Source organism: Pan paniscus, chromosome 8, assembly GCF_029289425.2.
Source record: "Pan paniscus chromosome 8, NHGRI_mPanPan1-v2.0_pri, whole genome shotgun sequence".
Taxonomy (NCBI): domain Eukaryota; kingdom Metazoa; phylum Chordata; class Mammalia; order Primates; family Hominidae; genus Pan; species Pan paniscus.
In genome coordinates this window covers 58,594,147-58,738,325 of record NC_073257.2, presented here as the reverse complement: position 1 = coordinate 58,738,325, position 144,179 = coordinate 58,594,147, and the positions used below count along the sequence as shown (strand labels likewise).

General features: G+C 43.5%; 2 protein-coding genes and 2 pseudogenes across 15 annotated transcripts; 2 read left to right on the top strand and 2 right to left on the bottom strand.

Annotated features, from left to right (window-relative positions):
* LOC103784189 (arf-GAP with GTPase, ANK repeat and PH domain-containing protein 5-like) overlaps window positions 1-45,132 on the top strand; it is a 63,776-nt pseudogene extending 18,644 nt beyond the window's left edge.
* An 11,435-nt stretch (window positions 45,133-56,567) lies between these two features.
* LOC117974456 (sodium/hydrogen exchanger 3-like) lies at window positions 56,568-75,862 on the bottom strand (annotated as a pseudogene).
* Window positions 75,863-75,941: 79 nt separating this feature from the next.
* Window positions 75,942-141,144, bottom strand: WASHC2C (WASH complex subunit 2C). Of its 14 annotated transcripts, XM_055092708.2 has the most exons (31): window positions 140,997-141,144; window positions 140,778-140,900; window positions 139,281-139,445; window positions 130,315-130,377; window positions 128,115-128,288; window positions 124,871-124,964; window positions 123,478-123,539; window positions 122,158-122,205; window positions 118,617-118,727; window positions 117,984-118,071; window positions 117,269-117,340; window positions 116,116-116,234; window positions 115,586-115,643; window positions 114,300-114,359; window positions 113,729-113,908; window positions 111,732-111,859; window positions 109,467-109,553; window positions 105,385-105,486; window positions 103,054-103,185; window positions 99,201-99,370; window positions 95,457-95,559; window positions 91,405-91,557; window positions 89,694-89,876; window positions 84,212-84,340; window positions 84,004-84,084; window positions 83,275-83,397; window positions 82,232-82,294; window positions 81,659-81,871; window positions 79,413-80,033; window positions 78,371-78,548; window positions 75,942-76,645 (listed from the first exon to the last, which is right to left on the bottom strand). In XM_055092708.2, the coding sequence occupies exons 1-31, from the start codon at window positions 140,997-140,999 to the stop codon at window positions 76,506-76,508; spliced, it is 4,026 nt and encodes a 1,341-aa protein (XP_054948683.1). In that variant the 5' UTR covers window positions 141,000-141,144; the 3' UTR covers window positions 75,942-76,505. The 14 variants fall into 14 exon arrangements, with proteins under 14 accessions (XP_054948683.1, XP_054948684.1, XP_054948688.1 ...); XM_055092709.2 differs by lacking the exon at window positions 82,232-82,294; XM_055092713.2 differs by lacking the exon at window positions 91,405-91,557.
* Window positions 141,145-142,137: 993 nt separating this feature from the next.
* LOC117974572 (RNA guanine-N7 methyltransferase-activating subunit-like protein) lies at window positions 142,138-142,675 on the top strand. The gene has a single exon (XM_063607665.1). It carries the CDS (start codon window positions 142,276-142,278, stop codon window positions 142,594-142,596), a length of 321 nt encoding a protein of 106 aa, XP_063463735.1. The 5' UTR covers window positions 142,138-142,275; the 3' UTR covers window positions 142,597-142,675.
* Window positions 142,676-144,179: the final 1,504 nt, after the last annotated feature.

Here is a 144,179-nt window from a genome sequence, read left to right as displayed (position 1 = left end):
GCCTGCCCCTTTTCCTCTGCTGGATGGTGAATGGTGCTTCCTTATTTCTGCATTTTCTTCTTTTCTAAATGACATGCTTAGTGGACAAGAGTGTGATGAGTCATTGACACATGAAAGGAGGTATAGGAACTTATGGCATTCATTTCTGCTGTATGATTGAGTTTATTTTTCTAGGATGGAAGGTTTGACAAACCCAGAGGATATCCGAACAAAATGTGACCGGCAGGTGTCACTTTATGCTTATTTAAGAGGAGCGCACTTGAAAAATAAAGCCAAATTCACATGCCAGGTATTCTCTTGTCGTAGAACATACTAGAATTACACATTGGATTCTTGGGATGGCTTCATTTCTCAGGAAAACTGAAAAATGACCAAACAAGGGAAGATGGCCTTGCTGGAGGTTTTAAAAGTAAGCCAGCTATGTGTAGGCCTGCAAAGGTGTTATCAAATCCCCTCTTCTCTGACCTCTTGTCTTGTAGCTAGAGGGCCACTGTTCCAGTGTGGCACAATGCCCTTCTTTAGGGTCCTGGTTTAAGCCCTTGGACTGTGCATCGTTTTTAACACCCCTGTCAACAGTAGATACTTACTGACTTCTTGTCAGTTGAAGCTGGCTTTTTGGATCCTGTCTTCCAGGGGTAGAAGATTTTGCAACGAGTGACGTCAGTTTCCTCCCAGACCCTTATGCTCTTCCTAAACAATAAAAGCGCTGTTTAATTAAGGAGCAGCTGGTTTATGCGCCTCTTTCTGGAGTTGAGGGTGTGCTGTATGACAAAGATGCTGTCTATGTTGACCTTGGTGGCAGCCACGGTTTTCAGTGAGGCGGGAGTCATTGTGCTGAACTCTCATTATTCTTTCCGAATCTATTTTTAATTAAAAAAAGTAATGTACTCAGCTTTTATTTATTGAAGATTTTTCTCTTGTACTTATAATAAAGGCCCAAATGCATATTGTCAATATGTAGAATAAAAAGAATACCATTTTTTCCTTGTACCAAGCAGAAGAGTCCTGTCCTCCATGCCTCCTTGATCCGTGGCCCCAGCGCGGGCGCTGTTGCCAGTGTGGCACCTGCACGGCTTATTTCTGTTTCTACAAAATCAGTGTGCTTTCCAGCTCTCGTTTGTCTTTTTCTTTTTCTCATTCACAGTGGTCTCCTCATTATTTTAAAGTGGATTTCCAATATTTATTTCTTAGTTCTGTAGTTGAATTTTATTGGGTTAAAAGCAGAGTTATTTAAAAATGTTAGAAAAGCTAGCACTGTTGTAGCACTGGAACTGAGGTTTTTCTGGCTAGGTGTTTAGGTTATCAGGTTATATACTCACTGAGCTTTGGAAAAGTTTAATGGAGATGGGGATCCATTTCAAGCTTTGTTATAAGGATTTTCTTCTCTGGTGTTTGCGGCATTAAGAAAGGTCCTCAGGAAATGTGTCTAAGATAATTTTGAGAAACTGAGTGAAACCAGTGTCTCTCCAGGATCTTTGTGCTTTCCTCACGTGCCCTTTCTTGGTGGCCTTGACAGGACAAGGTGGGGCTCACCCATGAGCTGGTCCAGGGTCTCATCTCCACCTACTCCACCATTGATGCCAAGATGGCTTCAAGTCGAGTGATGCTGCTTTCCAATTCCAAACCACTTGGGTCAGAGGCTATAGATAATCGAGGGTAAGTCTGCTTTTTTTCTATTTTTAATAAAAAGATATATTACAGAAGATCATATCACCCATAATTCTGCCATCATAACACATTTTGGTTGTATTCATTCTATGTCGTTTTGTTTTTCTTTGTGTGTGCATGTGTCTCTGAGGGCTCTTCACTTACCTGACATTACAAGAGAGTCTTGAAAAAAAAATACAGGATGCATTTTTCAACAGACTTCAAATATTCCTCAAATACCACGCCATCTTCCATAGGTTGCTTTTTTGGTTTTTCAGAGACCTGAGGCCACTTGGCTTTCTTTTGATGGCCGAAACACTAGAGCAGAGTCAGGGAGTTTGTGGCTGTCCAGAAGCCACATGCCTTGTCTCTGAAAGTTTTATTTAGATTATGTTGTATTATCTCCCATGGGTAGGTTTCCACTGATGTGTGGCTTATGTGAATTATTTTTCAGTCTGGGTTGGGAATTTGTATACCTTTATGCTTAGTGGATGTTTGCAAAACATTGATTTTGTTGTATTGATTTATGACTCCCAGTAAAATTTATCTGAAAATTTTGAGATAACGTAGTATGTAATTTGTTACAATGTGCATAAACTACCTACCACAGTGCCTGACGTAATGAGTGTTATTAGCTATTTTCATTTTTGCATATCCTTCTAGTCATCCTTGTCTACAAGAATACTCTCTTCTAATATAGCTACAGGTAAAATACATAATTTTATTTCTATATTCTGAGGATTTTTTTTCTATACAGTCTTTATGTAATCATGATTTTATTGTTACCAGTGTTTTTTTGTTATTGTGGTTTCTTTGTTTTTGTTTTTGTTTTTGTTTTGAGATAAGGTCTCACTTTGTCTCCCAGGCTGGAGTGCAGTGGCGTGATCTTGGCTCACTGCAGCCTTAAACTCCCAGGCTCAAGTGATCCTCCTGCTTCAGCCCCGCAAGTAGCTAGGACTACAGGAGTGCACCATCACTCCCGGCTAATTTTTTTTGTTCTGTTCTAGGGACGAGTTCTCACTATGTTGCCTAGGCTGGTCTCGAACTCCTGGGCTCAAGCAATCCTCCCGACTTGGCCTCCCAAAATCCTGGGATTACATATGTGAGCCACTATGCCTGGCCTGGTATTCCTGTATTCTAACTTATCCATCTCTTATGGTATGATTTTTAGTTTTTTCCAATTTATGTTTTCATACTTTTATCTATTGTGCTACATTAAAAAGCTTCATATAGTTTTCTTTCATCCAGTGATTTTAGCCCCCTGATAATCTTCTCTATCAGTTATGGTACTGGTGACTCAAAATGGATGCTATTCCTCTGTCATTCCTTCTATGTTTGTTACCTGGCATTTTTAACAAAGAGCTTTCTCTTCTCCCCTTTGTTTCAGCATCACGGCTGACTAATGCACTTGCGTTTTATTCCATGGGTTATTTTCCATCACTGTCATTGTTCTTTCTGATGCCTATGCTGTCCCAGATTCAGCTGCGGGAGCCTTCGGCCTGTCTCCTGTGTCCCTTCAACTGTCTCTGTTAGTCTTTGAGCATTTCTTACTTTCTGACAGAACCAGAGGATCCAGGCTCATTTTGTCCTCTTCCTGCCTTGGGCCTGGACTCAGCCATTTCTCTTAAGGATCATGCGTTTTTAGCTTAGAAATTAATCAGCTTTCCAGAAGATCTACAAAACCCTAACTTCCCTTTTGAGCAATTTTTTTCTAAAATTAGATTTTTTTTAAGGGTTATTCCTTTATTCTCTCTATAAGTTCTTTTGAAGTGTGGTGTTAGGGAACCATGCCTGAGTTTCCTTATTAACTCTTCCGGTGTTTATCAGATCATTTTTTCCCTACGCTATGTCATCTTAAACATCTTAAGCAATTCATTGACATTTTCTGTTTCTTTGTATTTTCACTGACTATATTGCCACTTCTAGATTAGCTGATTAATGTACAAATTGAATTATTTTGCATATCCTTGGTGATATAGGCTGTTGATGCCAAAGGAGGAAAAACAAATGGACTTGAAAACTGGTTGAATGCGTCGGAAAGCCATTTTTGGAGATGATTCTGTGCGAACGTCTTCTCTCCTTTCTCGATCTCTTAATTTTTTTTTCTTACCCAAATATATACCGGCTGATTTTGTCTTTGTAGAAGATCCAAGGTCTTTGGTTTAGAGATATATTCTCTTAATGTTAACTGGTATTAGAATACTCTTTTCTGTATTTTATTTCAATGCATTTAAAAAATAGAAATGATTGTATTTTCTTTTAACTTGTGAAGTAGAGCATGGCATACAAATGGTGTATTCTCATTATTTCAAAAAATTTCCTTCTTAGTGTACAAGTTGTATTCAGCACATAAAGTCCATCCAGCTTTGTTGTAGATGCAGTGTGATTATTACATGTTGATAAGGTGTGAATTGGAGATGGGATCCAAAAGTACTGTACTTATTGTAATTTTTATTGTAATTTTTAAGCTAATTGTAGATTTGGTGGTGAATATTTTACTACTGCAAAATGAAGACAGCATTTCATCAGAAGTTGTTTTATGGTCTTTCAGGCATTTTATTTTATGTCTTTGGTGCTTTTTGCCCATGAAGTATCTCTTTTGTGTGTTTGTGTGTATGTGTACTGATTTGCTGTAAATTTCACAGTGCTCATTGTCAGGGATCATCAGAATCAGGCCTAGGCAGAGAGCTGAGCAGTACTCTCAGTATGTCTCTGTGTCCTGGTTGCCACATATCTCTGTTGTTTATTTATAAATTGGAGAACTCTCTGATGTGTAAGAAAGGTGGGATAGATCAGAGACAATTGGAAGATGAATCCTCTACTCTATTGTCACCTCTTCTTTTTCTATTCACACATGTCAGGTGGAGACATGCGTGTTGTAAATTATTTTGTCAGAATGAAAGCCTGGCAGATTAAATGATTTCTTCTCTTTTTGCTGTACTTGATATCGATCTCTTGTTGATTTCTTGATAATATGTTTGGTTATTTTTGTTTTCATTGCTTTTAGTGTCAGAGATGGCTTTAGATTCCCTGTTCTGTGTGCTCCTGTCTGGCTCCTGAACCCAGCTGGAGAGGTGTGTCAATCCCAACTGGTGAAGTACTGAGAGGAAGCTACACAAAAGGCAGCAAGGTGTTAATAAGTGTACCTCTGACATTTTAACCACCTCTGACTTTTGCATGGAATGGACAAGTAGTAGTCTCTGTCAGAGCAATGTTTTAAAGGAAAAAAAGAAACTTGAGGTCGTAAACTGTTTATTAATTTATGCTGTTATTTTGTGTTTACTCAACTCATTTATATTGACGTGTAAATTAGTAATTTATGAACTACTATTCATCAATTCATTGCCTATATGTCAGCAAACAAGTTTTCTTCTTAATAAAGAATCCGGTGGCTGGGCACAATGGTTCACACCTGTAATCTCAGCATGTTGGGAGGGCAAGGTAGGAGGATTCCTTGAGGCCAAGAGTTCAAGACCCGCCTGGGCAACATAGCAAGATTTCATCTCTACAAAAAAATGAAAACATTGGCTGGGCATGGTGGCTCATTCCTATAGTTCAGGCTACTCAGGAGCCTGAGGTAGGAGGATCACTTGAACCCAGGAGTTTGAGGCTGCAGTGAGCTATGATCCTAACACTGCTCTCCAGCCTGGGTGACACACCAAGAGACCATCTCTTCAAAAAAGGAATCTAGGGGCATCAGTGTGTGCACACAGCATGGCTTGTGAATGCGGAAGTGCCTGTGTGCATAGTTGTGCTCAAGAATGTGTTGATGATTATATCTTCTCAGCATGAAAAAAAGTTGTTGTTTTTTTTTTTTGAGATGGAGTCTTGCTCTGTCACCAGACTGGAGTGCAGTAGTGCTATCTTGGCTCACTGCAACCTCTGCCTCCCGGGTTCAAGTGATTCTCCTGCCTCAGCCTCCTGAGTAGCTGGGACTACAGGCACATGCCACCACTCCTGGCTAATTTTTTGTATTTTAGTAGATACGGGGTTTCACCATGTGGGCCAGGATGGTCTTGATCCCCTGACCTCGTGATCGGCCCACCTAGGCCTCCCAAAATGCTGGGATTACAGGTATGAGCCACCGTGCCTGGCCTGAAGTTCACGTTTATAAAGATCTCTCTACGTCTTAGATTTGATTCTTCCTTTAAATATTTTTCTCATTGACATTTGAAAGCACCTGACCTTATATAAAATGAAGAATTTTCATAACTCCATAAAAGAATTATGACATCATCTACTATTTCTTTCTCTTGTCTCATAAATCTAAACCATCAACCTGCTTATTTTTGTATACTGTCACACTGTGTATTCTCTGCATTGAATGCCTTTCTATTGACATTGTCTGTAAAAATTGTGGGAAGTTTTCTGCACCCTAAATTTTCTGTTATGCGGATTAGATATCCAGTATCCATGTTTTTCCAAGTCTTACATCAGAAAGGGTAAATACAGCCCTCACAGCAGCCTGTTGTTTGTCCTGCAATTGTGTTTCCATCACATTACACAAAGCCTCTTTGTCTTCGTGGTTGTACCCTGCTAATAAGTTTTTTTTTAATTATGTAATGTGTGTATATACAAATACCTATATGTATGTGTGTACACATACAGCTGATATCTACTGAGATTATGTATGCATGAACTATAGAATTAACTTGTAATTTTAAGAAAATAAATTATTTTGTAAAGATAAATCTCATGTTTAAGAAGGGGAATTACAATTGAATCATTTAGGGATGCCTCAGCCTAAACATAATATGGAAAAAGCCATAACCAAAAGTCATTTTAGAGTACTGCTAGGTTACTCAACCTATCATCACATTTAATTAAAATGTCAGTTTGAACCATGGCCAGTCGATTTTCGTTAATATGTTATTTAAATCAACTTGTGAAGTCTTCATTTTAGATATAGAATTTGTGTTAATGAACTGGAAAATAACATTCTATTGCTTGGAAGATGTGTTAAAGCCTAAATATTTATGACTTTGTAAAAGAAGAAAACCAGCTGGTGATCAGTTGGCATTAGTATATAAGGATGTACTCATATTTGGTAATAGCCATTTTTTTCTAACTAGAGTAAGGGAGTTGGGAATGGGAGGCAGAGACAGGGACACAGATATATAAAAAATCGTAGACAAAACTGTATTGCGTTCTGAGTATGGTTCTGTGATCCATGGTTCAGTTTGAGAGGTTCCTGTGTCCCTTATGAGAAGGGACAGGAAAGCCAGGAGGACAGGAGTATGTTTGGGCCTGTGCCTGTGCTTCCACCACAGAAGTCAGCAGCTCTACCTTTCTCTTTTCTCCTCTTTATCTAATAATTGTTTCCTCTTCAAATTTGGGAAATGAGCTTAATCAAAGATTTGTTGTGTTTTTTGTTTGTTTGTTTTTGAAATGTGGCCTCAGTGTGTTTGTTTGCCCAGGCTGATCTTAAACTCCTGGGCTCAAGTGATCCTCCCTCTCAGCGTCCTGTGTAGCTGGGACTACAGGCATGTGCCACCACACCCAGCTAAGTTAATGCTAATGTGTAGTTTATCTGATTCAGTTTTGAAGGGCAGGATATATATAGATAGTTATGTTGTGTGTGTGGTAGGGGGCGTAGTGTTTGTGTGTGTGTGTGTGTGTGTGTGTGTGTGTGTATATATATATTTATATATTACTAGTCCATTGCTGCTACAGCAAACTACCAGTATGTCAGGGCATAAAACAAATTTATTACACTCCTGTATGTCAGAGTGTGATGTGGATCTCACTGGGCTAAAATCTAGGTGGTGGAAAGGCTACCTTCATCTCTAGAGGCTCTAGGGGATCTTTTTTCTCGCCTTTTCCACATTCTGGAGTCTGCCTGCATTTTTTGGCTTTGGGCTCTTCTCCACTCTCACCATTAGCAACCTTGCATCCCATGGACCCTTCTTCTATGGCCACCTGTCTCTGTGGCTCTTTCCTTCCCCCTTCTCTTCCACTGTTAAGGACTCATGTGCTTACTTAGTCCTGAATGGAGACACCGTCATCATCCACATGAGCCCACTGTCCTAATCCATACAGGCTGCTACAAGGAAATGCATTAGACCAGGTAGCTTATAAATAGCAGAACTTTGTTTCTCACAGTCCTGGAGGCTGAGAAGTGCAAGATCAAGGTGCCGGCAGTCTTGGTGTCTGGTGAAGGCCTGCTTTCTCATAGAGGCTTCCTTCTTGCTGTGTCTTCGCATGGTGAGAGGAACAAACAAGCTCCCTTGTGCCTTTAATAAGGTGCTAATCCCAGTCATGAGGGCAGAGTCTTCCGTAAGGCTTAACCTCCTAATGCCATCACCTTGAGGGTCAGGATTTTAACACATGAACATTGACGGAACACAGCGTTCATTCCATAGCACCAGGGTAGTCTCCTCATGTCAAGGTCTTTACCTGAATCACATGCATGATGTACGGTTTTCATGTAAGGTTCTAGGAATCTGTGGACATCTTTGGGGGGCCATTATTTTGCCGATCACATATTACATATATTTTAGTATTCTAGACTAGTATGAAAACAATGCTACTTCCATTGCTTTATGTATGTATATATATACACATTGTCTAATGCTATAATTTAAAAAAGGTTGTAGACACAAATATACCCATTTTAAAAAAATAATAATTTTTGCTATTTTACTTCATACTGCCAACTCCTTTTTCCTGAAACTGCTTCAACTCTGGAATTCTTTTTTGCTATTAGTTTTATTTTATTGAAATATTCATGAATGAGCATACACTTGTATATGGATTTAAAATTCACAGTAATGTTCTCATGAATTCATCTGTGAATAACATTTTGTAGACAAAATGTCTGCACTAGGACAAGAGAAAGATCTATAATTCCTTTGTTCTAAGGTACCGCCATTCATTGTTATTATTTTAAAATAGGAGTGTTGACTGATGTTAAAACCCAAAATGGGGCCGGGAGTGGTGGCTCCCGCCTGTAATCCCAACACTTTGGGAGACCGAGGTGGGCGGATCACCTGAGGTCAGGAGTTTGAGAACAGCCTGGCCAACATGGTGAAACCCTGTCTCTACTAAAAATAGAAAAATTAGCTGGGCATGTGTTGCACGCCCATAATCTTAGCTACCCGGGAGACTGAGTCAGGAGAATCTCTGCAACCTGGGAGGCGGAGGCTGCAGTGAGCCGATATCATAACAGTGCTCTCCAGCCTGGGTGACAGAGCAAGACTCTGTTCTTCCCCCAACCCCCCAAAAAACACAAAAAGGGATAATTGGCCGGGCACAGTGGCTCACGCCTGTAATCCCAGCACTTTGGGAGGCCGAGGTGGATGGTTCACCTGAGACCGGGAGTTTGAGACCAGCCTGACCAACATGGAAAAACCCCATCTCTACTAAAAATACAAAAATTAGCCGGGCATGGTGGCACATGCCTGTAATCCCAGCTACTCAGCAGGCTGAGGCAGGAGAATTGCTTGACTCTGGGAGGTGGAGGTTGCTGTGAGCCAAGATCGCACCATTGCACTCTAGCCTGGGCAATAACAGCAAAACTCCGTCTCAAAAAAAAAACAAAAAAACAAAAAAAAAACATTTATAACTGGGCAGTGGAATTGAAAATCATTTTAAAAAATATCCAAAATACCTAAGGAACTTGTATAAATAAATAGGAAAAAAAAAAAAGAGAAAAACATCAAGAAGCCCACAAAAAAGCAGATTTGTAAATGGGCAATGGATTTGAATAGACATTTAGCCATAGAAGGCATCCAGTTGGTGAAAAGGCATATGGAAAGGTGCTCAGCATCACTGATTATCAGGAAAATGAAAATGAAAACCGCCACGAGTGGTTTAGACCATAGCGGCATGCATGAAAGTTTTCAGACCTCCAGTTGTTGGGAGTGGCTGAGGAGATTGGGGAGCTTCTGTCTGAGTTGGAAGAGTGGAGTCTCAACAAGAACCAGTGTATTCTGGACATGTGTGCGCCCTGGAGTGTTCATGGCTGGATGCCTTGTCTACCTGTGCCTTACAGAGTGACACCATTGTGGTGTGGTTGATCAGAGGGGCAGGAGGCTTTCAGAGCGAGTGGGAAGTGGTGGGGCTTGGTTTGTTTGCCCATGGATGACAGCAAAAGTGAGTTGGCTTCCCAAGAACTTTTACCAGTAGCCTGTTTTGCTACAATTCTAGACCCAGACTGGGGTCCCAAGGCATCATAGCCCACAGCTTCTTAGCAAGTGCATGTTCAGTTGGATCCCCCAGCTCAGCCTGGGTCATCCCCACCTTCTGCCTCTTGGGCCATACATAGCTCAGCTCTGTACTGAGCCATCATCCCATGGTGAGCAAGACCCCATTCTTGGTCTTCAGTCTCCTTCCCTGCAGCATGCAGTCAAGGTGGTGGCTGGAAGGGGCCAAGGAGCCACATGTCACAGTGCCCTGCTGCCTGAACAAGGACCAGAGGCCTGTGGAACACATGGCTCTCAGATTTCTCCCATTTGATGACTCATCAGCTGCCCCCACATGGCTTTCTAGCTCACAGCAGATCTAGCCTTCTCTGAGCAGTGAAGATGGGATGTTTTATGGTCATTTTCCCTGGTGTGCAGAGCCCAAGTGGAGTTCTTCAGCACACCCTACACCATCCCCTCACTAACACCCCCACCTGTCCAGTCTTACCTGCCTTCATATCAAAAGCACTCAGTTAACCCAGAGGGCTTCAGCCCTGCCCTGCCTGACTTTCTAGGAAACCCCTCTCTCCACCCACCCTAATCAGACACTGTCTGAAGGTTCCCCCTCATCATTTTAAAAGGAAGAGAAATTTTTCTGACACAGAGGTTCTGGTGAAGTGGCCAGCTCCCACATCACAGGGTGATGGCGGTTTGGACTGGACCAGGATCAGACAGTGCTGTCCTGGGGCTGGCCATCTGATAAGGGGCTCCAGAAAGGGCAGTGATAGACCCCTGGGAGGCTTTCTGATCTCCTGGTCACAGGTTTTTGGTGAGAGGACCTATTGGCCACTAGGGTGTCTGCAGGTGTGTGTGTATGTGTGTGTGTGTGTGTGTGTGTCTGTATGTGTGTGTGTGATGTTTGTTTACTTGGATTGACTTCTTTCAGCATGAAGCCCACTGTTTTGCTGAATGTATCTCACTGTTTCCTGAAACTCAGTACATTCAGCTGGCTTAAGGGTCCTGGGGCCTCGCTGTGTCATATTTGCACAAGCCTAGTGTCTGTGCAGACTGTACACTGGAGTTCAGTTGTAAGACCCTTTTGATCCCTTATTCTGTTCCTGTAATAGAAAAGCCATTTCACTCAATGGAATAGAAACCCAGATCTAATGGAGAGATGTTCTAATCTGCCATACACCGGGGCAGTGGCCAGTGATTTGGACTTTGTGGCACAGATGGAAATTTCCAGGTTCTCTAGGTGGTAGGCAGAGGCCTCACTTTTTAAGAAACTCCCCCACTCCACCCCTGCCAATGAGGACATTGCTTAGAGGTATTTCTATCAGTGTTGAGTAGAAGAGATCATTTCTTGATGTTGAATTTCAGGTAAGGATGCCAACTTCTGCATATCAGGGTGGTGATGTTTGGGCTGCAACAGGTCTAGACAGCAGTCTGAAAGGGGGCTCAAGGAAGTAGCTGTGAAAGGCCCCTGGGATGTTTTCTGCTCCCCTTTCTGCAAATCCCCTGGAGGGAGATCCTGTTAGTCACTACGGGATGTGTGTGTGTGTGTGTGTGTGTGTGTGTGTGTGTGTGTGTGTTCATCACTTGTTGCTTGGGGGTGGGAAGAGACAACAACAACCTACAGAATCCATAGTTCTCAGTTCATCTCCCATCCTAGTCCAATCATGGCCTAACATCCTTAGCTACCGATCGCAGAGGAGACTGCGCATTTGTGTTCATGTGGCCTTGGATGTTGGCAGATTCAGACTGGTGCCCCAGGCATCTGTGCCTGTAACTGCAGTTTCAGCGGGCTCAGGACCAGGCTAAAGGGCCTCCAAGCTTCCTCCAGTTTCCTGGTGCATGTATGTGCAATATGCTCCCCTGGCCTGGGTCTTTCCTGCCGCTTCTTGCCAGTTGGGTCAGAACTAGCTTATTAAGCAGTTTTTTTCCTGAGCTTTAATCGAACTGGCTCCAACCAGTTGGAGACTTGAAAAGGGCTACATGATAGTTATAGATTTTTAAAGATATATTATTATTTTAGAGTAGTTTTGAGTGTACAGCAAAATGGAGTGCAGAGTCCAGAGATCTCATATGCCCTCAATTCCTGTATACTCTCGGGTCACTCCACCAACAACCTCCTACACCAGAGCCACTTTGAAACATTAGAAAATATATTTGAGCATTCCGAAATGTATAAACTAGGCAGCCCCAGACTGCAAGCAGCTCAGAGGTCCAACAGAGAGGCTTAGGGAGGGTGGGGGAAGAATTTTATATGGTGAATGTGGAAGAAAAAGAAAATACTTGATTGGGTAAAGTGGAGCAGTGGCCTCATTTGGAACATTACAGTGGAAGGTCTCTAGTTAGATGTTAGTTGGTGGTTTCTGATTGCTTAAGCTTAAGTTTCCTTTTATTATTTACACTGAGTCAAGTTTTGGGTTATTTAAGGAGGAATTGAGTGCACTGCAGCCACCTCAGCCTCATGGCCACCTGTTTATTTGATTATTTTTAACTGAGAAGATCCTTTTAAAAATATCTGTTACCCTAGCTGGAGTGCAGTGACGTGATCACGGCTCACTGCAGCCACAACCTTCCAGCTCAGGTGATCCTCCCACCTCAGTGCTCCCCACCCTGAGTAGCTGGGACTACAGGCATGTGCCACCACACCACCATGCTAGGCTAATGGTTTGTATTTGTTTGAGAGATGCAGTTTCCCTAAGTTGCTTAGGCTTCTTTTGAACTCTTAGACTCAAATAATCTGCCTGCATTGGTCTCCCCAAGTGCTGGAATTACAGGCCATCTAAATCTTTTATCTCAGATTTGCCTTGTGACAAAAGGAGGGGTACTTTTTCTGACATGATGAGGCAGAGAAAGGTGAGGTGGGCGCATCCTGTGCATGTGATTTTCTCAGGTGATGGGAATATGGTCGGCTCTTGCCTAATGGGATATATTTTCTCTTTGAATGATTTGGCAAGATATCAGATGAGAGAAGTTGAATACATGTTAGAAGAACATAGAAAAAATAGGTTATACACGTTGGGTTTCTGAAGAAATGATGTCATTGGAGAAACAAAACTTTTATTGATTTCTGGAAACATTTAGGGCCAATTTTTTGTGTAAGTAATTTGAATTTATGATGATATCTCTGACCACTTTTTGATATTTTTTCTGGTTCAGGTGAGTGGTGTCATTGAGCAAACACAAAGTCGGGCTCATCCAAGGATGAGATTTTGCCAGAGAAAGGACGAGCAGCAAGTCAGGGAGCTTAAGGTAATTATGAGAAAGTGACTATCTAAAATTGCTTAGGTAGAAGGAGACAGGTTGGATTTTTGTGTGTTTGGTATTTGGGATAAGAGGGATGTGGGTGTGTACTTGACATGGGTTGTTTATTCTCTCTCTCTTTTTTTTTTTTTTTTTGAGAGGGACTCTCACTCTGTCGCCCAGGCTGGACTGCTGTGGCACAGTCTTGGCTCACTGCAACCTCTGCCTCCCGGGTTCAAGGGATTCTCCTGCCTCAGCCTCCCGAGTAGCTGGGATTACAGGCACCTGCCACCATGCCCGGCTAATATTTGTGATTTTTTTTTTTTAGTGGAGACGAGGTTTCACTATGTAGGCGAAGCTGGTCTCGAACTCCTGACCTCAGATGATCCACCCGCCTCAGCCTCCCAAAGTGCTGGGATTACAGGTGTGAGCCACTGCGCCTGACCTGTTTATTCTCTTAAGAGAGAAAATGAGGGGATTAATGCACTGTAGTTCTGGACAAGGTGGAAAACTCTTAAAGTGGAAGTACTGGGGCAAGGGCTCTGACAGGCTAGGATGGTGCAGTCAGTCCCTTCCCCCCAGAAATCAGTAGAATGTTAGCAGTTCAGACTCAAACCTTGTGAAAAACAGGTGGTGGAAAGGAAATCCCTCACAGCAACTGGCACCATAATCAAGACAATGTTTGCAGAATAAAGGGAGTTACCTGCTTTCAGCCCCAGGTCATAGCTATTGTCTGCCCTGCTGATATGTGATAATAATTTGTGATCCTGTTGTCTTAAAATGGGGTCACTCATCTCCAGTAGAATTAAGTCCACAGTGAAGTTGTCCCCCCATCCCCAAAGAGATAAACATATATGAATGAACTCACGTGATAACAACTACTGCTGCCTGGGATCATGAGAGACCTGAACTGAACTGATAGGAAGTGAAAGGTGGCTGAGATAATGAGAATAGACCCATCTGCAGAGGATCATAAAACCAGCAAAGACAAGATCTTGTCTAAGATGCCTTCACAAACTTTGTCCATGAGAACTCTTAAGGATTTCACCAGACCTGTTGGCTGCTGCTGTGATCTCTGCCCAAGAGGAGCCTCTGACCAACATCCAAAGGGCTTCTGGACCCACTGGACTCCTGGAGGTACATTGGTCTCCCGATCCATGGCTGTGGTTTTTTACTCCCTTTATCACTGCCTGTATGTAGAATGATAATTGCATAATTGATAGTGTGAAGACCTCTTGATAAATGGTAAATCTGAGCATATGTATTTGGCTGACATGTCATTATGAAACCTCACAGCTTCAGTCAGTGTCAACGCAGCTAGGGAGCATGTACCTAATGCACATATCACTGGGCATAGTCTACAGGCACCTAATAACTCAGGTACCTTAACAGTCACTAATGAGTGTCTCTCCAAGGACTAAACAATGGAAGACTGTAGAAGATGCTATTCATTAAGATATCTCAAGAATATGGAAAACTATTATTCGCTTCTCATGGGACAGGACTTTATAGGGCACCTGAAAAAACTCCCATGAAAAATCACTTTTACAAAATGTCAAGTTATGATATCCAGGATGAAACCAATGAGTCACAACATTCACATAATACAGTGTACAACCCTGATCTCTTGACTGTCATCAAATGTTTCTTACCTCTAAACCAAAGTTTCATTTTATAATTTAATTTTTCTCATTTTTTCTGTTCTCTTAGCTTAAGAAAAGATCATTACAAGCTTTTTGTAAGTTTTTCATATATGCTTGCAAAGGGTTATAAAACTTTATTGTGATTATTCTTGCTTTAAGCTGAAACTTCCCTAATCTTTAGAGATTGTGGCATAGCATGTTAGTTTCTTTTCCATATCCAATTGTTTTCTTTAGTGAATACAGAAATACGGGCTCTATTTTGTAACTTTAAGTAGATATCATCTCAAGTCTACAAGAATTATCCAAAATGGTATTTAATGACATTTCTAGATCTTCAGACACTATTAATGCAGATTGTAGCCTCTAGGTCCTGAAGATTTTACTAGATACTGGTTACTGAAACTGAGCTTTCTTGAATTATTTTTCCTTCCACTGTGGTTTCCCGCATTTCAACATATCACCTATTTTTGTCCTCAAACGTTACTTAAATTTTTTCCACAGAATTAAATTAAATATGAATCATCCCTCCTCTGATTTTTGAAATGACCCTTTGCTTCCTATGATAATGATTCTTCTGGTCCGTTTTGTAGTTATATGTTAGAGTTTGTAAATAGTCACACATTTTGCAACTGCATATAATTTTCTTATTATTTTTTCCTCTTCCTCTAAAACTGCTGTTATTTCTTTTAACTTTTTGTGGGAAAAATTAAACCCATCTTTCACTTTGTTGATATACTTATTTATAATTGAACTCCTTGATTTTTGCTCGAATTGCTTTTCAAGTTACCCACTTTTAGGGAAGACATTATTTGGGTTTTGTTTAGTGTATCAGGCTTTTTTTAGTTAGTTGTATCAAGAAGTGTAGACTTTTCTATACATAATATCCTTTTTCCCACAGTATTTTTTTTTTTTTAAGTCTGTAGCCGGGTTCAGTGGCTCATGCCTGTAATCCCAGACTTTGGGAGGCCAAGGCGGGCACATGACGAAGTCAAGAGATGGAGACCATCCTGGCTAACACATTGAAACCCTGTCTTTACTAAAAATACAAAAAATTAGCCGGACATGGTAACGGGTACCTGTAGTCCCAGCTAATCAGGAGGCTGAGGCAGGAGAATGGCATGAACCCAGGAGGCAGAGGTTGCAGTGAGCCGAGATCGTGCCACTGCACTCCAGCCTGGGTGACAGAGCAAGACTCCATCTCAAAAAACAAAAAAAAAAAAAAAAAAATTCGGTTAAAATAAAGGTCATCAAAAGATCTTTTTCTAAACCTTTCCTTTACCAGAAATATCTCTAGTGTCACATTGTCCTTTCTCCCTTCTTGCTTTTGTAGGAGTCCAAAGCTAATCTGTCCCTGATCCGGATTGCACGCACCTGTGCCCTTTGGGGCCCTTCTGCATTAGTTCTTCCTTCTCTTCTAACCTCAAAAATGTGTTTTCTCTGTTGGCTCTTTCCCTTTAACATAGAAGTATACTCACGCTTTTGTTGAATCTTGAAATAAAAGGCTTCCTTTACCACATATCTCCCTTTAATACTACATCTCTCTTCTCAGCCAAATACTTGGGAAGAGAAGCCCTGAGTTTGTGTCATTGTTTTCTCACCTCCAGTTCACTACTTTACCCACTGCCTGACATCCAGCTCGCTCACACAGACACACAAGCCCAATCACTAAGTTGCCATAGCTAATTTGTAGCTTTCCTGCCCTCCTGGCAAAATCTGACTCTGCATTGGGATAATACATGTCGAGTACCTATTGAACAGGCACTGTGCTAGGTGCTACTGTTATAGATATGAAAAGAAGGCATCATCTCCTTTCTAACAACTCACAGGAGCAGCCATTCCTGATTCATACATGTCTCTTGACTCCCAGTGCTCACTTTTGCAAGCTTCACTTAATGCCGTGTAAATCACCCTATTCTCCAGGTCTTCTTTCTTCCCAGTTCTCCTTACTATACACAACTTCTCAAGGCAGTCACCTCCATGCCCATGGCTTCAATTGCTTTCTCCATTCTCTGAGAACAATAGAATTTTAAATGGTTTTTTTTCATGTATTAGCTTTATTTTATACAAGGTGCCTCACTTGCTGTAACCATAGATTCAAAGTTGCTCCATGAAAGTAATAAATGAAAAATGGTGATTTTTTAGCGTGTAAATTTTAGGAAATTTCCCCAGTTATGCTTAATGGCTTCATTTAGTATGTATGCTATTTTTGAAAACATATGTTGGGATGTCACAAATGGACTTAGCCTACAGAGATTTATATTCAACTTTTGAGCAGAGAGTTCCATTTTAATGTGACACTGAGAGTAAAAAACTATCTTTTCCTCCTTACCTATTTCTCTTCCTACATTCTCGGCCAGGAGGAAGGCACTGCTACACACCCAGTCTTCCCCAGCAGAGCCTGAGCAGCTCTGTTTTCCATCTACTTCCCCTCTTCTTTCACATCTCATGACCAAGCACTTCCTATTCTGTCTCCCAAATGATCACAGACTTTTTCCTCCATTTTTGTCACTGCCACTTCCCTTAGCATTACTCTGCCTTTAGAGAAAGTCTCTTAATTGGTTGGGTTGCTTCCTTCAGTCTTTATTATACAGACCACTACACGCACATCTGACAGAGACTTTTCACCTCTTCATGGTTCAATGACTGAAATTCCCAGAAAAAAATTAAAACCACCCCAGCATCAAATTTGAGGTCAAATAGAGGTGGGTTTGTATCCCAGGTTCATATACTTTCCAGCAGTTTGGTCTGAGAAAACTGACCTCCTTAAGCCTTTGTTTGTGTATCTGCCTACACTCATTGAGAGTTGGGACTATTTCACACATACAATGCCTGGCATGTAGAAGGGACTTAATCAATGTTGAAAGAAAGGGAGGCATTTTAAAATCCACATCAAAAAAATGTCGCTCTGTTCGGGAGTGGTGGCTCACGCCTGCAATCCCAGCACTTTGGGAGGCCAAGGCAGGTGGATCACCTGAGGTCAGGAGTTCGAGATCAACCTGAACAACATGGTGAAACCCCATCTCTACTAAAAAGACAAACATTAGCTGAGCATGGGGGTGGTCTCCTGTAATCCCAGCTACTTGGGAGGCTTAGGCACTTGAATGAGAATCACCTGGACCCAGGAGGTGGAGGTTGCAGTGAGCAATGATTGTGCCACTGCCTGGGCAACAGAGTGAGACTCTGTCTCAAAAAAAACAAAAAAAAAAATTCTTTTAAAAATATACGAATCTGACTGGGCACGATGGCTCATGCCTGTAGTCCTAGCACTTTGGGAGGCTGAGGCGGGCGTGACCAACGTGCAGAAACCCCGTCTCTACTAAAAATACAAAATTAGCTGGGCATGGTGGCACCTGCCTGCAATCCCAACTACTTGGGAGGCTGAGGCAGGAGAATTGCTTGAGCCCGGGAGGCGGAGGTTGCAGTAAGCCAAGATCATGCCATTGCACTCCAGCCTGGGCAACAAGAGTGAAACTCCGTCTCAAAAAAAAAAAAAAATAGTGTTCAGCAAGGTTGAAGCATAAAACGTTAATAGCCAGAATCATTTATCAATTGTATTTCTATACATCTACAAGACACAATCTGAAAATGAAATTAGAGAAACAATTTCACTCGGCAACAAGAGCAAAACTTCGTCTCAAAATAATAATAATAATAATAATCTACAATGTCATTTCCCATCCAAGCTTGACTTCTACCTTTACTTTCTGATATGGTTTTGCCATGTCCCCACCCAAATCTCATCATGAATTACAATCCCCATAATCCTGATGTGTCGAGGGAGGGGCCTAGGGGGAGGTGATTGGATCATGGGGGCAGTTATCCTCATGCTGTTCTTGTGATATTCAGTAAGTCCTCATGAGATCTTATAGGGTTTTGTTTTGTTTTTTGGGATGGAGTCTTGCTCTGTTGTTGGGATGGAGTCTGCCATGCTCATGGCAGGAGTGCCATGGCATGATCTTGGCTCACTGCAGTCTCTGCCTCTTGAGTTCCAGTGATTCTCCTGCCTCAGCCTCCTGAGTAGCTGGGATTACAGGCATGCACCACCACACCCAGCTAATTTTTGTATTTTTAGTAATGACAGGATTTCACTACATTAGCTAGGCTGGTCTCAAACTCCTGACCTCAGTTGATCCACCTGCCTTGGCCTCCCAAAGTACTAGGGTTACAAGTGTGAGCCACCGTGCCCAGCTGAGATCTGATGGTTTTATACATGTTTGACAGTTGCTCCTTCACATGTTCCCACTCTCTGTGTGGCCACCATGTAAGTCGGACCTGCCCTTCTGCCATGACTGTAAGTTTCCTGAAGTACTTCCCCCTCTGCCATGATTGTAAGTTTCCTGAGGCCTCCCCAGCCTTGTGAAACTGAGTCAATTAAACCTCTTTCCTTTAAAAATTACCCAACCTCAGGTATTTCTTTATATCAGTGTGAAAACAGACTGCTATACTTTCTGATAATCATGCTTAAGCAATTGGGGAATTCAGACTACCCTGGGATCAAACTATGGCCCCACCCTTAGCAGTCATGTGACCTTGGGGAGGTTACTTACCTTCTCCATCTCAACAACTTCTGTAAAATCTGTAACATGAGATTGTTTCTGAGGGTTAAATGAGCATAGCACAGTGGGGACACTGTCAGGCACACACTACTTGCCAGATGTCGAGTATTCATCTTTATTGAAACAGGACTGTGGTAAGCCACTTTATGGCTCTCGATTTTGTATGAGAAAATCATGCTTAGTGCCTTGTTAGTAAAAGAAAGAAAATCTGAAAGTCCCTGCCATGGAAGGAAGAAATAGCGGGGAGAAAAGGGAGTTGGTAAGTTTCAGCATTTCAGAGCTTGGAGGGACGAGTTAGGTTTCTATTTTATGGAGAAGGAGGTGGAGGCAGGATGGGTCCTAAGGTGTCATTCAACACACACAGCCATAACTCTTTATTGAGAGTAGAGCTAGGGCCCCAGGGATTGCTGTGGTCAAGTTGCGGACAAAAATGACCACTCGTTGGAAGACAGGAGAGGAGTGTTTAGTTACAAAAGCAGTCAACAATTCAGGTGTATCTATATTCAGTCAGCAAATAAAAGTTGTTCAACTTGGTTGCTAATGGGACCCACTCTACTGAGGCTTTGTATAGAACTCATAGAGGAAGATGGCTTCAAGTAATGAACTACCCTGTGCTTTTCTTAGGACTAAAATCTCAGGAAGCTGGTGATGAATGAAAACCTTAGTCCCACTGGCACTGCACGAGGGGCCAGGAGAGCAGCATCATCATAAGCCACAGGGTGGGGCAGCCAAGGCAGGGGCATTCTGAGCTGTTGGGGAGGGGTGGCAGGCAGGGTGGGGCACTGTGAGCTGTCGGGGAGGGCATTGTGAAGTGTGGGGTGGGGCATTGTGTGCCACATGCCTGGGCTCCCACCTGGGACCAGTGGGCTTCAGTCTGTAGGTGACTACAGAAGGAGGAGGAGCTCCGTCTGTTCTCTCTTCAGGCAGTTGTTGTGTCTCTCAGCGCTTGTTGGGTTCACAACCTATTAAATAAGCCGGCTGGTCTTCACCCTCCCAGACAAGTCAACTAAGGGGAGGCAGCAGGGTGCGGGCCTTGGCCCGCAGCCCTAGCCGGGGCCGGGGCCGGGGCCGGGGCCAAGGCTGGTGCCCGGGGCCGCGCTGTGAGGTGGGCAGGCGAGGAGCGGGAAGACCATCTCTGCAAGTGCAGCATAGCCTCGGCCTAGGACAGCGGGAGTGTGTGGCCAAAGCTGTGAGCAGAGGCACAGGTGGTGGCAGACAGTAGAGGCGTCCCATGGGGAACATACTGACCTGTCGTGTGCACCCTAGCGTCAGCCTCGAGTTTGACCAGCAGCAGGGGTCGGTGTGTCCCTCTGAATCTGAGATCTATGAGGCAGGAACTGGTGACAGGATGGCAGGAGCGCCCATGGCTGCTGCTGTACAGCCTGCTGAGGTGACTGTTGAAGTTGGTGAGGACCTCCACATGCACCACATTCATGACCGGGAGATGCCTGAAGGTAAGGAGGTGATAGGTGCCATCTACCCTCGGTTTGCCTCTGGCTGCTGCTGTCCCCAAGGTTCCCTTTGAGGCATCCCCCACTTCGAGCTCCTTTCTGCTTGTAGCCAGCTTTCCCGGGGGCTGGCCAGGAACAAAAGCTGGCTCTGCCTTGAATTCCCACCCCTTAGTCTTTCCCCACCGAGTCCAGTCAGTTTCTTTTCGCCTCCCCTCCCAATCGCCCAGTTCTTGCTCTCTCATCTCATTCTCCCAGCCTGGCATGGGACCATTTATTTATGGCTCTTGTCGAATAAGCAGCAGTTGAATAAATGAGTTGATAAATTTTTATAAATGATTATATCTTTTTTCTTTTCTCCCTCTATACATATAGCTTTGGAGTTTAACCTTTCTGCCAATCCAGAGTCAAGCACAATATTCCAGAGGAACTCTCAAACAGATGGTGAGACAACAGTGTCTGTAGCTCTGTTTATTATCCTGTGGGACTTTGTTTAGGCTTCTTTGAGCTATTCTCTTCCTTTTCTCAATAAAAACTCAGATATCCCAACTTTTCAGTACCCATCTTATTTTTTCTTTGTACCTATCCAGATGGTACCTAAGTGAAGGAACCAGGTAAGTGCCTAATTGTTTCGTTTGTTAAAGTAGCCAAATCTCAGGACAGTTCCTATTCAAATATTTGGGGATTTCTTATTTAAAATCAGAATGGAGGTTGCCACGGGAGAGGCTATATGGTATTCTTAATGGGCCGCTTTATTACCTATGAGGCTCTGATTACTTTAAAATTCTTACTTTAACAGAAAATGTGTCTCCAGATTTATTCTGGTGACTTAACAGACTTTATTTACCTCCTTGTTCTAAAAGAGAGGTGGGGATTGGTTCATGGTCAAAACTTTCAAAAGACATGAAACGTCAATGTAGACTTTTAATGTGTAATATAAAGATTGCAGGTTAAAATGTCAGACCTTCCCTGTAAGAGTGTTTGTTGCCGTGGCTCCGCCTTTGTCCCTTCCCCTCCTGACAATAGCATCTTGTTCAAAGATAAGAAAGTTACAGTTTTGGCTGGGCTTGGTGGCTCATGCCTGTAATCCCAGCACTTTGGGAGGCCGTGGCAGGTGGATCACCTGAGGTCAGGAGTTCGAGACCAGCCTGGCCAACATGGTGAAACACTGTCTCTACTAAACAAAAAATATGAAAATTAGCTGGGCGTAGTGGCGCATGACTGTAGTTCCAGCTACTCACAAGGCTGAGGCAGGAGAATTGCTTGGACCTGGGAGGTGGAGGTTGCAGTGAGCAGAGATCACGCCAATGCACTCCAGCCTGGGTGACAGAGCGAGACTCCGTGTCACAAAAAAAAAAGGAAAGAAAGTTGGAGTTTTTTAGTCTCTACACTGCTGGCAGAGACAGGGGATGGGAGCCGGTAGAAAAGAGAAAACAATTAGTTGGTTTGCCTCTAAAATTTTGCAAAGAGATGAATCTAAGTAAAAGTAATTCTGGGTAATAATATGGTTCTTGAATAAAAACTGAAATTTTCAAAATAGAAAACATTGCATCATAAACATATTAAATCCAGTTGGCTTATTGGTTTCATTTAAATGCCAGAGATTTCATTACTGTAGAGGAAATGTCTTATAGCTCTTCTATTTAAACTTTGGTTGGGCTCTTAATTTTTAAAGAGGTAGGATAATTAAGACTCATGAGTGTGACTTTGTAACTTGGAAGTACTATCTTCACATTTCAAGATATTTAAGGATTGCTTTAGAATAAACAAATGTATTATGTGAATTAATTGATTGTACCTTTCTACACAAAGCATGTAAGTACTTGTGTAAACTTATACTCTGCTTGGTGATGTTAGTAAAGCCTGATGGATGTTACACACCAGTTAGTAGATGGGTAGTGTTGGATGAGAGCCCAAAAATGGCTCTTCATTGTCATTCTTTAGGATTACAACACAGTTTATGTATGTCTCACTTGGCCCTTTCCAATACAAATAAGGCCTGTGTATGTTCTCCCTATGTATTGCTAATGAAGAAATGAAAACTTAGAGATATCACATGACTATGGAAGACAGCTACTCAAGAGAACTAAGGTTCTGTGTCCTCAGAATGAAATGGAAGTGACAGATATGATGGATTTACTTTTTAAAAATTTTAAAAACTCTAGAATACATCTTATATTTTGCCTATAAAATAGACCTGTCTTTTAAAACTTACTGCCATCTTGATTTATTTTATGCAAAGTTGATTTTACACAACTCAAAGCCAAAATTTACCTCTTCTTTTTTTTTTTTTAAATAAAGGAGGGTGTCATTGTGTTACTCATGCTGGCCTCAACTTCCTGACCTGGGTTCAAGTGATTTTCCCATCTCAGCCTCCTGAGTAGCTGGGACTACAAGCATGTGCCATCTTGCCTGGCTCTATCTTATGTCTATACATTCATTTCAGTGGATAAGAATCAAAGTAGAGATAGTGAAATAGCCTAAATGCAGCAGTCGAATAAACGAGTTGTTAAATTTTTATCAATGGTTACCTCTTTTTTTCTTTTCTTCCTCTATGCATATAGCTTTGGAGTTTAACCCTTCTGCCAATCCAGAGGCAAGCACAATATTCCAGAGGAACTCTCAAACAGATGGTGAGACGACATTGTTTTTTCCGCCAAGAGAAAGAATAAAAGCTCTTGTTTGATCAGGTTATAGAAAGTATTTAGAAAAACTCATATTGGTTTAAATTTTTCACCTTTTCACATGTTCACTTGTCTTATTTTAATATGTGATATACTTTCCTTTAGTTGTTATGATGTTAGTGAAAACGTGTAACCTTTTTGTTTATACATTTTGCCATCTTTTTATCAACACAATTAATTTGTCATGTGATGGAGGAGTCATGGATTTCTCTTTATAATTCTTGGATTTATCTTTATTTATAATTAATGGATTTATCTTTATTTATAATCCCTTTTCCCTTGCTCCAAAAAGTACATTTTAAAGATGAATGATAGAACTTAGGCTTCAGCTTGGTTTTCATTTAAACAAATAAAAAAACATAGTTGTTTATCATCAGGGATTGAATCTGTGATTTGGGCCTCCTCTTACACAGTCCTCTGACCACATTCATTTACCACATCCAAGTTCATGCTACTCAAAAGTTTTAGGTTATTAACTTTTTCATTTGATGTAATGTAAATTTAAACATGCCCTACTCCTGCTTATTTCCCTTAATGTTATGTTAAATCCTCATTTATTTGCCAACAAGCCATACACAGCCAAGTTTTCCAGTTGACTTAAACAGCAAGAATACAAGTGAGGGTTCTATAATAATATGCGAAGTAATGCAGCACAGTAAAACACGGGAGTTTGTAACCTTTGTTTTTATAGTTTGAGTAGACTTTGCCCATCTTGAGTCAGTTATTTCTGGTTAGAATTTGTCTTCATTTTTTACATTACTATAAAGAGATACCTAAGGCTGGGTAATTTATAACAAAAAGGTTTAATTGGCTCAAAGATTTTCAGGCTGTAGAAACATGGCTTTAACATCTGCTTCTGGTGAGGGCCTCAGCAAACTTACAATCATGATAAAAGGCAAAGGGGAAGCAGGTGTTTCCACACGGTGAAAGAGGGAGGAGAGAGGGGAAGGGGGAAGGTACCACACTCTTTTTTGTTGTTGTTGAAATGGAGTCTCACTCTGTTGCCCAGGCTGGAGTGCAATGGCACGATCTTGGCTCACTACAACCTCCATCTCCCAGGTTCAAGCAATTCTCCTGCCTCAGCCTCCCGAGTAGTTGGGACTATAGGTGGGCACCATAACACCTGGCTAATTTCTGTATTTTTGGTAGAGACAGGGTTTCACCATGTTGGCCAGGCTGGTCTGAAACTCCTGACCTCAAGTGATCTACCCGCTTCAGCCTCCCAAAGTGCTGGGATTACAGGCTTCAGCCACCGCACCTGGCCAGTACCACAGTCTTTTAAATTACCATAATGAGAATTTGCTTATTACCATGGGGATGGGACCAAGCTATTCATAAGGAATCCACTACCATTACCCAAACACCTCCCACTAGGCCCTATCTCCAACATTAAGGGTCACATGTTAACATGAGACTTGGAGGGGCAACATATCCAAAACATATCAGAATTGTATTTCCCAGTTCCTTCCAGAGCCATGGGCTTCTCACACCTAGAGAGCATGGAAGCAGTAAAAGAAAAGCTATTCCATGTCCCTCACTCTTCAGTGGTAGGAACTTTTGCCTACAAGGCCCTTCCAGCATCAAAGGCAGAGGCAGTGTAGGAAACAAAGCATGGCCCAAGTCCCTCTTGGGGCTTTTATTATTCTGGCCTCTTTTTAGGGAAAAAAAAAAATGATTTTTTGTGCTGCAGACACCATGTCCAATTAGGTTTGTATACTCATTTTAACATCAAAATTTAGGCCAGGCTCTGTGGCTTACACCTGTAATCCCAGCTCTTTGGGAGGCTGAGATGGGTGGATCACGAGGTTAGGAGATCAAGACCATCCTGGCTAACACAGTGTAACTCTGTCTCTACTAAAAATACAAAAAAAAAAAAAAAAAATTGCTAGGCATGGTGGCACATGCCTGTGGTCCCAACTAGTCAGGAGGCTAAGGCTGAAGAATTGGTTGAACCTGGGAGGCAGAGGTTGCACTGAGCTGAGATCCCACCACTGCACTCGAGCCTAGGTGACAGAGTGAGACTCCATCTCAAAAAAAAAAAAAAAAAAATTTAAGATAGGTTACTTTCCAGTTGTGTAAAGACTGTTTTTCAATTTTGTTTTGTTTTTAGTGACATATTAGTAGATAACCACTAAGTGTGGTTCAAGATGCTTACAGGGATTCTGTTGCATCTAGAGATAGGTGTCTGGTCAGGAAGTAGTTCTTAGAGCTGTTAGCTCTTAGAGTCTGATAATTAAAGTAAGCTATGTGTAAATGCAGAATGAGAGAATACTAATGGATCATGGCTCATATATGCAACAGTTAAACTTTTTATTAGCTAAATTTTTCATCTGGCCTAATTTTTTTGCCCTTTTCTTTTGTACATGAGGATTCTTTCATTTGTATGTAATAGAAACAAAAAGTAAACTAAATGAAAAACTAAGTTTTTAGATTTGACTTATGAAATTAATCATGCCAGGTAATTTAAATTATAAATTATTGAATATTATTTTTTAAATGGAATTTTGTCTCATTTTACATAGGAGTAATCAGTAAGATGTTAACAACTACTTTTATTTTATGGTATTTGTATCAGAAGTGACCAGTTTTTTTTTTTTATTCTTAGTTGTAGAAATAAGAAGAAGCAACTGTACAAACTATGTAAGTAAACACTCAAATAGTTAAGAAATTGATAGTTTGACATAAAAGGATGTCTCTCTTGATTTCTTTAAATTACAATGTGGACCTGGCGGTGGTGGCATGGACCTCTTTTTGTGGATTTTCTAAATCTCTTCTATTTTCCTGAGTATTAAATTTATCCAGAAAAGTGTTTAGCTTAGCGTGTCCACCTTTTAAAGATTTCTGACATTTAAGTTAAATTTCAATAGTCTGGTTCAAAAGATCTGCCTTAAGGCTGGGCATGGTGGCTAACGTCTGTAATCACAGCACTTTAGGAGGCCGAGGCAGGCTGATCATCTGAGGTCAAGAGTTTGAGACAACCCTGACCAACATGGTGAAATTCTGTATCTACTAAAAATACAAAAGTAGCCGGGCGTGGTGGTGCATGCCTGTATTCTCAGCTACTCAGGAGGCTGAGGCAGGAGAATCACTTGAACCCAGGAGGCGGAGGTTGCAGTGAGCCAAGATCACGCCATTGCACTCCAGCCTGGGCGACAGAGCGAAACTCTGTCTCAAAAAAAAAAAAAAAAAGAAAAGGGCCTTAAATATTTAATCTTATTTTTAATGAAAGAACAAAAATAGAATAGCTAAGTTAATTGCCAGCACTGTCTATTGACTTTCTATCACAGCAGGTAAAAGCGTACCTTCCCCGCTACACCATGATCTTATGTTTCTCCCTGTGTTTCTTCCAATTGTAGCACACTTTTTAATTAAATCAGTAATATTTACATGATTATGACTCTGCAAATATTATTCACTGCTAAGTCATATGGTGTTTTCACTGTGCCTCTGCATTCCATGTCCTTCATCCTGTCTCTGAAACAGTTCTGAAATCTGAGCACTTCTGCAATTCTCCTGGATCTTCTTTTTTCCTAGCCTGTGTTAGTTTATCTATCCAAATATCGTTAAGTAGCCTCTGGGTGCTCTGTTTGCTTTCACATCCATTATTTTTTAGCATGAAGCTAATTTTCTGAGTATATTCATTTGCCTATTTTCTAACAGCTGTTTTTCCCCCAAGTATTGTAGCATTTATCACATGCCTTTCAAAGATATTTTCCATCTGTGAAAACACATCTGTTCCTTTTTATGTGTGTGTGGGGGGCAACTTTCTTTGGCCTTTTGTCATCCTAGTTCAATATAGCGTGGGTTTCCCTAGATATGCTCGATGTCTGCTTTTCTGGGCTAACTCCTTAAAGTCTTTTGGGATCTCACGTAACTGCTGTCTTGTGTGGGATCGCCTGAGTCCTAGATTCTGTGTTTCCTTCTTTCCTGTTATCATCTCTAGTTGTACTTGAACACATTTTCCTAGGTGGAGATGTTAAAATCCCTTCTCTTTGATAGAGAGTACACCTCTAGGTTGAATCTAAATTGTATGGTTCTGAAGACATTTTGCAGTTGTGCTCTTATTACAGTGTTGTTCTTGAATCTATTGCCAGTGTGTGATACGTTATTTACAACCAGGTTTTAGTTATCTGCGGAAGCTTTTTAGAATCTCTCTCTCTAAGGTTCTGAAATTTTATAACAGCTTGTTGGGGATCTTTTCATTTTATTGAGGCTACTAAACCTGCAGACTATCTCTTCTTGAGAATTCTTTTTTATTTTCTCTGTTACTTTTTTACTGATAGTCTTGTTATTCAGACGCTAGGCCGCTTAGACCAGTACACCTGCATTGATTTTTAATTTTTCCCCTTCTATTTTTTTCAGTTTGTCTTTTTATTCTAGTTCTGGGATATTCTGTGACTTTATCCTCTACTATTTCTATTGAATTTTATATTTTTTGAGAGTGTTTTAAGATTTTTTTTTAAAGTTTTGCTCCTGATTTTGACTGGTCCTATCAATTCCTTTTTTCTATTGTTTTGATCTCTTTTCTTGGAGGCTTCCCTCCAATGTGTGGTGGTCCCTGGCCTGCTTTATTTGGAAGCAGGATTTCTGTTAACTGACAGCACTCAGTGTGAGGCCTTAGAAGCCTGACTAGCTTTTCATTTGGGAGACCTCAGTGTATTATCTGGGGATCTTTATTGAAGACATTTCAGTTTCTTCTGAGAAAGATCTCCCAATTTTCTGCCTGGAAAGTAAAAGCAGGCCTGGAAAGGAAAAGCAGAGTTAGCGAAGAAAGTTGGAGTTCCATTTTTGGTGTACAGTTTTCTTTATATCTCAGGTTTAAGCCATGGTATCTCTGAGCCAGAAATTCTCAGGTTTGATATATCCAGAGAACACACATCTAAGTTTCTTGTCAGATGGAAGGACAGGTGGACTTGGGGCTCTAGTTAGAGATTTGCAACTGACCTTGCTGGCTTTTTTTTTTACATTTTACCCTACTTTCCAAAGTGCCATTTGCCTGTAAGTTCACAACCTGCCTTTAGTTCTGCAAGACAAACTGGCTCGCTTCTGTTCCAGTCACTTTCTGTAGTCACCAAAGTTGTGTTTCTGTGTTATTTACCACTCCTTTATCTACTTTTTATGTCTCAGCATTTATTAAAAATTATCTCTGTCAACCTTCTGTGCTGGTCATGGGTGTAACCTTTATTTTATGACTAATGAGGCTTCCGGAGGGAGACGAAATAAATTTGTGGTCAATCTATTATATTTAATCCAAATTTAGGACCTATGTTTAAATCAAAGTCTAATTTGAGTATAATGATATCAAGCCAGAGAATTTTTTAAATTAATGTATCTATAATAAGCATATTACACTTTTCTCCTAAGGCCTTGTTTAATATTTTCATTCAAAGTTTATCCACTGCCATATGCTTCCCATTACTTCACAACATAGATGGAGCTGTTTTCCTGAATGCCCAAAGTGTTAGAAATATTTAAGTTAATTAAGATTTGTTCATTTTTAGCCTGGTCAACATAGCAAGACCTCATGTCTACAAAAAGGTTAAATAACAAATTAGCCAGGCCTGGTGGCACGCGCCTTTCGTATTACCTACTCAGGAGGCTGAGGCATAGGATCGCCTGAGCCCAGGAGTTTGAGGCTGCAGTTAACTATAATTGCACCACTGCACTCCAGCCTGGGCAACAAAGGGAGACCCTGTCTCGGAAAAAGGAAAAAAGTTACTAATTCTTTAAAAACATATATAAAATTTGTCCTGCCCAAAAGGAGAGTGAAAAATATGAACTTTAGTCTTTGTTTTATTTTATGTTTGCTGAGAAAAATGCTGTACTTTATTTATTTATTTATTATTTCCATAGGTTTCTGGGGGAACAGGTGGCATTTGGTGACATGACTAAGTTCTCTAGTGATGATTTGTGAGATTTAGGTGCACCCATCACCTGAGCAGTATCCGCTGAACCCAATTTGTAGTCTTTTATCCCTCACCCTCCTCCCAGCCTTTCCCCCAAGTCCCCAAAGTCCATTGTATCATTCTTATGGCTTTGCATCCTCATAGCTTAGCTCCCACGTATGAAAGAGAACATGATATTTGGTTTTCCATGCTGAGTTATTTCACTTAGAATAATAGTCTTACTTCCATCCAGGTTGCTGGGAATGCCATGAATTTATTCCTTATTATGGCTGAGGTGGTATTCCTCATATATATATACATTTATATGTATGTATATCACAGTTTCTTTATCCGCTCATTGATTGATGGGCATTTGGGCTGGTTCTATATTTTTGTAATTGTAATTTGTTTGAGTTCCTCATAGATTCTGGATAATAGCCCTTTGTCAGATGTATAGACTGTGAAGATTTCCTCCCACTCTGTGGTTGTCTGTATACTCTGCTGATTGTTCCTTTTCCTGTGCAGAAGCTCTTTAGTTAAGTCTCACCTATTTGTTTCTGTTGCATTTGCTTTTGTGTTCTTGGTCATGAAGTCTTTGCGTAAGCCAGTGTCTAGACGGGTTTTTCCAATGTTATCTTCTAGAACTTTTATGGTTTCAGGTCATAGATTTATGTCCTTGATCCATCTTGAGTTGATTTTTGTGTAAGGTGAGAGTTGAGGATCCAGTTTCATTCTCCCGCATATGGCTTGCCAATTATCCCAGCACCATTTGTTGAGTAGGGTTTACTTTCTTCACTTTATGTTTTAGGTGGCTTTGTTGAAAATCAGTTGGCTATAGGTATTTGAGTTTATTTCTGGGTTCTGTATTCTGTTCCATTGGTGTATGTGCCTATTTTTATATCAGTACCGTGCTATTTTGGCGACTATGGCCTTATAGTATAGTTTGAAATCAGGTAATGTCATGCCTCCAGATTTGTTGTTTTTGCCTAGTTTTGTTTAGGCTATGCCGGTTCTTGTTTGGTCCATATAAATTTCAGGATTGTTTTTTCTAGTTCTGTGAAGAAGGATGGTGGTATTTTGATGGGAGTTGCATTGAATTTGTAGATTGCTTTTGGCAGTATGGTCATTTTCACAATATTCATTCTACCCATTCATGAGCATGGGGTGTCTTTCCATTTGTTTGTGTCCATGACTTCATTCAGCAATGTTTTGTAGTTCCCAACGGCATATCAAAAAGATAATCCGGCCAGGCACGGTGGCTCACACCTGTAATCCCAGCACTTTGGGAGGCTGAGGTGGACGGATCATGAGGTCAGGAGTTCAAGACCAGCCTGGCCAACATGGTGAAACCCCATCTCTACTAAAAATACAAAAGTTAGCCGGGCGTGGTGGCGCTCACCTGTAATCCCATCTACTCAGGTGACTGAGGCAGGAGAATTGCTTGAACCTCGGAGGCAGAGGTTGCAGTGAGCCAAGATCACCGCACTGCATACTCCAGCCTGGGCAACAGAGCGAGACTCCATCTCAAAAAAAAAAGAAAAGATAATCCACCATGATCAAATGGGTTTCATACCAGGGATGCAGGGATGGATTAACATACACAAGTCAATAAATGTGATACATCACATAAACAGAATTAAAAACAAAAAAATCACATGATCATCTTAACAGATGCAGAAAAAGCATTTGACAAAATGCAGCATCCTTCTATGATTAAAACCCTCAGCAAAATCAGCATACAAGGGTCATAGCTCAATGTAATAAAAGCCATCTATGACAAACCCACAACCAACATAATACTGAAAGGGGGAAAAGTTGAAAGCATTCCCCGCGAGAACTGGAACAAGACAAGGATGCCCACTCTCACCACTTGTATTCAACATACTACTGGAAGGCCTAGCCAGAGCAATCACACAAGAGAAAACAATAAAAGGCATGCAGATCAGTAAAGAGGAAGTCAAACTGTTGCTGTTTGATGATGATATGATCATATACCTAGGAAACCCTAAAGACTCCTCCAAAAAGCTCCTAGAACCGATAAATGAATTCAGCAAAGTTTCAGGAGACAAAATTAATGTACACAAATCAGTAGCTCTGTTATACCCCAGAAGCGACCAAGCTTAGAATCAAACCAAGAACTCAACCCCTTTTCTGATAGCTGCAAAAATAAACTAAAATAAAATAAAATACTTAGGAATAGACCTAACCAAGGAGGTGAAAGATGTCTACAAGGAAAACAACTTTAGTATTTTTAGTGGGTTAAAATGAGAGGCAGCAGGTACAGCAGAAGAAGTCAGTGCGCGGGCATCCGCATCCAATGGGTACTGCACCTTTGATGGTAAGGCTTTGGTTTTGACTAAATTACTAGGTACAATTATTTTCTAGTTTTTGTCATTAAACCTTAAAACTACTAAGTAACCCCTTCCATTTCTTGTTAAATATGGTAAAATTTCATACTCTCATTTATGCTGACTGACGTTAGATTATTTGTTTCTGTTTTGTGACTATCTTAAATAATACCTATAAACAGTAAACTGTTAGTAGTGTTTTTGCTGTAATTAAATGTAGTAAGACTTACCTTCCAAATGATAACTGAATTGTCAAACACTTGTCGAAGTTTTGGATTTACTCAAAATTCTATGCTCAGCAGCTGGAGGTAGGAAGAGTAAGGGCCCTCCCTTACTCTTATGGAGAGGCATACTTTCTCATGAGGGGAATACTCTGCAGGAATTAGCATCTTGTAAGCAGTGGTGAATTCAACTAATTAGTGTATCAAAATACATTTCTTGGTGTGGCTGCCGACAAAGAGATCCAAGAGGGTAGATGGAGTCGAGCTTGCTGAAGCAAGGAAAGAGAAAAGCAGTATTGTAGGCAGAGAGCAGGGGTAGAGCAGGAAAATGGCTAGGTGCAGGTCAGATGATTTATAGAATGAAATTGATCAAGTTTTGAAGTGAATGCACAGTATTCTCCGAGAGTCTCATTTGAGTCATGTCTTGGCAGTCTTATTTAAACATGAAGTGAAAGTTAGATTTTTTAAGTTGTCATTTGTTTTCAGGGTGTGAGAGAATATTTAAGTGATACTCTTTTTATCCTCCACATAAGAAAATAGGACTAGAGAAACCTATGGCTTCCTCACTTGTTGGTGGCCTAGCAGCCCTGGCACACAGAGCCTCTGAATCTGAAACACTTCTTTTGTAACAATATCACCTGAAATAATACATTTAGGATTAGTAATTTAGTAAATGCATTAGTCTTGTATTCACTGCAATAAAATGCTCTTGTAGCAGGATTATTTAATACACTACATTTTATCGTAGTAAATAAATAATAGAAGGGCTGGGCACGGTGGCTGACGCCTGTAATCCCAGTACTTTGGGAGGCTGAGGCAGGCAGATCGCGAGGTGAGGAGATCGAGACCATCCTGGCTAACACGGTGAAACCCCGTCTCTACTAAAAATACAAAAAGTTAGCCGGGCATGGTGGCAGGCGCCTGTAGTCCCAGCTACTCAGGAGGCTGGGTCAGGAGAATGGCGTGAACCCGGGAGGCGGAGCTTGCAGTGAGGCGAGATCGCGCCACTGCACTCCAGCCTGGGCGACAGAGCGAGACTCCGACTCAAAAATAAATAAATTTATTAATTAATTAAGTAAGTAATAGAAATTCTCGGCTGCTTTTTATTGCTGTAGAAAAAAAATGAAATCTTATTTTAAACTTTTCTTTTTTTTTTTTTTTTGAGACGGAGTCTCACTTTGTCTCCCGGCCTGGAGTGCAGTGGCTCGAACTCGGCTCACTGCAAGCTCCGCCTCCTGGGTTCACCCCATTCTCCTGTTTCAGCCTCCTGAGTAGCTGGGACTACAGGGGCCTGCTACCATACCCGGCTAATTTTTTGTATTTTTAATAGAGACGGGGTTTCACCATGTTAGCCAGGATGGTCTTGATCTCCTGACCTCGTAATCTGCCCGCCTCCACCTCCCAAAGTGCTAGGATTACAGGTGTGAGCCACCGCGCCCGGCGAAGCCGACTTTTCCCATTATTTTTAACGGTAATTCATAAAATCCTTGTTAGGTTTGATGACAGGTACCATATTAAGGGCAGCATTTTATAACCCATATCTTAAACATCATCTCTGGAAGTTGAGAGCCTCCAATGGGTTTTCTATAGAGTGCACATGATACCACACTCAGGCAGTTCATGGAGTGTAAGACATATCTTAGTGCTTTATCATTTGACATTTTAACTGAGAAAAAAATACACTTTGATAAGTTTGACTTACACTTCCCTTCCCCTTCAGGTATCTACTGAGCGTTTCAGTCGACAATACAGCTCGTGTTCGACAATATTCCTTGATGACAGCACAGCCAGCCAGCATTATCTTACAATGACAATAATATCGTGAGTACAACTATGCTGCCGAGGGACAGATTCCTTTATTCTAAAATTATTTCAGCCATTTGGTTGTCCTCTTCAGCAATCAGTTTAAGAAATTGGAGTCAACCATATATGGATATCCAGATTCTAAATATTAAGTATCAGTTTCTCTTTTAATCTTAGACGTCGTGGTGGAAGGAAAAATCAGTTAGCAAAGAAGCAATCCCAGAAACAGTGTTTCTTTTTGATGCCTTTATGCCTTTAGACAATGTTGAACACAGTGAGAAGGATAGGTTCCCTTTATTGAATGTATTTTGTGGAAACTTAGTTTTTCAATGCATCATAGGCCTAAATCAGTGTGCACTACTTTGGACATTATCATCCTTGGAAGAAGGAACAGCTTTTCTTCTTCTGGCACCACAGTGTATCTGCATTTGAATTTCTCCCATTGTGCATGAGCACCTCGTGGGCCACAAAGATGCGCTTTGAGAGCACCCTGAGATGAAGTTTATTTTAAAAGGAACAACAACCAACACCACCACCAGCTCCACAGGGGCCGTCCAGTGTACATTATTCTCATCTCCTTGGGTTATTAGTCTTGATTTTTAGAACACAGTTTGGAAAGTGCTAATTTAGAATATTAATGTCTTTATTTTTAATTTAACTTTTCATTCTGTAAACATAACTAGCTTATAAACAATTTTGTTTCAAATGCACTAGCCTTTTTAGCTAATTCAATTGTCAATAACTTTTACTTCAGTTAAAAGTGGCAAGTTTACACTCATAATAATGTCACTTTCCTCCCTCCCTTTTAACAATAGTTGAGAGGAAATTGTGTTTCGAACAAAAACTGGACTCAAACTCTGTCTCAAGTCCTGAGCTTTGGGACCTATTGAGTAATCACTAAGTGTCTGTAGTCAGCCAAGTCTCTTAAATCTTTGAGCACACATACACAAAAATTACTTTGACTAGAGTCCCTGGCTTCTTCTGAGTTCCAAAGATTTTGATATGTTAGCATATAATTCAAAAGCAGCTTTGAAGATTAATTTTGCTGAAACTAATTTCGTGCTTTTTTCCTCATTATTCTACTTTTTAGAAGTCTACTTTTGAGAGTATAGTAAGTTTTAATTTGCCACCAGCAAGTTTGAGAAATAATCATTTGGTGTATTCACTATTGGTGAAATAAAGTTATTGAACAAATTAATAGGGCAAATTGGCTTCAAGAAGATACTTTGAAAAATGTTTTATCATGAATCAGTAGTGCACTGTTGTCAGTGGGATAGGTGGAACTCGCTGAGGTCACTTATGCAAGGTTTTTTTCAAAATACAAGTCTGCAAACACATGTATCTTCCCATCTCCACTTTCCCTCTATCTCTAGGCACTGAGAAGCCTTTTAGGAGAATCGGGATGGATGTGAGGCATCTTTCTGTGAAGAAAAGCATCCCAGAAGATTCTGATTTTCACCCCAGCTCAATCATTCCAAACTTTGCTGCTGATTGAAATCACCTGGGAAACGTTTACCAAGAACCTTGATGCCCAAAGCCATACCCAATACTAATTCAATTAAAATGCCTCATGTTGAAGATGAGGCAGATATTAAAGCTTCTCAGGCGATTTTAATGTGCAGCAAAGTTTGAGAGCCACTGCTTAATTTGAGTTTAGGACGAGAAACTGCTCCTAGTTGGTGGGACCTTGGGCAAGTCAGTTTTAAGGTCTGTTTCCCTGATCTGTAAAACGAGTGTTGAATTAAATGTCACATGAGGTCATTGGTCCTTTCAAGCATGTAACTTTAAATTCTGTGATTTTAAAATTATTTCAGAGATGAAAACTACTTGAAGCACTATAGACATATCCATCTCACATGCTAATGTTACAGGCTTTTAAAAAAGTGCTATTATTGTGTAGACCTATTAGTGGAATTGAGATTTGCCTTCCCTCAGTTATTTTGAGCCTCACTCTACAAAATTAGCTGGGCGTGGTGGCACATGCCTGTAATCCCAGCCACTTGGGAGGCTGAGGCAGGAGAATCTCTTGAACCCGGGAGGCAGAGGTTGTGGTGAGTGGAGATCACACCATTGCACTCCAGCCTGGGCAACAAGAGCGAAACTCCATCCACCCCCCCCCCCGCCCCCCCCCAAAAAATTATCTGAGCATAGTGGCGCAAACTTGTAGTCCCAGCTTCTTGGGAGGCTGAGGCATGAGAATCGCTTGAACCTGGGAGGTGGAGGTTGTGAGGAGTCAAGATGGCACCACTGCAGTCCAGTCTGAGCAAGAGAGACGGACTCTGGGTCAAAAAATAAATAAATACATAAAATAAATCGCATGGGACGAAAGGTTTCGTGGGTAGAAAAGCATATAACAGGGAAATCTGTTATTATTTATATATTGTAATCACCAACAGAAACGCGTCTTCTAACGGCATATTTCCTTGCATTTTGGTTCTCATATTTTTGTAAAAAACAAAGAAATGAAAACAAAGTGCCCTTATGGTACTGTTCTGAACTAGAAGATTTGAATTTCAGGGCCGCTAGGAGAGCTTCCTCTGCCCCCCTTTTAAATAATGTCTTCAGGCCTAACAAATGATAACATCTATTGTTATACATTTTTTTTCCTTCCACAGTGTGACCTTGGAGATACCTCATCATATCACACAAAGGTGAGCTTTTTAGAAACCTGTCTTGTTATTCTAGCTAATTACTTTGCAAGATATCAAGCTCAGTGTTAGGTCACAGCTCTAGACGTCATAAGGTGTATTGTGCCTACTAAAATATCGAAGCAAATTATTTGTATTTTCTTTGTTCCTTAAGACTCTCATAATTCTTAAATGATTGAGAATCTCAAAGAGTATGTGTTTATATTGATTATATTGATATTTAGTGTGGTAGAATTACACAATTGAAATTTTTTCAAAATCTATTTTTAGTTTAGATTTCACAGCCTCACCACTGTTGATATTATGGGCTAGATAATGCTTTGTTGTGAGGACTGTCTTGTGCATTGCAGAGAGTTTAGTAGTATTCATGGCCTCTACCAACTAGATGTCAGTAGTAACCCATGACCCAGGTTATAACAACAGAAAATATTCCTTGAGAACAGTATTGTTAACAGAAATTTTTCATTGAAAAATAACTTTTCTACAACAAAAAGTTGAGTAAAAAGTGTGTCATGTGTTTATATTATTTAAAGTCTCTCATGTTGAGCTTAATAGGAGACAAATGGATTCTCTAGAGCTTTCTTTGCAATTTGCTTTAAAGAAGCAATAAGAGGCTGGACACGGTGGCTCAAGCCTGTAATCCCAGCACTTTGGGAGGCTGAGGTGGGCGGATCACAAGGTCAGGAGATCGAGACCATCCTGGCTAACACGGCGAAACCCCGTCTCTACTAAAAATACAAAAACTTAGCTGGGCATGGTGGCACGCACCTGTAGTCCCACCTATTCTGGAGGCTGAGGCAGGAGAACCGCTTGAACTTGGGAGGCGGAGGTTGCAGAGAGCTGAGATCGTGCCATTGCACTGCAGCCTGGGTGACAGAGCAAGACTCTGTCTAAACAAACAAACAAACAAAAAAGCAATAAGCTGGTGGGGCGCAGTGGTTCACATCTGTAATCCCAGCATTTTGGGAGGCTGAGGTGGGTGGATCACTTGAGGTCAGGAGTTTGAGACCAGCCCGACCAACATGGTAAAACCCGCCTCTACTGAAAGTACAAAAAATGGCTGGGCGTGGTGGTGCATGCCTGTAGTCCCAGTTACTTGGGAGGCTGAGGCAGGAGAATCGCTTGAGCCTGGGAGGTGGAGGTTGCAGTGAGCCGAGATCTCGCCATTGCACCCCAGCCTGGGTGACAGAGAGAGACTCTGTCTCAAAAAAAGAAAAAAAGAAGCAATAAGATGACCTAACCTCATGCAAATATGTAGTTGGTAGAAGGTGTATTTTTAAAGTTTTCAGACAGTTGTGGGTATTTGTTAACACTAAATCAAAACTTCACAAGTGGTGGTTTCTTAAATTAGTTACGGTGGCATTTTACATATTAATAAATTTATTCCATCAGTGCTCATTGATCTTTCTTGCACAGTAAATGGATCTTTTGCTCCATACTTGCATTTATAATATCATGCATCAGTTACTTGGAATATATTGGTTTATGTTTTATTGTGTCAAAAATCGCTTTTAGTTTAACCACCAATCTTACTTTAACACGCCTTTAAGTATTGAAAAGCTGCCAAGCCTACAGTAGAAGGAACAAGTTTTTCAAAGTCCACAGGAAAGCTTAAATTTTATCATTGGGAACAAATACGTATTTCCCTTGAAGTGACAACCTCTCACTTCATTTATTTTTGAGAATGATAGTTGAACTGGTTTTTTAGACCGAGTTTCACTCTGTCACTTGGCTGGAGTGCATTGGCATGATCTCAGCTCAAGCAATCCTCTCACCTCAGGCTCCTGTGTAGCTGGGACCACAGATGTGTGGCACCACACCAGGCTAATTTTCTTATATGTTTGATAGGGACAGGGTTTCGTTATGTTGCCTAGGCTGGTCCCGAACTCCTGAAGGAGCTCAGGCCATCTGCCTGCTTTGGCCTCTCAAAGTGCTGGGATTTTACAGGCGTGAGCCACTGCGCTGGCCCAGTTGTACTTTTAAATAAAAATGATGTTCTGTGAAAAAAGTGATTTTTCAGTTCACAGTTAAATCATGGATTCTTTAAAAACAAAAAAAAAGCCCTTCTGGTTAACTTTCCACTTATTCAGAATATTAGAGACATGTCAAGATTTAACAACATTAATTTTTACTGCTTCATCAGACATTCTTAAGAAATTCAGGCTGTGTTTTTTACCTGTAGGGGACAGTGAAGAATAGAATGACTACTAATGTAATTGGTACCACTGCCTTGATTTATGCTGAGAAACCAGCCATTGTACCCACTTTTGCTTTTATACAATCATGGCAAGTGTCAACGAAAAAGCAGGCAATGACTTTGTATTACTTTCACAAATTTTTAAAATTTTTCATCAGCTTTCTCAGGTTTAATTAGTATGATTCAGAACAGTGTTGGCCAGGCATAGTGGCTCAGGCCTGTAATCCCAGCACTTTGGGAGGCCGAGGCAAGCAGATCACCTGAGGTTAGGAGTTCAAGACCAGCCTGGCCAACATGGTGAAACCACATCTCTACTAAAAATACAAAACTTAGCCAGGAGTGGTGGCAGGTAATCCCTGCTACTTGGGATGCTGGGGTAGGAGAATCACTTGAACCTGGGAGGCGAATGTTACCATGAGCCGAGATCACACCATTGCACTCCAGCCTGGGCAACAAGAGTAAAACTTGGTCTCAAAAAATAAATAAATAAATAACAGTTATGACCTCTTAGGCCTTCTGGAAGGTGTCTTTGGGATCCCGAGAGGTCCACAGAGCACATTTGGAGAACCACTGGTTTATACACAGGCACAATGCATTAGTTTTACAAAGTTTAAAGTTCATCAAAGACTGGCCTCTTAAAAAGGCAGATGAGTTTGTCACTCAAACAACAGAAAATACATAAATACATCATGAGAGTATACTACAGAGAACTAAAGAGAAAGGAAGCTAGGAAATCTGAATCACATTTACATTTATTAAAGTTTACTACTACTGCTTTGTAGAACGTTCTTGTGTTTCAGTGTGTGGTTAGAAGAGTGAAAATATGTTTGGTTTATTGCCATGGCCTGTTAGGGAGAGTCAATACTCATGGGCATTTCTGACTGGTTATCATATAAAAGGCTTCACGGTACAGGCCATGATGTGCTGAGAAAGAAGAAGTCAGGAAACCCTCTGCAAGTCAGGATCCAGGAGAAGAATTCGTAAAAACTGCTTTGGTAAAGTAAACACCAAAGCACACAGGAGGCAGTATTTTACTAAACAAATATTGTACCAAGATATTAACAGTTTTTGAAGTAATGTGCTTTCTTATTTTATAGAGATGCAGATAGATCTTTGAGGACACTTGATGAACAGTTACACTCATTTGCGGTAAGTGGCACTTTTATTGAGGTTGTATTGTCATCGTACACTTGTATCTGTTTCATGCCGAAGTCAAAGCCATCTTTTTTTAAATCTTCCCCATTTCATGTTGCATTTAGTCATCTTAAGTGTTGTATAAAGAATGTGCTGGAGTAAGAACTGATCTGCAGCTCTGTTTTGTTAGTGAGCTAGTATGAGTAAATATACTATCCAAACAACAGAAAATATATCTTTTTTTTTTTTTTTTTGATGGACTCTCTTTCTGTAGCCCAGGCTGGAGTGCAATCGCGCAATCTTGGCTCACTGCAGGCTCTGCCTCCCAGGTCCCTGTTCAAGCAATTCTCCTGCCTCAGCCTCCCGAGTAACTGGAATTACAGGCATATGCCACCATGCCCAGGTAATTTTTTTTTCTTTTTTCTTTTTTTTTTTTGTAAAGACAGGGTTTCACCATGTTGGCCAGGATGGTCTTGAACTCCTCACCTCGTGATCCACCCACCTTGGCCTCCCAAAGTTGCTGGGATTACAGGTGTGAGCCACCATGCCTGGCCCAGAAAATGTATCTTTTTAAAAGGTAATTGTGAGCTGTCTATAGGACCCTGCAAGCCACTACCCAATTTTTGAAGCCATTCCTCCTTCTGTTCCACACAGGTTTCCACCGTGCACATTACGAAGAAAAGAAATGGAGGTGGGAGTTTAAATAACTATTCCTCCTCCATTCCATCGACTCCCAGCACCAGCCAGGAGGACCTTCAGTTCAGTGTTCCTCCCACTGCCAACACACCCACGCCCGTTTGCAAGCGGTCCATGCGCTGGTCCAACCTGTTTACATCTGAGAAAGGGAGTGACCCAGACAAAGAGAGGAAAGCCCCGGAGAATCATGCTGACGCCATCGGGAGCGGCAGAGCCATCCCCATTAAACAGGGCATGCTCTTAAAGCGAAGTGAGAAATGGCTGAAGACATGGAAAAAGAAATATGTCACCCTGTGTTCCAATGGCGTGCTCACCTATTATTCAAGCTTAGGTGATTATATGAGGAATATTCATAAAAAAGAGATTGACCTTCAGACATCTACCATCAAAGTCCCAGGAAAGTGGCCATCCCTAGCCACATCGGCCTGCGCACCCATCTCCAGCTCTAAAAGCAATGGCCTATCCAAGGACATGGACACCGGGCTGGGTGGCTCCATATGCTTCAGCCCCAGTATCTCCAGCACCACCAGCCCCAAGCTCAACCCGCCCCCCTCTCCTCATGCCAATAAAAAGAAACACCTAAAGAAGAAAAGCACCAACAACTTTATGATTGTGTCTGCCACTGGCCAAACGTGACACTTTGAAGCCATGACGTATGAGGAGCGGGATGCCTGGGTCCAAGCCATCCAGAGCCAGATCCTGGCCAGCCTGCAATCATGCGAGAGCAGTAAAAGCAAGTCCAAGCTGACCAGCCAGAGTGAGGCCATGGCCCTGCAGTCGATCCAAAACATGCGTGGGAACTCCCACTGTGTGGACTGTGAGACCCAGAATCCTAAGTGGGCCAGTTTGAACTTGGGAGTCCTCATGTGTATTGAATGCTCAGGAATCCACCGCAGTCTTGGCACCCGCCTTTCCCGTGTGCGATCTCTGGAGCTGGATGACTGGCCAGTTGAGCTCAGGAAGGTTATGTCATCTATTGGCAATGACCTAGCCAACAGCATCTGGGAAGGGAGCAGCCAGGGGCGGACAAAACCCTCAGTAAAGTCCACGAGGGAGGAGAAGGAACGGTGGATCCGTTCCAAATATGAGGAGAAGCTCTTTCTGACCCCACTACCCTGCACTGGTCTGTCCCTGGGCCAGCACCTGCTGCGGGCCACCGCTGATGAGAACCTGCAGACAGCCATCCTGCTGCTGGCACATGGCTCCCGTGAGGAGGTGAACGAGACCTGTGGGGAGGGAGATGGCTGCACGGCGCTCCATCTGGCCTGCCGCAAGGGGAATGTGGTCCTGGCGCAGCTCCTGATCTGGTATGGGGTGGACGTCATGGCCCGAGATGCCCACGGGAACACAGCGCTGACCTACGCCCGGCAGGCCTCCAGCCAGGAGTGCATCAACGTGCTTCTGCAGTACGGCTGCCCCGACGAGTGCGTGTAGTATCTGTTTTATTTGACTGCAGTCTCCTTGGTGCAAAAACAAAATGGGAAAAATAAAGATAACTCAGAATTTCAAAAGGAAATCACAAATTCAGCTTATAATAGCATTTTCAGTACTTTTCATAAACTAATACACAAAATGTTGATTTTTCTGACCGTAAGACATATTTTATGTCCTTTTGCCGAGGTGGATGTGTTAGTCTCAGGCCCTCCTGGCCACATTGCCCAAGTCACACAGGCTTCTGTATTATGTATTTAGATAAGATGTGTGAAAATATATTTGAAAAAAAGTTCATAAATATGCATTGATTTTTGTACACATGGCACCTCTTTTTCATTTTTATCTTTATTTTTGGACCATGTTTTGCTCTGTGGCCCCAGCTGGAGTGCAGTGGCGTGATATCTGCTCACTGCAAGCTCTGCCTCCCGGATTCACACCATTCTCCTGCCTCAGCCTCTCAGGTAGCTGGGACTACAGGTGCCTGCCACCACACCTGGCTAATTTTTTGTATTTTTAGTAGAGACGTGGTTTCACCATGTTAGCCAGGATGGTCTCGAACTCCTGACCTCGTGATCCACCTGCCTCGGCCTCCCAAAGTGTTGGGATTACAGGCGTGAGCCACCGTGCCGGGCCCATGGCACCTCTCTTAATTTATAAATTGAACTGGATGTGAAGTAATCATGTCAGCTAGTTGAGATAAGAGGGTTGCAGATCGGCTGGGCGCAGTGGCTCACACCTGTAATCCTAGCACTTTGGGAGGCCTAGGTGGACTGATCACCAGGTCAGGAGATCGAGACCATCCTGGCTAACATCATGAAACCCCATCTCTACTAAAAAATACAAAAAATTAGCTGGGCATGGCTGGGCGTGGTGGCTCACACCTGTAATCCCAGCACTTTGGGAGGCCGAGGCAGGCTGATCACAAGGTCAGGAGATCAAGACCATCCTGGCTAACATGGTGAAACCCCATCTCTGCTAAAAATACAAAAAAAAAAAAAAAAAGCCAGGTGTGGTGGTCGGCACCTGTAGTCCCAGCTACTCGGGAGGCTGAGGCAGGAGAATGGCGTGAACCCAGGAGGCGGAGCTTGCAATGAGCTGAGATTGCACCACTGCACTCCAGCCTGGGCGACCAAGCGAGACTCCATCTCAGAAAAAAGATTAGCTGGGCATGGTGGCGGGCACCTGTAGTCCCAGCTACTTGGGAGGCTGAGGCAGGAGAATGGCATGAACTCAGGAGGCAAAGCTTGCAGTGAGCGGAGATTGTGCCACTGCACTCCAGCCTGGGCAACAGAGCGAGACTCGGTCTCAAAAAAAAGAAAAGAAAAGAAAAAGAGGATTACAGATCATTGCACATGGAAAATATTCCCAGCAGTAAACACTTCCATTAATGTGATCTACAGCTTTTAAAAAGGAGCATCTCAGAATAAGATGGTGGTACAATTTGCTTATTGAGAAAGGAAAAAAAAAACACATGAGTATATTACAAAGGGAAAAGAAGGAATGTGATTTCTCATGATTGAAAGCTTGATTTAGATTGCATACAGCTTTTGCTACCCAAGACCAAGTGGCTCTGGCAAGACAGGGTGGTTTTCCGAATGCCAGACCGAGATGCCTTATGAAGGCAGCTGCCGATGGTTCCAGATGTAGAGAGATAGGTGATGCAGGAGGGAAAGCTGGACTGGAAAAGGGAGAGTTTTGTAGGCGGGCTACGCTCATTGTGCCTTTGAAAGAGCAGAGCCGGCAGCCTCTAGTCATCATTTGGATATACAGGACTAGAGCATGAATCTGATGTAGAGCTACAGAATGAAGAGCAACAGCAGCTGTTGAAATACCGAGAAAGTGTGTAGAATGAAATTGGACAAGCCAAGCATGGTGGTTTCATGCCTTTAGTCCTAGCTACTTCGGAGGCTGAGGTGGGGGAATTACTTGAGCTCAGCAGTTTGAGTCCAGCCTGGGCCAGATGGTGAGACCCTGTATCTTAAGAAAAGAAAAAATAAGACCAGGTACAGTATCTCATGCCTGTAATCCCAGCACTTTGGGAGGCCAAGTTGAGAGGACTGCTCGAGTGTAGGAGTTCAAGACCAGACTGGGCAATAAAGTGAGACGCATTTCTACCAAAAAAAAAAAAATCAAGAAATTAGCTGGACATGGTGGCACATGCCTGTGGCCCCAGTTACATGGCATGGCAGGCTGAGGCAGGAAGATCACTTGAGCCCAGGAGGTGGAGGCTGCAGTGACCCATATTCATGCCACTGCACTCCAGCCTGGGCAACAGAGTGAGACCCTCTCTCAAAAACAGATAAAGTGGACAGAAAATAGGTCGGTAAGGACTAATCATTTAAGGGACAAGCCCCCAGAAGAGTGGCTACTAGAGTGGGAGGAGGAAAAGCAGAAGGAGAAAGAGTTGAAGACAGGCGAGGCTGTGGTCCCAGTGCTGAATTCTGCCAAGCAGTGACTTGATTCATGAACACTCACTGGATGCTGACTCTGTTGCTCTTCTGAGTGCTGGGGTAGAGGAGAGGAGAGGTGGAGCACAGTTCTTGCTTTTATGAGCTTATGTTCTAGGAAGTTCAAGTATTTTTTCAGGTAGCATGAAATAGCAGGAAGAGGAAGCAGGCTAAAGGGACACAGAGTGATTGGGGGCTATTTTAAGTAGAATGATAAGGAAGAGCCTGTCTAGAGAGCTATTTGAACAGTGACCTGACTGAAGGGACAACAGAAAGCAGTGCTGACATTACAGGTAGCAGGATGACTGCCAAGACAGAAACGCATTTCATATGTGTTTGAGGAACAAACAGCAAGGTGACCAGCATGGGGAGAGTGAAGAATGAGGGAAACCTTGAATGAGAATAAAGCAATTCCATCTTGGATGCTAATCTGCCATGTTCTGATTAATCCCAGTTCCAAGAATTCATCTACGATTTGTATTTTATCTTTTTAAAAAAATATTTTTTATTTTTTATTTTTTGAGATCGAGTCTCACTCTGTCTCCCAGGTTGGACTGCAGTGGCACAATCTCAGCTCACTGCAACCTTCACCTCCTGGGTTCAAGTGATTCTCCTGCCTCAGCTTCCCGAGTAACTGGGATTACAGGCGCCTGCCACCACGCCTGGCTAATTTTTGTATTTTTAGTAGAGACGAGGTTTTACCATGTTGGCCAGGCTGGTCTGGAACTCCTGACCTCAGGTGATCTGCCCACCTTGGCCTCCCAAAGAGCTGGGATTACAGGCGTGAGCCACCGTGTCTGGCCATACACATCCCTGCTGAAGCCCGCATTACCCTTTCCCTATGCTATATAAGCCCTGGGTCGGGGAGGTGGGGGTAATGGCACAGGGATCCACCATCTTATCTTGGTGCCATCCCTGACTTGGCTTCTGTTCATAAATGCCTATTAAATGTTTCTTTCTGAGAAACTGGATTTGTCAGCCTCTTTCTTTGGTATCTCAGGTTCCTTGGTCTTTGCGGGTACGTTTATATAGACCTGCTCAGCACAGAACAGGCAGTTTCTCAAAAAAATTAAAAATAGAATTACCAAATGATCTGGCAATATCACTTCTGGGTATATAGCCAAAATAATTGAAAGCAAGGTCTCATAGAAATATTTGTACACTGATATTTATAGCAGTGGTATTCACACTCGTCAAAAGATGGATGCAGCCTAATTGTCCATAGGCAGATGAATTGATAAAATGTGGTATATACATACAATAAAATATTCTTCAGCCTTAAAAAGGAAGGAAATTCTAACACATGCTACAACATGGATGAACATTGAGGACATTATGCTAAGTGAAATAAGCCAGTTAGAAAAAGACAAATACTGTGTTCTTTCACTTATGTGAGGCGTCTAGACTGAGTAAGCAAACTAATAGAAACAGTAAGTAGAACAGGGGTTGCCAGGGACATGGGGAAGGGAGAAAATGGGAAGTTGCTTAGTGGATATAGAGTTTTGGTTTTGTCAGATGAGAAAGTTCCGGAGACTGGTTGCATGGCAATTTGAATATACTCTACATTACCCAACCCAAGGGCTCTCCTTGACCCCTGTTCCAACTGCCACTTAAAAGTGGTTAAGGTAGTAAATTTTATGTATATTTTACCACAATTCAAAATAGAATTATTATTATTATTATTTTTATCATAATTTTTTGAGATCCCTCACTCTGTTGCCCAGGCTGGAGTGCAATGGCACCATCTCGGCTCACTGCAACCTCTGCCTTCTGGGTTCAAGCGATTCTCCTGCCTCAGCCTCCCAAGTAGCTGGAACTTACAGGCACATGCCACCATGCCCAACTAATTTTTGTATGTTTAGTAGAGACAGGGTTTCACCATGTTTGCCAGGCTGGTCTCGAACTCCTGACCTCAGGTGATCCACCTGCCTTGGCCTCCCAAAGTGCTGGGATTACAGGTGTAAGCCACCATTCCCAGCTGTCAAAATAGTTTTTTTTTTTTTGAAATGGAGGTTTGCTTTTGTTGGCCAGGCTGGAGTGCAATGGCGGGATCTCGGCTCATGGCAACCTCCACCTCCCGTGTTCAAGCAATTCTACTGCCTCAGCCTCCCGAGTAGCTGGGATTACAGGCACGCACCACCATGCCCAGCTAATTTTGTATTTTATTTTAGTAGAGATGGGGTTTCTCCATGTTGATCAGGCTGGTCTCCAACTCCTGACCTCAGGTGATCCACCCACCTTGGCCTCCCAAAGTGCTGGGATTACAGGTGTGAGCCATTGCGCCTGGCCTTTTTTTTTTTTTTTTTTTTTGTGATGGACCTTCGCTCTTGTCATCCAGGCTGGAGTGCAATGGCACGATCTCAGCTCACTGCAGCCTCTCCTCCTGGGTTCAAGCGATTCTCTTTCCTCAGCCTCCTGAGTAGCTGGGATTACAGGCATGCACCACCACGCCTGGCTAATTTTGTATTTTTAGTAGGTATGGGGTTTCTCCATGTTGATCAGGCTGGTTTTGAACTCCTGACCTCAGGTGATCCACCCGCCTCGGCTTCCCAAAGTGTTAGGATTACAGGCGTGAGCCACTGTGCCTGGCCTGAAAAAAAATTTTAAAGTTTGAGAAAATACAAAATTTTCATAGTCTCCATGTATTTCTCCTAAGATCTTTCCCCCTATGAGGGGGAAAGATAGTAACTTTACAATGGAGAAACCCAGCAGAAACCTGAACCAAATTAACAAGTTCAACATCATCAGTAAGAAACACTATCAATGCCATAACTCTGATGGAATGCACTGGCAAGGATTCCACATCATTTTTGTGCTGTAATGGCCAAAAGTGTGTAACTTCAGTCCAATCATGGAAATACATCAGACACACCCAAATCGAGGAACATTTGACAAATAGTGATCAGTACTGGTTCAAAATGTCACGGTTATGAAAGATAAGGAAAGATTGAGGAACTGTTATTGCAGTCCTACAAAACGGCGAGAGACTAAGAAATAACTAAATGCAGCGTGATCCTGGGTGGAATTTGGGAACAGAAAAAGGACATTAGTGGAAAAAGTGGTGAAACTCCAATAAGGTCTTTTGTTTAGCAAATATGTTCATTTTAAATTAGTTAAATTATTTAAATATATTTAAACATTATTCAAATGTATTAAATTCATAAAATTGGTTATTTTGCGAAATAATTTTAATATAGTTAAATATGAGAATGTGGATTTCCTGGTTCTGATCACCGTACTGTGGCTATCTAAGAGGTGAATGTTCTGGGAGGCTGGGGGAGGAATAAATGGAAATTATACTATTGAGTTGGAAAAGAGAAACCTACCCCATCAGTCATGAAACCCTCACACTCATGGCAGTGTGTCGGAGGTTCCAGTATGAATGGCATTTCCCAGATGTCAGTGCAAGGTCCCTGTGGAGGGAGTGGGGCTCCCTGGGAATCTAGTGGAGAGCATTCGGGGCTCCCTTCCTCAGGAGCCTGCCCTTCCTGCACAGAAACGTCAGCCTCACCTCTGTACCACTGCCCCTTTGCCTCTCAGAACCCACTCGGCTTCAGGAAGTTTCTACTGCCAGCCTCCTTTCCTGGATACAGCCTCCAGAGACTCAGCCCTGCCTTCCCAGGTGTTCCTGCCACTCTTGGGAAGGGGCGCTCTCAGATCCCGCACCCCTGGACTTCCCTGGGCACCACCTGCTCCTTCTTTCTTCACTTCTCCAGCTCTGCGTTCTCACTCTGAGGGTCCTCTCCTGCTGGGAGTGTGTGTTGCTGGCAACAGTGAAGATTCCCCCCTGGGTGGCCCCCCATGCCCTGTTCTTCTGCACTTCCCTGGCTTCCTGTGTTGGTTCTGCTGGTGTCACCTGCTTTTGGGTTTACGTGGCTTCCCAGCTTCCTAACTTCTCTGAAGTTGAGTTTGATGTGTGTGTTGATGATGGGCTTTTTCTTCCTCCTCCTCCTCCCCCTCCTCAGTCTTGTGGTTGCTCCACATAGTTTCCAGAAGGAGAAAAGGGACACTGTAAAATTAAGCTGCTGCAGGCCGGGCACAGTGGCTCACACCTGTGGTAGCCAGCCCTTTGGGAGGCCGAGGCGGGTGGATCACCTGAGGTCAGGAGTTCGAGACCAGCCTGGCCAACATGGTGAAACCCCATCTCTACCAAAAATACAAAAATCAGCAAGGCATGGTGGCATGTCCCTGTAATCCCAGCTACTTGGGAGGCTGAGGCAGGAGGATCTCTTGAACCTGGGAGGCAGAAGTTGCAGTGAGTCGAGATCATGCTACTGCACTTCAGCCTGGGTAACAAGAGCGAAACTCCATCTCAAAATAATAATAATAATAATAATGATAATAATAATAATAATTAATAATAATAATGCCATGTTTCTATCAGACCCAGAAATCCCACAGAGTGAGCTGGAATTCTCTGTTTATCTGTTTCCCCTTCATACCCACTGGCTCCTCTCTGCCCGTTCCTTCTTGGACTGCATCACCAGGGTGCCTCACTGTCTGGCCCTAGTGGAATTCACACAGTGGAGGATGTCATAGGAGGTGGGAGAGAGAGGAGAGGTGGTTATTCGCTCAGATTCTTCCTTGCTGGTTTGGCAGTGGCCACATCTTTCTACTGATGGCTGCAGTTCCTGATGATCCTCCCCTACAGCCACAGCTCTCTTTGGGATCTGTGGACACCTTTCCTGTCCCTCTAGACCCAGGGAGATAACAGCTCCCACTCTTGCTGGTCCAGGGCATTCCTCATCTCTTATTGGTTCCCTTAACTCGGTCCACACTTCTATGAACAGCCCCTTTCCTCAAGCACCCATTCAAATATGTCCTCTGGCTTCCACCAGGAGCCTGACTGATACCCACAGGTGGGTGAATGCTGGCGTGCTGCTGGGCCCCTCTTCCTCTGGTGACTGGCCAGCCAAGTCTCCAGGAGTCTCGTTAGGGTGGGCAGGCGGTGGGCACAGCACAAACTGTGAGCTCAAATCCACAGAACAAAAGTGGGAGAAGACACTGGCAGGATGGACCGCCACAAAACTCTTGGCATTCGTGACGTCTGTCCTTTAAATCACGCAAGACATCATCGTGCTTCAGACATGAGACAGCCTAAGTATTTAAGTATTTCAAATAAAGAAATTGTTTTTCAGAATTGGTAATTGCTAAGTTGGCAAATTGCTATTGGAAACATTGGCTGTCCTTGACTCAATGATTCAGCCAGCGAGTCCCTTGCCAAACTAGTTTGTTGGGCAAATTCCACCTTGAGAATTTATCTGCTCCTGTCAAAGCCAGATTCTCCCTGCCTGAGGGGAGGCTGGACTTGACCTTCTGACTCAGGATATGCTGACTTGGGTCCCTAGGTCCAAGGGCGGCCCTCTTGGGCCCACTGTGGGCTGGACCTCTTCCATGATGGGGTGGTGGAGGGCAGGCCCCACCTGATTCACACTTGACCTCATCCAGGCAGGTGAAGTTCCCTGCAGGAGTCACCTGAGCCCAGCCCCTCAGACCAGGATCCATCATGGTAAGGAGGATTTTGGGCTGTCTCAGGTTCTTTGGCTAGAAAGGGGTCCCGCTCTTAGGTGTCTGCCCCAGAGGTGGGACACAGAGGGCCTGCTGGGGTCCATGGGCTGGGCTGGGTGGACGGGGGTCTGGTCACAGCAGCAGCTAGAAGGCCAGGTGGGAGGGCACCAGGGCCTGGGGCCCATGTCTGGTCCTGGGCCTCCCCAGGCCTCTTGCCTTCTCCCCAGCAGGCGTTTGGGATCTGTGTCTGGACCCAGCCTTACCCAGGAAGTCTAGGGCCATGGTGTGTTGTCAGAATCACAATGCTCACGCCAAGGCATTGCATTAAAGGAGGGCAGGGTCTCATGGGCAGGGGACCAGTAGAGGGGGTGGAGGGAAGGGCAGTTGTCCCCAGAGGCTGTGGTGGGCCTGGCTCTGGGCTGGGCAGTGGGCCAGTGTCCTGCTGTGTGGCTGAGCTCTGACAACAGGCTGTCTGGGGTTGGTGAGCTCCTGAGAGAGGAGACTGGTGCAGAGTACCCTAGGGTGGGAGCTCATGAGGAGGGAGTCCGTGGGGTCTGGAAGCCATTCTAGAGCAGGCAGATGACACTTGTCAGGGGAACAGGCATAGAAAGGACCCCTGTGGGAGTGGGGGACATAGAGCCTCAAAAGAAACAGGGAAGGGGCTTTGACGGATCCAGGGAGCATCCCTGAGGTTTCTTAGCCCAATTCCAACCAGCCATGTCCCAGGTGTCCCTCCCCCAGCACCCAACCCTCTGCAGTGCCAGCTCAATGCCCTGGGCTAAACATCCTGGACTCTGGCTATTACAAGAGGAGGACAGGGTCATCTGGACCCGCCTGAACTCCAGGCCCCCCACTTTCACAGCCCCTTCTGGGTCCACAGGTTCATACGTATATAAATGAAAAATGTGCAAGAATCATATTACTGTGTTCTTTTTCATAAAGAGGCCCCTCTAAATTGTTGAAGCCCCGATTCACCCCTGCCCAAAGGAGACAGCAATGGCATGTGTGGGGCCGTGGCCTTGAGACCCAGAGGTCCTGCTGCCCATGGTACCCACTGCCCACCCTAGGGGGACTGGCCGTAGCCCTGGAGCCCCCAAACACCATGCAGGAATGCAAGAGGGTCTCAGCTCCCGAGTCCCAGGCTGGGAGGGCCCACAGTCCAGTAAACTAATCAGGCCCCGACACATCCAGTAGAGCAGCTCCGGGAGCCTGCATTGGGGAGAGGGCATCAGACCACTGCCCCAGGCCTGCACCCCAGAAGTAGGAGCATGGGAAGACCTCTCCTTGGCTCCTGGCCAGTGGAAGTCACATTCCCCAGCCCTCTGGCTCCAAGGCAGCCTCATGTCCCAGTCACTCCTTGGCACACCCCACCAGGTTGGTCAGAGCTCACTGCCAAAGGGCATCTCAGTGATGAGTGGAGGGAACAGGTGTTTACCAGGAGCTTGCATGCTTTGTCTCAGGGATGATTAGTGACACAGCCAGGAAGGCACGCTATGCCCATTTTACAGATGAGGAAACGGAGGCTCAGGTTGGGCTGGTGACTAAGGGAAGCAGCATGTGGCAGGTGGCTTGAGGCATGTCTGTCCATCATGAGTAACTAGGGAGCAGCCCTGCCACTCCTCATGTGATGCACCAGGAGCCAGGGAAGCTGCTTTCTAGGGGATTCTAGCTAAGGCCAGAAGCATCTCCCTGAGTGGTGGTGGAGGCCTCTGTCTGCTCCTCCAGGACTGCCAGGGGATAGGAGGGCACCGCTGACCTCACAGAGCCTCTTGGGTGAGTGAGCATCAGCTGAGTGGCGCCAGGTGACTACGCTTCTGCTCAGTGCTGTGCCCCCTTCTGCCTCGGGCAAGGCACCACCCTGAACACCCCTCCCTGTCCCATGGAGGCCGCAAACTGCTCTGCAGAGCCAGGGTCTCCAGGAATGGGGAGGGCAGTCACCCTCACTCCACTTGTGTTCATGACCCAAAGGACTGCCCAGGTCTCCAGGCCCGTAGAACCCCCAAACCCCTGACTGGGTCACACTGGGGACCTTGAGCAGCAGGCTTGGAATCCTAGGTCTTGTCTCCGGGTACATATCAGTGCCCAGGCTTGGGAAGCTTGGGTTTCAGGGGGGTTGGCACTCACTCAGGCCCTCTGCCTCAAGGAAGGGGCATGTACAGATCTCTCCTGTCCAGCCTCAGCCCTGCTCCCTGCCCCTATCCTTCACGGGGTCCCTAGGACAGGGTTACAGAAGTCTCGTGCTGTCAGGCGATGTTGCCACCCCAGTGCCACGGTGGCTCCACCCAGCCCCTTCCTGCTACCATCCTCACTGACTCACCTGTCCAGCCTCCTACTGGGCTGGGGTGAGGGCTTGTTGCCCCAGAGCCCAGACGAGCACCAGAGGCATCTATAAAGCCATGTTGGGCCAGTCCTCAGCATCCTAGTTGGCCACCGTCTGCTGCCACATGATGCTGGGAGGCCTGGGGAAGCTGGCTGCCGAGGGCCTGGCCCACCGCACCGAGAAGTCCACTGAGGGAGCCAGTGAGGACCCGGGGCTCCTTTCTACCTGGGCTGGGGGGATCTGGGGCAGACTGGGTCCATTGGAGGTGGATGTTAGTAGGCAGGCGAGGACCTGCGGGGAGGCCTTGGCCCCTCAGGAACCCTGGAACCCTGGCTTCCAGCCCCACCAGGTCAGCATGGAGTTGAGGGTTGGAGAGCTGGGGAGGTCTCCTGGGGGCAGCGCATGAGTCCTGGTGCTGGGTGAACACTGGCAGCTTGGACCCTTCCCTCTGGAAATCTGGGGAGCCTTTCTTGTCAAAACAGCCTATTCTGAATAACCTATGCAGGAAAAGGAAGATGGATTTTTATTTTTACCACAACTTTAAAGCTTCAAAGATTTCTTAAGAAATCACCCAAATCTGATCTGTTCAAAGTCAGAAAGGACATTTTCAATTTCACCCAAGTCCCCTAAAGCATGTTTATTTTTATTTTTATTTTTATTTGAGACGGAGTCTTTCTGTGTCCCCCAAGCTGGAGTGTACTCGTGCAATCTCGGCTCACTCTAACCTCTGCCTCCTGGGTTCAAGTGATTCTCGTGTCTCAGCCTCCCAAGTGGCTGGGATTACAGGCGCCCACCACCATGCCCGGCTAATTTTTGTATTTTAAGCAGAGACGGGGTTTCGCCATGTTGGCCAGGCTGGTCTCAGACTCCTGACCTCAAGTGATCCGTTCCTCTTGGCCTCCCAAAGTGCTGGGATGACAGGCGTGAGCCACTGCACCCGGTCCCAAAACAAAAAAATTGTTTTGTATTCAGAGGTCAGCAGCTGTGTGTGGTGGGGGGCCCAGCAAGGCCCCACCCATGGATCATCGTGTGAAAAACAGTCTTGCCTGAGTTTGTGTCCTCACTCTAAATGGCAGCAGATGTGTATTTTCTTTTTGACTCTGCAGCTGGTGTGGACCACCTGCTTTAACCTTTCACTAGCCTCTGAGTTTTCTATGATTCCTGTTGGAAGAAAAGCTGAGTGTTGGGAGAGCAGTGGGCCTGCTCTGAGCCCTCTCCCTGGACTGGGGGAGCAGTGGGCCTGCTCTGAGCCCCTCAACCTGAGCTGCGGGGTCAGTGGGCCTGCTCTATGCCCTCACCCTGGACTTTGGGGCCAGTGGACCTGCTCTGAGCCCTCACCCTGAACTCGGGGGCAGTGGGCTTGCTCTGAGCCCTCACCCTAGACTGTGAGGCCAGTGGACCTGCTCTGAGCCCTCACCCTGGACTCGGGGGCAGCGGGCCTGCTCTGAGCCCTCATCCTGGACTCGGGGGCAGCGGGCCTGCTCTGAGCCCTCACCCTGGACTCGGGGGCAGCGGGCCTGCTCTAAGCCCTCACCTTGAACATTCAAGATTTAAGAAAGTTTACCACCAACAGATTCTGTTGAAAAGAACTACTTAAGAAGTCCTCCTGCAAGAAATGACATGAATCCAGAGGAAGAAGCAGTGTGAAAAAAGTAACACTTCCCTAAGTAATCAGCCAATGCTATTATTTAAGACTAAAGTATTGATTGCCATGGATGCTTAAAATAACAATTTAGAATTAGAATTCTGGATTATATCAACAGGAGAGTTGGGGAAAAGGAAAACAGCGGGAGGAAGTGAACACTCCTTATCTTGTTTGGGAAGAGTCTATATGTACTGTTTACCTTTAGATTTTGTTAGGCAACATTATATATGGATATAAAAAATTAAGAGTATTAGAAAAATAGCAATGAAATGTATAAATTTCAAACCAGTAAAGGAAATAAGATGGAACAAAGAAATTTCAATCAACCCAACAGAAAGCAAGAACGGGAACAAAAAGAGAAACAGCATAATCAATAGAAAACACAAAGATAGGCCAGGCATGGTGGCTCACGCCTATAATCCCAGCACTTTGGGAGGCCGAGGAGGGTGGATCACTTGAGGTCAGGAGTTCAAGACCAGCCTGGCCAACATGGTGAAACCCTGTCTCTACTAAAAGTACAAAAATTAGCCAGGCTTCTTGGTGGGCACCTGTAATCCCAGCTACTTTGGAGGCTGAGGCAGGAGAATCACTTTAACTTGGGAGTTGGAGGTTGCAGTGAGCCGAGATCATGCCATTGTACTCCAGCCTGGGTGACAGGGCGAGGCTCTATCTCAAAAAAACAAAATAAAACAAAACAACCCCACAAAGATAATAAAGTCCAAACAAATGAGTATTCATAATAAATGGGCAATAAGAAAAAAAATCAAGTGAATAGCAAATAGGCAATTCATATGAAAATACTATTCAAGGAAATTAAAATTGCTAAGAAAGAAAAAATGCTTGATCTCACCATTTATCAAGGAAATACAAATAAAAGGGCATTGAGATGCTATTTTTACTGATTAGATTGGCAAGTATTTTTAACTTTGATAACAAATGTTAGCCGGAGTTGGGCAAATGGGTACCCTCATGTCCCACCAGAGTGAGTGCATATTAGTGCAGCCAATTTGAAGGGCATCTGACATATGTATTAAAACCAAAACATTTGCATGTGTGTGCAAGAAAGTATAGTCAAGATTATCTTAGCAGCATTGCTGGTAGCAGTGAGATATTGGCAATGACCTAAAGGTCCATCATTGGGAGAATAACTACATGAACTATTGTATGTTCCTACCACAGAATACTCTGCAGCAGTTAAAAACAGTAACTTAGAATCATTTCTTTCTTTTTTCATTTTCTTCTTTCTTCCTTTCTCTCTCTCTCTCTCTTTCTTTCTTTGAGACAGAGTCTTGCTCTGTCTCCCAGGCTGGAGTGCAGTGGTACAATCTTGGTTCACTGCAATCTCTGCCTGGCAAGTTCAAGTGATTCTCCCACCTCTGCCTTCCAAGAAGCTGGGATTGCAGGTGCCCACCACCATGCCTGGCTACTTTCTGTATTTTTAGTAGAGATGGGATTTTACCATGTTTGCCAAGCTGGTCTCGAACTTCTGACTTCAGGCGATCCACCTGCCTTGGCCTCCCAAAGTGCTGGGATTACAAGTGCGCCCCACCAGATTCATTTCTTATAGTACGAGTAGACTTACTGTGACTACTTAAAAATTTTCAGAAGGAAAGGAACAGAAACATATTTTATATGTGTAAAGCCACATAAGACAACACTACCGTCTTTTCACAAAGCCCTTTCCCCTTCCCGCTTGCCCGCTTCTTTCCCCATCCTGCTTGCCACCCTCTTTTTGCCCTCCATCTACCCCAAAACTATTTTCCCCATCGTCTTTTTCCCAATCCTCTTTCCTACCTCCCTCTCGCCACCCTCTTGTCTCCTCCCACTTGCCACCTTCTTTTCCCCCCTCCATCCACCCAAAAGCTTTTTACCCACCGTTTTTCTTTCTGCACCGTCTTTCTTTTCTGCCCTCTGTCTTTTCGCAAAACCTTCTCTCCCTCCCGCTCACCACCCTCTTTTTCCTTCTCCCACTTGTCACCCTCCTTTCCCCATCCAGCTACCCAAAAACATTTTCCCCCACGGTCTTTCCGGAAAACCTTGTCTCCCTCACTCACCACTCTCTTTTGACCCCTGCTGCTCACCACCCTCTTTTCCCTCTCCATCTACCCCAAAACATTTTTTCCTCACTGTCTTTCCCCCCTCACCATCTTTTCACAAAGCCTTCTCCCTGCTCCTGCTCACCACCCTCTTTTTCCCCACTCCCACCCCTCTCCCACATGCCACCCTTTTTTCAACCTCCATCTACCCCAAAACTATTTTTCCATCGTCGTTTTCCCAACCCTCCTTCCCACCTCCTGCTTATCACCTTCCCCCCTCCATCTACCCAAAACCTTTTCCCCCACTCTTTTCCCCACCGTCTTTTATGCCTCCTGCTCGCCACCCTCTTTTCCCGCTCCATCTAACCAAAAACTTTTCTCCCCACTGTCTTTTCTCCCCACTGTCTTTTCACAAAACATTCTCTCCCTCTTGCTCACCCCGTTTTTCCCCCCTTTACCAATCTCTCTTTAGTCCTCCCACTTGCCACCCTCCAGGGTCAGACCCTGAGTGCTGGCACTCTGGACGCACCCCACCGTCAGCAGGGAGAGGCGCAGGGCTGGGAGGGGCCTGGAGTCTTGCCTGGGGTATTACTTTTGCAAATTCATTTTGTGCGGTCCTCGGTTGGTTTCCCTGGCAGCGATTCCATTGGAAGCCAGCTTCAAGCCGGCATTTCCGGCCTGGCAGGTGTTCACAGCGGCGTCTCTCCTGCCCCAGGACGTGCGCAGTGCTTGGCACAAGGGCGGCAGCGATGCCAGCTTCAGCAGCGCAGTATGGTCACTCAGGCCCAGGCCCCGGCCCGGGTTCGCGGGTTCGCGGGTTCGCGTTAGTGCGGCTCTGCCAGAGTAGGCGCAGAGCTTTGGGAGTTCTCCCTAGGTGCCGGTCGGGCGGGGGCGCCCAGGAGCTTCTTGGAGGCCGCAGCTGGCGGCCCATCGGGACAAGCGTCCAGTCAGCAGCATGTCAGAGCCGGTGTCACATGTGCGTGCACTAGGGGAAGGCAGCCTGGGGTCGCTCCTTGGGGCCATCTGCCTGCAGGAATGAGTCCACCGACTTGTAGCTGAGCTGCAAGGGCGTCAGGCAGCGGAAAGTGCCAGGAGAGTGGGGGATCTGCACGCAGACCCTCTGTGAGGGCACCACCATCTCCCCAGGAGACAGCCAGGGTGGCACTCTGGCGATGAGGCTGGGGTCTCAGTACTCGCCCTGACACCACCCCCCTCCCTTGTCTCCTCAGCATCATAGTTGGGGGCCTCCTCCGTGTCTGAAATTTGCAAGTCTTTCTCCTGAATGGTGAAATTGTGCACGGGGCTCTACCTGGGCAGCTTCCTATTGGGGATGCTGCTGTTTTACCGCTTCTGGGCGCTCTTTGGCTTGTACAGCTTGGCTGCCTTCTTGTTCTGGTTGATCCCGAGCTTGCTCAACTTGAAGGACTCCAGGTGCTTCCTCATGGACCTGTCGAAGATTTCCTGCTCCTGCTTCTCGTCCTCAGTTGGTGTGGCTGTAGCGATGCATGTACTCCTTCCCCGCCTTGCGCAGGTACTGCTGCAGCGTGTGGTGCGTGACGGGGTCCTCCCCATACCGAACGTCTGCCACGTTCAGGGACTGAACTTCCAGACAGACGGCATTGATGTTCTCCCTCAGAAGGTAAGAGACAGAGGCCACCGTTGCGGACGATCATGGCGTGAAGTCCACGTTGACGACGTTATCAATACTTGGGGAGCTGATGAAGGCCACGGACCTTAGGCACTCTCCCTTGGTGGCTTAGCTGATGGCTTAGCTGATGACATCCTTCAGGTTCAGCTCATGGAAGACATTGAGGATCTCATCTCAAGACTTCTGGGTTAGCCGTCTCATGAGAACCCCACTGAGGAACTTCCTGTCAAAGTGGGACCACATCTCTCTGAGATAGTTGTGCCTAATATGCGGAGCTATGTCCCTGATGGCCAAGAGGATGTGGTTGAAAGCATGGTGGTGCAGCTTCTCATGGAGCTTGGGCTCCTGGTGCTCACTCCTCTTCACCTTCAGCCACTGCACCAGGGGCTTGATGGTCAGGACCCGGAAAATGACTGTGAAGAAGATGATGACGGTGGTGCTGACAAACAGGTTCTTCTCCTTGACCTTGTTTCTGTCCGGAAGCACGACCAGGATGAAGGCCATGGCCCCATGCAGGCGTCTATAGGACATGACCACCTGGTCTATGATCTCCAGCTGCATCATCCAATAGCAGTACAGGAGTCAGGACTGGATGACACCATGGCTCGGTACATGAAGGTGAAGGCCAGTGCAGGAGGATGAAGGCCATGTTCCACGTCCAGATGAGCAAGTTCATGGTCGAGATGCCCAGGGATATGAAGATGATATTGGTTCCACTGGCCAGCATCTTCATGGTGTAGTGCGTGGTGGTGGCCGACTGCTCCGAGATGTTGACTTTCATGTACTTATGACAGCAGATGCCACAGAAGATGATGGCCAGGATGGCCGACAGCAACAGTTTCTCAGATGTCCTACAGACGGGTAGGAGATGAAGAACACGAAACCAGGCTAGATGATGTGCACATGCTTGGTGAAGTGGGTCACCAGTGACAGCAGGAAGGCAAACACCTCCCCACAGTCATGCCCCCCAAGCTCACCACAAAGAAGGACACTACACCTTTTGCACAGTCCACGCTGGTCACGTTGTCATCACCCAGTGTCATAAAAGATTGAAACACATTGTACAGAGTCATTCAGTAGCAACTCCCTGAAGACGATGATGAACAGGACCTCATTGACATGAACCTCCTCAAACACAACCAGGATGGCTGCTGGGTCCACAGTGGTGATCAGGCTGCCCAACAGGAGGAAGTCCAGCAGCCCTATCTGCAGGTTGCCCATGAGCCTACTAAGGGAGATGACATAGAGGGACAGTATGGTGGTGGCTGCATTGCACATGGTGCTGATGACCTGGTACAGCAGGATGGTGCCCAGGTTGCCAAAGAAGAGCCAGTTGGGCATGAAGTAGCCGGCATCTAGCATGATGGGGGACGTCAGCATGAAGTCGCTATGTGGTCGGCCACCCAGATGATGCTGCCCAGCACCAGGCCCAGGACGATGAGCAGGGTGCTCTCAGGGACCACGGTGGTGACCTTGTGGGACAGGTAGAACCAACCTTGGCCAGGCTGACCACAAGGATGCAGATCACAATCATGTACTGGTCCTGGACATTGGCCCATTCAAAGGCGGCCACGTGGGAGCCCTGACTCACATCATGTACACTACCGTGCTCCTCCTCGACACCCCCTCACCCATAGCAGCCACCCAGCACCAGCGCCACTGCCATCAGCAGCCCCCGGCAGCAACATCTGTGATGCGTTTCCATGCCAGCCTGGGACACACATGTTGTGGGAAGTCCCAGCTGTGCCCATCTGATGCACCGTGTCTGGGTATCGTGGGTATTGTCTGTGCGATGGGCCCTAGAGCTCAGCTGTCATCTCTTTGTTTTGTTTTTTTGGTTTTTGTTTTTTTGTCTTTTTGATGGAGTTTCACTCTTTGTTGCCTTGGCTAGAGGGCAGTGGTGTGATCTCGGCTCACTGCAACCTCCGCCTCCCAGGTTCAAGGGATTCTCCTGTCTTAGCCTCCCAAGTAGCTGGGATTACAGGTGACTGACACCACGCCCGGCTAATTTTTGTATTTTTAGTGCAGACAGGGTTTCACCATGTTGGCCAGGCTGGTCTCGAACTCCTGACCTCAGATGATCTGCCTGCCTCGGCCTCCCAAAGTGTTGGGATTACAGGCTTTTTGTCTTTTAAGCTTTGCCAAGATAAACGCCTTCTGTTTGAAAAGGATGATTTTCAAAAGGGCCAGAACCTCCTTCCTGGTTCTAAAGGAAGTTTGGGCCAGGGCCCCTTGAGCTTAGGAGAAGGCATGAGTGTGAAAGTGATGGGGGCAGGTGGCTTTCATAGCTGGATGATGTAGAATGCATCGTGGAAGGGTGGCTGCAAGTGGCTTTGCTTAGCATGGCCACCTGGAAGGAGGCTTAGGGTCTTCCAAGTGGCCAGGGCCGTGAGGGGATTAACCCAGCCTCTTGGTTCCAGTTATGTATGTGTTCTTGAGTCAAATGGGCCAGGGTCTATATCCACAGTGACTCCAGCATCCCAGCCAAGCCTGCGTCCTCCTCTGTCTGCAGAGGGATGACATAGAGGCCATGCCAGGGATTTCTGTCCCCACATCACACAGCTGATGTCATGACCTTGAAGTGAACAGTAAGCCAGCTGATGAAGGGGTCTGTGGGGAACCTAGACTATGAAAAGAGGTAGGGCACCGGGTCTGCCACGCATCCCCTGGGTCCCTTCATTCCCCTTGGCACAGGGAAGTTCCTCTCCTGGGGAGGAGAGGCTTGCACCCTGCCCCTGCTTCTGCCCGCTACTCTGCCTGGTTGTTACGGCCACTTGGCTCAGCCTCCCTTGCAGCTGTGGCCTCATGGGAAACACAAAGGCTCAGGAGGATCCAGAAACCAAGACTCTTGGGACATGGAATTTGGCAATGCCCTGGTCAAAACCATCCAGAGGGAGAAATCTTTACAACGATCTCCTAAGACTGCAAATGGCAAAATGTTTCCCAGTCTCCAGCATCCCTTTCCCAGCACTCAAGGGAAGACAAGAGGTGTTAGTGAGTATCTGATCCAGGGCTGCATCTCCTGTGAAATCTTGTGATTTATAAGATCCAGCAAAGGCTTTAGTCAGGCTAGGAAGAAATTCTGAAACAGGGGATTCCCTGCTGGAAAGCCTATATGCCAGCACAATTAGGAAAGATTTCAGGAAGAACAAAGGAAGCCATGGTGCAAAGGTGTGGCTGACCCAAACATTTCAGCTTGAGGAGTCTTGGCTGCTGGTGGGAACGAGAAGCAATGGTGTTGGCTGCTCCAAGTCCACATGTAATTGATCTATCTACATATATATTTACATTTTTTGCTTTTTTAAGGAAACTTTTAGGATAATTTTTTTTTTTTAACAGAATCTGGCTCTGTCGCCCAGGCTGGAGTGCAGTGGCGTGATCTTGGCTCACTGCAAGCTCCACCTGCCAGGTTCACACCCTTCTCCTGCCTCAGCCTCCCGAGTAGCTGGGACTGCAGGCGCCCCCACCACACCCGGCTAATTTTTTGTATTTTTAGTAGAGACAGGATTTCACCGTGTTAGCCAGGATGGCCTCGATCTCCTGACTTCGTGATCCGCCCGCCTCTGCCTCCCAAGGTGCTTGGATTAGAGGCATGCGCCACCGCGCCCGGCTGAAACAAATTTTAACCTAAAGATACACAGAACTCAGGTACCGTCAGCATGTTCTAATGGCCATCAGCCTATCCCTTCTCCCCTGTAATATTATGCTGAAGCAACATGCAGACATTATATGATTTCATCTGTAAATATTTTAATACGTATCTCTTAAAAAAAGGGACTCTTTTCAAGTAACATAACCAGAACATTTTTATTGTGTTCTGTTTAATATGAAGCCTCAGGGTGGTTAACATCAGGCCTTGGAGTGATGAACAGTGTTCTCTAAGCTGGTCACTTCCTTTGCAGGGTTTACCCTCGGTGCTCAGTGCTGGTCAGTGGGTGAGACAGTTGGTCGAGGCTGAGCACATTAATTCAGCTCCAATCAGACTCTGATGTTTATCTCAATCTCTCTCTCACGTTTGAGACAGGGTCTTGCTCTGTCACCCAGACTGGAGTGCAATGGTGTGATTCCTGCTCACTGCAACCTCTGCCTCCCAGGCTCAAGCGATTCTCCCACCTCAACCTCCCAAGTAGCTGGGACCACAGGTGCATGCCACCACACCCAGCTAATTTTTGTATGTTTTGTAGAGACAGGGTTTCACCATGTTACCTAGGCTGGTGTCTGTCTCTCTCTCTCTCTCTCTAACATTTTATTTTTATTTATTTTTAATTTTTATTTTTTATAGAGACAAGGTCTTGCCTTGTTGCCAAGGCTGGTCTTGAACTCCTGGCTTCCAGTGATCCTCCCACCTTGACCTCCTAGACTCAAGAGTTTCCAATCAGGAGACACTCATGGAAGAACAGGGTAGGCCTCCTGGGGATGCTCTGGGACTGGAGCCTTGCCTCAGCCTCTTTATTTTAAACCTTGGTCTAAAGTCTTCTGTGACCTCCTGGCTGAGTTCATATTACACAAGCCCCAAATCCCTTTGTAGCATTTAAAAAACTGTAGTCACAGAATTCTGTGCCTAGCTGTATACCTACCATCTTGCCCTTGAGAACTAAGTGCCTTGAAGGCAAGGGTCCTGTCTTGCTCAAATCTTATCCCCAATACCTGCCACAGCTTGTAGCACATAGTAGGTGCTCAGATCAGCTTTCTGAAATGAAGCAGAAAAGTCAGGGCACTTGGGTTCATTCACTAGATTTTTGTTTTGTTTTGTTTTGAGACTGAGTCTCGCTGTGTTGCCCAGGCTGGAATGCAGTGACGTGATCTCGGCTCACTGCAAGCTCCGCCTCCTGGGTTCACGCCATTCTCCTGCCTCAGCCTCCTGAGTAGCTGGGATTACAGGCACCCGCCACCATGCCTGGCTTTTTTTTTTTTTTTTTTTTTTTTTTTGGTATTTTTAGTAGAGACGGGTTTTCACCATATTAGCCAGGATGGTCTCCATCTCTTGACTTCGTGATCCACCTGTCTTGGCCTCCCAAAGTGCTGAGATTACAGGTGTGAGCCACCGCACCTGGCCCATTCACCAGATATTTACTGAGCACCCAACCTGTGCCAGCCACTGTGCTAGAATCAAGGAAGACAGCAGTTGTAGAAAAGGAGAGGAAAATCCTTATCTTCTCAGAGCTTACATTCTGCTGGAAGACAACGGATGGGCAAGGAGATGGATGAATATATTCTATGGGACCAAGCCTTTGCTCCACCCTCACCTTGCTGGATGACCTGGGGTATTTCACTCCACCTCAGTGAGCCACAGTTTTCCATTTCTGTCAAATAAGGAAGTAGGGCAAGATGGTCTCCTTAGAATTCAAGACATTCTCAGAGGGTCTGCAGGGATTTCTCAAACATTGAATTGTCTTCCATCCAATGTCAATGCTTTAAGCATACTGAGGACCCTGTTTGTTGCTTGGACTTAATTAAGCCCAGGGTTGTGTGGGCAGGAAACTCAATGCTCATGTTTCAGGAAAAGCACTGGATCCAATGATTGCCAAGCCCCACCCCAGCTCAGATCAGCTAATCAGGGACCCCATGCTTCTGCATTATCTTTTTTCTGTGTGTAAACAGGCACATCCTAGGTGCTTCAATATTGAGTTCCAGCTGAATCAGCCCTTCCAAGGTCACTGCCCAGGGTATAGGGCATCCCTAGCTCTGGGCTGTGAACACTTGTCTATCCTTGTTACTCTCACCAGAACCTAAGGCTCAATGAAAGATAAATAGCAAGGGTCAGAAATTTGAGGGATTGCATATGGGGAAACCCAGGGGCTCCAGCATCACTTGGAGGACAAGAAATAAATGGAGATAAATGGGGGGTCTTTGTCTGGGCTGGTGCAGGAGCACTTCTTGTTTTCACAGACAGCCCTCATTCCTGCACAGTTATGATCCTCATTCCTTAGCTGGGTAACCCGATGTTAGAAAAGATCACCAAAGAGCTGGGTAATGGGGTTCTGGGGTCGGGCTGGACTTGCCTCCAATCTCAGCCCTACTGTATGGAGCAGTGGAACCCTCATATACTGCTGGTGGGCAACCAATTTACTTAGACGAGTTTGGCAGTTTCTTGTGTAACTTACCCTTATCATGTGACCCAGCAACTCCACTCCTAGGGATCTACCCAAGAGAAATGAAAACATATTCTCACACAAAAACTTATACACACATTTTCATAACAACTTTATTCATAATGGCTCAAGACTGGAAACAACCCAAATGTGCACCAGCTGAAGAATGGATATGTAGACGTTTGTGATCCATCCATGCAACAGAACTTTATTTGTCAATAGACAGGGATGAAGCCACAATGGACATTACAACATGGATGAACCTCAGAAGCATTACACTATGTGAAAGAAGCCAACCATAAAGGCCACACAGTATATGATTTCACTAAGAGGGAATGTGTAGAAAAAGGCACATCTGTAGAGTCAGAAAGCAGATTGGTGGTTGCCTAGGGCTGGGGGTGGGAATGGAAGATTGCCTGCAAACAGGCAAGATAAATGTTTTCAGGGTAATAGAATGTTCTAAAACTGGCTTGTGATGATGATTGCCCAAATCTATAGATTTACTGATCTAACTGTACATTTATCGTGAGTAAATTTTATGGTGTGTAAATTATGCCTCAGTAAAGCTGCTGAAATATGCAAAATAAAACCCAAAACTCATCCCTTGATTCTTCCTAGCTGTGCAGGCTGGGACAATCAACTCCAGTTCCCTGAGCCTCAGTTTATTTATGTGTAAGACGGGCATGTACTAATGGAACCTCTCAATGAGCATGCCAGGAGGATTCATATAACAGAAAATACATGCAAAGACTTTTGCTGGGAACCCGGCACCTGCACAGGGCCCTCAATTATGTGGGTTGTTGGTGTCATTTCCATGGAACCAAAGAAACTATAGCCACAGAACTCCTCCTTGCTGACAGCTGGTGGGGCTGGTGTTGGCTTGCTTCACTGAGCATTTCCAGTGCTCGGCATTCACTGTGCACTGTAAACATTCTCTGAGCACCATGGACAAGTGAACAAAACAGAGCCCCTCTACAGGTGTCCAGCACCCTTTGGGGAATCAGAGAAGAAAACTGGTGTTTGCAACCCTGTGTGATGGGCACATGTGCTGTAGGAGCCCAGGGAGAAACAAACTGGCTAAAGTGGGCACATGAGGGGCTCCTCAGAGGCAGCTACACTTGTGTCCTTGCATGAACCCTGCTGAGCCCGATTCTGGAACAGATCAGGACAGGAAGAGCTTTCAAAGAGTTTCTGTTTCAATATTCTTTTCATTGCTAGGAAACTGAGGCTGAGAAAGGGGTAGGAACTGGCTCAGGTTCTGTGATGGAAGTGGGATTTGAATGCTGTCTGACCTTGAAACCTGTGTTAGTATGAATCCTCCCAGAAGCAGACACCAAGTTAGGATGAGATCAGCAGAGATTTATTGGGGATGCACCTATGCAGGTTAAGAGAGGGGCCAGGAGTGATCAGGGAGAGCCTTCAGACTGCCATGTGAGAGGGGAGAGGGGGAAGGAAGGAAGGTAGGGCAGGAGGAGTCCGAGACACAGCACAGCTCTAGGAACATTTGGCCGGATCAGTTGGGAGTCTCTGGTGGACTATTGACTGTTAGAGTATTCCCTTGTCCTGCAGGAACAAGTGGCACTAGTACCCTGGCATGCTCGGTTCTGGCTGGGAGCAGCCTATAGGAAGTGTGGCCTCAGTGCCTAGGCTGGAGTGCAGTGGTGCAATCATGGCTTACCGCAGCCTTGACCTCTTGGGCTGAATTGGTTCTTCCACCTCAGCATCCTGGGTAGCTGGGACCACAGGCATGTGTAACCATGCCCAGCTAATCTTTTAATTTCTTGTTGAATGTCTTGTTGTGTTACCCAGGCTGGACTCAAACTCCTGGGCTCAAGCAATCCACCCTCCTCGGCATCCCAAAGTTCTGGGATTACAGATGTGAGACCCCGTGCCCGACCGGTTGGTTGTATTTCTATTGGATAGTGCTGGTCTAACACAGGTTTTCTCAGCCTCAGCATTGTTGACATTTGGGGCTGAATCATTCTTTGTGTTGAGGGTGGTCTTGTGTATTCTAGAGTGTTCAGAAGCCTCCCTGGCCTCCAGCTACTGGATGTCAGTAGCACCTAGTTAATCCTCAAGGCATAGCAACCCAAAGTTTCTCCAGACATCGACGGGATCACCCCACTTGAGAACAGAGCACATGTTGTGTAGCCACAAGAGCCTATGGCTTACCACATGCCAAGAACTGGTATTAAGGACAGGGTGTTAGGGACACAAACAGGGAACAAAAACTCCTGCCTATGTGGCACTTACTTTAGTGGGAAGTAGAGACAACGAATGAGTAAATATACATTGCCCCTGGCAACACATGCCGTGGTAAACAGTGAAACAGGAAAGGGGACCAGGAGCACAGGGTGGTATGTGCTAGCAGGCTTCCTGTTGTGTGTATTTCATCAGCGAGGCCTCACAGAGAAATCAAAGAGTGAGGAAACAAGCTGGATTCTGAGAACAGTGTTCAAAAAAGTGGCGGGGGCCAGTGCAAAGACCCAGAGGTGCACATCACTGAAAACAAGGAAGGAGATCTCTATGTAGTGACATGAAAAGACTATTAATCAGTGAAAAATTTGTAAATGGGGGCCTTGAACTTAAACTAGGACAAATGATACACGTCTTTCTGGTGAGGTGGTTAAACCTTTTTAAAAATAGCTTTATTGAGGGCCAGGTGAAGTGGCTCACATCTGTAATCCCAGCACTTTGGGAAGCTGAAGTAGTTGAATCACCTGAGGTCAGGAGTTAGAGACTAGCCTGGCCAACATGGCAAAACCCGGTCTCTACCAAAAAAATACAAAAATTATTTGGGCATGGTAATGCATGCCTGTAATCCCAGCTACTCGGGAGGCTGAGGCAGGAGAATCACTTGAGTCAAGAAGGCAGAGTTTGCAGTGAGCCAACATCATGCCACTACACTCCAACCTGGGTGACAGAGCAAGACTCCATCTCAAAAAAAGAAGAAAAAAAGCTTTATTGAAATATAATTCACATGCCATAAAAGTCACTCATTTAAAGCCTAAAATTCACTGGTTTTTATTATGTACACAGAGTTGTGCAACAATCACCACATTTGCTTTAGAAAATTTTCATTACCTCTAAAAGGAACCCCATACCCTGTGACCAACACTCCCAAATTCTCCCAGTCCCCCACTCAACCCTAGGCAACCACTAATCTACTTTCTATCTCCAAATTGGTCTATTCTGGACATTTCACATAAATAGAATCATATATGATTTTTTTGTGACTGGCTTCTTTCACTTAGCATAATGTTTTCAAAGTTCATCACGTTCTAGGATATATCAGTATTTCACTCCTTTTTATTGCTGAATAATAGTCCCTTGTAGCAATATATCTCATGTTGTTTATCCATCCATCAGTTGATGAGCATTTGAGTAGTTTCCAATTTTGGGCTGTTACATATAATGCTAAGATGAACATTCAACTGCAAGTTTTTGTGTAAACATATGTTTTCCTTTCTCTTTGAAGTAGCTTTGCTGGGTTATGTGGTAACTCTTATGTTTAGCAAATTGTGGCACTACCAAACTTTTCTAAATGGTATGGATCATTTTATAGTCCCATCAACAATGAATGAGGGTGCCAATTTCTCCACACCCTTGCCAATACTTCTTTCTGTCTTTTTGATTAAAGCTATCCTAGTGGGTGTGAAGTAGTATCTCATTGTGGTTGTGCTTTCCATTTCTTTAAAAACTAATGGTACTGAGCATCATTTTAATGTGATTATTGGCCATTTGCATACATTCTTTGGAGAAATGCCTATTCACATATTTTGTCTATATTTAATTGGATTTTTTATTGAGTTGTATGAGTTTTTTTTATTACATATTCTAGATAAAAACACTAACGGATATATAAATGGCAAATATTTTCTCTCAGTTTGTGGGTTGTCTTTTAACTTTCTTGATGGCATCTTTTGAGACACACAAGTTTTTAATTTTGGTAAAGTCTAATTTGGCTATTTTTCTTTTGTCGTACTTCAAAAGCTTGGCCTATCCCAAGTAGTAAAGATTGACTTATATATTTTTCTAAGAATTGTATAGTTTTAGCTCTTATATTTAGGTGTATTGTCCAATATCAATTTAGTTTTGCGTATGGTGAGAGGTAGGGTCTAACTTTATTCTTTTGCATGTGGATAAACAGTTGTTCCAGTATCATTTGTCAGAAATATCATTCTTTCCCAATTGAGTTGTCTTGGATCCTTGTTAAAAATCCATTTTTTGTAAACGTGAAGGTTTATTTCCAGACTCTTTATGCTAGCGATCTACCTATGCCAGTACCACCCTATCTTAATTACTGCAGCTTTGTAGTAAGTTCTGAAATTAGGAAGTGTGAGTCCTCCAGTTTATTCTTCTCTTTTTAGATTGTTGGCTATTCTGAACTCCTTGAATTGCCATACGAATTTTAAGTATGCCCATTTTGCAAAAATGTTAGCTGGGGTTCTGACAGGGATTGTATTAAGTCTGTAGATTTGGAGAGTATTGCAATCTTAATACTAAGACTTCTAATCCATAAATACGTACTATTTTTCAGTTTATATCTAATTTACCTCCACAATGTTTCACAATGTTTAGAGTACAAGTTTTGTTCTGTTTTGTTAAATTTATTCCTAAGTATTTTATTCCTTTAAATGCTATTATAAATGGAATCACTGTCTTAATTTCAGATTGCTCATTGCTAGCGTATAGAAACACAACTGATTTTAATACATTAATCTTGTACACTGCAACTGTGCTGAACTGTTTATTTAGTTCATTTAGTTATTTAGTTCTTCCCAAAGATCTTCTATATAAAAGCTTTATATACAAGATCATGTCATTCACAAATAGAGTTTTACTTCTCCCTTTCTAATCTATATGCCCTTTTATTCCCTCCCCCACTTTTTTTTTGAGTCTCATGCCATTGTCCAGGCTGGAGTGCAATGGTGCAATCTTGGCTCACTGTAACCTCCACCTGCTGGGTTTAAGCGATTCTCCTGCCTCAGCCTCCCAAGTGGCCGGGATTACAGGCATCCGCCACCACGCCAGGCAAATTTTTGTATTTTTAGTAGAGACGGGGTTTCACCAAGTTGGCCAGGCTGGTCTCGAACTCCTGACCTCAGGTGATCCACCCGCCTCAGCCTCCCAAGTGCTGGGATTACAGGCGTGAGCCACCATGCCCTTCTTATTTCCCTTTCTTGCCTAATTGCCCTGCTCTAGAACCTTCAGTATAAGATTGAATAAAAGTGGTGAGACTGGACATCCTTGTCTTATTCTTGACTGTAGAAGGAAACCATTAGGTATAACGTTAATCTTGGGGTTTTTATAGATAACCATTATCAGGTTGAGGAGCTTCCCTTCTATTCCTATTTCAGTGGGGTTTCTTTTTAATCATGAAGGGGTGTGAATTTTGTCAAATGCTTTCTTCAGTGTCTATTGAAATCATCATGTGATTTTCTTTCCTCTTTTATTCATATATTACATTAATTTTTGTGTGTCAAATCAACCTTGCATTACTGGGATAAATCCCATTTGGACATAGTATGTAACCTTTACATATGTGGATGGATTTGGTCTGGAAGTATTTCCTCAGGATCTCTGTGTCTATAATCATAAGAGATGATCTGTAGTTTTCTTTATGTCTGTCTGGATTTGGTATCAGGGTAATATTGGCCTTATAGGATGAGTTGGGAAGTGTTTCTGACATGGGTAAATTTTTAAATGTATTTCAGGATAGGCAAAGCCTCAGAGTGGGAGAAGGATATCAGTAAGTAAACCTAGGTGAACAGAAAGTGAACACTATGAAAGTGCAAGCATCAGAGAAATGTGCCATACATAAATTTTTTACAATTTTTTCTACCAAAGGATATGAGATATCACTGAACTCACTACAATATAAGCACGTTTAAAGAAGCAGTTATTTTTAAAGATTGTGGTTTTGTTAGTAATCTCCACTCCATAAGCATGATATTCCAGAGGCCTCTGAAATCCAATGTACTCAAAACTTATAATTTTTCCCACAAACCTCCTGCTTTCCTGTAGTCCCCATCTTGGTAAAGAGATGCCTTTCATGCCATCACTCAAAATGATCTGTCAATCATTTTGGATTTTCCCCCAACCCCATGACACCTAGAAATGACCAATTCTAGACAATATGACTTCTTAATATTGTTTTTTGTTTGTTTGTTTGTTTTTGAAACGCAGTCTCACTTTGTCACCCAGGCTGGAGTGCAGTGGCATGATCTGGGCTCACTGCAACCTCCACCTCCCAGGTTCAAGCGATTCTCCTGCCTCAGCCTCCTGAGTAGCTGGGATTACAGGCATGCACTACCATGCCTGGCTACTTTTTGTATTTTTAGTACAGATGGGATTTCACCATATTGGCCAGGCTGGTCTTGAACTCCTGACCTTGTGATCTGCCCGCCTTGGCCTCCCAAAGTGCTGGGATTACAGGCATGAGCCACTGTGCCCAGCCTCTTAATATTGTTTAAATCTGTCACCCACTCCATCTACAATGATTAGGACTTAATTTAGGGCTTCATTAGCTCTCAACTGAGCAATTTTCATGGCCTAGTTTTGATCCTCGATTCTTGCCGTTCACTCTTTCAACCCATCTGTCCATGATGCTAGTTTTTTTTTCAACTTTGAAAAAATGTTTATGAAAACTAGATTAGGGTATCATATTTTTACATTATTCTGCAATGATGTTTAAGCAAGGGGAAAAGTCGCACAAAGCTCTAAAATAATTTTATGTTCGACTTTAGAATGCATTGCAATGAAACCTCAACAATGAAGGAACTAAATAAGGGAAATGAACTAAGTTAGTCTAAACATGAAAAGGTTCCTTTTTGAATAGATTTCATTTTTTGAGCAGCAGAACTGAGCAGAAATTACAATGTTCCTATATGCCCCTCACTCCCACAGCCTTCTCCTATCACAACCTGCACCAGAGTGGTACATTTATTACAACTGATGAACCCCACAGTGACACATCATTTTCACACATAAATTGAAGTTTGTAATTTACATTAGGGTTCACTCTTGATGGATTTGAACTAATGCATAATGACGTGTATTCACCATTACAGTACCACACAGAATACATACACTGTGCTACAAATCCTCTGTGCTTTGCCTATTCATTCGTCTCTCCCCTCAGATCCTGGCAAACACTACACTTTTTACCGTCTCCATAGTTTTACCTTTTCCAGAACGTAATTCGGGATTTTATAGTATACGGCCTTTTCAGATTGGCTTCTTTCACTTAGTAACACACATTTAAGGTTCTTCCATGTCTTTTCATGAGTTGATATAGCTCATTTCTTTTTGGTGCTGAATAACAGTCCATTGGCTGGGTATAGTAGAGATTATTTATACATTCATCTACTGAAGGACATCTTGGTTGCTTCCAAGTTTTGGCAATTATGAAAAAAGCTTCCATACACATCTGCATGCAGGTTTTTTTGTGAACATGTTTTCAACTCACTTGGGCAAATTCCAAGGAGCATAATTGCTGGATCATACAGTAAGAATACGTAAGAAGTTGCCAAACAATCTTCCAAAGTACCATTTTGTATTCCCACTGGCAGTGAATGAGAGTTCCTGTTGCTCCCCATCTTCCCCAGCTTTGGCGTTGTCAGTGTTTTGGATTTCAGCCATTGTAACAGTCATGTAATAGTACGTCACTGCTGTTTTAATTTGCATTTCCCTAATGACACATAATGTGGAGCACAGTTATCTTTTCAAAACGTAGAGCTGATCATGTTATTTCTTGCCTCAAGGTCCTATAATGACTTCTCCCTGTCTATAGAATAAAATTCAGACTCCTTAGAAATGCTCCCAAGATTATGCATCTCACATTCCGGCCCCATTTTACCCATCTACAACCTCACCTCATCTTGCAACATCTCTGGTACTTCTATCCTCTAATCATCTGCATCTGCAGCTTCAGAACACATCAGCTTCTATACTGTTGCTCCTGCTCTGCTCTACTTACTGTCTTGTGCACACATGGTTACCTGACAAGCACCTAATCACCTTTCAACATTCAGCTCCAATATCAACTATTCCACAAAGCTTTTATACCTACCCCCTTTACACTACTACCTACATCATATATTGCACCCATAACAATTTATTTATTTTATTTTTATTATTTTTTTGAGACAGAGTCTCACTCTGTCACCCAGGCTGGAGTGCAGTGGCATGATCTTGACTCACTGCAAGCTCCGCCTCCTGGGTTCACGCCATTCTCCTGCCTCAGCCTCCTGAATAGCTGGGACTACAGGCACCTGCCACCACGCCTGGCTAATTTTTTATATTTTTAAGAGACAGGGCTTCGCTGTGTTAGCCAGGATGGTCTTGATCTCCTGACCTCGTGATCCACCCACCTCGGCCTCCCAAAGTGCTGGGATTACAGGCATGAGCCACCGCACCTGGTCCCTAACAATTTCATTTATTACTAAACTGAAGGGAGCACATCTGATCTCTATCACCTAGCACAGTGTTTTGCACATATTGGTACTCATTAAAGCTTTGTTCAAGGAAAGAACAGATATTTTAGTTTTTCAATTGATCCTCAGAACAAATCTGTGCTATAGGTAAGGTATTATCCAAGTTTTAGACATTAATAACAATTTGGTTATCCTGTGTTAGCTGTTTGTGTTGCTATAAAGGAATACCTGACACTGGGCAATTTATAAAGAAACGAGGTTTATTTTGGCTCATGGTTCTGTAGACTGTACAAGGGGTATAATGCTGTTATCTGCTTCCAGTGAGGGCCTCAGGAAGTTTACAATCATGGTAGGAGGAGAGGAGCCAGCATGTTACATGGTGAGAGAACGAGAGAGAGAGAGAGAGAGGAAGGAGGTGTGAGGTTGTTTTTTGTTTGTTTGTTTGTTTTGAGACAGAGTCTTCCTCTGTCGCCCAGGCTGGAATGCAGTGGCACGATCTCAGCTCACTGCAACCTCTGCCTCCTGGGTTCAAGCAATTCTCTTGCCTCAGCCTCCCGAGTAGCTGGGACTACAGATACGTGCCACCACACCTGGCTAATTTTTGTATTTTTAGTAGAGATGGGGTTTCTAGATGTTGGCCAGGATGGTCTCCAACTCCTGACCTCGTGCTCCACCAGCCTCGGCCTTCCGAAGTGCTGAGATTACAGGCGTGAGCCACGGTGCGCGGCCCCTAGGTTCTTTTAAACCAGATCTCATGTGAAATCAGAGTGAGAACTCATTCATTACCACAAGGACAGCACCAAGACATTCATGAGGATCCACCCCCATGATCCAAGCACCTCCCACTAGGCCCACCTCCAACACTGGGGGTCACATTTCAACATGAGATTTGGAGGGGACAAAACATCCAAGCCATATCATGCTCCAAAAGTTTGTTTAGAGGGATGTTGGCTTCTCACAGGAATCCCATTCTGATTCACTCCAAATGAAGTCCACCAACGTTTATCCAACTCATAACATACATGCACACACAGGAATCTGCTATAATATGAGTTTTTATTACACTAATAGGAAAGATCATTAATTCGGGAATCTGCATTGCATTGTACAGACTTCTAGTCATCCTAAAGGGATGGCATTACAGAAAGGAAAGTTGTTTCTTGTAGTGCAGCTCGTTTGAGTGTTGTTGCACCATATTTCAAAATGATGGGTACTAGAGTAATACAAGGTACCAGGCTAATAATACTGCTGGTGATAGTGGTAAAGGGTCATTGCTCTTAAATAAAAGCTAAATTAAAAAGCTGCATTGCTTATATATGACTTTGTATGGAGCTCTCTAACCTTAACCCCCTTTCTTTCACTCATTCAAACAACTGCTTTTATAATTTTGGATAACATGAATTCTTAAAAACATACTTATGCTATATCAAATAAGACTGTCCTATAGAGTTGCCAGCGTGTGTATCCCCGAAGCCAACAGTACTCGTACCTACACAGGTGCAGCTCTAGCAACAGAAGTCAGGTGTCAGGACTGCAAAATGCACATGACAGAAATAAAGACATGAGTGACTATAACTGCCCAAGGAATCTGGATTGTTTCCTTCACCACAGTGTTCTTCCATAGTGAGACCCTGAAAATAATAGGCTGGGGGAGGGTAGAAGATAACAAACAGATTTGCAAGTCCTTCACCTATAATGAGAATGGATAATTCAACTATATGCCAGAAGAAAAAGCACAACCCCGTTCAGCATTAATTGTGCTGGAACTTCCACCGTAAGTCTGGGTCCAGTCAATGGGGTAATTTCCAATATCCCAAAAGAACCAAGGTTGATAACCAAAAGCTAAAATGTTTCCCTCTAGAAGATAGTTATGCTTCTCCTCAGGAGTAGAAATCACTGTAGCAGAGGACAAAATGAGGCCATGAAATCTGGTTAAGCCAGACTGGATGCCTAGAGGGTGGCTGAGGAGCAAATGGAAGCTGCAGCAGGAGAACAAAGACCCAGCCAGTAATAAAAGCTGGGTCCATGAACGGCTTCTTGAAATGGTGTGTGGTCATGCTTAGCTGAGCATGCTGTGGGAGTCATGATCTTGGAAAATGAGGGGGCAATGAAGACTTAAAGATGGGATGGAAAATGATGCAAGAACAGCTAAAAAAAAAAAAAAAAGGAAGAAAATAGAAGGGGAAGAGGAAACAAAGAAAACAGAAAGAAGCTGGCCACTGTGGCTCATGCCTGTAATTCCAGCAATTCAGGAGGCCAAGGTGGGAGAATCACTTGAGGTAAGAAGGTTGAGACCAGCCTGGGCAACAGACCCTTGTCTCTACAAAAAATTTTTAAAAAAAATTAGCTGGGCATGATGGCACACACCTGTAGTCCCAGCCATTCAGGAGGCTAAGGTGGGAGGATCACTGGAGCCCTGGAGTTCAAAGGTGCAGCAAGGTATGATTATGCCACCGCACCCCAGCCTGGGCAACATAACCAGACCCTGTCTTTAAAAAAAAAAAAAAAAATGGGAGCAGGTAGAGAAAAAAGTATTTCCATAATTTTTTACAATTAAAAAATATATCTAGCTCTTAAGAGTAATGACACCAAAAAGATTTCTAAATCTATTCCCAAAGCATTTATCTCATCCTTTCTGAAAAAGTTCTAAAAACACAACTCCAAAGATGAAATGGAAGGTAAACAAGGCAATAGCGCTGAATACGTAATTTCAGTAACTCAGAATTTGCTCCATCCTCTGCTCTAAAAAAGCTTTGCTACAGAAGAGCAGTTACCTTTAAAACTTTTCCCCCAACATAAAGATATCCAGAATGTGAAGCTACCATTAGAAATGTTGACATAGGCTGGGCGCAGAGGCTCACGCCTCCAATCCCAGCACCTTGGGAGGCCAAGGCGGGCAGATCACAAGGTCAGGAGATCAAGACCATCCTGGCTAACATGGTAAAAACCTGTCTCTACTAAAAACACAAAAAATTAGCCAGGCGTGCTGGTGGGCGCCTGTAGTCCCAGCTACTCGGGAGGCTGAGGCAGGAGAATGGCATGAACCCAGGAGGCGGTGGTTGCAGTGAGCCGGGATCAGCCACTGCACTCCAGCCTGGGTGACAGAGCGAGACTCCGTCTCAAAAAAAAAAAAAAAATGTTGACATAGATCTTCATTTACTGATATGTGAAAACATCCCTAAAGTTCTAAATACGAGCTACAGAATCACATCAACCGTCTAATACGTCTGTAACCTAAACGCTAGTCAGCAGTTGATCCGCAAGCGGGATTAGGAAATATTTCAGAGCCAGCATCTCCTCGCACCATCCAGGTACCTACACACTTGAGGCCACCAAGTCACCTGCGCAGCCCTTGCTCCTCCAAGACCAACCAGGGCTCCCCAGACCCACAGGCCTGAATCTGGAGGACAGCAGTCTGCCTGGCAACAGCGACTCGGAGATCTCAACCTAAGGACAGAAGGAAGATGCATAAAATGAATAGGGGAAAGGAGTGGCCAACTAGCAAGTGCCCTTATCTGTTATCACGTCACTCTCACAGCAGACTTGGGCAAATGGTTGACCTGTGGAAGCTGTACAAAATGTTTGACTCTGGGTATGAGTAATTCCCCTTCCGATCTTACAGTGCCCAAGGAAGAAGTAAGTAGCTCCAGGATTGCTGAGACCAACCTGGGCAGCCTACAAGACTGCTGTGGTGACAGGCTGCATAGTCAGCAGCAAGACGACAGAGCACCAAAAAACACAGATTAGAATGGGGTCAGCCATCCAGGTGGCTAGTGGCCACTGCCTTTGTCGATGCAGATAAAGAACATTTTCATTCCTGCGGAGTTCTATGGGGCAGTGCTGCTCTAGAGGCTGACATTTCCATCTTCAGCACTTCCCCTGGCTATTACCTAGGTTCATTCTGCTGCTTCCACAAGACAAGGATAGAAAAGGATGCCTTAGAGCAACGGTCAGCAAACTGTTTATAATAAAGGGGCAGACAGAAAACATCTGAGGCTCTGTGAGCCATCCAGTCTCTGTCATAATCACTCAACTCTTACATTGGAGGTAGGGTGAGAGCAGCAATAGACAGTAAGTAAACAAATGAATGTGGTTGTGTTCCAATAAAATTTTATTAACAAAATATGACAGTGGGGGGGCCACAGTTTGCCAAACTTTGCCTTGGAGGACATGCAGAGGCACCCTCAGAATTCAGTGAAAACCTGCTCCCATATTGCTAAGACTCATGAAGTATAATCTCTCATCTTCTTTCTCTTTCCCCTGCCCAGGCCCTAAGTTAGGGTTCCCATCCATATAACAAAGACTTCTGGTCAGGTGGCATTTGCTATCTCTGAGATTCCCTGCCCATGAAAGCCACAAAGAGATTTCTTCTTTTACACACCCTGAAGCATATTATGGCCCCAGCAAGGCTAACTAAATCAAACTGTGGTTTAAAAACAAAACAAACCAACCACTGTGAAATATTTATTTTTGTTTTGTAGTATTAAGCATGATTAAACCAGTGCAGAAAAATACTAAGTACATTGGGTAAAAGATGAGCTAGCTGTTCTAGTATTTGCTTTTTGTAACCCAGTTAAGACCATCAGCATATACAACATCATCACTAACTCAACAATGTAGCTGCAGGGTAACATGTGGATACCCTGTGTGCTCTACTGGCCTCCAAAGGCATTCAGGGGATCATCAAAGATGTTGGACACCTTGTGTTCAAATCTTGGTTCAGGTGCGGCCTGTGCAGATTGGCTTTTTGGTTTGGTTGTCTTAGCCTGGATACCAGAGGAGAAGATGTCATCTTTAGAAAGAAAAAAGAAAAACAGTTGCTGAAGAGGGGTGGAGAAAGGTACTTTTAAGACACATGCAAGCAAACCACCAAAGACCCAGCTCTGGTAACAGCATGGAGTACCCTAAAACACTAACCTAGAACTCAAGCCTCTTAGATTCTGGTTCTGTTTGTTACTCATTAAATTTTATGATCACACACAGGTTTCTCTTGGAGCACAATTTCTTCAGCTACAAAAGTGTATGTATGTGTGTGTGCAGGACAGAAAAAAGGGAAGGGTAACTTGATCTCCAAACCAGCCCACGCCCCTACCATCAGGGACAATGGACTTATTTAGATATTCTTTTCATACTGGGTTTTAAAAGAGCAATAAAAATATGCAAAGGGAAATCCAATATAGGACCCACCTGTTTTCTTTCAGAATAAATGCACTGATTTGAGGCATCTCGATGTAAGACTGTAAGCCTCCGTCACTGCATTCGTTTAGTGTTTCACTGACTCAAAAGCTTGTCTTATCTAATTATGGTACTTACCCAGTAATGTTACTGCTAGGGTTTTATCCAACCATGATTTAACATGTATACATAAAGTTAGGTGTACACAAATGGTAAAGACCACAGCATTATTTGTAATAAAGAAAACAGAAACAATCGAGATTGCCGTCAACAGGCTAATGGCTAAATACAAAGAAATCGTGCACAGCACTGAAAACAAGGAAGGAGATCTCTATGTACTGACATGAAAAGACATTAAGTAACTAAAAGACAGAGCAGAATAGGTAAATATATTCTTACTTTTTAAAAAGGTGGGTATATATTGATGTGTACACAAACATATATTAATATCACTGTGTCTGAAAGGATACACACCAAAGTGTTACTATTACCTCTAGGGGTTATTCACTTTTTACATTTTCTGAATTGCATGAATCTATTACAATAAGCATGTATTACTTTTTTTGTATTTAAAATAATGAATGAGTTCCCTTCTGCACTCCATGTGGTGGGAAGCAGGGGAGACAGAGCACACGGCTTGCTGGAGGCACAGAGCCAGTGTGTGACTCTGCAGCACCAGCTGTCTCCCAGTTAGTCTCAAGGTCTAGATTGACGGGGGGAGTAGGAAATGTGTATGTGGCCTCAGCCCACAGGATTTATCAAAAGTCCAATATTTAGGGTTCTCGGGCATTTGCCTTGTCTACTAATAAAGCAGAACTTGTGCCATATAAGGAAGACAAGCTTGTTCCCAAACACCAAAGACCTCAGTGAAATGCAACGCCTGAGGTAGAGCCTACACCCAGGTCTAGACTTGCTCTCTTCTCGCACAGAACCATGGACACTCCCTGTCTATCTGGAGCTCTGACTCAACCAACCACATCACACCCAAGGCAGTCCCCTCAGCCTACTTTAGCACGTGAGGTCATTTCTGATCAAACCTCCTTTCATAACATCAGGGTGTGTCACAGATGATTGGTGAGGTGCACTGAGATCAAAGTTAAATTATACTTAAACATCAAACTCTGGGTGCCTTCAAATTCTTTGATGACTATCATAGGAAAGAGTTACTTCACTAAAATAATTAGTCCATCTCTTACCTATCTTCAGCCTAACTCAGGATTACACTGAAGTGAACCCGCTGGGGTGCATTTTCCAGAAAAGGGCCAAGAAAAGGTAGTAGGAAAAATACCAAGTGACGGAAAGGTAAGAATTCTCTAGGTCAGATGTAGAAAACCAAACTTACCCATATCATCATCAAATATAGACTTGGCTTCCACTTTCTTTTTGGACTTTTCTTTTGGTTTTACAGTTAAGTCAGCAAAGATATCAATGTTATCATCAAATAAATTAGATTCCAATGTTTTCTCCTTCTCTCTGGTTTTCTGAGAGGGTTTAATTGCTTCCGTAGCAAATATATCATCCTTGTTAAGCCAAAAATACATACAAAACAATGTTAAATCAATTTTTCTTTTTAAACTCAAACACGTCAACAAGCTATGGAAATGCAATTGGCCAGGGTGTGTGGAACAGCCTCGAGACTGCCCCGTCTGCCTGGGATGCACTACCCCAGATCTCTGCACAGCTTGGCCCGCCCATCTCACCCCGGCTCAAATGCCGGCACTGCAGTGACACCTTCTCTACCAGTCCTGCCTAAAGGAGCACCTCCCACCCCTACCCACCACTCTGCCCCAGGTTATTTTCTTCATGACACTTGGTACTATTTGAAAACATCTTAATTATCCATTTCCCTGTTTGTATTTGATTATCTTCCCAGAGAGCTCTGAGGAGCCTAGCACTTCTCTGAGTTCACCTTGTGCCTGCAGTCCCCAGGTGCTCAATAAACATCTGCTGAGCAAATGCCACTGAAAGTCTTATTGCCTGCATGCACTACATTGTCAGCTCCAGCAAGGGCCAATGTCCCCAGAACCAGAGGTTAAACTCCCAAGCTGGACCAGTGGAGCTGTATGCCATGTCACCGAGTGGCATGCCCAGGAAGCTGATTACAACAATATTCTATAAAAATAAAAAAACTGTAAAAACTAGAGAAACCAAGACCAGTATCAATGATCATGGCCAGCCAAGAAATACATTCTACATGCAACAAAACAAAAAACCACTTCTGAATCAATGTTAGACTTATTAATAAAAGAGCCTAATTATAATTACTAAGCAAGTGGCTATGGGGTATGCACGCAACAAGCTAAACATAATCTATGGCTCAAATAAGCCAATCAGATACCTTCCTTAACTTAGAACAGACACAAAAACGTGTTAAGTCCTACTACCTCAAAAATATCTTGTGTTGTTGATGTGACATCCTGCTGACTATTGGATTTCGTCTCATTCTTCTTGACTTTCTGATCTGTAAAGAGGTCATCCTCATCTTCCAGGAGAGGAAAGGGATTTGTTTTCTTTGCTGGTTTTGGTTTAGCAGACTGAAAGAGATCATCATCACTGCTGGCCTCACCTAGAGCAGGAAACATGGGGCTCTTTGCTTTACCACCCACTGGTGGGTTGGCAGGATTCTCTGCTATCTTTGCCTTGGGTTTTGTTCTCTCCACGGACTGAGATCCAGTGCCCGTGGAAAAGATGTCCCCAGAATCAAAAAGGTCAGCCTCCCCTCTGGAATGACCCAGAGACTTTGCAAAGGGGCTTCTGTCCACTCCAGGCACAGGACCACCTTCCCAAGGTGCAGCGGCAGCTGCCAGGGCCTCCTCAGTGCTGTCTTCTCCACTGGCTGCTCTGAGCTGTGGCCGATGGCCATTTGGGGAAATGGCGCCATCAGCCCACTGTGCAATGGGTCCTCTGGGGACGCTCATGTCCTCAGCCTCGCTGGACTCCTGAGCAGCCAGCCGCCTAGCTGCACGGGTCTGCGGTCTACGCTTCCCTCTCATCTTGACACGGCTCTGCAACGGCAAAAAAACACACATTGATCTGACGATAAAATAAAGTGTTCAAAGCTACGATGGCAAAGAATCAGTGACTCAAAATATTGTAAGGTTGTCTGGTCTACTTCAATGAAGATATTATCTAAGAACATAGAAGAGGTTATTTCTTAATGATTTCCAAGGAAGGAGTTTAATAGCACCTAGTACTCCAAGACTAAGTCATTCTTAATCCTTTAGAGTTCTCCATTTTTTAATCTTTTCAGGGCAGTTTCAGTTCAGTTTCACACAAAAAGTTTCATCTGTTGCTGGAAACCTGGAAAGTAGGCATGTTGGCTCTCTGTGTCTCACAACCCCTCCCTTGGCCCCTACTCTACCCTCAATAGAAACGTGGGTATCTTTCAAAACAAGAAAGAATCGGGGAATTCTGGTACTAACCTTTGTTAGGGGGCTAGTCTAAATTCAGGCTCCAGGAGCGGGGAGAAACATGACACAATAAAGAGAGGTAATCTAAGGTGCTGTTTTCTTCAAGTCAATAAACATTGAATTCAAATGTTAAATATTCCACATAAGAAATATGGCTTAGAAATCAGAACTTTTCATATAATCTCAAAACATGAATCACTTAGTAGCAATGATGCAGTGTTTATGATATTTTCCAAAATATACAATCAAGTAGAATTTTGAGAAGCTACAATCTACTTTGGGCAAAGTATGATTGTGTTGTCAACTTCAGGGGAATGTCACAATTTTAGTTGCCAATTTAAACTTAATAAAAAAAAAGCCAATGAAAATTGTCGTTAAAAGGAAGGCTGTTTTGTTCTGCACAAGGAAACAGGTTTGCAAACATTTGAAATGAATCTATTTGTCAGGGTAGGTCATTCTGTGTCCTGTCGCTTACTTGGAGATCAGTTAAAGCTTTCTAGAGAAGGGAGACTGGATAGAAACAAGAAACCCAACTACAATGAAAGGAAAACTTCAAAGAGTTCACAGTCCATTGAGGAGATCCCATGAAACAGTGTCGCTGCTGTGGGAACTTGGTGCGGGGAGTGCAGGGCACAGTGACAGAAGTGGGGATGTGGAAGCACAGCTGTGGACAGAGAGGAGCATTCCTGGTGAGGAGGCAGCAGGAGCCTTGGGCAGCAGCAGAACAGACCATGTGTGTTCAGGGAGTGGCACCTGGTGTGCCTGGAGTCAGGCTGGAAAGTGTGAAGTGACTAGTGAGGAAGCTGCACACATGGGCTGGCACCGATTGTAAAGGGGTTTCATACCAAACCCAGGAGCCCGAATGCTCTCCTTGGAGTAGTGAGGAAGCACCAGCAGGAGGGGCATGATCTGCTCTGTGGTTAGAAGACCCCCAGGTGGCAGTGCTGGAAACCTGCAGGTGTCAGACACCAGCCAAAGTGGTGAGACGTTACTGTGGCTACTGAGCAGAATGCAAATGTACCAAATGCAGGCCATGGAAAAGCAGGTGCAGGATGAGGGGGGTGGGGAGAATGGAGGGGGGAGCGGCTGAAGGAAGGATGAGGCACCTCCTTCAAAAGGAGAGTCAAAGACTGCTGTGTATGCAATTGATAAACTAGAAAAAAGCATATGCATGTTCTGGTTAAAAGAAGAGAGCAAGGAAGCAAAGATGGTTTCATCACCTTGTTTGCACTGTGTAAGGTGTCTGCCTGAGCTGGAAGATCAAAACTCACACCAGCCTCCCCACTCCCGGGAAGGACAGGCACACTTTCCAGACCGTGGCTCCTTCTGTGTTCAGATGAAGGAAAAGCCAATTCTGGCAAAACAGGCTTTACTTCAGAGATCTGGGAAGCCGCTGTGGGCAGCAAGGCCGCTGGGTTGATCGCTAAATTTGCCTAAAGAAGAAAAATGAAACTCTGTATTTGTTCTTCAACACAGCAGTCTATTATCTTTACTGTGACACATGACAAGATTCGGTGCACATAATGTATAATACGAGAGGAGTAGAGAAACGTAGGAAAATCGCCCGATCTAGTCTCAGAATTAAAACAGAGCGTCTTACACCTATGCCCACCACTGGGCTCAAAAAATAGATGTTAAAGACGCAGCACACAGGAGACAACAACTAGGTGCAGGGGAGGGGAGGCGGGGGAAGAGATGAGAAGATGTTTGGCAGCAGCTGACAAAAGTAGGAAACCCAAAAAAGTTTATAGATGCCACAGGGCAGGCAATGAAGATTCCAGTGTTTTAATTACTTGTATCTTCCCGATCCGAGTGGATGGTTCTTTGGTTTTAAATGGAGCGAGACCTGATGAGTCCTGTGTAAAATTACATCCAGTTAAAAATCCATTTGGGAAACAGAAAGACAAGTGTTTCTTATGCCTGTAAATAAATCTGTGATGGAGCAAAACTGTCACTTTCTGTAGCTCTTTAATGGGAAAGGCATTCAAATCTCTCCTGGGGCCTGATGTTTCACTAGCACTACTTCACGTATGCCTCCTCCTCTGTCACATAAGTGGAAAGCTGCCAGATCAGATATGGAGTCAAGGAATACAAGATGAGTAAGATTCCCAAGAGTCACAGTTTATCAGAGCACCTAAAACTGACCAGCAGGCAAAATTACCATGTTGGTTATCAAATAGAAATTTCAAGGAGCACACAAAAATTCAACCATAGCCTAATGCACTGGCTCTAAAAGCAAAAGATCTGAGCCCCAGGAAGGGTCAGTGGTGATGTGCTCATCCAAGTGCCTCAGGTTTACAGCTCAGGACACTAAGGCTTTAGTGAGACACCCTGGGACACCTGCACATGGAACTGGCACTCGCTCTCCAGTCCTGGGCTGTTCCCAGGAGGAGCTCCACAGCGTTCTGGGAAGACTGCTGCAGAGTACGGCCCAACAGCAATGACCTCGGGAGAGGCAACACTGAGAGCAGGCAGGAAATCAGATGTAATTTATATTTATTTCTATTTTAATTCTATTCCAAGGAAATCCAGAGGAAGAAATAAATTCTTTAGTGGGAAGAAGATTCTTCATCCTACCTTAACTCCACTTCAGAGTCAAATCTGGCATGGCATCAAAAAACACTAACTATTAAAGTATAGATTCATGAAACTCTGGCGTGTGGAGTGAGGAGAGGGGAGATGACTCGGGGGGAGTGCAGTGAAGATAAAGCGGTAGCCCTGGTTGCTGTTTCCTCCTTAATGCAGACAAGTCTAAATAACTGTGGGTCTGCATAATGGAATTTCTCTGTACTGGGATGCAAACAAGAGCTGAAAATCCTTAAAGAGGATTTCTAACCTGAGGTGTTTCCGGCTTCCATATGCCTTTTTCTTTACTACCTTGAATGGATTCAGGATGTTTCTGGTTTTTGAAAGAGTTAACAGAGTGGTCTTTTTTCACTACTCTCTTTTTCTCTTGTACCTTCAAAAGAAAAAAAACACCAAAAAGGCATCAAATATCTTAGAAATTTTAAGGAAAAATCATAATGCAAAAAACAATCTGGCTTCTGAGTCTTAAAAATACTTTCTCAAATGAGGGCTGAACCAACTCAAAGGTAGCATTTCAGAAATAGCATTCTGAAGACTGTGGCTGTCACAGGAGTCCTGTCTATGATAAAAAGAAAACAGAGTACCTACAAAAACCTACTGGGGCTGGGGGAGAAAATGACACAGAAAGGCTAAAACTCAGATTCAAAGCTTTGCACCTGAAAGGCACGAATATTTAGTCACCCCAGTGTATGCAATGGTCTTTCAATCAACCATTTAAACATCACACAGATGTGTAGTACAGTCAGAGAGCCTGGATTATTAATGTTTTAATGTTAGTATAGGGAACATAAGATGAGGAACAACAGAAACTAAGCATTGCATCCTCCACACACGCTCCCCTCGGCATGTTATTTGCCATTCATTTAGCAGGAAGCAGCACGACTCTCCTAGGATTTTCCTTAATCATCTAACTGGACGTTAGTTTCCTTTCCCAGAATCTTTCCCACACAACCCAGTATTGAGAACAAAAGGCTGGTACCAAAGGCTGGGACTTGGCAGAGCTGAAAAGATCATCATCTTCATCATCCCCAAACAGGCTCCCAACACTTGGCTCTAACAGCTAGAATAAACAAGACCCAAGTTCAATATCCAAAAGCAAAACAATTTACAAAGAGAACTAGGTGAGCTGTTGAGACAGCACCCAATACAATAACAAGTCATACTGTGGGGAACCATTTGGAACTGACCTTGGTTTTTTTGGTGCCAGCAAAAAGGTCAACATCTGGGTCATTGTCCTTTTGGAGCTTGTGGCTGAAAAGCAGCTCTTCATCCTGGAAGACACCTGTGCTCTTGGGGCGGGCATCAGGATCGCGGCCCTGGGAACAGGAGGGAAGGTCATGTGTGATTAGAGCTGTAAGAACTTATCTCAAGGAAGTTACATATGTAAAGAAGGACACAACAAAGATGTCCCCTGCAGCTGTATTATATTAGCAAAAGGCTGGCCACAGCCTAAAAGCCACTCAGTAGGGGAATGAAACATTGACAAAATGGAATGCTATGGCGCTTCCAAAAATACCAGAAAATATATTTATAAATACAAAGTATATATATATATATATATATATATATATATATATATGCACAAGCTTTAGAGATAATCTTTCCAGGTTATAAATATTATATAAACTTTGTATAGTATCTAAATTTTTTATTAGAAAAGCAATCCATTAGTTCCATAATGAGAAACATTTTGAAGGTAAAAAACATACAACTGAATGAATTCTCTTCATCTCATTTCCAAAGGGAAGAAGAGACAGCAGCTGACTCAAGCACAAACTACACAGAGTGGTCAAGTATGTGTCCCTCACCTGTAAGCACTGCAGGCCAAAGACCTGGCACAGGTGCGACCACAAGCCTTCCTATGGCTGTCCATCACTTCTGCCCTACTTTCAGACTCCGAGTGAGTCCCTTTTTTGTTTACTAGATATCTAACATTTAAAAGTTACCATCAACATTATTGGTTTGATAATGCTCCAGACCTGACATTCTAAAATTCATCCCTATTTCCTTATCACAGCCACAGATTAAAACTTAACAAAAAGGCCAGGCATGGTGGCTCATGCCTGTAATCCCAGCACTTTGGGAGGCCAAGGCGGGTGGATTACCAGAGGCCAGGAGTTCGAGACCAGCCTGGCCAATGTGGTGAAACCCCACCTCTACTAAAAATACAAAGATCAGCCGGGTGTGGTGGCGTGTGCCTGTGGTTCCAGCTACTTGGGAGGCTGAGGTGGGAGAATCCTTGAACCTGGGAGGCAGAGGCTGCAGTGGGCCGAGATCACGCCACTGCACTCCAGCCTGGGCAACACAGTAGGACTCCATCTCAAAACAAAACAAAACAAAACAAAACAAAACAAAAAAACCAAAAAAACTAATGAAAAACTTACTTCTAACAAAATAAATCACATTAACAATAATTATTGTTATATATAAAAATGAGTTTAACACAGCAAGTAATGTTAAATATTTCACAACTATGGAAAAATATTACAAAACCATACACAGTAAGAGACTGGGAGAAAATATATCAAATTAATCATATTCACTGTGTGCAGCTCTCATTTATAAATAAGCTTATAGTATTGGTATAACCAAAAAATTCATATAACATTTTTTGTAGAAATAAACATAGACTATTTCTTTGGTTAGATCTATAAAAAGGATTGGCAATCTATGAGCTGCCAACCTGGTTTGCATAACATCACCATTGAGATCAAATTCATATACCATAAAATCTACCCATTTATGTATAAAATGTAATGATTTTTTTGGTATATTCAGATCTGTGTATCCACTACCACAATCTAAGTTTAGAACATTCTCATCACCCCCAAAAGAAACCCCAAACCATTAGCAGTAATTATCCATTCCTGGTCACTGCTACTCCCAGCCCCCAGTAACTACTAATCTACTTTCTGTCTCCATTGATATGCCTATTCTGGACATTTCATATAAATGGAATCACATAATATGTGGTCTTTCATGACTGGCTTATTTTATTTAGAATGTTTTCAAGGTTCATCCATGTGGCAGCATGTATCAGTACTTTGCCTTTTTTATTACCAAATAATATTCCATTGTATGGATATACTATATTATGTTTAGCCATTGTTTCCATCTTTTGGCTATTATGAATAATGCTGCTGGGAGCAATCATATTCAAGTTTTGTGTGAACATGTTTTTATTTCTCTTGGATATGTACCCAGGAATAAAATTCCGGATTGTGTGGTAGCTTTATGTTATAAGAATTTGAAGAACAGCAAACTGTTCTCCAAAGTGGTTGTACTGTTCCACATTTGCAGCAGCAAGGAATGAGAATTTCCATTTATCCACATCCTTACCAATGCTCGTTACTTCCCTTTTTTTTTTTTTTTTTATTATGGTCCTCTTCCCGGGTATGAAGTGGTATGTCACTGTGGTTTTGGCTTCCCTAACGCTGAGCATCTTTCTATATCCTTTTTGGCCATTTGTCTATCTTCTTCAGTAAAATCTCTATTCAGATGTCTGTCTTATCTATTTTTTTTCAGACAGGGTCTCGTTCTGTCACTCAGCCTGAGTGCAATGGTGTGATCACAGCCCACTACAGCCTTGAACTCCTGGGCTCAAAGGACTCTTCTGCCTCAACTTCCCAAGGAGATAGAACTATAGGAGCACGCAACCAGGCCTGGCTAATTTTTTAAATTTTTTGTAGAGACAGGATCTTGCTATGTTGCCCAGGCTGGTCTTGAACTCCCAGCCTAAAGCAATCCTCCCGTCCTGGTCTCCCAAAGTGCTGGGATTACAGGCATGAGCCATGACGCCTGGCCTATCCCTTCTTTCATCTGGGCTATTTGTCTTTTTATTATTGACTTATAAGTCTTTTACATATTCTGGATCTAAGTCCTTTATCAAATACATGATCTGTAAATCTTTTCTCCCATTTTGTGGGTGGTCGTTTGACTTTCCAGATGGTGCCCTTTGAAGCACAATGTTTTTCATTTAAATAAAGTCCAATTTAGCTATTTTTGTCACTTGTGCTTTTGGTGTCTTATCTAAGAAGGCTTTGCCTAATCCAAGGTCATGATAATTTACTCACATACTCTCTGGATTCTAGGAGTTGTACAGTTTTAGTTCTTACATTTGGATCTTACACTGGATCTGAGTTTATTTATTAATGGGTCCAACTTCATTCCTTTGCATGTAGATAATCAGCATCCTGGCACATCTGCTGAAGACTATTCTGTCCCCACTGAAATATCTTGGCACCTTAAGCAACTGACTGTAAATGTGAGGGTTTGTTTCTAGACTCTCAATTCTACTTCACTGATCTATATATTTTAACCTTATGCCAATACCACCCTGTCTTAAAGTAAGTTTTGAAATCAGGAAGTGTGAGTCTTCTAACTTTATTCTTCCTTTTCAAGACTGTTGGCTATTCTTGGTCTCTTACACTTCCATAAAAATTTTAGGATCAGCTTGTCCATTTCTGCAAAAAGCAAGCTGGAATTTTGATAGAGATTACAATAAATCAATTTGGGAAGGAAGTATTGCCACCTTACCAATATTAAGGTTTCTGGTCCATAAACACGAGATGTCTTTCCATCAATTTTAGGTCTTTAATTTCTTTCAATGTTTTGTAGATTTTAGTTTACAAGTCTTGTACTTCTTTTGCTAAATTTACTCCTATTTTGCCCTTCTTGGCATTACTATAAAAGAAACTGATTTCTTAATTTCAGTCAAAAGCTGGTAATTGCTTATGAAAGTTACTACTAGTAGGTTGGGTGCAGTGGCTCGTGCCTGTAATCCCAGCACTTCGGGAGGCTGAGGCAGGTGGATCACCTGAGGTCAAGAGTTCGAGGTCAGCGTGGCCAACACGGTGAAACCCTGTCTCTACTAAAAATACAAAAATTAGCTGGGCATGGTGGTGGGTGCCTATAATCCCAGCTACTCAGGAGGCTGAGGCAGGAGAATCGCTTGAACCCGGGAGGCAAAGGTTGCAGTGAGCCAAGATTGTGCCATTTCAATCCAGCCTGGGGGACAAGAGTGAAACTCCATTGCAAAAAAAAAAAAAAAAAAGAAAGTTACTAGTAGTAACTTTCGTAAGTTAGTAAATGTTCATTACTAGCTTACAGAACTACAATTGGTTTTCACATATTGATCTTACATCCTTCAATCTTAATGACTTTAATTATTTCCAATGGATGTTTTTTGCAGATTCCTTAAGACTTTCTATATAAAAGATCATGCCATCTGCAAATACAGATTGCTTCACTTCACTTTTTCCTTTCCAATCTGAATGCCTTTTATTTCATTTTCTCACCTACATGCCCTGCTTAGAATCCCCAGTACAAGGTTGATTAGAATTACCAAGAGTGGACATTGTTGTGTTGTTCATGATGTTAGGGTTGAAAAGCATGCAGTCTTTCACCATTAAGTATGATGTCAGCTGAGGGATTTCATAGATGTCCTTTATCAAGTTCATTAAGCTTCCTCCTATGCCTAATTGAGTGCTTTACCATGAAAAGGTTTGGATTTTATTAAAAGCTTTTTCTGCATCTGTTGAGATGTATTTTATTGATACAGTGCATTATATCAACTAATTTTAGATGTTGAACCAACCTTGCATTGCAGGGGTAAATCTCACTTCTCATAATGTGCAATCCTTTTTATATTTTGCTGAATTGGGTTTAGTAGTATTTTTGTTGAGGATTTTGGCCTCTACATTCATAAAGGATATCTAGCTTTCTGGTGATGTCGCTGTCTAGTTTTAATATCAGGGTCATACTAACCTCACAGAATGACCATCATCTATTTTTTTTTTTTTTTTTTTTTTGAGATGGAGTCTCGTTCTGTTGCCACACTGGAGTGCAGTGGTGCGATCTCGGCTCACTACAACCTCTGACTTCCTGGTTCAAGCAATTCTCTTGCCTCAGCCTCCCGAGTAGCTGGGATTACAGGCAAGCGTCATCATGCCAAGCTATTTTTTGTATTTTTAGTAGAAACAGGGTTTCATTATGTTGGCCAGGATGGTCTCGATTTCTTGACCTTGTGATCCACCCACCTTGGCCTCCTAAAGTGCTGGGATTACAGGTGTGAGCCACCACGCCCAGCTGACCATCACCTATTTTTATTAATAAAACTTACTGGAACACAGTCCATCCATCTTCATGCCCATCCATCTTCATGTTTCCTAGGGCTGTTTTCATGCTGCCAATGGCAGAGCTAGGCAGTTATGACAGAGCCCAAATAGGCTGCAAAAGCTAAAATAGTCATTATATGGTCCTTTATAGAAATAGTTTGCTGACACCTGATCAGTATGAAAGGTTCATCTACAACACTTTTTCTTAAACTGAATGTTAGTAATACTTAACTGTACAGCTCCAGCCTAACTTCCCTTTCCTGCTGTTTACGTCCCACAACTGGCCAAGGGGCAAAGTTTTGCTAGAAGGAACAACAAGGTCTGTAAATCCCAGAAGAGGGGGGTGAAATTCTAATCCCCTATCCTAACACTGCTACTTGAGGTAAGAGTTCCTGATTAAGATTCCCAAATATCTAAATGACTGCACAGAATCATTAACACACTACATTGAAGGTTAAGATTCCTTCAGAAACTCACATGACAGAATGACAACCATGAGATGAGAGTCTTTTATCTCATCCAGAGACTTGAACCACTATTGCTTTTTGCTTACCTTTCCTACTTCTTTCTGTGGAGCCTGGATAATGTTTTGATCTTCCATTTTATCCTCTTCCTCATCAAACAAGCTAAGAACAGTTTTGGTTCTAGGCTTGGTTCCTTTGTCCAATGGGGATGATGAAGAAAATAAATCAGAATGCTTGACTGTTTCCTGAGCAGATCTAGTCAAAAGTCCTTCCTGAAAATGAAAATAATAGGGGGAAAAAATAAGTAACACCTGGAAATACAAATCCTATCATGGAGCCTGCCAAGCTCCTCGTTAATTCAGTAACTGCCACATTTGCATGACTCAGGGCACAGTGAATCACATCTGTGCCCAAGTAACAAAACACTGAGGTCAATTCTTGATTGGCTGCTCCAAGAGACAGTCTTGTACAATCATCCGTAGCCAAAGATAACTTTTCCAAGCATTAAGACCATGGGTCCCTCTCTCATATCAAGTGATAGGACGGCTATAATCCTGATGCACACTGGTTGCTCATGAACTAGGAAGAACTTCTAAGTGTCAAAGATAACCAATACAAGTGCCAATCATTGGGAGTGGACCATGAATTCGTAGCATTTAACTAATACATAAGCCCCAAGGGGGAAATCTAATCAGGAAAATCAGACCCTCAAATTGTAAAAGGCTTACACTGTATAGGCAATTGAAGAAGAATCTCTGAAATAATTCTAAAATGCAGTATTTATTCATTCAACAAATGGCACATTTCAGGTAAGATACCATTGATTATGAGGTACATTCCGATTTCAGAGTACTCAAACTATTAAAAAAATGCTTCTTTAAAGAAATACAAAGTTTATAACATAGTGCCTACTGTGTGCAAGGTAATATGCCAGTACTACAGATATGATGGTGAGCAAAACAAACTGGGCCAAGTCTGCAAGGGGCTTACACTCAGGGAGAGGGCAGTACAGCAACCAGTCAGAGTCAAGTGTGGACCAGGACTGGGATAGGACTGGGGTCCACACACAGCCACTAGGAAGAGAATTTCACACAGGAACACAGGTACAAATGAAATGCTTGTATCACTGTAGCTCCAAGGAGCCTCAGCAGCAAATGCAAATGCAACACTCTTCACACAGGCCCTGGGAGATCTTAGACCTAAGCAGCTGGACACACAGCATATAAGAAAAGTTAGAGAAAGAAAAGAGGCATATAGAGACTGAAGGCAACCACAAAGCTGGATGCCCAGGTGTGGCCAGCAGCACTACCCACAGGCCTCCTGCAAGAGACGGCAGACCGTCCAGGACTTGAAAGCTAGTGTTTTAGAAAGAGTAGAAATTTCACTCTACTCTGTAATCCTTGCCAATATCATCTAAAAGTAAAAGGATGCTAAACTAAAATCTCCTTAAAACTGACATTTAAATTCAAGTGCAGTTGGGGACCAAAGGAGGACCAAGGGTAACAGGAACACTGCACAGAAGAGAACAAGTTAGAAAGCAAAGATGCCATGACGTGACAGTAACCACAGAGACAGGAGCAGGCACACCACAGTGCGCACATGTCTTGGAGAAGGGCCAGGAGGAAAGGCCCTGCAGAGGCTTCCTGCACTGTGGGGACACAGCCTGCTTGTCTATGTTTTCGAATCTGTCTACAAATGGGCCATTTATTTTCTGTGGTCAAAAAACTTAAGGGGTTATGTGTGTTTGAAACAACATACGAGAGACAAATGTATTCAAGTATACAAGAGAAAAAAGTCCACCTTTTCTGACTCAGCCACATCAGTTCTCCCAAATTTTAATGACTCCTTGGCACTCTCAACCTTCTTATCCACAGACTTCACTCCAAGTTGTGCCTCCTTCTCTTCTTCATCGCTGAACAGCAAAGGTGGTGCCTCAGAGACAGTCTCTTTTTTCTACCAAAAGAAGAGTACATGACATCCACAACAATAAAAAAGTGTGTCTGACCAGCATGGCCATATACAGAACAAGCCCAAACCATCCTCTTAGGGCTTCAGCTAAATGTGATCAAGGAAGAGAGGACAGGATAGTGAAGGTAGCACCAAAGGGGAGAAGCAAAAAACACCACCACCTGGGACTTGTGGACAGGACACTTCACGCCACCACATCACCTGTATCTGTCTACTTGTGTCTGTCAACCCCCATGCCTCCCTCACTCAGATCCTTATCTCTGCCACCAGACGATTATGAGTCTCTCTCTCTGCCTCACTCCTCTTATATTTCAACTAGAAGACATTATCCAGCGTTGTCTTGCTAAAACAAAACACCTGCTGGATCAGGTCCTCTCCCAACCCAAACCAGCACTCCTTGCATGAAGCAAATGACACTCAGCAGACACCCCATTCTATCCCTCTACTCATATGCATCTCCTCCTTTCCTTGCTGTTCCTTAAGGTCACTGCAAACTTCCAGACTTCCATGCCACACTGCCCTCGATGTCTGTAGGTGCAAATCCTCCCCATCCTTTAAGCAGGGCCCCCACGCAGATGTCACCCACAGTCTCTGTCCTCTTCAGTTAAGTGTCAGTTGCTTTGTTGAATAAGCATAATATTTATCTCTCTACTTGACCCTTCCTTGACTTTCTTCCTAACTTATATAACAGCTAGCACATATCTGTTTGTCTGTTCATCTGAAAGGGCTATACACTATATTTTCATGGCCAGTCCCAGTGTTTTATACCAACTCAGTGTTCAATACAAGTCTGCAAGCACTTCAGCCCATTTCTCATCTCTTCCTTATCAGGGAGGCAGGGATTTGGGGACTAGGAAACTGAGGTTTGTGACTTTCCTGGAATTCATGGCATTTTTGCAGCAAGTGACTTATCAACAAGTGCTTGAGAAAAAACTAAAGCTCTATTATAGTATAGGACAGATACAAATCATACCATATGACACGAGGAAGTGTGCTTTGAGGCAATGCCTGAAGCAAGTTAGGAAGGCAGATTTGGGAAACTAAGGAAGGACATTGCTAATCATGATTTTAAAATGTGATGAATGAAGAAAGAAGAGAGCAAGGGGATTTTTAGTTAGGAAGAGATAAGTAAAGTGCAAAACCATTGAACTTGACATAAAAGAACACTGGAAGGCATAAAGAATTTCAGAAAAGGCAGCACTGAAGTGATCAAAGGAAAAGGCTTTTGTGGAACATCCTGGACTCACTGAAAACTACATAAAAATTCAGTGCAGGCCGGGCGCGGTGGCTCACGCCTGTAATCCCAGCACTTTGGGAGGCCGAGGCGGGCGGATCACGAGATCAGGAGATCGAGACCATCCTGGCTAACACAGTGAAACCCCGTCTCTACTAAAGAAATACAAAAAATTAGTCGGGCATGGTGGTGGGCGCCCGTAGTCCCAGCTACTAGGGAGGCTGAGGCAGAATGGCGTGAACCCGGGAGGCGGAGCTTGCAGTGAGCCGAGATGCGCCACTGCACTCCAGCCTGGACGAAAGAGCAAGACTCCGTCTCAAAAAAAAAAAAAAAAAAAAATCAATGCAAATAGTTGATAGGGGAGACAAAAAGAGACTTAAGTATGGCAAATCATATTCTTCCTTCATATATAACTAAGGTCCTTAAACCACAGAAAATGCTACCCAAAGTACCAGTTTTAATCTTCTTGAAGACAAGCTCATCCTTGTCATGAAGTTTACTTCCTGTTTTTTTCTTTTCTTTTTTTTTTGAGATGGAGTCTCACTCTGCTGCCCAGGCTGGAGTGCACTGGCACAACCTCAGCTCACTGCAAAATCCATCTCTCAGGTTCAAGCGATTCTCCTGCCCCAGCCTCCCTAGTAGCTGGGATCACAGGTGTGCACCACCATGCCTGGCTAATTTTTGTATTTTTAATAGAGATGGGGTTCCACCATGTTGGCCAGGCTGGTCCCAAACTCCTGACCTCAGGTGATCCACCCACCTCAGCCTCCCAAAGTGTTGGGATTACAGGCGTGAGCCACCGCGCCTGGTCAAATTTACTTTCTTGATAGGTGTCGGAAAATAAGGAAAGTCTGAAGAAAAAAAAATTGTCTAAAATGGCTGCATCTTGGCCATATGGGTAATAGAAACCGGGCCTATGAATGAAAGCTGAACCTCACCTGCAAGGCCAGAGTCTGTCAAATATCACACTGACAGGTACCGATTACAACCTGCCTATTGGATGAAGCACAAAGGCAGCACAAAATCAACCATCCCTCTCCTGACCCTGCAACTGCGACCCCTATGTACTCATTAGGGTAAAAGGCTAATGAGGAAAACACATTAACCACATATTTACTTTATCTTATATTCAATGTCACTGAGCACCAATCTGAATTGTTAAGAAAGTCACCGTTGCTTCACTGCCCCCTTTTCCCATTTTCTATATAACAGAAATGTATAAATGCTGTGTCTCGTGTGGCCCACTCTGGGACGCATTCTCAGTTTGTGTGGAGTCTCTTTACTGGGCTAGTAGTTCTCAAGCTTGGCTCAAAACAAAGCTCACATTACATTTCTTTAAGTTCTCCTGCCTGTGGTTTAACCTTTTGGTCAACATAGGCTTACAACCAAGTCACAATTAACTTACACTGAAATATCTGTAAACAAGAAATATCTTTTATTTACTATTGTCTAAAGATGATTATATTTCACAAATAATCAAAAACGTGTAGGCTATTCAGCTACTTAAGTTGTGTGTCTTGACCTTTTGTTTTATTTAACAATCATAATTACCATAGGTTGAAAGAAGTTTTACAGCTCCAGAGGCTCCAAAATTCATTAATTTATTGCTCAGTTATCCTCCAGAGTAGTTTATTTATAATTTACAAAGAAAAACCAATCAGATCTCCTGACTCCTTTAATTGTACAACCACTGGATGTCCTCAAAGGGGGAGATGTAAGTACAGAGCACCCAAGGAAAGGCTCAGGAGCCCCGTAGAAGCAGCAGCAGGGAGCCTGGGGCCCAGGGTGGGCAGCATGCTGGCCCAGGGCTGAGAGCTTCTGGTATAAGCTGAGCAACTCCATTTAACAGGAAGGGTCTTCTTCCATATCTCCTAGATATTTTTTGTTTGGAGTTTATTTCTAATTCCACAGTAATGCACAAATGCCTTCCTTAAAAAGGCTTTAAAAAGGCATTGAGAGTATGAAGTTCCCCATTCCATACCTTTCCCTGGACATAATCACTGGTAACAATGTGCTATCGATGATTTCAGGCTGGCTTCCAGGCATTCATGTGTATTTCTTGTTTTGTAAAGTTTAAATTACACCATGTTTATGTGTTTACGCTTTTTTTTTTTTTTTTGGCCTGCAGTATGTTTTTCATCCCAATAAGCTCCACCCTGGGTTTTTTACCACTGTATAGTATTCCACAGTCTAACTGTACTAGGACCTGTGTGACCATTTCTCCACTGATGGAGTATAACGGCCTCAAGGTTCATGCATTTTGTAGCACATGTGAGAATTTCCTTCCTTTTTACTGATTGGCTAATATAAACCAGGACCAGTGTTAGTACTCGACACACACTCATAAAAGGAATGATTTTGCCTTAACCGGCCTAGTCTAATGTTAGCAGAATTCCATGCCAGTGGGGCCCAAGCCTCTTCTGAGACCCAGTTCCTTGTTCCTACACCTGACACTGAATGATGGCTTTGCACATGTGCTTCTTCTGTAGAATACTATTAATCAGAAGATCTCTTTCTGAAACCAGGCAAATAAGGTCTTCCATAAGACTCAGCCTCCAAGGTTAGGTATGAAGAGCTGATTCGGGGAAGTACCACTACTGATGCAGCATAAACTCAAGGACATTTCCTGGGACTAAGAGATGAAGAATACCTTTGTTGCAGGAGGAATAGATGTGGGAGGAGAGCCAAACAGAGAGCCTCCGCTATCAACATCGTCTTCAAAGAGGAGTGACACTCTCTGGGTCTTCTTTTGGCTACACAAACAAACAAAAGGTCAAATTAAGGAAAAGTGTGATGAAAAAAACAAAAACCATAACAACAATATTTCTTCTAGACTGCACCTACAGGAATCCACCTACCACCCAAACACCCAAGCCATTAGTTGACCTTACACAGTTGAAAGCAAACAGGAAAGACCTTTGAAATAGATGAAATCTGACTCCAACAAATCACCAGTCTCTGTCCCTCCTGCCTCAGGTTGCCCCTTTCCTGTTACTATCCAGTGCAGGTTCATCAGCTGTTACCGCTGCAAGGCACATGATGCCTGAGCCTTCCCAAGCAGAACATTCTCTCCCACTTCCTATAGCACAAAAAGAATCAAAGTGGACATGCCTATTTCCAGAACTGTCATGAAGACGGTTGCCAAGAGAGATCACAGGGCCAGGATCAGCACTGGGAAATGACCCTGTGCCTGGCTTCTATTTCTTATTTTTAGTAGCGTTATCGAGACATAATTTACATTCCATAAAATTCACCTTGTATTTACTTTATTTTTAATATTTATTTTACTTTTTAAGACAGGGTCTCACTCTACTGCCCAGGCTGGAGAGCAATGGCACAATCATATCCCACTGCAGCCTCAAATTCCTGAACTCAAGTGATCTCCTGCCTTAGCCTCTCAAGTAGCTACAACTACAGGCACACATCACCATGCCTGGCTAATTTTTTTACTTTTTTGGAGAGGTGAGGTCGCTCTATGTTGCTCAGGCTGGTCTCAAACACCTGGCCTCAAGAGATCCTTCCACTTGGCCTCCCAATCAGTTAGGATTACAGGCATGAGCCGTTGCACCTGGCCAGATTCACTCTTTTAAAGTGCGTACTTCAATGGTTTTCTTAATCCAGATTCACTCTTTTAAAGTGCATACTTCAATGTTTTCTTTAATATACTCATTGAGTTGTGCAATATCACTACAACCTAAGTGCACAACATTATCATGACCCCAAAAAGAACCGCCATGCCTATGAGCCATCACTCTCCATTCCCCCTGCCCCACAGACCCTGGCAACCACTAATCTACTTTCTGTCTCTATGGTTTATCTATACATTTCATATAAATGGAACAATACAATATGTGGTTTTCTGTGACCAGCTTCTTTCAAGTAACATAAAATTTTCTAGGTTCATTCATGTTCTAGGATGCATCACTACTTTATTCTTTTTTATTGCTGAAGAACAGTCCATCGTATGATTATACATTTTGTTTATCCAGTCATCAGTTGATGGACATTTGGGTTGTTTACACTTTCGGCTGTTATAACTAAGGCTGCAATAAACACTCATGTACAAGTTTTTATATGAACAACTAATTTCATTTCTCTTATGTATATACATAGGAATGAAACTATTATGTCATATGGTGACTCTATGTTTAACATTTTGAGGAAATGCCAAACTACTTTCCAAAGTGACTACACCATTTTACGTTCCCACCAGCAGTGTATGAGGGTTCCAATTCCTCCACATCCTCACCTCAACTTCTTCTTGTGTGTGTAAAGCTTCTTTTGAGATCTGATGAAGGTATGAATTATTTTCCATACACAAAACTTGACAGACAACTTCGGGAACAATAGGAGGTAGGATGTATCTGGAGCAGAGAAAGCATTCCTGAAAGCCAGGTATGGTGTGTGGCTGGAACCAGGACCCACAAACAAGATGGGGTTCAGACTGCCAGATTTATGACCTTGTGTGGGGTGGGGGTAGTGGACACTCATGGGAATAAACTAACCTGGATACAGCGCAGAAAATGGTCAGCTGAGGGTGTTGGGGTATGAAGGTGGAGCCATGTCCGCCCTCGACTCCCTATTTCTTCTCTTTCTCGTCTGTTTAAAGTTAGGAAAGAAAGGCCTTTTTTTTTTTTTTTTTTTTTGAGATGGAGTCTCTCTCTGTTGCCCAGGCTGGAGTGCAGTGGTGAGATCTTGGCTCACTGTAACCTCTGCCTCCCAGGTTCAAGCGATTCTCCTGCCTCAGCCTCCCGAGTAGCTGGGATTACAGGTGCATGACACCACACCCAGCTCATTTTTGTATTTTTAGTAGAGACGGGGTTTCACCATGTTGGTCAGGCTGTTCTTCAACTCCTGACCTCGTGATCTGCCTGCCTCGGCCTCCCCAAGTGCTGGGATTACAGGCGTGAGCCACTGCGCCCAGCTGGGAAGGCTTCTTAAGAAACAAGACTTACACTTAGTTTTGAAAGAAGGTGGCCAGGCAACACAGGAAGAAGAATGTCCCAGGAGAGAGCAACAAAAATAAAGGAATGTACTATTTCCCTGCACTCACGATGCTAACTGGTAATACCTGAGGGCTCAGAATGTGCCAGCTATTGTGCTCAGCATTTCACATTTAGATTCCATCTCATCATCCCAACAAACCGATGAGAGAAATGCTGTTTTTATTTTTGTTTAACAAATGAGGAAATTGAGGCACAGGGAAGTTAGGTAACTTGCCCAAGGTTATTCAGACAGGAACTGGCAGAATCAGAATTTAATATCAAGTTTCCAGAGCCTATATTCTAAATCAGAGACCAAAGATGCATCCGAGTGTCAAGTTACAGAGGCCTAATGCAGAAATGGTGATGCTTGACAAGATTCGAGTATTTGGAGACAGAAACCTGAGGTACTTCTGAATCTATCAAATGACGCTTAACCACACCAAAGCATAGGATTTCCATGTCCAATCAGTTACTTCTTTCTGCTAATAACATTCAGGTGAATTTCAAAGTAATCATGTCAGGCTTCCAAAAGGAAAAAAAGTATTTGCAGGGAAGTAATTCTGAACCCATAAGCTAATCTGGCAGCATGTTATACCAACCACAGCCCACGCTCACTCTGAATATCCTAGCAGCTTCAGTTCCAGCATTAATGGGGAGAGGCACCTAGGTCGGCTATGGGTTATCAGCCCCTGGAGTGATACTGCACAGCTCTACAGGCAACTTCCTCCTAACAGGATGTGTTAAATGCTGAGCAGATTTCTATTCAAATAACAAAACTTTTTTTTTTGAGATGGAGTCTTGCTCCATCGCCCAGGCTGGAGTGCAGTGGTGCCATCTCAGCTCACTGCAACCTCCACCTCCCGAGTTCAAGCCATTCTTCTGCCTCAGCCTCCCAAGTAGCTGGGACTACAGGCACGTGCCACCACACTCGGCTAATTTTTATATTTTTTTAGTAGAGACAGGGTTTCACCATATTGGCCAGGCTGGTCTTGAACTCCTGACATCGTGATCCGCCCACCTCAGCCTCCCAAAGTGCTGGGATTACAGGCGTGAGCCAACGTGCCTGGCCTAAAGTAACTTTTAAGTAATCCTGACCGAAACTGACATACTTTAGAGTAGCCCAGAGAAAAATCACAAACAAAAGATACTCAAATCCCTGACAAACAAAGAAAAAGAATATGGTTAAAAAATAATGATTGGGGAAGAAATCAGATAAGGATCCACAAAGACAAACATTTCCGGGTACTGAGGGAAAAGATGGTGCCATTGAAAAGCAAAGACATTCTCACTGGCACAATCACTATGTGATCCATGATTAGCAATCACCCGATGAACTAGCTTGTGCATCAGATTCCTTTTCTTGTTACCACGGACACGGAGTGAGGGACTCCTTCCAATGACTATCTCACCTGTCCTTGGCAATGGCAAAAAGATCATCTTCTTCGTCTTCCTCAAAGAGACTGGTCTTTTTCACAGCCTTGGCCTCCTGGCTCTGGAGGGTCCCAGAATCCCTGGGTTCTCCTTTAGACCTGCTGTCAGATGCTAAGTGGGTCTGTGAAGCAGGAATATTCCACTGGTCCTTAAAACATAAAATATATATTAAAACTCCAGGCCAGGCGCAGTGGCTCATACCTGTAATCCCAGCACTTTGGGAGGCCGAGGCGGGTGAATCACGAGATCAGCAGATCAAGACCATCCTTGCTAACACGGTGAAACCCCGTCTCTATTAAAATACAAGAAAATTAGCCGGGCGTGGTGGCGGGAGCCTGTAGTCCCAGCTACTTGGGAGGCTGAGGCAGGAGAATGGAGTGAACCCAGGAGGCAGAGCTTGCAGTGAACGGAGATCGTGCCACTGCACTCCAGCCTGGGGGACAGAGCGAGACTCTGTCTCAAAAAAAGAAAAAAAAGTCCAATGGCAATTTAGATTATAAAACATGGGAAGTAAAATAAAACTTATATTTGTTAAACTAAGTTGTATTTAAACTAAGTATTAAACTTAGTGCATCAGTCTTGAAGAAAGCTCATGCCTAAGACTTTTCTTTGAACTCAGATCTAGACAGCTGGGCTCTCTGACCTCACAGAGCTTCCCATGATTTCCTCCTCCAACACCTGCCACGATGTCTCTTCCCACTGTGGTTCTGCACTGTATTACGACAAGCGACTTGTCTATTTCAGGGAATCAACATTAATTACAGAGGCTATAAGGAAGCCGAATGTAAAAATACCAAGAACTCAAGAACTTCCAACTCCAGAGAAGAATATTTTAATTTTAAAAATCCTAAAGCAGATTGAAAAAAAAAAGTGTAAAAACTCACGCAACACACATGTGAACAAGACACAATGAAAAACTGCCAGTAATCCTTTTACCACAAGTCTGAATGTGGCCTTTAGAAAGCATTTAAGGAAATTCTACTCAACTATGCTCACACCCCTTCAAATCAAAGAACTCCCAAGCACTTGCATAAGTGCTCTATCTCTGGAGTCTAGAGTCTTGCAAATCAAAGTGGAGTCCACAAGCCAGCAGCAGATTATGCAGAATTTCAGGCCCCGCCCCTATTTTCTGAGTCAGAACCTGCATTTCACAGGGTGCCTGGGTGATTTCCTAAACATGAAGGTTTGAGAAGTGCTCCTCAATGTTTAGCAGTGACTAAACGCTGAAATCCACTAGAGAGCATCACAAAACTCCAATGACGAGGCTGTACCCCAACCAGATTAATTCAGAATCTCTGGAGCTGGGATCCACTGTCAGCACTCGTTAGGTCTTCTCTTTTTTTTTTTTTTTTTTTTTTTCCCTTTTTTGAGACAGAGTCTTGCTCTGTGGCCCGGGCTGGAGTGCAGTGGCGCGGTCTCGGCTCACTGCAACCTCTGCCTCCCGGGTTCGAGTGCAGTGGCGCGGTCTCGGCTCACTGCAACCTCTGCCTCCCGGGTTCAAGTGATTCTCTTGCCTCAGCCTCCTGAGTAGCTGGGATTACAGGCAAGCACCACAACACCCAGATAATTTTTGTATTTTTTAGTAGACACAGAGTTTTGCCATGTTGGCCAGGCTGGTCTCAAACTCCTAATCTCAGATGATCTGCCCACCTCCTTGGCCTCCCAGAGTGCTGGGATTACAGGCGTGAGCCACTGTGCCCGGCCTGTCAGCACTCTTTTAAGTTCCCCATGGATCCCAATGAGCAGCCGAAGTTGACAGCCTTTGTTCTAGGACAAGCTTGTCCAACCTGTGGCCCATGGGCCACACACAGCCCAGTATGGCTTTGAATGCGGCCCACCACAAATCTGTAAACTTTCTTAAAACATTATAGGATTTATGCACGAACCTTTTTATTTTTTTAGTTCGTCAGCTATTGTTAGTATTAGTGCACTTTATGTGTGACCCAAGACAATTCTTCTTCCAGTGTGGGTCAGGGAAGCCAAAAGACTGGACGCCCCTGTTCTAGAACCTTGGCTGTCTTTCTTCTGCATGTCTTTTTGCTCCAAGCTTTAGGTAATGTTTTTATTTTCCCTGAACCACTATAATACTCTAGTAGGAGCAACTACACTGATGTCTGGCTGTTGCTACAGGGGGAACAATCACTGACAATGTTTAAAAGAAAAAAACTGGATAATCTATCATAAATTCATACATTTGAGTAGAAAACACAAATTATATATGCTTGGGAGTTCCTTGATGTGAAGGCATGAGCACAGCTGGGTGGGAATTCCTTAAATGCTTTCTAAAGGCCAGACTCAGACTTGTGTAGTAAAAGGATTACTAGCAGGTTTTCATTGTGTCTTGTTCACATGTGTGTTGCATAAGCTTTTTTTTGAGACGGAGTTTCGCTTGTTGCCCAGGCTGGAGTGCAATGGCATGATCTCGGTTCACAACAACCTCCATCTCCTGGGTTCAAGTGATTCTCCTTCCTCAGCCTCCTGAGTAGTTGGGATTACAGGCATGCACCACCACAACCTGCTAATTTTTTTGTATTTTTAATAGAGACAAGGTTTCTCCATGTTGGTTAGGCTGGTCTCGAACTCCCAACCTCAAGTGATCTGCCTGCCTCAGACTCTCAAAGTGCTGGGATTACAGACGTGAGCCACCACGCCCGGCCGCATAAGCTTTTAATACATTTTTTTTTGCAATCTGCTTCAGAATTTTTAAATTGCTTTCAGTAAGAACACGAACATATCTATGACTTATATATCCACTTCACCCCCTCCTAACTTGCCTACAATGTTAAAAAAAAGAGGAATTATTATAACACAGGAAGATGTTTAATACTCAGGATTTTTTATATCATCATATTTAAAGTCTTTTTCTGCACAGCTAAATCTGATTCCCTGCTACTAAATCTGATTGAGTTGGCAACTAAACTAACTGATTTGGTAGTATCTATCCAGATCACAAACAGAAATATTGCTAAGACTCCCTCAAAAAGGAGTTTAACCGCAATAGGTAACTCCTCCTAACTATAGTTCTAAATTAATGAAACACAGTAGTCATTTAACAAGATACTAGTATATATGGCCATTGGGGTATATGGGACATGCTATCTCAAAATATGACACCTTGGCATTTGAGAAAACAGAAGCAGAAAGGTCTCTCTGACCTTTCCCTGGCCCTTCTCCTCTGAAGCAGGACATAGAAGAATCCTCTAACCCTCTCTGGAGTAGGTCATAAGAACTTCATTCCAGTCCTCCCTATTCCCAGAGGAAAGGAGCCTCCTTATTTGTAAAGATGCAGAGAATGATCTGACCATGCAGGCCTTGCTGAGCTCCCCCAGCTTATTCCCATCAGGTCACACCCCTTTCATCTAATCGTGCTCCTCCAAAACTGTCCACTTCTTCATCAGACAGCATCAAATTGACACAGGATTTCCTGTTTCTCTTGAGTTTTTCTTTCTGAAGGCTCCTGTGTCTGGTAAAACTTATCTTACGTAAACTTGCACACTTTTCTCTGGTTAATCTGTCATTTGTTCTAAGGGACTCGACCATGAACCTAGCGATGGCTGAGACATCATTTCCCCCCTAGCCAGCCTAACTCATTTGAAGGAGCATACACTATCGTGTGGGAGTCACACTTATTCCTAACCATTTTGAAGAGATTCATCTTTAAATTAATATATTACATTAAATGTCTTCCTTCAGAAAAGACAATCTTGTGAACATCGCCTTTGGTGACTGAACATCACGAGATATAAAACAGGTAGAAAAAGACTTGGGATGGCTTTAACTCTTAAATCCCATGAAATCATCCCCTCTTCTTTAGCAGAAACCTCAGCTCACCTCCTCATCACTGCTGAACAACAGGGCAGATGCTTTCTTTTTGGAGAGCTCGGAGGCTTTTGCTTTCTCTTCTCTCTGAGCTTGTAGAGACAATGTCTGCCTCTTAGCAGCTGTACCCCCAAAAAGATTATCCTAGAAAAGCAAACGGCAGAAAGGAAGACAACTTTATAATCAGAAAACATAGGATGTCCTCCTATATCACACTGTTAGGAAGTAAGTCTCCAGTCAGGTATACAAATAACAACTCTGGCGGGGAAAAACCGCAAAATGCTAGTAAATCCCAAACTACAGCCTTTTCTCACTGCACCCATAGAAGGGAAAGAGATTACCATAGAACTCAAAGGCAGAACAGCTGTGAATAAGCAGGAGAACAACATGCGAATGAGATCATGAAGTACAAGGAGAAACTGAGCCCCATCCAGTCGCCCTGTGGGCAAGTGCCTCTCTGCTCATTTCAGGGGGTTACAGCCTGCAATGGGCACGGGAGCCCCCGCAGCAGCCAGAAACTCACACTGTCGTCTCCACGAATGAGAAACCAGAACAATGGCTCAAAGGAGAGAACTGGGGGTCTGTCTCCACTCCTTTACAGGTCAGAAAGACATACACCTGGGATGGAGGGAAGGCATGACTTGTGTTTCTCATTAGTTTCAAAGAGATTATACAAAGTGGAGAAATAGTTTACTAAATAAAATTGCTGGTGTACTAAGTTTAATGGCATTTGTAAATTCTTCTGTGGTCAAGCACTCCCCAAAAGTTATATTTATTAAGGTGCTTTTATTCAGATAAGGGGAACAAAAGCATCAGAGGGCCTGAGTCTGAGTTAGGATGGACAAACTCTTAACAGCAGGTGAACAGCCCTGGAATGTGAAGATGGATGAAGGGAGTGTCTTCCTGGATGAAGTCTCCTTTAAGGAGAGTGTGGTAATGTAGGACAGGCCAGAAGAATAATGAGCTGGTGTCCATTGGGGATGCTAATGACAGAGCTCACATTCACTATGCACTTATTATGTGCCGGCACTCTGCAAGAGCTTCAGACCAGTAGTTACAGCTGCCACAATGACCCTACTCACTGTTAAGCCACATGAGCTTAAGGAAGGTTAAGTTACTTGCCCCAGGTCCCTGGTTTGCAAGTGGTGAAGCTGGGATATGAACCCAGGGGTCTGATGGCAAAGCCTTTGAGCTCACCACTGCCCAGTACTGCATGAGAGTTAAGGTTTGGGTTGTCTTCTCTCTTATTTCTCTTCCCCACTGTGCTCTCTCCAGCCAGGATGGGAAACAAAGGCAATGGTCAGGACATGGCTGCCTTCTCCTTTGTATCTCCACTTGATCCAAAACATTCTTGTAGGTCATTGGGTATATGTTGATCCCTCCTCTAGACTGAAGTACAACTGACCCTGAATGACACAGGTTTGAGCTGCACAGGTCCACTTCGACACAAATGTTTTCTCAGTAATATGTTGAAAATTTTTTTGGACATTTGCAACAATTTGAAAAATCTTGCAGACAAACCATGTGGCCTAGACATATCATAAAAAAAAAAAAAAGGAAAAGCTAGATATGTCAGGAATACAAAAATATATAAATAGATATTATACTATTTATATGTTAATCACCTGTTTATGTTATCCATGAGGCTTCTCCTTAACAGTAAGCTATCAGTAGATAAGTTTTTGGGAAGTAAGAAGTTATATATGGATTTTTCACTGCAATGTGGAAGTGAAAATAACCTCCACACTGTTAAAGGGTCAATAGTATTTCTCAAAGGCAGATTTCTAAAAATAAAACCTGTAGATTTCACTCCATAAGAACTGTGTCAAGAGGCCAGGCATGGTGGCTCATACCTGTAATCCTAGCACTTAGGGAGGCCGAGGCAGGCGGATCACCTGAGATCAGGAGTTCGAAACTAGCCTGGCCAATATGGTGAAACCCTGTCTCTACTAACAATACAAAAATTAGCCGGGAGTGGTGGTGCGTACCTGTAGTCCCAGCTACTTGGGAGGTCGAGGCAGGAGAATCACCTGAACCCGGTTGCAGTGAGCCAAGATCGCATCACTGCACTCCAGCCTGGGTGACAGAGAAAGTCTCCAACTCGGAAAAAAAAAAAAAAAGAACTGCGTCAAGAATCTAATGTCTTCTCCATTGCACAGCTAGGAAAATATAAGGAAGAAGTCACTGAAATAAAAACAGAAATATTTTTGTTATATAAACTTCAGGTAGCCTGACTGCTTCCTTACCACCTTTTGCTAGTATATGAGCCTCTGGGTAGAAAGTTACATCAACAACCGTTTTCTCCTAATCTAAATTATCTAGTGTTACAATAACAATGTTTACCTCTTCATCTTCATCATCAAACAGGGAAACCGACGTGGGGAGCTTGCCAGGCAGCAGAGACGCACCTTTTAAGTTACTCGCACTTTGAGAAGAAAACAAATCCTGTTGGATTGAAATTAAAGTTGCTGGTTAACAGGAATATCAGTTTTTAAAATATCAGGTCGGTATAAAACACAAGTGACTCAGACATGACAGCTGCCATGTGTCTAGGCTTCTTTCCTGAGAGGGAAGGTGGGTCAGACAGAGTCCTTAAAGGGATAGGCCTCAGGGTCTGTGCAGGGTGTGTGCAGTGGTGCTAAGGAGGAGGAGAGCTACAGGATCTGGTGGCCTCGCAGAGCCCAGGGGCTTCTGTATTCCCACCTGAATGACAGAAGGCAGGAATAAGTTTTTGAATCAATTTCCTACACCATGCTAAAAAAATAAATATATAAGCATGGCTTCCCATTACTGTCTAAAGAATCAGAGATTAGACAGGGTCAATAAAGAAACAGGGGCTAGATTCCCAAATTAATGGAGCTACAACTATTTTATTTAGTAACACCCTCCTCTCCTAAGATTATGACTTACTTCTTTTTCTTTTTTTTCAGGCAGAGTCTCGCTCTGTTGCCCAGGCTGCAGTGCAGTGTTGCAATCTCGGCTCACTGAAAGCTCCGCCTCCCGGATTCACACCATTCTCTTGCCTCTGCCTCCAGAGTAGCTGAGACTACAGGCGCCTGCCACCACGCCTGGCTAATTTTTTTGTATTTTTAGTAGAGACGGGGTTTCACCATGTTAGCCAGGATGGTCTCGATCTCCTGACCTTGTGATCCACCCGCCTTGGCTTCCCCAAGTGCTGGGATTACAGGCTTGAGCCACCACACCCGGACGACTTATTTCTTTTAAATAAATACAAATTAAACTTAATTTTAAATGTTTGCTAGTCTACTTAGCTTAACTATAGGTATATGATGTTGCAAACCAGGATAAGACCTGATAGATTCTAAAGAAACTTTCAGCTCGGTGCTGTGGCTCATGTCTATAATCCCAGCATTTTGGGAGGCTGGGGCAAGCAGATCACCTGAGGTCAGGAGTTCAAGACCAGCCTATATTAATTTTGTAAAAATACCAGATTAGCCAGGTGTGGTGGTGGGTGCCTGTAATCTTAGCTACTCAGGGGGCTGTGGCAGGAGAATTGCTTGAACCCGGAAGGCAGAGGTTGCAGTGAGCCAAGATCCCACCATTGCACTCCAGCCTAGGCAAAAAGAGTATAATTTCATCTCAAAATAGCTAAAAAATATAAAAATCAAGAAATTTTCAAAATGTTATAAAACATCAGCTTATCCTGCAAGGAGAGACCTGCAAGTTGACCTACATGAAGTAGAAACATAAAATGGGACATCTATTCCCTTGGGAAGATAAATGTCAATACACAAGAGCCGAACAATTAAATAGGACAAGAAGATATTTCTAAGACCTCTTTGGACAGTTTTTTTTTTTTTTAATTATGGGGTCGCTGTCTACTCCTAAATATAGACCTAATGAGTTCACTAAGTGAGATCTCCTCCACACAGTGTTTTTCCCCTGTGTTCCCCGGAGTCCCATGGGTTTATTTAGATAGAAGAGGCCACGTGGGGGATTCCAGGCATCCCGTGCCCCTCCTGCATGTTACACAATGGCAAGAGAAAGGGTTCTGCTGTTCTAAGAAAATGAAAGTAAACCAAAGCAAAGAACAAAAACAAATGTCAACATCACAGTTTCGGACCCTTAACTGATACCTTTCTTGGTACTGCAAGAAAAGACACTTCCATTACCTCAAATATGTTCCCCCAAAATGACTTCACAGGGCAAGCTTCAGCCCCACACTTGAGATATAGAGAAAGGAGTCAGGACGCATTCCTTCAGGTCCAAAGCTTTAACTCTTACTTAGACTGCCTTAGTTTTACTTCTCCTTGCCTCAGAATCTGAACAATATTCAATAAAAACATTCACTCTATGATGACACACATGGGGCAAAGCCTTTGGTAGGGTTTTCACACAAGTCTGAGAGTTCATTTACACTCCCACCATCAAGAAGGGGAGCCTACGGCCTCTCCCCATGAACCTGGATGGGCCATTGTGACCATCTTGACCAACAAATGAAGCAAAAGGAACACCGTTGACTTCCAAGGCTGGAACACAGAAGGCGACATGGCCTCCACTGGGCTCTCTCTGAGGACTCTCCCCTACAGCCCTGAGCCAGCATGCAAGAGTACCGGCTTCCCTGACTACATGCTGGGAGCCACACAGGGCTAGTGAGAGATGTCCCAGGGGCCCCAGTGCCCAGGTACCAGACATATGAATAAGGTGATCCTCAGCCCAGCCACCTTCAGACACAAGAGACCCTCAGTGACAATGGCCTAGCTAAGCCCAGTCAACCTCTGGAACTGTGAGACAACAAAACTATGGGTGTTATGAACCACTAGGTTTTGGAGTTACTTGTTTCATAGCAACAAATAACCAGAACACCTCGTAAGTCACTGAAATTGCTCACATTTGGTTTTCTTGTCTAATCAACAATTATTGGATGGCTTACAACATGCCAAGCACTGGTATTAAGGACAGGGTGTTAGGGATACAAATAGGGAATAACAAGTCCTGCCCTCGTGGCACGTACTTTAGTGGGAAGTAGAGACAATGAGTAAGTAAATATACACTGTCCCTGGCAACACGTGCCGTGGTAAACAGTGAAATAGGAAGGAGGACCAGGAGCACACGGTGGTATGTGCTAGCAGGCTTCCTGTTGTGTGTATTTCATCAGCGAGGCCTCACAGAGAAATCGAAGAGTGAGGAAGCAAGTTGGATTCTGGGAAGAGCATTCCTCAGAATGGCAGGGGCCGGTGCAAAGACCCCGAGGTGCAGGTGTGGGTGACACAGGGGATCCATGACATGAGGATAAGATGGTGGAGGCCCCATCATGCTGTTTCTCAGGGGTCAGGGTGACTTAACTGGACTCTGGTTAACTCCCATGTTTTGTACACTCACCTTCAGTGATAGCCTCAAAGGTATTCTTTACATCAAGGGCAATCACTCTACTTCCAAAGGGTTCCATGTTCATCCTTGCTGTGAGTGCAAAGCCCAACCATGACAGCCTAACCTAGAGCCCACAGTTTCTTGAAATACATCTAAGTTTCTGCCATGTCCACATATTTTTCTGTAAAAGGGGCTTATTACTTCCCATTACATTCTCATACAGTTCTATGATCTCCTAAAAGGCCAACTTAAAATTGGATCTAAGACGACCTAGGCCTGAGAGACTCAGGAAAAGCAGTGAAATTCTGAGAGGTGGTTCTAAGGTGCCTGGAGGGACCAAAGCAACCTGTGAACCAGGGTCCCACAGGCTGTTAGTGGTCTCAGTCTCGACAAGACAGATGGCTATGCCAGAACCCATCTGCTACAGCATTAAGCCACGGTCTAGTTAGTGAGAATGTGAATAAAGGAAGTAGCGTGGTGACCTCCACTCTGGTGCAAGCTCCTCATCACATCATGAGCCCATGAACAGTTTAAAATCTGAGCATCCTAAAGAGAGAGGATTTTCATCCCAGGAAATGTAAATACAGTCCAACCCAAAGTGAAAAGTATTGTAAACATATTGCTTTCTAAAGCCCCTGTGCTCTCAAGAGATTATTTTTTATTCATTTATTTATTTTGAGATGAAGTCTCGCTCTGTCGCCCAGGCTGGAGTGCAATGGTGTGATCTCAGTTCATTGCAACTTCTGCCTCCCGGGTTCAAGTGAATCTCCTATCTCAGCCTCCTGAGTAACTGGGATTACAGGCTCGCACCACCATACCCGGCTAATTTTTGTCTTTTTAATATAGACAGGGTTTCATCATGTTGGCCAGCCTGGTCTCCAACTCCTGACCTCAGGTATCCGCCTGCCTTGACCTACCAAAGTGCTGGGATTACAGGCATGAACCACCGCTCCTGGCCTCTAGAGATAATTTTTAAAGAACTGGAGTACTTAACAAAAAGTCTTATAACTCTATTGAGAAAAACCTGATTCAAAAATAGTTTCTATGTCATATCCATAGACTAATACCCACAACTAAGCAAAAGAATTCCATACCTCAGAGTCCTCCTCATCTGAAAATAAGCCTTTTTGAGTCTTTGTTTCTGATGAGGGCTTGAGATTTTTGCTGGAAGATAAGGTAACCTTTGTTGGGGGTGGGGTGGGGGGTGGGGAAGAAAAAAAGAAAAAGAAAAATTAAGCATTAACACGTAAGATACCCAGAAAAGAGGGTTTACTCAATCAATCTAGAAAACACACGGAGTCTCTGCTGTGATAGGCAACAAACCAAAGGGGCTGTTAAGAGAACAGCAAGACAAACAGAGGACACATCTGGTGTATCAGGGAGCAGGACACACAGTCTGGGTCAATGGGTGCACAGATGGGACATATGCAATGAGAGACAGCATGGAAAGACAGGCTGCCTGACGAGCCTGACAGGTTCTGAATGCTGGGCCTTAGGTGGTCGGCAGGAGAAAGTCAGGGTTTCACAGCCAGGACATGACACGAAGAGACAAACTGTAGAAAGAGGAGGAACCAGCTGTACAGGACAGCAGTGAAAGGTCAAGCAGTCAGAAGGGCTTAAAAACTGCTGGGGACACACACACTGGCCAAATGCAGGTCAATCTGAGCATCAAAAAGAATGATGGTTTGGCCAACATGGGCAAAACCCGTCTCCACAAAAAATTAGCCGGGCATGGTGGCGCACGCATATAGTCCCAGCTACTTGGTAGGCTGAGGCTGGAGAATCGCTTGAACCCAGGAGGTTGAGGCTGCAGTGAGCTGTGATTGCACCACTACACTCCAGCCTGGGCAACAGAGCAAGACCCTGTCTCACAAAAAAAAAAAAAAAAGAAAGAAGAAGAATGATGGTAATGGATTATCATCTACACTGAAGAATGAATACATGATCCCAAAGCAATACTAAAAATCGGGGAAGGAGAGGGAGAGAAAGAACTTCATTCAGAAGAATGCCAACTAATAAGAAATATAGAATTAAAAAAATAGGGTTTATGCCCGCTAACAGATTAACTGAGTCAAGAAAAGATCATCAGTGGATTTTCAAAACACTGAGTAAAAGGCTGGGAGAGAACAGGTATTCACACTGTGTTCAACTATCACTTTAGAGATCAACTTAGCAATGGCAAAAGAGAACAGGGTACCTTTCCAATGAAGCAGTGTGGTGGGCACCCTAACAACCAAGTGACAAACGTGTCTGAATGAGGCAGACAGTGGACCTGATGTGTCTTGGGAGGTGATCCAACTGGAAGTGCACAACCCTGCCTGCTTGTATTCTTGCCAAAACTTCTCACCCTGAATCTATTCATAGGAAAATAATCAAGCAAATTCACGAGACACATTCTACAAGACAAGTGGCTGGATATTAAAAAAAAAAAAGATGTGGGAGGTGTTGCTCTAGATTAAGGAGACCAAAGAGATGTGACAACCAAATGCAATGCAGACACACTGTCCGAATCCTGAGTTTCTTAGAACAAAAAAAAAATCAAAACATAAAAAAATACAATAAAGCAGGGGTCCCCAACCCTGGGCTGCAGACCAGTCCATGGCCTGTTAGGAGCCGGGCCGCACAGCAGGAGGTGAGGTGAGCAGCAAGCATTACTGCCTGAGCTCCTCCTCCTGTCAGATCAGTGGCAGCATCAGATTCTCATAGGAGGGCAAACCCTATTGTGAACTGTGCATGCAAGGGATCTAGATTGCAGGTTGCACTCTCCTTATGTCCCTAATGCCAAAAAGGTTGGGGATCACTGCTGTAAATGGCATTTTGGGGACAAGAGAGGAAACTGCAATATGAACTATATGCGAGATAATTTTAAATCTGTATTCTATTTGTTGGGGTGATTTTACAAAGACATTCTGGGGCAACTGGAGCAATTCTAATACAGACTAGATATTAGATTCTACTATAGAATTACTGTTAGTCTCACAGCTGTTGATAATGGCATTGTGCTTATATGGAAGTCTTTTCAAGAGAGGCTTAATGAAATATTTAGGGGTAGAATGTCACAATGACTACATGGAAACAGTTCCATGCAGCAAACAGTTCAAACAACTTACATGCAAATAGTTCAGGAAAAAAATAGATATGTAACAAGGTTTACATCCATAAAGTGTTTGCCAAAACCCTAAGAACTGATCAATCTGGGTGGCAGTTATTTGGGTGTTCACTGCAATGTTCTTTCCACTTTCTGTTTGAAGTTCTTCAATATGAACGTGAAAGGGAACAGTACTTCCCTCTGGGTTCCGGATGAATTATTAAAATGCTGCAGATCAATGCTCCTGCGTTAAGTCTTCCTTCCTGCTCACCTTTTTTTCTGCTCTTGCTTTATTTTCATCTGTCTGACTCACAGTGGCTTCTGGCAATGCTACGGCTTTTTCTTTGAACAGATCTCCTTCTTCGTCACCAAAGATATCGGCAGTGGATTGGACTTTGCCTGTAAAAAATACCAAGGCATAAAATGACACTAACGTCAAACATCCTATCACAAAATTCACAGATTAAAGAATTCTTCCCTCCCAAAGAATAAACATAAAAAGTTATGTTGTTTCTTGATTAGTTATAAAGAAATAGTAAGTGGAACTATACTCTTCCCTTGGAATTTTTCAAAGTGCATAGTAGCAGTTCAGTTGAAAGACAGGACAGATAGTTTATCCACGTGGCTCACAAGCTTATCCAAGCAGCCATCTCCTGTGCTTAGAGTAGCTTGGACTGGCTTAGAAGGTGAAGAGAGATCTAGAGGAAGAAAGATCATTTAAGAGGGCCACCAAGTCAATCATCTAAGGAATCTGAGAAATGAAGGCTTGGCTCCTGCTTTAAAAAAAATCAAACTGTAGAAAAGCAGATAAAAGCAAATAATGAAATCCCCTCATAATTCCACCAGTCTACTCAAACAAGATGAACATTGGGAACAGTTCAGCATACATGCTTCTAATTCCCCCAAAGGATGTACTAATGAATTAACACTAGTTATTTACAAATAAGGCTATAAATAAGAAGATAATTTGAACAATATGTCTTACCATTTGTGTTTTCCACTCAATGTACCTACAAAATCTTCCCAAATCAACAAGCGTAGACCCCTTTCTTTTTAACTGTCACAGAATAGTCCACTGAATAGAAGGGCCATAGCTTACTCTACTGGTATTTGGGTGGTTTCCAACCTTTCATCACCATAAGCACTGCTGTACCGAATAGGGCATGTGTTGCTGAAATGAGGTCACTGACTCATGAATGTCTGAAGAGACTAGGAGTTGTCAAAGAAAGCAGCATCAATTTACTAGGGATTCTAAATCAGTTCTCAAAGATATCCACTAAGTAAGAGCCCTGTGGAGCTACAAAAAGCACTACTACCTTCATTCACTGTCATCTTCACTGAGACCTGTGTGCATTCTGCATCCGTTTGCACTCTTTCTAGATTAACTAGGCTATCGTTTTCCCTCACACTTCGGCTTCCATCCTTACTTTCTACACCTAACACTGGAAGAGAGTGAGTCCAGACAGCCGGCTTCTAAATGCATTCTAGTTCCATCCATTCCTATGCCATCCTTTTTTATTTTATAAAGTTGCTGAAAATCATGTGCAACTTAGGGATCTAGGGATCTACCTTTCTTTTCCGGAAGAGCAGTCAATAGATCTAAGTCTTGCTATTCGAAGTGTGATCTACAGACCATGAAGCTTGCTGGAAATGTAAATTCTCAGGCCCCACCCTGGACCTACTGAATCGGAATCTTCATTTTGACAAAAGCCCCTGGAAGATTCATCTGCACATTTAAAAACAAATGATTTATGGGAATGACTTCAGGACATAGGACTTACATTTAAGAGGAAAAGAGAGGAGAATGCCAAAGTGGCCAAGGGGATGAAAACTCCATCATCTGAGGAAAGACCAAGGCCACCTGAGCTTTTTGGCAGAGAAATGAGAAGCTGGGAAATAAATGGCCGGCACACAACCCGCTGCTCATGTAATTGACTAAGGTCGGCTGGAAGAAAGGATGATTAAAACTTTACAACACCAAAGGTCAGAACTGGAAATTGCAAACAAAAATTATACAGAAAAGGATTTCAGCTCTCTCTAAGGAAAATAATCATAGTAATTAGCTTACAGAGCAGAAAAGATTGGGTCATAAAACAGACCTCCCAGGCACCACACCTATGTAAGTACAGACACAACAACTCAATGACAGGAATGCTGGAGAAGGGATTCTGGCACTGTAAGAGATACAGAACTAGGTGAGCTTATGTTCTTTTTAGGCAACATTCTTTTTCTGGCTGAAGTCCTAGAAACGGAGGCAGGAACACATACCTGTTTTAGAAGGTTTGCTGTGGGGTGTCGAGAAAAAGTCGTCATCATCATCACCATCATCATCATCAAACAGGCCAGTGGGAGGGGGAACGTAGGGGCTTTTCCTTGGAGTGGGCTGCTCAGGCTTCTGTGGCTCCTTCAGTGATGGAACGGAGGCAGCACCAAACACATCCGTGTCTCCTGTGGGTGGAGAGACAAGACAGCCACAGCTGTGAGCCAGTGTGGGCCTGTTGAATTTACAGAAAAAAATTATCACCCACCAAAAACTTTTCATTTCAGTTAATCCACAAAATGCATTAACAGGGCCCAATAGCCTCCATCCATTACTGCTACAGAACATCTCACAATGGAGAATCACCAGGTCGCTCAAACACAAAAAAGTCCAAGGCCACTGAGCTCTAGGAGAATAAGAGCTAATATCAGTAAATGAGCTCTTTCTATAAGCTGCTCAAAGCCCTTTGAAGCTCCCAGGTACTTCCTCATCTCCAGCCAGGCTTTAGAAGATGATAATTTTGAAATGGAAAAAACAGTATTTGTGTAGTTTTTAGAAAACAAACCTAAGTTATGTTACCTAAAAATACAGAAACAGCTCCTGCTGGGATTTTCTTTCCAGGTTTGGATGATGAAGACTCTAGAATGAGAAAGCAAGGGGTAACCATTTTTACAAGGGAAATAACTTTCCTTGCTATTTTCTTCCTGAAATACGTGCGATGTAAAACACAGCTAGTATCAGACCTTTTGAAACCACTTTTTCCTGAACAAGCCATTTTAAAATTCTTTAGTATTTTCTTCTCTACCGATGTCAGGACTTTTTTTTTGGGATTAACACAATCTGAGCTGTGACTCCAATGGAAGAGCATGCTGACCGTCATCAAGCCACAGCAGTGGGTCAGCTGGGGGACACCAAGGGAGGAGGTGAGCACAGCAGAGGCAGGGACAGCATGACCGGGGCTCCCCCGAACAGTTCCACCTCTACCCATTCCAGTTGGATGAGAATGAACGGGTGAAAAAGAACTGCAAAAACATGTGAGTCATCAGTAAAAAAATAAAGACGTAAGAGCAAAGTGGGAAACCAAGCAAGTCACTGATGCCAAAACGTGGACAGCAGAAAGCAGAGGAGAGCCAGGCTAGCAGCCCGCACAGCACGCACAAGGAGCGGCCTCCAAGGCCCAGCTCTGATGCCTGTGCCCGGGAGACTCGGCACTTAGAATCACTAATTCCCAAGTCCCAAGAACTACCACAAACCTATGGAGTAACATTTGTAGGTTAAAAAATATATTTATATTTGTGTTTTTTAAAAACTGCACCAAGGGGACAGGTGCGGTGGCTCATGCCTGTATTCCTAGCATTTTGCCAGGTCTAGGCGGGTGATCACTTGAGGATAGGAGTTTAAGACCAGCCTGTCCAACGGTCCAACATGGTGAAACCCCGTCTCTACTAAAAATACAAAAACAAAAAACAAAAAAACCTGCACAGATGATTTTAATGCACACTGGGTTGGGGAATTACTGGTCTCCAACTTATATACAGAATGTTAAAAATGTTTCTTTAAATTAAACTTCATTCAATGAAAACCATCCTCAACATTGCTCTAGGGTACTTTTCTTGTCTGACTTTTTATGAGTTCTCTCCTAACAAAGAGGCAAGACTGTGGTATGGGTTTACAGATGGTACTGTGTTTTCCAAGACATGAATTAGTGAAGATGAATTACTTTCAACTGGACCACAGTAAAAACAATAGCTTCCTGCTTAACACAGAAACAAGGCTTGGGAACAACCTCAGGGTTCCATCTCCTAGTGAGAAAGACAATTTTGGAACTCTGCACACCGAGACGCAGCTGCCCAGCCCCAGCTCACCCTCCTTAACAGAGGCTCCAGCTTGCCGATCCTGGGGGGCTTCCGTGAAGAGGTCACTCTGGTTGAAATAAGGTATATGACAAAGAATTCAAAAAACCAGGAGAAAGCATAGCTGCATTTGAGGATTTCTAAGGAAAAATAACCTACAAGATTTAAAGCTACATATTTACTACTCTGCCAGAAAATCAGTTGCAAAGTGATAACTATGGCAAAATCAGACTCTAAAATAATTTAGGCCTGTCCAGGAATTAAAAACAAACATGGAAGACAACAGATAAGGCAAGAAACAATCACCTAGTAAATTATTCACATTAACACGTGCACATCTTCTCCTCACCTAACAAAGCATAGAAGGATACGGCATTTCTCACTCTGTGATTCTTAGTTCAAAATGTCCCAAAATATGAAAATAGAAGCAACTTCCAACTGAGAAACTGTTTTTCCCCACTCAACAAGCAAAGCCTATTTCTTCCCTGTGGACCCCTGACACAGCTAGCTGCAGGGAGTGTTGCTGGGTGACATGGACTCACCTCCTCGTCCTCATCATCAAAGAGCCCCTTGCCCCCAGTGAACAGGCCGCCTCCAGAGCCAAATGGCGAGAAGTCCTCATCGGTCAGCTTGGGGGGTGCGAATAAGTTATCCTCTTCATCTAGCAAACAGAAAGCAATGTTTTGCAGGGAGTATTAAAGATGGGTCCAGAACTCAAATTCCCGGGTTGGCATCTGCTGTGTCTCCAAACTGGCATGGAGTTTATCTGACACTATTTAACACAGTGTGAGGCAGTCTGATGAATTTCACACTAAACCCCTGGCACAGTCCACTGACACCCTCAAAAGACTCTCTGGGCCTCCACTCTCAAGTCTGTCCACGTCTGCGGCAGACAGCATTCATTCTCTAGGTCAGCACCCTGGATATAGATTTACTCTGAAGCAAGCATTCGGGTCAGATGCCACATTCAAGACCCATTCCCCAACCAATCTGGGGGAAGGAAGGGCAGAGTAAACAAAGGGATCTGCAGACTGACACAGGGACAAGTCTAATGTAATGGACATGGCTGTTTGCAGGAAAAGGCCTGGTGTATCCTTTATTGAAAACAAATGCTAGAGATTCCTAAGTTTCTATACTTCTAAGAATTCTAGGAAGACAAGAAATGATTGCTGTAAAATCTAATAAATCAAATCTCTACAGGAATTTTTACTCCACACCCACATATCCTCCCAGCACCCCAAAACATGCCTTCCAAGGCTTCTGTTTGTTTTTGGGATGGAGTCTCGCACCATCACCCGGGCTGGAATGCAGTGGCACGATCAAGGCTCACTGCAACCTCTGCCTCCCGGGTTCAAGTGATTCTCCTGCCTCAGCCTCCCAAGTAGCTGGGACAACAGGCACCCGCCACCATGCCAAGCTGATTTTTTGTATTTTTAGTAGAAATGGGGTTTCACTATGTTGGCCAGGCTGGTCTTAAACTCCTGACCTCGTGATCCGCCCGCCTCGGCCTTCCAAAGCGCTGGGATTACAGGTGTGAGCCACCGCGCCCAGCCCAGAGGCTTTAGAAAAGTAAATGGAGACAGACCCATTTGTCAGAAGGAAAACAGCATGTAAAGCAGTACTTCATGAATTATGTAAGCAACATTCCTTAGTCAACAGGCTCCTAAAATAACAGAATTGAGGGAAAAGGCCCACCGTCTGAAGGAGTTCTCCTTTCCTTCTTCTCTTTGAGTGTCTTCCGAGGTTTTGCTTCTCCTGAGGGTAAGGCTTGAAGAACAGTTCACGGTTTTAATAGTACTAAGTCCTCCCTCAGTATACACATCCTGGTTCTTTCCACGTCTGTCATCCTCATAACTCACAGCTAAGAGCAAGACGTCTGCCTTTCATCTCAGCTGCACCAGAGCACTGAACCCCCTGGCCCTGCCCACAGTGGGCACTTAAGAGTCTCTTTGTAAGGCAGAAGGCTTCTGCTTTCATCCCAGGCTCATGTGCATAACAGGATTGTATTTGTTGAAAGAATTATTGTGTTATCTTTCTACCCTGTTATAACTAGAATATGCTATATAGCACATTCTTACGTGTTCAAAATATAGGAGTAAATATTCAGCCAGGAATTCTTAAGCTGTTGCCCATGGTTCTCTGGAGTTTCCATTAATCTCCTGAAATTATATGTAAAGTGTTATCTACATGTGTACATGTACATTTTTCTTGTGAGTCCACAGTGTTCAGTTATCTAAAGGAGCCCATTAACCAAAAAAGGAATAAGCGCTACAATTTAAATTGTATGTAGCAATTACTAATAAATATATGTAGTAATTACTAATAAAAAGAGAAATCCGCCTTTGGTGAAGCCAGCAGAGGGCTCTGCACTACCCCTCCCCTACTCCCCATCAATGCAGCTGGGGCTCACTTGTCGGCTCCTCGTCCACTCGGCCCACGGCATCCCCCTTGATGCGGGCAGCCAGCTCATCTGCAAACGATGTAGGTCTGCTTCTTTTCTACAGCAGGAGAAATCAAAAGAATCGCTTTTTTTGTAACAAACTAGTACACTTCACTTTGGACACCTAACAACATTATGTATACAAGAGCAAAGAAATTGAACTGAGGAGAAAACAGAGTTTAATTAAATGAATTTAAACATATGTACCCTATACAGCTCACCCAAGGAATAGGACTCATAAAATGTTCCTTCAAAGGGAGATGCCCTTTATTTCCTTATTTTTTTTAATACTTGACTTTAATACTTAAAAATCTAAATACGAAAATAAGAAAAAGGTGCATGGGTGGAGAGACAGGAGCACTATGGTCTTCAAACTCTGGAACTAGACATATTCTGAATGATCTGACTCATAAAATCATAACATCTGGACAAGAAAGTGGTACTTGTGAGGCAATTTGAGATGCTTGCCATTATTTTCCAAAGTGTAAATGAAATGACAAATATGCCAAAATGAGTGTTGTACAAAGTAAGTCACAATAAAAAAAAAAACAAGTCATTGGTTCTAAAACTCTGCCAAGTGATAGCAACTACAGCCTTCCTTACAGGTCTAGTATTTTCTTCAATGTCCTCAATATCTTCCTCCTCCTTCTCAGAGTCAGCAAAAAGGTCACAGCCATCATCATCCTCTTCCTCATCACTCATTTGTGTGGTGTGCTAAGAGTATAAAATAGCAAATTAGAACTACTAGTTATTAAGCTAAAGAAGAGATACTGTCAGCCTTTAGGCTCCTCCTTCAAAATCGTAACAGCTGTTTAAAATAATAATCATAATCACGATGCAGCAAGTTATGAAGCAAAAGATGTGCTGGAAGAAATAATACACAAGATTTACTTTGAATCTAAGAAAAATATATATATAAAAATACATATAAAATATAAAAATATATATATATTTTTGTGTGTGTGTGATGGAGTCTTGCTCTGTGGCCCAGGCTGGAGTGCATCAGCACGATCTCGGCTCACTGCAACCTCTGCCTGCCCAGTTCATGCTATTCTCCTGCCTTGGCCTTCCGAGTAGCTGGGATTACACGCATGCACCACCACGCCCAGCACATTTTTTGTATTTTTAGTAGAGATGGGGTTTCACCATGTTGTCTAGGCTGGTCTTGAACTCCTGACTTCAGGTGATCCACCCGCCTCAGCCTCCCAAACTGCTAGGATTACAGGCGTGAGCCACCAAGCCCGGCCTAAAAATGTATCCTTTATAAGAATGTAACAACAAGAATATAAAAAGCAGAATATTAAAATATCAAAAATGGCTGTTACTAGAGAAATATTTTTATTTATTTATTTATTTTTGAGAAGGAGTTTCGCTCTTTTTGCCCAGGCTGAAGTGCAATGGGGTGATCTCGGCTCACTGCAACCTCCGCCTCCTAGGTTCAAGCCATTCTCCTGCCTCAGCCCTCTGAGTAGCTAGGATTACAGGCACCCGCCACCACGCCTGGCTAATTTTTATATTTTTGGTAGAGACGGGGTTTCACCATGTTGGCCAGGCTGGTCTCGAACTCCTGACCTCAGGTGATCCAACCACCTCAGCTTCCCAAAGCGCTGGGATTACATTCTCAAAGCACTGGGATTACAGGCGTGAGCCACCATGCCCAGCCTTTTACTAGAGAAATATAAACATCATCAGCATAGTCTTACCTTAGTAAGAATACTGAGTAATAGTTAAAAGGTAAAAGCTGTAACGACTAGAGAGCCATCCAAGGTAGGTCAAGCAAAAAAGCGCAGAATAACAAATCCAGGATGATACCACGCCCCGCCCCCTCTGCAAACACTACAGCATTTCTATGGAAACAGATGTGTTTATAAAAGCAAAGAAACAGACTTGGAATGACATGCTCCCAGAGCATGATCCCAGTTACCTTGAAGAGTATGCAGAGAAGGAAAGGACTGGAAGGCTCAAACTTAGCCTTATCTGTTAAGTTCTAATTTTTCCAAAGGTACACACTACTATGTATAATTAAAAAAATTTTTTTTTCAATGTTTGAATCAATGAACTGTGCCAGGCATGTTACTAAAAGCACTTTATTATCTAATTTAATCCTTACAACTTTGAGGTTAGCTGCAGCACACAAAACCAACCTGTTGCATAAGCTAGTGCTTTTACTCACTATACTGTACTGTTTTTGAAAAACTGTTTGTGGCCGGGCGTGGTGGCTCACGCCTGTAATCCCAACACTTTGGGAAGCTGAGGCAGGCGGATCACCTGAGGTCAGGAGTTCAAGACCAGCCGCGCCAACATGGCGATACCCCATCTCCACTAAAAATACAAAAACTAGCTGGGCATGGTGGCACATGCCTATAATCCCAGCTACTTGGGAGGCTGAGGCATGAGAATCACTTGAACCGAGGAGGTGGAGGTTGTAGTGAACCAAGATCGTGCCACTGCACTCCAGCCTGGGTAACAGAGAGAGACTCTGTCTCAAAAAAAAAAAAAAAAAAAAAAGGAAAGAAAAACTGTTTGCATTTACAGATCTTAATAGGAAATTCCATAGAAACAAATATCCTATGAAGAAAGACTGATCGTTAAAATTATAAAGATCAACCACATTTATGAATACAACCAGGAAAATACAGTAACAACCAGAAAGTATAAAATCCTTCATTTGATAGTTAAACATTTTTGTGAAAAAAATATTTCCCAGCTAAGAAATTTAAATGCAAATTTTTAACTAAAAGAAATTTAAAATAATCACCCCAGTGATGAGATTGTAGGAAAATCTACATGCATAATACTTAATTTAGAATGTCCACCAGACATTAAGAGTTATTAACATAACTCTATACCACCTCATTCTGAAGAAACAGTTCACCGAAGCAAAGGATTTTTATATATGAAAATATTGGCTGGGCGTGGTGGCTCATACCTGTAATCCCAGTACTCTGGGAGGGCGAAGTGGGCGGTTTGCCTGAGCTCAAGACCAGCCTGGGAAACATGGGAAGACCCTGACTCCACTAAAAATACAAAAAATCAGCCGGGCATGGTGCCACACACCCATAGTCCCAGCTACTCAGGGAGGCTGAGGCATGAGAATCGCTTGAACCCTGTAGGCGGAGATTACATTGAGCTGAGATCACACCACTGCACTCCAGCCTAGGCAACAGAGCGAGACTCTGTCTCAAAAAAAAGAAAAGAAAATATTGAATACATTATTACATCAAAAATACAACTCTAGAAATAAACTCTTTCCCTTATACATTTAGAGACTATGACAGTATCATACTCAGTATGTTTAAAAGTATAGAAGTTTACAATGCAAACTGCAAAGGCTATTTAAAATAAGGAGGCCAGGCATGGTGGCTCACGCCTGTAATCCCAGCATTTTGGGAGGCCAAGGTGGGTGGATTACCTGAGGTCAGGAGCTCGAGACCAGCCTGGCCAACATGGTGAAACCCCATCTCTACTAAAAATACAAAAAAAATTGGCTGAGCATGGTGGTGGGCACCTGTAATGCCAGCTACTCGGGAGGCTGAGGCAGAAGAATTATTTGAACCCAGGAGGCGGAGGTTGCAGTGAGCTGAGATCACGCCACTGCACTCCAGCCTGGACAACAAGAGCAAAACTCCATCTCAAAAAAATAATAATAATAAATAAGGACACATTTATAAAATGTTAACATAAAATGGCAGAAAATGAACAATGCACACTATGAAAAGAATACACCTTTAGATATTCAAAAATTAAGATAACCGTGCTAAGACAGTAGGGTAAGAAGTTTTCATCTTGTGAATACTCAATAATGTTACTGCTAGATTGTCTCCAATTTTAAAACAGAAGAGGGACTCATGCAAAGTAGTTCAGTTTGGGTAACTGAGTCTTCTTTTAGAGGCTCTGTTTTCCAATTGTGTTTTTCACTTCTTTGAAACTTCTTTTCTAAGAAAAATAAACTATAAAGCAAAATTGGAAAAAATATATACAAAGGAGGTAGTTAGCCTAAATACATGAAATGCTTAAAGGAAAATAAATTGTATACATGAAAAAATCCTCACTTGGTCATAAATCATTCCAAAGTAATTTTAGTATATATACTATGCTTCAATTAAAATGTAAAAACAAAGTCATTTCAATATATGAGCCTTACCCGGTTTTGTTCATTGTCACTGTGATGGGCAAAATCTTCATCTGACTCCTTTATGGGGAAGAAAAGGCTTTGTTGTTAAATGGGCTTTACTTAGAAGCACAGAAATGATTGCAGGTCTAAGTCTCTGGGGCAGGCTGATTGTATGTCAAGTGGAGAAAAAGCTCTGACACTCAGTCTCTTTGTACTGACTACTGGTCACCTTAAGTATCAAGGTGCAGATAAGCTGGGTAGCTGGCAATATTGTGAAGGGTTGTTCCAGTTAACATGTAATTTTTGTGGTTCACTTAAATGCCACTAACAATTTGTTCACATCACCTGCACTTTCAACTCTTGCCTTTGGATTTAAAGAGTTGCACATTTAACTAACTAAATTACTGAAAGTCAGTTTGTGTTATTTTACATTTTGGACTATACTGTCTCTATTTCCTCTCATTAGGATAACTACTTCATTAGGCCCAAGAAGGGGACATCAATAGTTGCTACGAGCAACTATTGATGAAGTGCCACATTGAAGTGCCACATCGGTGGCTAAAAGCAAGGGATTCCCCTAATGAGCACTGCTTTTGTTATACGAAAGTTACTTAAGAAAAGCTCATTTCCTGCTGTCAGGTTTTTCTTTGGAGGACTGGAAGAAAGGCGGGCAGGGAGAGTGCAGAAAGGGGGACCAACCAGAAGAGAAAAGCACATACACAACACTGTCTCCTTTCGGAAATCCCATACTCGAGGACTCTCCTGCAACATGGCTGTGTCCTTTGCAATAACGAATATCCCATCTAAAGAACAACTACAGATTCAACTGTAGTCAAGGCCCACAGACTCAAACTCTAGACAAGGAAATGAAATTATGCTCTGTGGATATGAAAGCGCTAGCGGCAGCAGCAAAATAGAATGTAAGTGGTGGCTTTCGGTATATCCTGCTCTAGGTTTTATAGTTTACAAAAGTTCTAAATGTAGATTTTTTCCTTTAGAATTATTCAAAGACAGAATATACTCAAAGACTATATCCCAGACAGAGATTCCACCAAAACATCTAAGCTGCCCTTCTCAAAAATATATTGGGTGAAAGAGATATTTGGTGGCAAGGTGGGAGAGAGGATAATAGTGGAAGGGATGAAAGCAGCTTTCCCTATTATTGTACATAAGGCAAAAAGGAAATCTAACCCTTGGGAAAAAAAACTCAGAATGTGGCTTCTATCACTGTTAAAAGCTTTATGGAAGCAGATTACGAATTCACAGTTATGCTATTTACTTAGCCTGCTAGGCCCATCTTAAATTAAGCTTGCTGCCCACCGTGACCTGGTCATACCAAACAGCCCTTACCTCCTCTTCTTTCTCTTCCTCAGTGTCCACAATACTGCCACGATCACTGCCTACAGAGCCTTCTGTTGAGAAGAGAGATAAGGGTCACCACACCAATATTCACAAGAAAATGTCCTTCGCTCAAAATCACAAACCACCATACAACAGCATCACAGAGATCTTGATAAAACCATCTATACTCACTTACTGGAACTGCAAGTGTCATTATGGTGAGGAATTACATATTTATGTAGTCTTGAAGTATCTCTCCCCCCAAAAATTATTTATTACAAATAAAAAAAAAACTTGCTTGTACTCTTTAAAGATGTCAGGGTCATAAAAAGCAAAGAAAGGCTGAGAAATGGCATCAGATTAAAAGATAACTGAAGATTTGACAACCAAATGTGGTGGCTGGTCCTGGATTGAGTCCCGGACCAGAGAACAAGAGAGAGAGACTGTAAAGGGTGTCACTGGGACAAACGGCAAAATGTGAACATAGCAGCAGATTGGATAATACCCTTATGTCCAGGAAAATATCCTGGCTTTGTAATTCTACTGTGATTATACAAGAGATGTCCTTGTTCTTAGAAAACACACACAGAGGATCACCTGAGGTCAGGCGTTCGAGACCAACCTGCCCAACATGGTAAAACCCCATCTCTACTAAAAATACAAAAATTAGCCAGGTGTGGTGGTGGGCACCTGTAATCCCAGCTACTCAGGAGGCTGAGGTAGGAGAATTGCTTGAACCCAGGAGGTGGAGGTTGCAGTGAGCCGAGATCGCGCCATTGCATTCCAGCCTGGGTGACCAGAGAGAAACTCCGGCTCAAAAAAAAAGAAAGAAAGAAAAAGATCCGGGCACGGTGGCTCATGCTTGTAATCCCAGCACTTTGGGAGGCCGAGGCGGGCAGATCATGAGGTCAGGAATTCGAGACCAGCCTGGACAATATGGTGAAACCCCGTCTTTACTAAAAATACAAAAATTGGCCAGGTGTGGTGGTGCACGCCTGTGGTCCCAGCTACTCAGGAGGCTGAGGCAGAAAAATCGCTTAAATCCGGGAGGCGGAGGTTGCAGTGAGCTGAGATCGCACCACTGCACTCCAGCCTGGGCCACAGAGCGAGACTCTGTCTCAAAAAAAGAAAAAGACAAAGAAAAAAAAAAAGAAAACACACAGAGAAACATTTAGAAGTAACAGGGCATGAGCATGATGTCTCCCAAATAGGCTCAAGACAAAATATTACGTATATGTAGAGAACAATCAAACAAATGTGGTGAAATGTTAACTGGTAAACCCAGGTGAAGGGTATATGAGAGTTCTTTGAACTATTCTTGAAACTTTAATGTAAAATTTGAAATTATTTTAAAATAAAAAAGAAATGTTAAGGAACAAAATTATTTGGTGAAGAAAAGTACCTTCACTGGACAGCTCTCCAAGACCTACATCTTCTTGTTCCATGAACAGCTTTGACCCAATGAGATATGGTAAAGGACGATCAATGTATAGATCCTGTACATCATGAAAGGAATAGGCTGTCAAACATTTCAGTTGAAAACAAACTTACATGTGCCACCTGATACCCTGTTCCATCTGACTATCCCAAACAAGCTACATAACGAAGGTGGAGAATAAGAAACACAGCAGGACTAAAAGTTAAAAAAAAAAATTCTTTTTTTCACTGATTTTTTTAAAAGTCAAATCCTAGGTAAAGATGTCAAGGTAAGGCCGGGCACCATGGCTCACGCCTGTAATCCTAGCACTTTGGGAAGCCAAGGCGGGCGGATCACTTGAGGTCAGGAGTTTGAGACCAGCCTGACCAACATGGTGAAACCCCGTCTCTACTAAAAATCCAAAAAAATTAGCGGGACATGGTGGCGGGTAACTGTCATCCTAGCTACTCGGGAGGCTGAGGCAGGAGAATCACTTGAACCCAGGAAACAGTGTTGCAGTGAGCTGAGATTGCACTACTGCACTCCAGCCTGGGCAATAAGAGCAAAACTCCATCTCAAAAAAAAAAAAAAAAAAAGATGCCAAAGTAAAGCTGTATCACACAGAATCTCCCTCCCCAAGGGCCTAATTAACAAAATTTAACAAAAATGGCAAAAGCCTACCAAAAGTTTATCAGCAGCAAGCAAACAGGGAAAAGGGTACAACCTCCTAGTATAAGGTCCAAGAAGAGGAGGACCAAGGAAAGAAACTGAACATTCTGGTGAGCTGTCCCCTACAAAGCAGTACTAATGAGACATAATATATCTATATATTTTAATATAAAAATAGATTAGGCCGGGCACAGTGGCTCATGCCTGTAATCCCAGCACTTTGGGAGGCTGAGGCAGATGGATTACTTGAGGTCAGGAGTTTGAGACCAGCCTGGCCAATGTGGTGAAACCCAATATCTACCAAAAATACTAAAAATTAGCTGGGTGTGGTGGCGCACACCTGTAATCCCATTTACTCAGGAGACTAAGACAGGAGAATCTCTTGAACCCAGGAGGTGGAGGTTGCAGTGAGCCAACATCACATCACTCCACTCCAGCCTGGGCAACAAGAGCGAAACTCCGTCTCAAAATAAATAAATAAATAAATAAACAAAAAAGATTATAACTCAATAAACAGAAGAACAATACCCCCTAGTGGTTCCACACTGTTGAATTTAGAAAAGTGAAGTTGGTAAAATAAGACCAGATGAGAAAACAGAGTGAGGGCAGGAGACTGTGGCCCCAACAGCACATGCTGGAGATCTGCCCGTGTCAGCCGTCTACTCCTGTCAGTCCCACACCACACACACATTAAAAATTTAGGGTTGGTCGGTTGCAGTGGCTCCCACCTGTAATCCCAGCACTTTTGGGAGGCCGAGGCGGGCGGATCACTTGAGGTCAGGAGTTCAAGACCAGCCTGGTCACCATGGTGAAACCCCGTCTCTACTAAAAAATACAAAAATTAGCCAGGTGTCATGTTACATGCCTGTAATCCCAGCTACTTGGAAGGCTGAGGCAGGAGAATTGCTTGAACCCAGGAGACAGAAGCTGCAGTGAGCCGAGATTGCGCCACTCCAGCTTGGGCAACAAGAGTGAAACTCTGTCTCAAAAAAAAAAAAAAAATAGGGTCAAGAAAGTGCTCCACCCTTGCACAGCCTCCTACCTCCACCGCTGAAGGAAATGCTGCCCTGTCCCCTGTGAGGCATTGCCCTTTGGCAATGATATCTCTTCCTTGTCAAAGGACTCTGGGGCAGGGGAGAATAATTCTGATGTTTCACACAACAACAGAAAGATTGGGAAGGTTAAAGTAAAGGTTCAACGACGTCACAGCAACCAATGGAGCATAAGGCAAAGACAGCGTTAATTTGGACTAATTCTCACTGACTCAGAAGACATCCCCAAATCCTCCTACAAAAGAAAAGTGTACCTCCACAACTTTCTCTGCAAGGGGGAAAAAAAAAGAGAGAAAGTGCTGTGTGTCTTGGAAGTATCAAGTGTGGTCCAGGCAATCCATTTCCCAGAGTCCACTGCTGACTTTTAAAGGCATACAGTGAAAATCCAAGCAGCAAGTGTACCGGTCAGTGCCAAATGATCTGCCTCAATTTGGTGTGACTCAGCAAAGCTCAAACTGGAAGAGAAATGTGCAGCTACAGAACGACTAGAAGAGTTTGGTTCAGGCTGGGTGCGGTGGCTTATGTCTGTAATCCCAGCACTTTGGGAGGCCAAGGCAGGCGGATCACCTGACGTCGGGAGTTCGAGACCAGCCTGGCCAACATGGTGAAACCCTGTCTATACTAAAAATACAAAAATTAGCTGGGTGTGGTGGTGGGCGCCTGTAATCCCAGCTACTCGGGAGGCTGGGGCAGGAGAATCGCTTGAACCCAGGAGGCAGAGGTTGCAGTGAGCCAACATTGTGCCACGCACTCCAGCCTGGAGGACAGAGTGAAACTCCGTCTCAAAAAAAAAAAAAAAGGGTTTGGTTCTGTGGCATGTTTTAATTCGGAAGGCCTTGTGTGTCACAAGGCCCCTTTCTATAAATCACTGTGGTAACTTTCTGTGTTCACTACCGAGAGACTCTGTGTCACCCCAATTGTCTCTTTGAACAATGTGGGAGAAAGTCTGTCAAGCAACCAACACTCACTAGGCTATGAGGGAGCCTGGACATGAATGCTCACGGCAGCTTCATTTGTATTTAATAATTGCCCAAACCGGAAACAACCCAAATGCCTTTCAGTTCTTCTGCAGTCTTCCTTAGCCCAAGCTACATAATTTCAGGTTCCCAACACTCTCTGTCTCTTTTGAGCCTCCCCACCCTTCAAACCCCAATTCAAATATCATCTTTGCCCCAAAATTCCAGCTGGAAGTCAATTCTCTCTCAGGGCATTTACAATGGTTACTCGTATGTATGTCTCCTCTCTCCCACCACACTGCAACACACACCTCGAGAGTAGAGGCCATGCTCTGCATCTTTGCACCCCCAACTTGACATGTTGCCTTGCACCTCACAAGTACTCCATCAGTGCTCAGGTAAAGCGAGTCTTTCTGGTGGAGTCAATGTGAGACTACTAAGTGACATACTCACTTCCCAGAGGTTAAGTCCATGACTTACTAATCGTGTGCCCAATTAAAGTAGCCCAAACATAATAGTTGTGCAATAAATATTTAAGTTGAATGTCTTCACCTTTGGTTCAAGGATCAGTTCCACCCGCCCATTAGCATCATCTTCCTCGGAGTCTGAGTTTCCTGCTTTGATATCAAGTTGCTCAAAGGCACTGTCCAATACTTGTAAGCCATAGTTCACAGCCTCCTGGACTTTAGGAATGAGATCTACTTCTTTCTGCTCTCGTGTCTTCTCCTACAAAATAAATACCATGCAGTATGGGTCTCCAATATACTGATACTGCCCCAAGAGAATACTGTGAATGTTCTCTAAAGCCTAGCCTCAAGCTCCAAAAAAACTTATTAAAAATGTTAAAAAAGTCAAATTCTGCTGAATGCCTTGACACAGACTTTGGAGTAAGACTGCAAGTTTTAAATCCCAAGTTTGCCCCTTTCTGGACATGCATCAAACTACCTAAGGTTCCAGAGCTCAAGGGTCATCGTCTACAAAAGCAGAGGTACAACTAGTGTGTGGAGAAGCATCCCAACAATGAATGCACGCTGTTTCCCCACTGCTGGAGGGCCTAGACTCTCAGACTCACCATGACTATCCCATGAGCCCTGGTTATCCCTTGGGTAATTTTAGGTGTTAAGACTTAGAAGGAAGGTCACAGAGGTCTCATTTTTCAATTACAGTTTAAAGAGACAAAAAAAAAAAATACTGGACAATTACGATTATTTTATAAATCTGTTCTACATCAAAAGGGGGTCATTTTCATCTCTGGTCTATTCTGTGTATACCCTACAACAATGCCCCATTCAAGAAAAAAGGTTTGTTCATATCACCAACAGGCTGAGAATCTCCCTCAGGTGTCTTCTTCCTGCAACAGCAGCTCTCAGTGGCAGTCCCCGCAGACACAAGTGTGCCATTGTGAGAAATACCGAAAAATATTTAGTGTCATTTCCCCCACTACAAATATTCTAGAAGGAACCAAACCACACAGTGTTGTTCTGAGGGCCAAAGGCAAAAAAAAAAAAAACCCTACGAGCATTTTAGTCTTTTATCTCAAGTACTGAAGTCTTTCTAACTGAACTTTTTTGTCTTGGTTGTGTATTTTTCTATTTGGATATGCTTTATTCTGAGTTAAATAGCTAATATTGTACTGAGTTTGTGAAAATGTGTATGAAATATATAGCAGTTTTTAAAAATAGTACACTAAATACCTATCACCTTCAAATTAAACCCTGAATTGGTATAACCAGATACTACTGCACTTAAATGGCTAGCAAATCCTTGAGTTCTATTAAAAATAAAATAACCTGCTGGGCACAGTAGCTCACGCCTGTAATCCTAGCACTTTGGGAGGCCAAGGCTGGCGGATCATTTGAGGTCAGGAGTTTGAGACGAGCCTGGCCAACATGGCGAAACCCCGTCTCTACAATAAATACAAAAAAATTAGCCAGGCGTGGTGGCACACGCCTGTAGTCCCAGCTACTCGGGAAGCTGAGCCAGGAGAATCACTTGCACCCAGGAGGCAGAGGTTGCAGTGAGCTGATATCGTGCCACTGCACTCCAGCCTGGGCGACAGAGTGAGACTCCATCTCAAAATAAAAAATTTTTTAAAATAAAAAATAAAATAAAATAACTTTTTTTTAAAAATGCTGGCAACAGGCAGAACTATAGCTGGTTTCGAATACCCTTTTCCTAGTCTAACAGCTTCATCTGTTACAAGTAATAATTGCTGACAAAGGGCCAACCTTTACAGGTGATCCATATTTTCTGAATAAATGAGAACAAAATCAAAGCTACTCCAATAATAAACTTATTCACAGTCCATGTGCCTTCCTGAGTGGAAGAAAAAGAAATCTCTGCTGGAGTGCTAAGAAGTCAGTGTGACCCAGAACCTCTTAGCTATGTTTTGGGCTCTGGTGTGAGAAGATCTCAGGAAGAAGGCTGGTCCATCTGTAACTCAGGAAGCCACAGGAAAAAAATGACCTCTGTGACCCTCCAAATCTGTAATATGTACTATCTGGCCCTTTACAAAAGAAGTTTGCTGACTTCTACTCTATTCTTATATCAGAATTCAAGGATTTGATCTCTGTATTAGTTAATATACTACATTTCAGAAACAAAGGAAAGAATCCCCTCTTGGGCTGCTGTCAGGAGCAGTCCCTCCCTTTCCCAACCCCGCCCACCATCCCCCAGTTCCCACATAACACATCGATCTCCACCACACTTTTCAAAGTCAGAAACTCAGCTAAGAGTGATTTTATACAAGTACCTGCTCTGTTTTTTCTGCCTCAGCCTTGAGTACTGGCTCCTCCACTTCTTCATCGTATACACGCTAAATATGGAAGCAAACTCAATGTTAAAAGGTCAACACGTCATTGGAAATAAATCACAATATAAGAATTCAACACACAGTAACTAAGGACAAAGATGGGGAAGGAAATGGTTATTCAGCAAAGGGCTGAGACCACTACCAGGTGGGTGTCCGTAACAGTGGGTCATGGACAAACAGCAAAGAATAGTCCATTCACCAAAAAAAAAAAAAAAAAAAATTTTTAAATACAAATGACTAGGAAACATGATGAAACTTTAACCTCATTGTAAACCAAGAGTTGCAAAAACAGTAAGAGATCAGTTTTCACACCTTTTCATTTAACCTAATAATGTTGATGGGCAATGATACAGTATTCTGACCCCAGGTTATGGAGAATGTCAACTGATGTAATTTATCAACTAGGAAACTAGAACTTCAGGATTTTGAACAAGGAAAATGGTAAAGGCAAAACTTATTTTCATTCAGTTGCTTAAAATGGCTGATAAATTTTTATTATTCCATTTGTATGAAAGCAGAGAGAAAAATCTACCACTGACTTGCCAGAAAGGCTGGGCATTTGACTAACCCTGATAGCATGGGTAGGCAAGACTCTCTTTTCCAGAAAAGACCCACTGCTGTGCCAAATCACTGTGATTCTTGGTTTTTAAAATCATTTTTATGTTTTAAAAACTACCGAAGTACAACATGCTTGTTATAAAAAGTCAATATAGGCCAGGTGCAGTGGCTGACGCCTGTAAGGCCAGCACTCTCTGAGACCGAGGCAAGGGGATCACTTGAGCTCAGGAGTTCAAGATCAGCCTGGGCAACACAGTGAGACCTCATCTCTACGAAAAATACAAAAATTAGCCAGGTATGGTGGTGTGCACCTGTAATTCCAGCTACTTGTGGGGCTGAGTCAGGAGGAACTCTTGAGCTTGGGAGGTAAAGGCTGCAGTGAGCCCTGATTGCACCACTGCACTGCAGCTTGGGTGAAAAAGTGAAACCCTATCTCAAAAATAAAATGAAATGAAATTAAAATTTTTTAAAAAGAAAGAAATAAGAAGTCAATATAAATGAACTGATGAAAATCTTCTGGCATTAGACAGTGGCCGTGATTATAAAACTTTGAGTACAGTAAAAACCACCAAATTGTATACTTTTTAAAGGACTGAATTTTATGGTGTGTGAATTCTATCTCAATTTTTAAAATTTTAAGTCAATATAAAGGCACATGTAAAAGAGATGTATTTTAAAATAGTTCCCTCCCTATCCCCAACCTGATCCTTGGAATACCCAATTTAAGCCTGGTGTGTATGCTCATTTCCTGAGGCTCTGAACACAAATATAAGCTAACACGTGCATATATTTAGAGCTCTCCTACCCTTCCTGCTTATTTATTTATTTATTTAGAGATAGAGTCTAGCTCTGTCACCCAGGCTGGAGTGCAGTGGCAGGATCTTGGCTCACTGCAACCTCCACCTCCCAGGCTCAAATGATTCTCTTGCCTCAGCCTCCCGAGTAGTTGGGATTACAGGCGTGCACCACCACACCCGGCTAATTTGTTTTTGCCCTTTTTTTTTTTTTTTTTTTTTTTTTTTTCCCAAGGCTGGAGTGCAGTGGTGCGATCTCGGCTCACTGCAAGCTCTGCCTCCTGGGTTCACGCCATTCTCCTGCCTCAGCCTCCCGAGTAGCTGGGACTACAGGTGCCTGCCACCATGCCCAGCTAATTTTTTTTGTATTTTTAGTAGAGATGGGGTTTCACCATGTTAACCAGGATGGTCTCAATCTGACCTCGTGATTCGCCCACCTCGGCCTCCCAAAGTGCTGGGATTACAGGTGTGAGCCACCATGCCCGGCCTGCATTTTTTTTTTTTTAGTAGAGATGGGGTTTCACCATGTTGGCCAGGCTGGTCTCAAACTCCTTGACCTCAAGTGATCCATCGGCCTTGGCCTCCCAAAGTGCTGGGATTACAGGTGTGAGCCATTGTGCCTGGCTGAAACTGATTATTTATTTATTATTTATTTATATACCTAGAGAGGGATTTTACCTAGAGAGGGAATAAATAAACCTTAATAGTCATTCCCAGATTCTATGCACAAATGTGTAGAATTCCCTGTCACTAGCAGCGTACTCAAGTGCCCCTTACCCAAACCTTTGCCAGCAATGGCTCCTGTCCACCCATCTTTAAGTATCTGCCAATCTGATCAAACAATGTTGCTTTTAAACGATCATATCCTCTGACCCAAAATTCTACTTCTTGAAATTTAGCTCCCATGAAAATTATCATAAACGCAAACATCAGAATGTTCATGGTATCATGATTTCCAGCAGAAAGTCACAAATACCAAATTTATAATTCTATGTAATTCCAATCAAACGCTAATAAAATATTCTGTGGCACAATATAGTAAGATAATCCTGCTGGGGGCAGTGGCTCACGCCTGTAATCCCAGCACTTTGGGAGGCTCATGCCTGTAATCCCAGCACTTTGGGAGGCTCATGCCTGTAATCCCAGCACTTTGGGAGGCTCATGCCTGTAATCCCAGCACTTTGGGAGGCTCATGCCTGTAATCCCAGCACTTTGGGAGGCTCATGCCTGTAATCCCAGCACTTTGGGAGGCTCATGCCTGTAATCCCAGCACTTTGGGATCACCTGCGGTCAGGAGTTTGAGACCAGCCTGGCCAACATGGTGAAACCATGGCAAAACCCCATCTTTACTAAAAATATAAAAATTAGCTTGATGTGGTGGCCGGTGCCTGTAATCCCAGCTACTCAGGAGGCTGAGGCAGGAGAATCGCTTAAACTTGGGAGGCAGAGGTTGCAGTGAGCCGAGATTGCGCAATTGCACTCCAGTCTGAGCAACAAGACTGAAACTCTATTTCAAAAAAATAAATAAATAAGTAAAAGATAATCCTCAAATTCACACAGAAAAGTAAAAAGCCAAAGATTGATAACCATGACAATTCTGAATAAAAACAGATTATGGGGACTTGCCCTAATAAGACATTAGAAATCTGCAGTATTTAAGATTATGATACTCGCAAACAGCAGAGAAACAAAACAAACAGCAGAGGGCAGAAACAGACCCACAATTCCATGGAGGCCTGATTTTATTTTCACATAAACACACACAAACATTCATACATAATAGTCAATGAAGAAAAGAACAACTACACAATAAAGGTTATCTATAAGGGATAAAAATGAAATCCCTCTCTAGGTAAAAAGAATAAAAAGTTGGCCAGGCATGGTGGCGAACACCTGTGGTCCTAGCCAGCTATTCAGGAGGCTGAGATGGGAGGATGGCTTGAGCCCAGGAGTTTGAGGCTGCAGTGAGCTGTCTGCACCACTGAACTCCAGCCTGGGCAACAGAGGGAGATCCTGTCTCAAAAACAAAAAAAGAATAAAAAGGCAGAGATACCAAGGAATCCCCACCCAAAATGATTAGAGTTAAGGACGAATATGGTGGGTAGGCACCTTTGAAGCAAATGTGGCAAAATACAAAACCACTGATGCTAGGTGCTACATTTTCTTAGCACTTGTGGTTTCTCTCTGAACTTTTCTATTTATTTATGAAACATTTATGAAATTTATGAAACATTTCATAAATAACATTTAATATTAGAAGATTATTAAATAAATTATGATACGGTTTAAGAACAAAAAAATTAAATTCACAAAAGTCTCAAAGATGGGTTAAATAAGTTCACATTAAGAAAAAAAGTAGGCTGCAAATGTAAATACACACACACACACACATACAGTCATCTAGAAAAGGTTAAAGTTAAAAAACAAGAACAGAAAAAAATACACTGAAAAGTTCAATGGTTGGTTAATTTGGGGTAGCTGATTTTTTGTAGGTTCAATTATTTATTTATTTATTTATTATTATTTTTTTGAAACGGAGTCTTGCTCTGTCACCCTGGCAGAAGTGCAGTGGCGGGATCTCGGCTCACTGCAAGCTCTGCCTCCCGGGTTCACGCCCTTCTCCTGCCTCAGGCTCCCGAGTAGCTGGGACTACAGGCGCCCGCCACCACGCCTGGCTAATTTTTTTGTATTTTTTAGTAAAGACGGAGCTTCACCGTGTTAGTCAGGATGGTCTCAATCTCCTGACCTCGTGATCCGCCCACCTCGGCCTCCCAAAGTGCTACAGGCGTGAGCCACCGCACCCGGCCTACTGTAGGTTCAATTCTTTTAAGCCTGATGTCTGCATGGGAAATGGACTTAGAATATATGTGCTAAACGTTGAGAGGCTCCCCTCAAGCTGAGGAAATTTCACATGATTTTTCTTTTTCTTACTTTTCCTAATTGCTCTATAAAGATCAGGGATTACTTTGGTAATTTTCAAAGTCAGGACTCCAAAAAGTTAAGTAAATCTCAAAAGTGAGACTTTAAGACCTGGCAGCTACCATGGTTACCTATCAGCAGCCTGCAGCTAGAAAGCCAAACATGACATCTAAGAAACCTAAACCCATGGGACCTAAAGCCCATGGGATCTTTCCAGGGTGAGCAGGACTATGCATCCTCAAGTACTTCATATCCAGCAGATAACCAATGCTAACTTCTTTCATCCTCACCTGCTAAACTCACAGCTTCATGTGTTTTGTGATCAATTTACAGTCAGATAGCTATACCCAGGACTGTTAAATATCTTTGGTATTGCTCCTCATCTGGGGAGACAGGGTAAAAGGGGAAAGTGGGGAACTGGGGAAAAAGGGACCAGGGCTGGAGAGTAACAGACTATACACAGCCCTGGTCCCCTTTCATTTATGCGTACTCTCATTCATTCAAATATTCACTGGATCCCTAAATATCAGGCTTGTGCTGGACCCCTCAAATATATTTGTTGTTAAAAATATGGGGCTTGATTTAGCGGGAGGGTCCAACTCATCAAATCCCATCAATAATTGTAAAATTACAATTGTAAGAAGTCTACTAAAGAATGTGATGCTTCAGCTGCTTTTATCCAGGGGGTCTGCCTAGTGCAGAGGGTCCAGGAGGAAGTAATATAATTGAGCAGAGACCTAGAAGACAGACAGATGTCAATCAAAGGGTAGAGGCATAGGAAGCAATGTAAGCAAAGGCCCCGTAGAAGCAGGGCATATGGCATCTCCAAGGAATGAGAAGGCTGGAGTGTCAAAAGCAAGGGGCATTATGTAAAATAAAGCAGGTCTGGGGGAGAGGGAAAAACCTGTGCAGGAAATTATATGTTAATAAGGCTTTTGGGCTTTACCTCCTTCTCTCTAATTGCTGAGTACTTGACAGTTTCAGCAACTCCATCTGTTTCTTCAATAGAAAAGTAGAAAAGGAGGGAAAAATGACCAAAATTCAGCTTTTATAAATCAACAGGAAGATGATCTGGAAAATTAACCCATTTATGCCTAGTGTCCCATTATGGAACACTAAGCTTGTCAGAATTATGTATATCCTACTGCTCAAGGTCATTGCCAAGGTCTGGCTTTTCACAAAAAAAATTCTAACCTTGGGCATAAACAGGTTAATTTGTTTCATTCTGGAATTTTTTTTTTAATTTTACAAAGCTAAGATTTTGAAACAATTGACTTTAAAAAGAAAAAAATCCTCCCTCACCAGTTCATTTAACAAACTAAAGTCATTAACTGTGGCACTTGCTATTTCAGGATCCAATTCCTAAATTAACAGATAATTAAGCCTTTAGAATTGTGTTGCCTTCTAATTAGACACTAGAACACTGGCCAATGTTAATTAGTATTTCTTCTCCCTCCAAGTCCCCTCTTGAGCCTTTACTAATGGTACTAATTTCTCTTACCCTAAAAAGTCCTGACTGTTCTCGCCCTAGAAAGTCCGGATTGTTTCACTAACTTTATAATATAGTTTGCAACTTTGTGGCTTCCCCTGAGGCTAATTAATAAAACCCAGAAACCTATCTGACTTTGAATGTTTCTGATAAATTACCATGAAACCAAATGGCACCATAATTCAAGCTGGAATTGTAACACCTAAGTACTGATGTCAGGGTTTGAAAATAAAACATTAAAAAGCCAGATTGCCAGGTATGGTGGCTCACACCTGTAATCCCAGCACTTTGGGAGGCCAAGGTGGGTGGATCATGAGGTCAGGAGATCGAGACCATCCTGGCTAACACGGTGAAACCCCATCTCTACTAAAAATGCAAAAAAAATTAGCCAGGTGTGGTGGTGGGTGCCTGTCATCCCAGCTACTCAGGAGGCTGAGGCAGGAGAATGGTGTGAACCCGGGAGGTAGAGCTTGCAGTGGGCTGAGATTGCACCACTGCACTCCAGCCTGGGCGACAGAGTGAGACTCCGTCTCAAAAAAAAAAAAAAAGCCAGATCACTTACAAATATATATCAGCAAGTATATTTTTTCAGAGTTTTATTAAGCATTAGCTGTTTTCTCAGTATTATCATGTTTTGCCACAAATGAAAAAAACCTATAGCATGTGGCCTTATAGAAGGTCTGGGAAGTAATTAAGATTTGGCAGCGGCAACCAGCACATCCGAAGAAGAGTTCTGGCTGCAGACTGGAAGGCGAAGGGGCATCAAGACTTAACACTAAGGGCCGAGCGCAGTGGCTCGCGCCTGTAATCCTAGCACTTTGGGAGGCTGAAGTAGGATAACTGCTTGAACCCGGGAGGCGGAGGTTGCAGTGAGCCGAGATGGTGTCACTGCACTCCAGCCTGGATGACAGAGCAAGACTCTGTCTCGGAAGAAAAAAAAAAAAAAGCTAAGGCTAAAGGGATGGAGAGATGGATGGAAAACAGGAAATCCCCAGTATTGGACAGAAATAAAGAACAATTACCAAAACACAATAAAACAAAACCAAAAAAAAAACTCCACAAAAACTACATCATGGAAAACTCAGAATCTACGAAAACTTGGCTAGAAAAGAGCTGGAGAAAAGATAAGACCTAAGACTGTGATTGAGAAAAATTGTATGATGTTCCCCATTTCTTCCCACTGAAGTATTGATCTGGTACCAATCTAGTACCAATCTGGTACAGGCACACTGGGTACAAAGTAAACTTCCCTTGCCGGGCGCAGTGGCTCAGGCCTGTAATCCCAGCACTTGGGGAGGCCGAGGTGGGCAGATCACGAGGTCAGGAGATCGAGATCATCCTGGCTAACTCGGTGAAACCCCGTCTCTTCTAAAAATACAAAAAATTAGCCAGGCGTGATGGCACGCGCCTGTAGTCCCAGCTACTTGGAAGGCTGAGGCAGGAGAATGGCGTGAACCCGGGAGGCGGAGCTTGCAGTGAGTGGAGATCGCACCACTGCACTCCAGCCTGGGTGACAGAGCGAGACTCCATCTCAAAAAAAAAAAGAAACTTCCCAAATCCTTTGGGACTCTGGTGCTGCAGCACTGACTGCAGAGAAGTGCTGACTACCTGATCCAGCAAGAAAAGTACAGAATGAAAAGAACAGGAGTGCTTAAAAGGACACCAAATTAATCTTGATAAAAACATTATGGGGCTGTGCACACCAGAGAAGTTGAGTCTAGAGTCCCTGACTTTTCCAGTGAGATAGTCAGGACCAAGCATGGACATTCTGTGTAAACAATCAGTAAACTACTGATTTTACTTGAATACTTTTTTTTTTTTTTTGAGACAGAATTTCGCTCTTGTTGCCCAGGCTGGAGTACAATGGCAGGATCTCGGCTCACCGCAACCTCCGCCTCCCAGGTTCAAGCGATTCTCCTGCCTCAGCCTTCCCAAGTAGCTGGGATTACAGGCATGCGCCACCATGCCCGGCTAATTTTGTATTTTTTTAGTAGAGACGGGGTTTCTCCATGTTGGTCAGGCTGGTCTCGAACTCCCGACCTCAGGTGATCCACCCGTCTTGGCCTCCCAAAGTGCTGGGATTACAGGCATGAGCCACCACGCCCGGCCGAATACTTGTTATTTTTCAAACTCATAAGTACTCCTTTGCTGTTAAAGGAAATAACTGGCAAAGAGATCTCTAACACCTTTATTAATGTCTTTATTTTACATATAGCTCTCCAAAAAAAGACAGGAAGTGGCATTTAACTCGAGCTATTAAAAAATGCACAAACATGCTGCACAAGTTGACTACATGGCATTCTCTTAACTATTCTAAATCTTGGGCTTTTTTAATAATTTTGTGATTCTGAAAATTTTATTACTTTATATCTAACAATCTCAGGAGATCGCTTACTTTAATAATCCTTTTTCCACAAACTAATGCTGATATTCAGAAAGTTTGGACACCCTATGAGAAACACAGGTCTGTTACCTAAGCTTCCTCTCCATCCTCATCTCTTAAGTCTCCACTCTGCTCCAGCCATACTTACTTCCTTTGTATGCTGGAATTATACTATTTGCCAAGGGAGAGGCTCTATCTAATTTACCTATGTATTCCTACCACCTAGAAGAAGCAGTAAATAGACAAAAATCACACATAGATTTAAGCTCAGTAATCTGTTTACAGTTGATTCCATATTGTAAGTTTGGCCATCATAAACTTTAGCTGAGAATATTGCAAGCAGACATATATATCCCCTGAATATAATTTATCAGAACAGAATGACCCCAATCAACAACTGAAACCATATGCTGGTGTCCAGAGGGTCTAACCAGGTAAACAGCTGTCCTTACAGATCACGCCACAACAAAGGCAGTGTGAGTGCCACACAATTCAGCACAATTGCTGACTACTCTCAAAACTGACAAAAGATGGAAGCACCGAAGTATAAGAAAATTTTATCATTAGACTTTTTTAGAGGCTTGGAAAAAAGGACTTAAAACTTTACAAATAAAAAAGAGGCATTAATCCCAGAGAAAAAAGCTACAATTACCAAGAACCACACTTCCACCAAAATTTAGGAGGGAATCTAACAGTAAGTTATTTAAAATTACAATATCTCCTACTCCCAAAAAAGGAATTATAATATAACTAAATAACTCACATTCTCAATGAACTGGGTATTAGAGAGCATAAGGAAGTCATTGAAGACATTATGCAGGCGACAATCTGTGGCTTTGGTTTCCCGGATTAGTCCGTCGACTTGTTTCTTGATTTCATGGGTCCTAGAGATAGTTTGCTGTGAGAATTCCTGTAGAAACTGTAGTAGCTATTTTAAAAAATAAACATACAATAGTATCAATGTTACATGTAACTATTCTGCATGTCACATCAAAAAAGAACCCATTTCCTTTCACCTTTGAGTGTTAGAATGTGAAAGAAATGCTTTTATTTTTTTATTTTTTATTTTTTGAGAGAGTTTCACTCTGTTGCCTGGGCTGGAGTACAGTGGCGCCATCTCGGCTCACTGCACCTCCCGCGTTCAAGCGATTCTCCTGCCTCAGCCTCCCGAGTAGCTGGAATTACAGGTGCCCGCCACAACGCCCAACTAATTTTGTGTATTTTTAGTAGAGACGGGGTTTCGCCATGTTGGCCAGGCTGGTCTCGAACTCCTGACCTCGTGATTCGCCCACCTCGGCCTCCCAAAGTGCTAGGATTACAGGTGTGAGCCACTGTGCCCGGCCGGAATGCTGGTTTGACAAGTACTAAAACCAAGTGACATTGGAAAACACTAAGAAAGCTCATCAAAAGAGTGGCAGTGAGCTAATGGACACCTATCTCGTTTCTGGAAAAATTTAAAATCCCTTTTTGGCACTGGGTATGGTGGCTCACGCTTGTAATCCAACACTTTGGGAGGCTGAGGCAGGGTTATCGCTAGAGTCCAGGAGTTGCAGACCAGTCTGGGCAACATAGCAAGACCCCCATCTCTACTAAAATTAAATAAATAAACAAATCAGACAGGTGTGGTGGACGCCTGTAGTCCCAGCTACTCAGGACGCTGAGGTGAGAGGATCACCTGAACCCCAGAGGATTCAGTGAGCCAAGATCGAGCCACTTGCACTCCAGCCTGGGCGACACGGCAAAACCCTGTCTCCTTTTAAAAGTCCTCTTTGGTTGTCAATCTACAGAGATCACAGACCAAGGGTTAGCTAATCAACCACCACTCTTATTCAAAAATCCTATTCATTTGGGACTCGAACAGTTCTGAGCTTTTTGGGCCCCCGATTTGAAGAATCCCATTAAAGGATATCCACATACTGGCTTGTTTCCCACCCCATTTAGTCCAGGTCCCAACAGGAATCGCCTCTCTAGTGCCCGAGCAATCCCTCAGTGTGGCGGAAACGGATCTCCCCTCCGGATGGAGCTGAGCCAGAAACCCCATGAAGGGAACGTCGCGTCTGGGCCACGGTCAGGGTCTGCCCCTCTCCCTGGTGGCCGGGGACTGCCAGGGTGGCATTCTCGGGGGCTAAACGGGGCGTGTGTTCCTAAGAGGGCAGGCAACGGGACGGGCCAGGTGCAGGGGCAGTCGCGGCCCGGCCCTCCTGCGCGCAGGCCAAGCGTCACCCCTGCCGCTCTCGCGTCCCCGGGGCCCGCCTCTCACGCCCGCGTCGGCCGCCAGCGACCAGCTCTGGCTGCTCCTGCGGATCTCCTCCACCGACCACGGCCGCTCCCACACGGGCTCCGACGCCGGCGCCAGCTCCTGGTCGGGGGTCGTCCGGTTCATCTGCAGCGAAAAAAACGAGAAGAGAGGCTGAGCCTGAGGGCGGCAGGGACGGCGGCCCCAGCCCAGGCCGGCCCCTCTCCGGCCCGCCGCCCTCACCATCCCAGCCGCCCGGCTCGGTGGGCTCCGAGGCTGCCAGCACACGCCGAGGACTGCAGAGCCCCGGAAGCCTAGCCCCAGCCAAGCTGCCCGGGGCGTGACCTGCCTCACGTGACCTGATGTCACGTGACAGGACCCGCACGTGATCCGACCTGCGATGCTGAGGGGAGGAAGCTGCGGAAGTGGACTGGGACTGGAGTTTGGGGTTCTACGCTAGGTTGGGGCGGAGGAAGCTGGAGGAGAGGGGCTGACGCCAGGAACGCTGCAGAGGCGGGTTGGCCCGGTGGCGCTGCCGCCCAAGGCCCGAGGCAGCGGCGCGGGATCGGCCACAGCACCGGCCGCCAGTTCGGCGGGTCTGGAGAGGGGACCTCAAGCAGCCAGTGGAGCAACCAGCCTGGGAGCCTTCGACGTAGGCGCTGTGGGCGAAGGAAAAGGCCTGGCCTGCTGCCTCTTCTCTTGCAGCAAAATCCGCTGCTGTGAAGGAGCTGGTAGGCGGACGCTCTGTAGATAGAGAATCCCTGATCTGCCTGGGCATCATCTTGCTCTTTATGACCTGCTTGGCTGCCACTGTGTAGGGCCTGCTTAAAGTCCTTTGCACTCTCAGCATTGCCCTCAAGTTCAAGGACAAGCTTCTCATTATGGCAGGCATAAAACTCTTTATAATTCGTCCACCACTCTCCCAGCTCAGGGCTCCAGCTGTTGTCTCACACTTCCTTGAAGTTCCCTCTGCTGAGTCGCCCTTGTGCCTGACCAACTTACTTACTAAAATAAAAATCCCAATTTCTTTCCAGTCATGTGTGCCCAAGGGCGAGTTATTTAACTTTTCTGAGCTTTCCTCAGTAAAACGAAGCTACATATCTTGCAAGGATGTGATATTAAAGTTATGATATTGTAAAACAGCTGCCACGGTGCTTGGCCTAGGGTGAGCCGTCAACCTAGAACATACCACTGTCCCCATGCACCTTGCTCACATACCCAATCCCAGACTTTTCTTTTGTAGTCACCTCAGTTATCACCTCATTAAATAACCTGATTATCCCAAGTACAGCTTAAGTGACTTAAGTTATTTTCGATGGCTAGCGGAAGGGTCTCTGCTACATTGGAGAGCTGGGGTGGTCTGGAGTTCCACGGTGTGGTGAGCCAGAGGCCATCTCTCCTGCGGCCTCTTAGTGTCTCGCTGGCGGGGTTCGGCTCGAGCTAGATAGACACAGCCCTTGGCGGATTTAAACAACCTAAACATTAAACAATACAGCTGCCTCAAATCTTTGGGAATTTCAGAATGACTGACACTGCCAAAGCTGTTCCAAATTTTGAAGAGATGTTTGCTAGTAGATTCACAGAAGATGACAAGGAGTATCAGGAATACTTGAAACGCCCTCCTGAGTCCTCTCCAATTGTTGAGGAATGGAATAGCAGAGCTGGTGGGAACCAAAGAAACAGAGACAATCGGTTGCAAGATAGCAGACAGTTCAGAGGCAGGGACGGCAGATGGGGGTGGCCAAGTGACAATCGATCCAATCAGTGGCGTGGACAATCCTGCGGTAACAATTACCCGCAACACAGACAAGAACCTTACTATCCCGACCAATATGGACATTAAGGTTACAACCAGCCGCCCCCTTACGATAGAAATGTTGGCAGCTTTTAGTAAAAGCATTTACTCTGTTACCACGACAAAAGTTTGGGTGTCTTCTGTCGGTCATAGTTGGTTTTTTTGTTGTCGTTTGTTTGTTTGTTTGTTTTTGAGACGGAGTCTCTCTCTGTCGCCCAGGCTGGAGTGCAGTGGCGCGATCTCGGCTCACTGCAAGGTCCGCCTCCCAGGTTCATGCCATTCTCCTGCCTCAGCCTCCCGAGTAGCTGTGACTACAGGAGCCCGCCACCACGCCTGGCTAATTTTTTGTATTTTTAATAGAGACAGGGTTTCACCGTGTTAGCCAGGATGGTCTCGATCTCCTGACCTCGTGATCCGCCCGCCTCAGCCTCCCAAAGTGCTGGGATTACAGGCGTGAGCCACTGCGCCCGGCTCGGTCATAGTTTTACATCTGATTTTACAGAATGGATTATTGATTTTTTGGAGGTTGAGACTTTAAAAAAAAAATACATCTTACTTGCGAGATGCGATGGTTGCTGGGAATACCTGAAATTGTGGATTATATTGCTTGACTTCTACCTCAGAGTCTTCGTTTCATGACTTAATAGTGCTTTGAGTTTGGTATATTTTTCTTATTTGACCTCCAGGAATTCTTCATTTTACACAGATATAAAAATTTTAAAATAGAAAATGCTTGCTTTTACTTTGTAAGGTAAGAGAGTATCCATATGCTTAGATGTGCTCGTTTCTAAAATTCTAGAGGTTAATACAATCAGCTCAGGAATGCACAGCTATGCTTCTTGTGATAGATTGTACATAACATCAGCAGTTGAAAGGTAAAACAATTGCTTTTTTTTTGTTTTTGGCTTTTGTTATGTGACTATGGTACTTTGTGATTCCTTACTCTATAATGAGTCGCTCCACATTTATTTGGGTCTCTTTTTAGAGGGAAATCAGTAATAAAGCTGTAAAATAAGGACGGAGAAAAGTTGTTTTTGATGTATTTATCCTAAGGTATTACATTGTATTGTAATCATTTAAATATCAGTCTCTCCTTTAATAATAGCTAACATTTATCAAGTGTTCAGTATTTACCACTTTATACATTGTTCATTTAATTCACACAATGACTATGAGGGAGGGAATATTATTTCCAAATTATAGTTGAGGAAACTGAGGTACAGAAAGGAGAAGTAACTTACTTATGATTAGGTAACCAGGAAAGAGGCAGACCCGAGAACACACACTGTGAGCCAATATGTTACAGTAACCTATAACAGTGTTAACACTAAGGCTGGGCTGGCGTGGTGGCTCACACCTGTAATCCCAGCACTGTGGGAGGCCAAGGCGGTTCGAGACCAGCCTGAGAAACATGGTGAAACCCCATATCTACAAAAAAAAAAAAAAATTCGCTGGACATGGCAGCATAGATCTGTAGTTCGAGCTACTCAGGAGAATGAGGTGGAATGATCGCTTGAGCCCCTGAGACCAAGGTTGCAGTCAGCCGAGATTGCACCACTCCACTCCAGCCTGGAAGAAGACTAAGACTGCTGTCTGCAAAAACAGTCTTAGAGTCTTAAGGGGACTTCATT

Coding starts and splice junctions, on each gene's coding strand:
- LOC117974572 (XM_063607665.1), top strand. CDS start 142,276: ATGACTGACACTGCCAAAGCTGTTCCAAATTTTGAAGAGATGTTTGCT.
- WASHC2C (XM_055092708.2), bottom strand. Junction 113,909..114,299: donor AGCTGTTTCTGTATTTTTAG/GTAACATAACTT, acceptor CTCCACCCACAG/GAGACACGGATGTGTTTGGT. Junction 105,487..109,466: donor CAGATGAGGAGGACTCTGAG/GTATGGAATTCT, acceptor TCAATCCAACAG/GATTTGTTTTCTTCTCAAAG.